The sequence below is a fragment of the Anabrus simplex genome, chromosome 4 (genome assembly GCF_040414725.1).
Source record: "Anabrus simplex isolate iqAnaSimp1 chromosome 4, ASM4041472v1, whole genome shotgun sequence".
NCBI classification, from domain to species: Eukaryota; Metazoa; Arthropoda; class Insecta; order Orthoptera; family Tettigoniidae; genus Anabrus; species Anabrus simplex.
This window is the reverse complement of record NC_090268.1, coordinates 452,225,374-452,369,552: the sequence shown is the minus strand read 5'-3', so window position 1 is coordinate 452,369,552 and position 144,179 is coordinate 452,225,374. Positions and strand designations below refer to the sequence as shown.

General features: G+C 38.8%; 1 protein-coding gene across 1 annotated transcript; it reads right to left on the bottom strand.

Annotated features, from left to right (window-relative positions):
- Positions 1-39,193: 39,193 nt before the first annotated feature.
- On the bottom strand, positions 39,194-129,717 carry BCAS2 (BCAS2 pre-mRNA processing factor). The gene is made up of 5 exons (XM_067146659.2): positions 129,573-129,717; positions 129,385-129,477; positions 88,218-88,390; positions 68,212-68,322; positions 39,194-39,501 (listed from the first exon to the last, which is right to left on the bottom strand). The coding sequence occupies exons 1-5, from the start codon at positions 129,645-129,647 to the stop codon at positions 39,327-39,329; spliced, it is 627 nt and encodes a 208-aa protein (XP_067002760.1). The 5' UTR covers positions 129,648-129,717; the 3' UTR covers positions 39,194-39,326.
- Positions 129,718-144,179: the final 14,462 nt, after the last annotated feature.

Genomic DNA, 144,179 nt, shown 5'->3' with positions numbered 1-144,179 from the left:
TTGTTACAATTTTTACCCCTGCAATAAAAGGCTATCTACAAGAATAACACCCACATCCTCAACTTTAATTGATCATATACACTCAAACTTTGCCACTGCTGATTACTATAAAATGTAATAAGTGACCTTAGTGATCATAATATCGGGGCCGATGACCTTCGATGTTAGGCCCCTTAAAACAACAAACAAGTGATCATAATATCCTAACTCTAGAAGTAACAACACAAATTAAAGAGAGCACTCCATTCAGTAGTGACGCAAATGTAAAAACAAACATGAAAATAAATTACACTAAGCTAAATGAATTTTTCACAAAAAATACATGTACAAATACGGTATATCTGCTGACGTGAATGAATCCTACGACCAGCTCTGTGCTTTTATTAGTGAGGGACTTAGAGTAGCTAGTTCAAATATTGGGCAAACCCACGACGAAAAGATACACATAAGCCATGGGTAACACAAAAATTCCTAGAAGTGCTAAAAAGAAAAATTATCCTGCATGCAAAAACTAAAGCTCAAACTCCTTCAACTGAAACAATCGAAGAGTACACAAGATGTTGCAAGGACGTAATAAAAATGAAAAGATTACTAAAAAGGTCGTATTATAATCGTGTAATTAGAAAAGGGGTTACTAATAAAGAAATGTGGAAGGCAGTAAACCAGATACTTGGTAGAATTAATAGTAAACCAAAAGTTATAGAACTTGTGTATGAAAATGTTCAAATACTTCTAGTCAAGATATTTGTAAAGCTTTTAACACATTTTTCGTTAATGTAGTTGAAAACTTGGTTAAAGATCTTGGTCCATGTAACCCACCTTTGCTATCTAATCATACGATCTGCAACTCTATGTACTTTAGGCCAACAGATGTTAAGGAAGTTACACAAATCATAGAAGTACTAGCCAACAAGAGGTAACTACACAGATGATGGAATAAATAGCATACTCCTCAAGAGGTGTGTAAATCATCTGGCCCCCTTGCTCACTGAGATAATCAATTTGTCATTGCAAACAGGAGTAATACCAGATAACTGTAAAATTGCAAGAGTGGCACCAGTTCTTAAGAAAGGAAAACAATCTGACCCCAGTAATTACAGGCCACTATGTATAGTATCCTCACTAGGAAAAGTACTTGAAGTACTAATAAGAAAACAAGTCTTGAATTTCCTAATAAAAACACATTTCTTCTTCAAATTTCAGTATGACTTCTTACCCAAACATAGTACACTTTCAGTTGCTTTTGACATAGTGTCCCTTATACAGAATGCATTACATAGTAATAAAATAGCACCTGGAATTTTCATAGATCTTGCAAAGGCATTTGGCACAGTTAACCATAGCCTACCAGATGCAGGAATTAGAGGAATAGCCTTTGAGTGGTTTAAAAATTATTTAAATGATAGGAAGCAATATGTTAATATCAATGAAACTAAAGGGCCCATCTACAAGGTTAAACATGGTGTCCTACAAGGGTCAGTGCTGGGACCATTACTGTTTTTAATATTTATTAATGATATAGGTTATCTTAAATTTACTGGTAAGATATTCCTGTTTGCAGATGATATATTTATATTTTATGACAGCAGTTGCGAACAAACTATTATGGAGTATATGCAAAAAGATCTGGACATATTAACATCATGGTTGAACAAAAATAACCTAGTAATAAGCATCTCAAAAACAAAATATATGATATTTCATAAACCAACACAAATTACCAATACCTGTAATGTAGTAAAAGTTGGCAATGAGCCCACTGAAAGCGTAAAGCAGTTTTCATATTTAGGCCTGGCTTTAGACAATAACTTAAGTTGGAATGAGCATATCTTAAATGTAAGGAAAACAATTATTAGTGTAATTGGAGTACTAAAAAGATTGAAAGACTATGGAATAAACAACCAACACTTAAGAAACTTATTTACCTCCCTCATACACACCTTATGTACATGAATATAATATGGGGAAATTGTACACAGGAAGCTGTAAAGGGACTAGAAGTACTCCAAAAGAGAGCTTTAACATTATGCATGGATATGATTTACTAAAACCATCTGTGGAAGTTTTTCAGAAAAGAAACATATTACCAGTACAATGCCAGATTAAATACTCTCAAGCTTTATTTATGTTCAGGTATAAAAATAATATGATTTCTGTTAATACAGAACTACGATACAGCAAAGACATTCACACCCATAACACAAGATCAGTAAACCAGTTTTACAAAGTTTCCACTAACACTACCAAATATGGTGTTAAAAGCATTTCTTATTCAGCAAGTACAGACTTTAACAATCTACCTCCCAAATTGAAACAAATCAGTAAGTTGTTCAGATTTAAGAAAGAAGTACGCAGGTACTTCCTTGAATTCCTTGAACAGTATGTTGGAGAATAAATCGATACAATAGAGTAAATTAATATATTATGTTGGGTTCACCGTTTCAATACAAAATGTAAATAGTTTAAATTACATAGGGACTAGTTTCGACCTAGTAATAGGTCATCGTCAGCCTGAAGTGAAATAAAGCATAAATATCGAAGAAAAATAAACAATGTAAACACAAGTACCTACAGTCTTTTTAAAAGTACATACCATATGGGGTATTGAGTAGCAATATATTAAAAAATAATAACTCTTCCAATTGAAGAAGGACTGAGCGGAAGTTATGTTGTTTATTTATGAATAAAGTTCAGTGCGCCGTGTATCATTAAAAGTCCACTGTGTACCTATTTTTCCACCTAAGTTTATTTTATTTTTAATATTTTCTTTTTTCCATGTAAAATAATGGTATTATGATGTAAATCAATATTTGTAAAATATATCTGTAAACTGAAACTAAAATCTGCCAAGCTGTGATTGTAAAGGGCAGTCCCTCTTTGAGCCATTAGCTCACTGGGACACATAAATAAATAAATAAATAAATAAATAAATAAATAAATAAATAAATAAATAAATAAATAAATAAATAAATAAATAAATAAATAAATAAAATAATAAATAAATAAATAAATAAATAATAATTTTCTCCATGCAATTCACCTAAGAACAGTTGTTGACACTAAATATTAAAGCTAATGTGATGTGAACACTAATATTTTACAATATTGGAATTTCGATAGCTGAACATGTTCAAAGTTTTTGCAGCCGAAAACAGCACAAACCTTACCTAACATGGTTCAGTGCTTGTTTGATTGTAGTTCAAGAAACTTTTGTCACCGGATGAGTTAAATTTTCACGAAATTCTTCTTCTTAACGCAAACATACTACATCAGCTGATAGTATTCCTCCTACTCTAAGTTTCAAGATCGTCCCGCTAGGTGCGCTGGCAATCAATATCTTCTATTTCTCGCAAAGTGTCACGTCAAGACCAACTACAATATCTCAGACCTTAACCGACCTATCGAAACTGTCCATAATGGCGGCAGCTGGAGTGCTAGCATGCGTTTGTTTTGATTTGTGTATGCCGTGTTGTTACCAAATATTTACGGAAATTTGAATATTATTAATCATACATTATATTTATTTTTGGTCTTAAGAAGGTTATAGATCCTCTTTCAGTGCCGTAATAAGTTGTTTGTTCTTAAAAGAGCTGATTTATTCTAACAATATCGCTGGTTATTAGGTTAATGTTGATTCTTGTGTTCTTCTCTGGAAGTATTTTCTTCATTTTTAGTTTCGTATGCAATATGTTTATAGTTTAATGTGCTGTGTGCCTGGATGTAAGTAAGAACTTCAGTGTTCCCGTTTCCAGAAGACCTAGTATTACGGCAAAATTGGGTTAAGAATATTCGTAAGTAAAACTTCGATCCGAATCATAGGACTAATAATGTTGTGTACATTAATCATTTGATCATTTTTGAAATCAAATGTATTGTCAGGGAAGACATTATTTACCCATAGAAGGTGGTGATCTCATTCGAGTGCCGCGCAAACTTCCGAAGTTAAAACTAATGATGCATATCCTAGCATTTGCCCTATCAGCCAACGTACCTTACTACAGAGAAAATTAAATCAGTCCCAGAAACATCCGGATAATCATGACCAAGATTTATGATTAAGAGACTAAATTAATCTTAAACGGTGGTGCAAGAATGATGTAATTAATTTTCAACGTTTTACAATTAACATGCCTAAACTAAACCTAACCCCATTTCCCGTGAGTGAACGTGAGGATTATGTTTTTTATATAAAATACAATTATGCCATCAATTCCGGTGAGTTTTAAGTTGACGAGTGCTTTAGATGGTCATGTGTATCATACAAATATCGCTTGTACCTACTCAACAATACAGGTGGATTCTGGGGGTTGAAATTTTATTGGAGAAATTTGTTTGCGTGTTTTACATAATGGGCTGTGGTTAATGGTAGTGTTACATAGTATTTCATGTAAGGTTAATAATGTTCTTTGTTGACATCTATATATCTTATTTGCTGACAGGAGATTCATATGTGAAATATTTTTATACTCTGTGTCTGTTTCAACCTGACGTTGATACAATTATTTTCCCCCCTGAAATTACATTTAGACTTACAATACGCTGTAACGCTACTTTTGGTGTTTAATTATTCATATTTTGAGTTAGTGAGTTGCATTTCATGACGTTTGACTTGTGATATTTTCTTTAGGTGACTCGAAATAAACATGCATAACCTTCCCCTCACCCTCTCATATCGCACACCGATGTACGCCATGTTTCTTCTGGATTACGGACTGATGTAATTGTAGTTGGTCTTGGTCACGTATTCTCTATCAAGACGGACTCCAATCCTCAGACCTTAATGCTACCCTCGATCGTTCAAAGATGGCGAATCGAGGAGCTGGAATTGTTGGAAATGTGGATTTGTTTTGGTTTGTTGTTATCGTATGTAGTCGGTGAAATTTTATGGAAGTTTACGATAAATGTTAGTTTCTTTGTAGAATATAAGTGTGCGAGTGCATTTATATGAGTCAGTGGATATATAGGATCTGTAATTATACACAGTAATGTGAGAATGTGCTTGTTTTGATAGTGTTTTTACCCATTAAAGAACATGAGTGCACTAGGTGGACTAGTTTCTAGCCTAACTATGGCAATGCCTCGCATACAACTAGTCTTAAGTTTCCTACGGAATAGAACATAAGAAGAGAAATCGATTAGTAATATACATCGTGATTATTTTGAAGTCCATGGCGAAACCGTAGCGTGCATACATCATTTTGAGAATAGGGCTGAGGTTAGGGAAGCCATTTCTCTACTTCCAAACTATTCGTGTTCCTCGAAAAATGTTAATTTAGATAGAATATAATTGATATTGTGTTATTCCATCAGTGTCTATGTGCTTCAAAGTATCTAGTGATTTAGATGCAAGTGTATTTTACAATAATCTGTGCTTTGCCTGCGGAAATGTTTGGCTGGATCTTGGAGTATAACAAAACTTATAAGTGTGACAGATGGAACAATCTGTATACTGTTACACAAAAGAAATAGTGACTTAGAGGGATTAGCTGGGTTTGTAACGTAGGGTTTTACACCACCAACACCTTCCAATTCATGCTGTGGCTATCTGTTATCAAGCAGACTGCGCCGAACTGAAGCTCGTCCATGTGGTAAATATCAATGTTTACTCAATAGAGTTTTTGCACTCATGTTCTTTAATGGGTAAAAACTTATTTTATCTTTAGTGTCTGAACATTTCATTACTAACGTTACTATCATTGTGTGAAGTGCTGTTATGCCATATGTCAACATTATATTAACATTACCAGGGCCGTTCATTGGGTTAACATAATCATTTCGGATGTACCTGATCTGAGTGACTCAGACGGTTAAGGCGCTGGCCTTCTGATCCCAAGTTGGTAGATTCGATCCTGGCTCAGTCCGGTGGTATTTGAGGGTGCTCAAATACGTCAGCCTCGTGTCGGTAGATTTACTGGCACGTAAAGGAACTACTGTAGGACTAAACTTCGGCATTTCGACGTTTCCGAAATCCGTAAAAAATGTAGTTAGTGGGACGTAAAGCCAATAACATTGTAATTTCGGGTGTACTTCCCATTCATTGGGTGGTGAATTTAAGAAATTGTCCACCACTTCAAAAGTAAGGCAACAAGTTATGTTTCACAGTTCTCATGAGAGTGAATAAATCGAGGAATCCCGCACCTTAATTTATTTTTAAACATCACTCAGAATGATGTTAGAAATATCGTTTTAACTGTTTTATCATGTATTTTCATCTATCCAGCGAAGTGAAATCTAAGAGAAAACGTTATTTGACGTATTGAAATGTCTAAATAATCAGCTTGTTGGTCTGTTTTCTAGTAGAATATATGTGATTCTTGTTGATTATATTTTTGGGTCGTACTTGTTGGCGAAGCGTTTTCATACGTGATTTTCCCTACGATGTTACATTTATCATATTAAATTACCGCAGTTTAAATAATATGTACGTGATATTTTCGTGTTAGCCAATACCAGCAATCCGGCTACTTCGGCCACCAAGTTTTTTAACATTACGGTCTGAGGATTGGAGTCGGTCTTGTCTCTATAATGTACTATCCGCACACTTTATCTTGGTGTATTTACATCCTAGTGCTGAATCGGTCGACCTCGGCGATCTTCGAGATTCATTCTGGCAACCTTTGAAACACAAACTATGAATCGCTTAAGCATCGTTGTGCGACATCTGGCGTAAACTTTAGGTACTGGTACTGTTGTTGTTTACACATCAAAGTCAAAGTATAGAATTCATGCTAGGAACAAGATTCGCATCGAGAGATATGTTTTATAATGTTATATAATGTGTATGTGACATAGTTGTTGGCTTAAGATGATAACGGTTTAGAAATTTCATATCGATCGATCATATTCTCGATTCAATTCAGATTTCATTTTCATTCAGTTGGCAGCACCAGGCAGCACTATCGATACCGGGACAGTTCCTTCCTTACTCCTCACCCCGTACACAAATGCATCAAGATAAAGTGTGCGGACAGTACTTGCTCCTAGGCCTCCAGTCTACGTCACGCGCGGTCGACCAATGAGAGCGTTGTGAGCGGGAATGGCCTACCTACTATCCGCGAAACTTTTAGTGATACTTCGGCTCCCTAGTGCTGAATCGGTAGACCTGAATTATCTTCGAGATTCGTATTGGCAAACTCTGACACACAAAATTAAAAAAAAAGGAATCGATTATGCATCGCCGGGAAACATCTGGCGGTATAATACTTTAAATGCTGTTGTTACTTACATAGCAACCGGGCGACTTTGCCGTGCGGTTAGAGGCGCACGGCTGTGAACTTGCATCCGGAAGATAGTGGGTTCGAAATCCCACTGTCGGCAGTCCTGAATATGATTTTCCGTGGTTTCCCATTTTCACACCAGGCAAATGCTGGGGCTGTACCTTAGTTAAGGCCACGCCGCTTACTTCCAACTCCTAGGCCTTTCCTATTCCATCGTCGCCGTAATACCTATCAGTGTCGGTGCGACGTAAAGCCATTAGCAAAAAAACTTGCACTGCAAAGACAAAATATACGTTAAGCTTGAACATGAGTGAGGAAAATCTAAGTACATCACAGGAACAGCCTAGAACTCCTACTCGGAAAAGACGGCTTAGAAAATTCATACCTATCGATCATACTATCGACACAATTCTGCTTTCATTTCGATTCAGTTGGCGGTATTACCGGAACCAAATATAGTAGAGACAATACGCGACACTCAGCGAGATATCGAGGGACAGCTATTACAGCTCTCTCTAGCGGATGGACCTGAGAACTACTCATTCTGTCATAAGAGCACGTGTATTTGTGTGTGAAGTTTTTGGTGTTATTTATGCGTTTTCAGTGAGTTGACATAATAAAATAGTTGCGTGTGTCATTCCTTGATATCTCCTCTCAACATGGGGGAAAGGTATGTGTTGTGTTTGGCTGCAGTAGCTATGGAGTACAGAAGAATGCGCGGTCTTTCCTTCGTTTACCTCGTGACAAGAAAATGTAAGTAATATTGTGTTTGCATATATATTCTTCCAGTGACAAAGCGGTTTTTATAGTACTTCATAATCTTCTGACCGGCTTGATCCATATTTTAACTGGCTCAAAATATAATACGCATATTTTATTGTATAGTGCAGCAGTTAACCTTCAATACCGATATGTTGTTGTAGGTGTGATCTGTGGGTTTTGAAATGTCACAGAAGTGATTTGGATAAGGTGTACAAGAAAGAAGGTTCGTTACGCTTGTATAAGAATTAAGAGGAAAATTGTCCTGCTTTTAAATTGTAATTCATTGCATCATTTTTGTAAGGAATGCGCCGATATTTTTATTGACAAGTATCTTAAAGTGATGATAAAATGCTTTCTAAATGAGAAAAAAGACAAATCTAACCGTAAAAGTTCAGGAAGGAATGCTAAAGCAAAAAAAGGAATGCATAAATGAAAGATCAAGCCATTTCACATCTTGTTTATATGTCTAATTTCAGTCATTAAATAATAACCTTTTAAATAATTCTTAATTCATTTATCCAGAATTGCTTTAGCAACTTCGAAGTTAACATCTCAATAACACTTTCTTTCTAGAAGTAATTTATTTATGCATTTTCGTACATGCATTTCATTGAAATTTGAATTTAGCGCGACTTTTCAGGTCAAGTCACTAGGAGCGCCACCGTCGAATTGTCTCCCATTTTAACAAGTGTCGCGCATTGTCTCTACTGTATTTGCCGGAACCGTAAAACGAAAACTTCCACGGATAGTAACATACCCTACTTACCTTGCGTCATTTGTTCCTCTATGTTTTTAGTGAACGTTGCCTAGTTAATTGATAAAGTTTTAATACATCGCAATGGCAGAAAAGAAAACAGTGACGTCTGACTATTGCAGTGTTCCGATGTTCCAAAATCAAGGTCAGTCGTATTCATACCGTCAATTCCCTGAGGAAGAGCAAGAGCCCTTCCTTGAAAAGTGGTTGCATGCGCTTCGTCGACATGACCTTAGAAATAAAAGCGTGACCCATAACAAATACAGTAGAGACAATACACGACACTTACGGATTTCGCCTTGCTAAAATGGGAGACAATTCGACGGTGGCGCTCCTAGTGACTTGACCTGAACAAATCGCGCTAAATTCAAATATCAATGGAAATGTATATACGGAAATGGATAAATGAATTACGTCTAGAAAGAAAGTGGTATTGAGATATTAACAGCGAAGTTGCTAAAGCAATTCTGGATAAATGAATGAAGAATTATTTAAAAGGTTATTATTCAAAGACTGAAATTAGACATATAAACAAGGTGTGAAATGGCTTGATCTTTCATTTATGCATTACTTTTTTAGCTTTAGCATACCTGCCTGAAATCTTATGGTTGGATTTGTCTTTTTTCCTCATTTAAAAACAATGTATCATCACATTAAGACATTTGTCAATAAAAATATCGGCACATTCCTTACACATATGATGCAATGAATTAACATTTAATAGCTGGACAATTTTCCTCTTAACATGAAGCCTACTAACAGAAAGAAAATCTATAAAATCCCGGCTTTAATCTGAGAAGAGGGATAAAAGAAAGAAAAGTTTGAAAATGTTGTCGATAGTGATGCTTTGAGGAATATTTACGTACAATTAGAGTAAAAATGTAACATACCCTTCGTTGTATAGTCGAGGATTTTTAAAGTCGCTGGCCTGGAAATGATCTGAACAGATCTTATAATTCTTATACAAGCGTAACGTCCCTTCTTTCTTGTAGACTTTATCCAAATCGCTTCTGTGACATTTCAAAACCCACAGATCACACCTACAACAACACATCGGTATTGAAGGTTAACTGCTGCACTATACAATAAAATATGCATATTATATTTTAAGCCCGTTAAAACATGGGTCGAGCAGGTCAGAAGATTATGAAGTACTATAAAAATCTCTGTCACTGGAAGAATATATATGCAAACACAATATTACTTACATGTTCTTGTCACGAGGGAACCTGAAGAACGAGCGCGCATTTTTCTCTACTTCGTAATTACTGCAGCCAAACACAGCACATACCTTTCCCCTCATGTTGAGAGGAGATATCAAGGAATGAGACACGCTACTATTTAATTATGTCAACTCACTGAAAACGCATAAATAAGACCAAAAACTTCACAAAAAAAATACACGTGCTCTTATGACAGAATCAGTACCGTTCAGGTCTATCCGCTAGAGTGTGCTCCAATAGCTGTCCCTCGATATCTCGCTCAGTGTCGTGTATTGTCTCTACTGTATTTGCCCATAATATGAAAGTCTGGTCGAAACATTTTGCAGTTGAAGATTTTGCCATTACTGAAACGAGTGAATGAGATACCGGTAATTACTTTCTAATTAAGAAATAATTTTATAATAAGTTTAGTGGTGGTTCTGATTAGTTAATAGGACCTACCCTATTTCAATAATTCTAGATGGGCTGAGTAGATCGGACGTTAGAGCGCTGGCTTTAAAAGCCCAGTCCGATGGTATTTGATGGTGCTCAGATACGTCAGTCTCGTGTCGGTAGATTTACTGGCCCGTACCAACTCCTGCGGGACAAAATTCCGGCACCTAGGTGGGACGTAAAACAATAACACTTTATTATTATTCAATAAGCCTACGTGGATTAGGCGGCAGCGCGCCGGCCTCTCACCGCTGGGTTCCGTGGTTCAAATCCCAGTCACTCGATGCGAGATTTATGCTGGGCAAAGCGGAGGCGGGGCAGGTTTCATTCCAGCAATATCATTTCGTTTCATTAACCAGAGGAGTGCCGACAGGCTTTGGCAGCCGGCACAATCCCCCCACACACACACACTCTTTGTGGAGAAAACATTACATTTTTATTCCATTTTAGCCAGCTGAAACTAGGAATTAGAGGAATTATTAAAACAAGCAATTTGTACAAGCTCTGTTTAATTATAATTTAATTATTTCCTTTATTTTCTTCAGTTGAACCGATGTGTGTAGCGGAGACTTTGCGTGTGCTGCGAGGAAGGGTAGCAGGAGTATATTTTTTGCCAAGATCATGGGCACTGAGATGTGATTCACCTGCTTGCCGTGCGCATTCGTCCATCTCTGCAGTATCTGTTAGGGGAATTGTCAAATACTAAATTATCTTGAATATAATAATCACGCCGTACTTCTATTTAATTGTAATACCTTTGTAATATTGTTTCTTTGGTGAAAGTTTTGATATAGTAATGCCTTTGCTGGCAGGACCTAGTGTTTACAGTGCACTATGTCTTCTGGTATGGGCTAGAGCACTTTTGTTACTTTCATTGATCTGTCTTATAATTTTCTTTGACAATATGAAAGTGACAGGTATGAGCGACGCTAGTAATGCCATTCCTTGTACAGCCAGTCCCTGCTATGAAAATGTTGCTCATAGGGTCGGTCGGTGCATGCATTTCAGTGGGCTTGGCAGACTGATATGTAATAGCAACTTCTGGCTCGGTGAGGAAAGCAACGGGAAACGTCTCACTCCTCATTTCCCTAGTACGCCTCTTCAGTGATGCGTAGGCCATCTATGACAGCTGATGGCAGAGCTGTTGAGGATCCAACCAATCTTAGGGCAGAATATACATGAACTGAATCAAAATCTCAAAAGACTATTACCACACCTAAGTTGGTAAACTGTCAAGCTTTACCTCTCTGAAGAAATTTGCTTAGAGAGCATTAAAAATTACCATTTTTGATGTATATATCCCCTTCCCTTCCAAACACGCCCCCCTGTCTGCTGTATCCCACAAACCTGGGTACTTTGTTTCCTGTACATTTTTTGCCCCCAACTTCTTATTCCTAATCGCCGCTACTGACAATGCATTAGCTGAAGACAAAACATGTACTAGAACTTGCTGTAAGGTAATAATTCTATCTGAATGTATGATGCGAGGACATAAGATACAAAAGTTGCCTAGTCCACACTGACAAAATTTTCAGAAATTGAGGAAAACATGCCTCTGTTTAACAATTTGTTCTTATTGTGTGTGTATTGGACAAGAGATATGTAAGGGGTTTGGGAATAATATGAGCAAAGAAAAATAAACATATACCTATTTTTGCTGTAAATGTGGATTTTATTCTGGACTTGGTGGGTTTTGGTTGGAACATGTTAGTAATCATTAATTCAAAATTCTGTCATGTATATGAATGAGACGCTAAGTCTCTGCAATCAAGTATTTTGCGTTAGCAATGAAATATTTCAATAATAAAAAGCTTCTTTACAAGTGTAAATTAAGAATAATGTTTTAATTGAATTAGTTATGGTTCATCAAATAGATCTTGGCAATCGAAAAACATTCACATTGTTTTAAACTCTCAGATCAGGCACACATTCACTCCTGTTCCCTTCACAGGCAGGCTCATCTACCACTAATTCAGGAGATTTTCATTGGAAGCATCGATGAGGTCCTTGTGGAATTTGAGGCTCTCCATTTCTTGCTATTCTATTCTATTGCTTTTTCTGTAGTTTGTCTATGTCTATGAGCTTTTCTTTTTTCACTTGGACACCATTTGGAAGAATATTCTTTCCTAAACTCTTTCCCTTCTCGAGAATACTTTTAGGGATATATAGATCAGTACGGTAATGCGCTTCACCCTGAACTGCAACGCCACTGCTTGTTTTTCTCAGTATTATCCTCCTGATCTGACAAGGAATTATTTTAAGAGAACAATCTTCCATGTTATTAATATATTTCTTGATAATTTAAACAAATGTGATCTTACGACCTGATAAACCTCTGTGAAATGAAACCTATGAACAATGTCACGCAAGACGGATGAGCAGTTTCATTGGCTCCTGTGGATTTGGTGGTTCTTGCTTGCCATGACCCGAAGGACTTGGCGGTTATTGCTGAAACTGAAAATTTCCACATGCATTTATAACATAAAATGGCAGGGTTTGCTTATGAGTAATAAAATATAACCAAAGAATTCTCCATTGCGCACATAATGGCGTATACAGTTTCCAAATATCAGAAATTGGACTTGGCGGCTTTTGCATATTATGTCCTCATGTATTGAATTGGTGGATCTTCTACATTAACACTAAAATAGTAAAAGAACAAGGGATTAAAATCTTTATGAAACTAATGCATGACTCATTAAAACCTTAAACGAAACATCAAATTAAAATATGAATAGACCAAGGCCCCACACCGCTGGCTGCGCAGAAGCGTGTGACTGGGGAAGATATGTCCATGCGCGTACCGCCATCTTGCGGGCACTCCACAGCTCACCGAGGAGACCGTACTATGGAATTCATGCATTAACTTACATTTCGCACATATGAAAACACCTGCCCTTGTAAATTAATGCCAGCCTACACAGACTACCATGTACACACGTAATAAATATAAATAATATCAAGACCGTGGTAAAATTGAAAATACTTGTGTATAAAAACTGAACACATTTTGCATTGTACTGAACAATCTACACAAATCCTTTGGATAGCGTATAGATGGGGCACATAAAATAAAATTTAAAAATAAGAAAACCTTTAGCAGACTGAATAAGAAGACTGAAAAATACACTACTAACAAAAATAAATATACCATACCTCCTATTTGAAATTCACTCCCCGAAAACAGAAAAAAAACAGTATACAGGCCTAGCGGTACTTAAAAGTAATGTCGCTCATTTTAATATAAGCGTCATGTTTGTAACTGATGTGTTTGAACATTCGGAACAGATACATGTAATTGAAACATAGGCTCTACACTTTAGCTTAATTGAAAATACGAATACTTGTTCAAATGACAGCGACCTACAACATAAGTACGATTACTCATCGCGAGAGAAAAATTGCCCGTCTCTCAGCAGACTGAAGAACACATTAGTTAAATATTTACACACTTCTGTACCGATAACAATAATCTTCAGTATCAACAAAAAGGAAACCTGTGAAATAAAATATTTCTATGAACGGTACATAGCTTATCATTCCTCTCTCATACGTCATTGCAGCAAATTTTACTCAAGTTTCTGAACAGTTTAAAAAGCACATAACTGCGAAAATCTTTCTAAAATATCAGATACATTTATCATTTTCTGAATATGAAATACCGGCTCCGCGGTGTAGGAGTAGCGTGCCTACCACTTACCCGGAGGCCCCGGGTTCAGTCCCCGCCCAGGTTAGGGAATTTTACCTGGATCTTAGGGTTAGTTCGAGGTCCACTCAGCCTACGTGATTACAATTGTAGAGCTATCTACGGGTGAGATAGTGGCCCCGGTCTAGAAAGCCAAGAATAACGGCCGAGAGGATTCGTCGTGATGACCACATGACACCTCGTAATCTGCATGCCTTCAGGCTGAGTAGCTCTCGCTTGGTAGGCCATGGCCTTTCGGTTTGGTTTGGTTTGGTTTATCTATGACATAACGTAATGGTATGAGTAGAACTTAAATGATCATGTCTGTGTGATTTGGATTTAGGAGAACTTAAGAGATAAGTTACGATACCAATAAATCATTTTTCAGATACCGATAATTGATAATAATTTGAAGCAATACCTTACCCTTATATTAAAAGGGTTTCATTAAGCTTTATCAGTCATATCTTACGAATTCTAGGCCCAAGTTTATCAAATTTGTAATACCGGTATACAGTCTGTACGAAAAATATGTATGCTTTTTCAGAACAGCTGTTTAGTTCTAAAAGCTTATCCCCGATGAATTGGAAAGAGGCAAAGAGGGAAAAAAAAGAAGCCTAAAAATTCTAAATTTAATGTCCATACATTGTCTGAATCAACCACCTTGTGACCTGTTTAGTTTTCGATTATGGTCATTGAAAGTCATTTTTTAACAGTTCAATTTCTCCTCACATGTGAAAAGAAATACCAGATCCCATCTGATAGCGATCTGTACAAATGAAGGTTGCACATGAATTCACCCTGCTGAATAAGGTACCTTTCCATTCCACACGTAAGGCCTAACTTACTTCCCTTTAATATTGCCGAAAAATTTAACTAGCGTATCGTACAAGCTCTCACATTCCTTGAAGATATTTGACAATATAGTTTCACTCCGTCACATATAATACCACAACAGATCCACTAACAGACATGATTCAAATCGAAAACATGCAAGGGACTGTAAACATTACCACGTGCTACCCATGCATTTAAAGCTGAAGCGCCCGCAACATGGCGATGCGCGAAAGTGTTCAATATTCCGCATAGCATCAGCGCGCTCTGTGAGTCTAGATAAGTAATATTAAAGTCTTTGGAATAGACAGTGCATTTATCAAGCCGTAAAATCAGACATTTTGGCAAGCTGATCACTAAAGTCTTAAAATTGCTCTTTGATGTGTTGATATACTAGGTCATGATGTGGTGAAATCCAAATGATGTCGCATATAACAAAGTGAATAAAAAGTTTTAAAATTAGGATATAAGTTACATCCTATTATTTAATGTTGCGGTGAACTTCAACAGGGAACCATTGCAACTTTTGAGGTCTTGCTATTGACAACTGTATATAACACACAAATTGTGTGAGGTCTAAAAACAAAGAAAAATCCAAATTAAATTAAAGACCAAGGAGGAAGAACCTGAACAAGAATTTGGAAGTTAGGTGACAAACCGTTCTCCACTTCGCCTGGTTGTTATGATGTATCAAACATAACCAGGAGATTTTGGTATCAAATGGATTGCAGGTGATGGGACTTTCATCATGATGGAAGTTTTTGAAGTATCACTGAAGGAATAAAGGGGGAAAAAAAAACCTGCATGGCCAACACACAATAGCGAATTACACAAGACATATGATACAGTACTCTGAGGTCTATTTTCTTTTCTTATTATCAGTAAATTTAATTTTCATTTTCAATAAAATACTTCAGTCCAACCAATACATTTTTATTTCTTCTGGTTATCCAAACCACATACCGATGCCATAATTCTCTTCTACAAAACTGGGACGGAAGTATACAAGACAAAAACTGGCGAATTATCAATAAAAGATCTTTATTAAGAACAAGCAGTACATTAACAATAATGGTTAAAAAAAAAGACAAATACACTAATTTATCATACTATGGTACTAGTATTTACAACAGTTAAAGTTTCTTATTACACCAATCATATTTTTCAGGAGACTAGACTGTATTTTGTCAAGAAATATTTATGCTTTTTACAGTTCACATAAGTTTATAGAATTCAGTGGAAAATAGATGTGACATACTGAATACGCACAATGGAATCCACACATAAACACATGGAAGTGGTATTCTAAGTGGATCTGGCATTTGTATTCCTGTCATTTGTGCAACTATAGAGTTAATAATAATAATAATAATAATAATAATAATAATAATAATAATAATAATAATAATAATAATCGTATGGCCTCAGCTACCGTGTGCAGACATTTCAATTTGACGCCATCTGGCTGTCTGCTCGTCAATTTCGACGTTCCGTTTTACTCTAGGCCACCACTAGATGGCAGACCGAGTAAACCGAAACTCTCTTGGGCGTCTATGGCTGAGATTTTTAATGAATTTTGTCGGGTAAACACCAAATGTGTCACCAGAGATCTTTTACATGCAGACATCGTACGACATGGAGTGTCGAATGGACTTTTTTCCGCCCTTCAAAAATCCGACTACCTCTGCCGGGTTTGAACCCGCTATCTTGGGATCCGGAGGCCGACACTCTACCGCTGATCCACAGAGGCAGCTAACTATAGAGTTAATACTTTAGGAAACGACTACCTGACAGGAGTTATTTTAGTATTCCGTGATAAAACACACTGAATTAGTAAACGTAAAAAATCCCGGACAGAAATTGAACAAAACTGGCTGGGACAATTTTTCTGCCCTTGAATCTGGGACAATTCTGGTTTTCTGGGATGTATGGCAATTCTAAACACACACAATAATATAACATACAGAACAAATCAAATTTAAAATATTCAAGAAACATATCCACATGTTAGCTGAGTTAGAATTCGACCAAGTCCATAATAATCCCCCCCCACTGCAGGAAGTCTTAATTTATTACTGGTACTGGAATTACTGGCAGCATCTGCGAAGGAGAACCCCTCAGTAACAAGTTTTGAGGGACCAAGAGCATTCTTCTTCTCAGCTCTGAGTTGCTCAGCAGTTCGCCTTTGCTCTTCTGCCTTCCTGAAGAGGGTACACCCTTGCCAAGAGGCAGGGTGCTCACCATTACCATTGACGCACTTAGCCGGTGCTTCCGGAGTGACGGGCCAGGCACTTGACACAATGAAGTGCCATCTTACAATAATTGGTCGGGTGCCACAGCCGTTGACATTTATGACACTGGGAGGAACCCTTGCGACCTCAATGAGCCTCAATTTTCACCTTACTACCACAAAGGTAGTGCAGTGAATAGATAGTTCATGAGAACTTGTCATATGGGAGTCTGAGCATCCCGCATCCTGCCAAGTGAACTGATAAACATCCCGGGGCTGACAACCAAGTTCGGAGAGTTCTTCACGAACCCAGTCAACACCAATTGTAGCAACAATATTCCGTACGATCACCTTCGGAAGCCGTTAGCTAGTAGCTGGTGGGTGCAGAATTGAGCACTGCTCGCTTCAAAGTACTGTGCTACTAGCTGACAGTCTTCTTCAGTATCCACATGGAACTTAAGGGCATCACGGGTATGAATGACCCTTATGTCACCAGTGCATTTGCTTTTCAGAAAACTGTAGTGTTGCTGATAGTGAGTTTTGTCAAACATCACTATCGGCAGTAGCAACTTTTTCTTTGGTACAGGAGGAGGGTTACTTCTAACTTCTCCATACCCCCACCAGGAGCGTTGCTTTGGACAGTTCCCGTTCCCATCAGAGACACGGTGCTGTCGCCGAAAGGGAGGCACTACCCGAGGGGCCAGGCTCACTGGCGGTTGTCGCCTGAACGGCCGCTAATGCCTCGGGAGCAGTGCTGCCACTGGTGGGCAGATTAGCCAAAGGTTCCAATTGGTTAAGCACCGGCTAAAAATTTGTGCACTACCATCTGGAGACCTCCTAAGATGATATTTAATAGGGCATCGTGCCCGCGTCTTACCTTTTGTGACTGGGAGCCACGGTACCTGGTGCGGATGGGGTGCGGCGGCAGGCTGGCGGGGTAACATCTGTTGGATATTGGCTGAATGTCCAGTACAATATGAATATGGGACCTAGAAGACCCAGTCTATTAGTATTCAGGATTATTTGTGGATAAAAAATTATGTAGGTTAGCTACCTGCTTTGAAGTGGTGAATTATAGTTTCTTGCATTAGTGGATAAATAATTTTGATACGTTTTAGTAAGGTTTCAGTTAGATTTTAGTGTTATCAGGTAGTTAATTTATAATTGTCTTATTGATAGATACTGATGGTGATTATGAATATGTTATGGATCAAGTCACCTATTTTGTATTTTCAGATAGCATGACTGACACAGTTGTGTTTGTATGTTGGTATGTGGTCGTCTTGGTAGGGTGACCCATCTAAGTGCTGACCACGCCCAATGTTGCTGTAGGTTGACAATGGGACAATACCAGCAATTTTACGCAACTTATTTGTTTTAATAAGTACTGCAGAAATTAGATAAGTCGGCAGCAGTGTGGTGTCAAGGCTTAGGTCCGGGTTGATGAGGAATTGAAGGCTCGTGGGGGTTTAGTGTTAGAGCATAAATAAAGGGGGGAGGAGGAGGGAGATAATTTAGATGCTGGTGTTTATAACTGATATTTAGGTGCCTAAAATGGGAAAAGCAGAGGTTGTAAAAACAGTCCTTGTGTAATGGGCCCAGTGGTTTGCTGTAATGTATTTGAGTTAGGTTTGTGTAGTTTGGGAGTGGGTTTTATGCATTACGAAGTACACTCTCTCTTAGTATTAAAATTTATTTGGTAAGTTTTAAGGTTGTAGTGAGGGTCGGGTTCGTAGTTACCTAACTGTTTAATGAGTAGGTTGATGTGGTTATGTGTATGATTGTAAAAGCGGTTTGTGAAGTCTCCTGCATAGTCAAGTAGGTGCAGTATTTTACTTTTATCATGTAGGTCTACTATGCGTATAATGTTGTATCTCACTGCTAGATGCAGTAGCCAGTTCAGAATTGTCTGTAGTTTTTTGAGATTACTTTTAGAAATGGTTCATTCATTATTTATTGACCATAAACCTTTACAGTATCTATGGAAGGCCAGGGGAAAATGACAGGCCCCGTACACGTTGTGCCCCCGACCTTCTGAAATAATGACCTAAATCCTAAACTAAAACAGCCATGTACACTATTTACAGGCAAAGTAACAAAGTATAATGTATACATATTTCTCATTTACACAACCTTTTCCTTCTTCCACACAATCACATACATTTTCTCAAGCCATGTGTTTCCTAACATAACATTTAACTATATTTACATATTTACATTTCTTGTTGGCTGGGAGGTCATTCCAAAGCCATGCTTTTGCTGGAATAGCATATGTGACTATGGGTCTGACGAATGTGGTATAAATGAATGGATGAAAACCATAACGGCATAAGTGACATTTAAAAAAAAATGAATTAAGTGCAGGATGTAACTCCGGGAGGATGTATCCTTTCACCAGCAAAGAGATACAAGTGATAGCGGTAATATTCTGCGCTCTAGTGATGGGTGGTATAACTACAAATAGCATGCTTTATATGAGTGGTGACGATGTTTAAATGCCTTTTTCTCTGAATGACCAAAATGCTACTTATACCGTTATGGTTTTCAACCATTCATAATGATCTATACGTTTTTCTGGGATAATGTGCTGTTTTTATGTATGAGAGGATACAGTGTGAGTGTAATCTTTTTCTCTGTACAGTGTTTTGAATGTGTGGTGTTAGTCGGGCATCGAGCATGACCCCTAGGTATTTGTGTGTTTTGATTATGCAGGGCGAGGCGTTGTGCACATCTTTGGTAACATCTAGTGAAGAATATAGCTCTTTGGTTTTAGTGGTGTTTTCAGCAATTTTCCATTTTGTCAGCCAGGGTTCGAATAATGTGAGACGTTGTTGGATGCGATAGATTGTTATGTTTGGGTCACAGCTTTTAGCAAGTATGGCTGTATCATGTGTGTAAATGGCTGTTCTTGGCTACACCTATGTATATGTCTACTAGGTCCGATCCATTTACTGATAAAAAGTAGTTACAACCTGTTTATTGGGACCGGTTTCAACACATTTCAAGTGTCATCATCAGCCAATTAGCGAAGATCTTAAAACAACTAATATATTGAACACAGGCAAAATATTAACATTGTATCATATTGTAGCAATTCAGTTAATGTTCAAAACATGTACAATATTATAGGGAAGGATCCACCTTTCAATACTCCGTAGTGTTTTGAACATTAACTGAATTGCTACAATATGATACAATGTTAATATTTTGCCTGTGTTCAATATATTAGTTGTTTTAAGATCTTCGCTAATTGGCTGATGATGACACTTGAAATGTGTTGAAACCGGTCCCAATAAACAGGTTGTAACTACTTTTTACTACGGAGTATTGAAAGGTGGATCCTTCCCTATAATATTGTACATCTTCTTATTTCTCTATTCAATACGGAACAATCATGAAGTTTTTAACTTTAAACCATTTACTGATACGTAAAATTTATAATTAGTTACTGGTTTATAATTTTAATGTAGGTTGGGTGAAGTTTAAGTTTAGTTACCGTATTTGCGCGAATAACACCCGCATATTAAAAAAAAAAAAAAACCTTGAGGCACGAAATTGGGGTGCGGGTTTTATTTGCGTCAAATGTTGGCCTTTTTTTTTTCAAAATGAGCCTGCCTAAAGTTAGGGTGCGAGGATTATTTGCGTAAATACGGTAATTTATAGATTAGGCTGGGGTGGTGGACTCTGTCGAATGCTTGTTTATAATCAAGAATATTACAGTAATGTTTTGTGTTGGAAACCACATGTTATGTATTCTGTGACTCTGAGAAGTTGACTGCCCTGAGGCTGTGTTGTTCATTTATTAATTTATTATTTATAATGTTGACAATCCTGAGGTACAGCAGTCTATCAAAAATCTTAGTGATCATACTAAGAAGACTAATAAGCCTATAATTTTCAGGACATCTTGGATTTTTGCCAGGTTTGGCGAAACATTATTTTAGCAACTCTCCACTGTTGTGGGAAGTATTCAAGTTTTAGCATACTATTAAATATTAATGTTAGCAGATTAATAATATCTTTCCTAAGTTTTTATTATGGGGTTTAGGACTAAGTCATCCCGGGAGCTTATTTATTACAGAATTTAATTTCCTCAGGGTTAAACGGATGGATAGATAAGTGTTCTCAGAAAGTTTTCAGTAGTTATTTTAACGTGATTGTCGTGTAGATGGCTAATAAGTGATCATTAGGTTGAAAGTGTTCTTTTAGTGTGGAGGCGAGGGTTTGTGCTTTATCTTCGAGGTGGCAGAGTTTCCATTAGGTTTATTCAGTGGGGGGATGCCTCTTTCAGTTTTAGCAAATATTTTTGGTAATCACCAAAGATTATTAGGGTTCTCATTTTTAGTGTTTTAAGTTAATTGAGTATTCCATTCAATGTTCCGGTATTTAATGATTTCTCTTTTACTTTTAGCATGGAGGCGGTTATCCTTGCCGCTACATGGGGGCTTCATTCATTCAATTTCTGACCCAGTTGAATGACTGGAAACAGGGTGTGAATTTTTTCATGTAGGCGATTAAATTCTCTTTTATCTTGGAGGGATTTATTACGTTGATATTTAGACCTGGCTTTATTTTTATCTTGTATTATTTTAAGTATGTGATCAGGTAGTATGAGTGGATTGGGTGGTGTGCTAGCCCTGGTGACTGTGGGTATAATGTTTGTGAATGTAGTGGTGTGTTCTGTGAAGGCACTTACCTCATACAGAGTTTCTAGTTTGCTATTAATGCAGTGTTAATGTATTTGTGATTGCGCCTGTGCTGGATGTGTCTTCCGAGTTGTACGAGTACTGGTCGCTGGTTTGATCTCGGTGCTTGCATTATGTCAGTGGTGCAATTGTGTGGGATATTTTTAAGAAGGGCTATGTGGGTTAGAGTGGGGCGGTGACGAAGTAGTTATTATGTAAATTATGGTTGCGTATTATGTTGCCATTACTGTTTATTGCCTGTGTGTTTTGAGTTTAAGTCACCAGCTATGAGTTCTTGTGGATACGTAAGGAGTAGATCAAGACTGTGTGTAATGAGGTGCTAGGTAAGTAGACTGAAATGAGTGCAGTGGTGGTGTCATCTTCAATGTTTTGTGTGGCGGGTAGGTACATGTGTTGGTGAGAGATTTTACGTTTGATGGCAATGAGTTAATTTCTGTCAGTTCTGTAGATGTTGTATTTAGGGAGACTAAACCTTTTCCTGGGATTAAGATGAGTCTCTAGGTGGAGTATTACATCTATATTGTTGTCTGTAATGTATTTCATGAGTTCTAAATGTTTAGCAGGAGATCATTGATAGTGTTGGCATTTTATGTTGAAATACTTAGTTTTTGCTTACCCATGTTTCATTAATAGCAATTGACAGGTCTGTAAATAGTTTCTTAGGGGGTGAGTGTGTTTATGAATTGATTTATTATGTCTTGGAGTGTTTGTTGTAAATTAGCGAGTGTTATTTGTAGTTCATGAGGTAATGTTCGGTTCATTTGTGTGTGAATGAATGGTAATGGAGGTGTGCTTTGTGTGGGTGCTGTGGGATTGTTGAGATACAGTGCCTTTTGGAGGTTTGCTGTCTTCTGTGATTTCTTGCTGTGTTTTTTGTAATTTGGTGGACCTGTTGTGGTTTGTACCCTAATTCTGTGGTCTCCGTCATTATTTCTTCTGGCGTGATGTCAGCTGGTAGGTTTTTGATGACTGTTTTGTGACTTTGCTGTTGGTTAGGTGAAGTAATTGATATTTAATTCATTTAGTTTCATGATGAGAGCTGTTATTGGTTGTACTGTACCTCCATGCAGGGATGGTTGTAGTGTAATGTTGGTTTTTGACAGTTTCGTGTACCAGCTGACGCCAGTCTTTCCTAGTTTTAGAGGTGTATATTTGAATGATTGGAAGTTTTGGTTTGTTTGGTAGTTCCTGAAATTTGCCCATTTTACTGCTGTGTGTGTTTCCTAGATAAGCGGGAGGGTTATAGGGGCGGGTACCCTGGCGGTGATCTTATTGTGTGTTTTGTTCCTATTTGTGGGTGAAAGCAAGTGTGTGTTTACAGTGCGGGGGTAGGGGGTGTTTACATTATTACGTTGGTACGTATCACACTGATTTACGAATGGTTATGTGGAAGCGAAGAGGGCAGTATATGTCATTTGACTGGGTTGGTCGCATCTGGGGTGGTGGTTTGATTTGGGGGGGGGTAAGGGGCCCCTTGTGAGGGGGGGGGGGTTGGCCGGTGTTGTCCTACTAATTTCATCGGTGTATGTCATCAAAAGCTAAATTATTTACAATGGATCAGCAGTATTGGCAGCGTTGCGCATGTGTGTGTGTGTGTGTGTGTAGCCCTGAGTCACACCAAAGTTTAGCTCGGGTCAGGTATCGTTTTTAAAGTGGTTCATCCACAACAAGACTCGAACTGTTCTGAGTGCAGATGACAGACAGTGCCAAAGAAACAATGTGGATCTTTGCCCTTAGATTTACGCTCGAGTTCTGCAGTGGCGCCAGAGATGGTGGCTGCGCAGCCCGCACAGGCGGAATGAACCCGAGAGAGCGTTCCCAGGCGTCGAAGGCAGGAGAGGCGGTGTCAGCGTATTGGCATGGTGAAATTGCAGATTACCCCCTGCGGGGGCCGAACGGCAAGTACGGCAATGACCACACCTAAAAAGAGCTCACACCAAAGGAAGTGAGCAGTGGGGTGGACGGTGTCAGCTTCGGAGAACAGCATGTACATCCTTCCACATAGAGTTCTTACTCCAGAAACTGGCTGTGTAGTCTTTAGCTGCGAGTGTCAGTGCCCATTTTTGTATGTATTGTAATTTCTGTACTGCTGTCTTCGATAGAAAGCCTATAGCTGGTAGAGCGTATGTTAAAATGGGTCTTATGAATGTGGTGGAATCGGAAGTAAGGCTTTTTGCGGATGATGTTATTCTCTATAGAGTGATAAATAAGTTACAAGATTGTGAGCAACTGCAACGTGACCTCGATAATGTTATAAACGGGGTTAAAAGTCAGGTTGTGAGTTTCACAAATAGGAAAAGTCCTCTCAGTTTAAATTACTGCGTTGATGGGGTGAAAGTTCCTTTTGGGGATCATTGTCTAGGTGTTAATATAAGGAAAGATCTTCATTGGGGTAATCACATAAATGGGATTGTAAATAAAGGGTACAGATCTTTGCACATGGTTATGAGGGTGTTTAGGGGTTGTAGTAAGGATGTAAAGGAGAGGCCATATAAGTCTCTGGTAAGACCCCAACTAGAGTATGGTTCCAGTGTATGGGACCCTCACCAGGATTACCTGATTCAAAAACTGGAAAAAATCCAAATAAAAGCAGCTCGATTTGTTCTGGGTGATTTCCGACAAAAGAGTAGCGTTACAAAAATATTGCAAAGTTTGGGTTGGGAAGAACTGAGAGAAAGGAGAAGAGCTGCTCTACTAAGTGGTATGCTCCGAGCTGTCGGCGGAGAGATGGCGTGGAATGACATTAGTAGACTAATAAATTTGAGTGGCGTTTATAAAAGTAGGAAACACCACAATATGAAGATAAAGTTGGAATTCAAGAGGACAAACTGGGGCAAATATTCTTTTATAGGAAGGGGAGTTAGGGATTGGAATAACTTACCAAGGAAGACGTTCAATAAATTTCCAATTTCTTTGAAATCATTTAGGAAAAGGCTACGAAAACAACAGATAGGGAATCTGCCACCTGGGCAACTGCCCTAAATGCTGATCAGTACTGATTGATTGATCGACTGTGGTGTGAAAGAGCTGTAGGTTTCTCCTTGATACAATGCTGCAGCAATATGTTGAAGGGTAGAGTGTCTTCATCTGTGCCTTAGCTCTGTTGACTGCTTGTTTTACGTTTTCTTATAAGTTCAGCATTGTATTGAGCGAGATTCCCAGGTATTTATGCTCGAGATCCACTCAATGTTTTGGTTGTTTGGGTGCAAGTGTCTACGTGTGAAGTGTACTGCTTTAGTCTTCCGAATGTTAACTTGGATTTTCCAATTGGTGAGCCATGGTTCTAGTTTCTATAGATGTCCTTGTGAATGTTAGGTTGCAAGGTCGGGATTTCTGCTTCTGGCTAGAATAGCTGTGTAATCTGCATAGATGGCTGTGAGGGTACATGTGGTTCGTGGGATGCTATTTATATATTGTAGAAACAGGATTGGGCCTGAAATGCTGCCATGTGGCACGCCAGCGTGTATATCTTTCTGTCCTGAGTTTGTGACTCAAGGTGAATGTACAATTTTCAGTCACTTAAGTATTGGTTTAGGGTGGAGGTTTTGTTTGATCAATTTGTCAATGAGGTTTGGATGGTGGACACTGTCAAAGGCTTGTCCGTAGTCTAGGAAGATTGCGGCAGTGCCACGGTAGTGTTCCAATTCTTGTGTGATGTGTTCTATGACGCGGAGTAGTTGTGTGGTGGAGTTTTAGGGTTTGAACCTGAACTGCTCGTTTAGGAGATTGTTATTAATAGTGTCTTTAATGCGGTTGTGGAGTAGTTTATCAAATACTTTACATATTATGCTTAGTAGACTTATTTGGTTTAAGATTACCAAGAAGAGCACCGGAATGGACAGAATCTGGAAGAAGACCAATTGCAAGACCACAAACAAGATGGAGGGATCAGGTGGAGGATGACGTAAATCAGAGAGTACTACAGTGGCAGACAGTGATGAACGATAGAATGTGGGAAAAAAGAGAAGATTGGAAGAGGCTCTGTGGTGTGGAAAGTGTTCTAACTTTAGCATGGCATTAAAGATGTTTATTAAGGTGTCTAAGAAGCAGAGGTGGGACCCCACCCTTACCGGTTGCCTGATTGTCAGGGAGTTTTTTAATTATGTTTTTAACTTCTATTGGTTTAAATTGGAGGATGGCTGAGAGATTAGGAGCACTTAAATACAGTAGAACCTCGATAATTCAAAATCGGTTAATTCAAAATCCCGCCTAATTCGAAGAAGCTCTCGTTCCCGGAAACATGAGATACAGTTTTGCATGTTATTTAAATTGTTTAATTCGAAATACGGATAATTCGTAATTCGAAGTACAATGTCAGCTCCATTACCAAAATTCAGACTTTTAATTCGAAACTGCCTTTACAGTTTAAAACAATAGTATGTTACAGAGTAATTTCAATTCGAAATTTTTTCGCGTCATAATAGAACGCGTGCCCCGGAACGTGGAGTGGTAGCTTTCCGCACGTACTCACTTCGGTGGGTCTACAGTGCGCTTCATGATTGCAAAATTGAATGAAATCGGAATTCTTTTGTATTCAATCCTTTAAGGAACGCCGTAATATCACGCAACAGGCAGTGTGCGGAAAAACAGAATCCGCGAACACTGGCGATGCCGACAGTTGATGAAAAAACGTGGCTCATATAAAAAATTCGTAGGCACCGAACAATATTGTCATTGCCGACGAAACTACATTGCTTTATTTTAATGCGACCCCAAACGGTCTTATGGTTTTAAAGGAGAAAGTGCCAGCCGGAGAATCGTACAAAGTTCGGGGATGGGGGCCATTGTAGTGCGTTGCAATGCACATGGAAGCAAGAAACTTTATCCCCTCGTTATAGGAAAGTTCGATAAGCCACAATGTTATAAGGACGTCGGGCACTTTCCATGCCAGTACAAAGCATCTAAAAATGCAAACGGTACAGAAATCCAAAAAATAATGCATTTGCACAGGGGAACCAGCATAATTTATCCTCGTCTTCGAATTGTGTGATTTTTTCTTTCGTTGCGTGAGGTTATGTTTGTCAGTGATTTATCCGTTGACGGATTTATCCAAGTGCGTTATCTGAACATTGTAAATGCACCTTGTTGGACACATTTCGGAAATAGTTCTCTCCATGGTACTTGAAAAGTTTAAACTGTGAATCGAGGTGATTGCATGTATTACTGGGTCTTAGAACACTTTGTGACGCGGCAAGTGTTTACATTTCTGAAGTACAAGAAGTGCCATGGCGAGAAATCGTACAAGGATAGTCATAGGAAAGTTCGATTTTAAGGGCATCGGGTACTTTCTGTGTAAATTCAAGGCATCTAAAATGCATACAGTACAGTAATCCAATGAATAAAGCACTTGCACATGGGAGCCAGCATAGATTTCTCCTTGTCTTTGAATCGTGCTTTTTTTCCTTTCTTTCGTTGCGTGAGGTTATGTTTGTCAGTGAGATATCCAAGTGCATTATTTGAATACTGTAAATGCACCTTCTCGGATACATTTTGGAAATAGTTCTTTTTCCATGGCATTTGAAAGGTATAAACTGTGAATCAAGGTTAACTGCATGCAGTAACGGACCTTAGAATATTTTGTAACGCGGTAAGAGTTGGTACTTCTGAATTGCGAATTAGCGGTTAATTCGAAATCACGTAATTCGAAGTCCGACTTTTGAGTCCCAACGACTTCGAATTAACGAGGTTTTACTGTAGTTTGTTATGTGGATTTTAACTCCTTCACAGTGTTCTTGGTTTATTGTGAGTATTAGGTGTGAAGTTAGCTTTAAGGGTTCAGCTTTGTCTTTATTAGAGGTGACTGGTAAGCCATTTGGGTTGCAAGAGGGGATACGTGGGCTTTGTATTAGTTATCTGTATGTGTCACTTATCTCCGGAGAGATAGGTGGTGTGAGGGGTACCAATGCCGGTGTGCTCCTGGCGCTCCTCTGTCTGTCATGTATTTGAGTTGCATTTAAGAATTTATTAATTATGATTTAATTTGATAAGTATAATGCATATAATCACTTTATGAGTGTACGTTCGTGTGTATGTTGTCTTAGATGTGATGTGACCAGGCTCAGCAGTGTTTGTTATTATATGGCTGACACAGTGAATTACTGCGTACGGTGAGACAGTACTGTATAGTGGCTTATCCAGTAACTGTCTACGCCCCTTGTTGCTTGGTGGTTGCAACGGCTTGCACCGTACAATTTGCGCCGCTTATTTAATGTTTAAGCTAAATAAGTAATGGCGGGTCAATCAACGTCAATCAATGAGTTAAGTTCCTAAGTGCGGACGTTGGCTGCCCAACCAGTGAGTGACCACACCCGATGTTGCTTAACCGGGTTAGTATTTTGCCTAGACTGTTTGTGACTCATGGTGTTGGGAGTCAGAGGATGTAAAAAATGCCCTGTTATGTTTGATGTGGGTTTAATAATTTAATGCATATTATGTAATTGCTGTTAGATATGATTTGTTTGCAGGCACAGCATTGTTAAATTTGATATAGTATATGTGTGTTGCATAATTCGGGTTAATGAGGATGTCCTTAATTAAAAATATGTATTTGGGACGTCTTAATTTTATCTCGTCAGTCTGGTTCGTATTGTCCTAGATTTTGTATAAGTGGGTTGTTAATGTGTTGGACATTGTTGTTGAAGTTTATGGTGAAGGTTAGTACGTAGTCTAAGGTAGTTTAGTGATGTCCATGCAGTTCTGTGATGTCCATACAGTTCTGCTGTGGGGGTCTTACAGTCCTTGACTGCCAGGTGGAGTACCCAGTTTTGAATCACTTGTATTTTGTATATGGTGGATTTTGGAATAACACCTAGGCTGGAAATGAGTATGTTAGTATGGGTAGGATAAGCGTAGTGTAAATTACTGTTTCATTGAGATAGGGTGCTACGTATGTGTATGAGTGGGTATAACATTAGGATGTGCAGTCTAGCTCGCTGTATGGTGTTGCGTCTGTGTTCTTGTAGTCTGAATGTTGCATCTAATGTATTTCCAAGGTACTTGTGGCTGGTAACCTATAGGGTGGGTTGGTTATGTAGAGTAAGGTGTTGTTGAGGATGTATGTGTCTCCTAGTGAAATTTATTGCTTTTGTTTTATGGGGATTGACTTGAATTTTCCATTTGGTAAACCAGGGTTTGAGTCTCTGTGTTGCTGTACGTGTTTTGAGAGGTCTGGGTTACGGATTTTGTCCATAATGGCCGTATAGTCGGCGTATATTGCTGTGAGGGTGTTTGTAGTGAGGGGAATATCGATATATAGTAAAAAGAGAACTAAGCCCAAAATACTGCCTTGTGGCATACCCGCATAGATATTTTTATGAGAGGAATTTATAAGTTTAAACTAATAAAGAATGTGCGGTGGGTGAGGTAATGGTGGATTAATTTAATATGTTGAATGCAATTCAAGTTATGTGGGTTTATAAATGAGAATGGGATGGTGCACTCTGTCAAAGGCTTGACTGTAGTCTAGAAAAATTGATATTGTACTTTGGCAGTGTTGGAAACCTGACGTAATGTATTCTGTAACACGTAAGAGTTGGTGTGTGGTCGAGTGTTGTGGTATGAACCCAAACTGCTTGTTTATGGCGTGTTTAATACAGGAGAGAACCAGTTTTTCGAATATTTTAGAGAGTATACTTACGGGACTTATGGGGCGGTAATTAGCGGGGTCGTTAGGATCTGCTGTGGAAAATATCCTAGTTTTAAAATTGCATTAAAAATGTGTGTTAGTAGGTTTATCATGTCTTGACTTAAGTATTTTAAAACTGGGGTTGGAATCTCATCTTTCTCTGGGGCTTTATTGTTAGGTAGTTTTTTAATGATGTTTTTTAACTTCGATTGGTTTAAATGGCAGGACTGATTATTTATTTGGGGTATGTAAATAAATGTTTACTATGTCATTGATTATTGTGTCGTGCTGCTGATTTATTAAGTTGATATTGGGTCTGAAGTTTTCTTTTAGGGTGTTAGCTAAAAGTTTTGTTTTATCGTTATTGGAGGTGACTACTGTACCTCTGATTTGGTTAAGGTGCGGGGGTGTAGGACGATCAGATTTAATGAGGATTTTAGAGGTTTTCCAAAGATTGATATTATTAATTATTGTCTGTGGTAATGTTCGTGAGTTTATCATTGATATGTTTAATTAGGACTCTTAGTTTTTGAGTGTAGTCTATTAAATTCTATTTTATGCTGGAAGGTGCGTGTACGTTGAAATGTTGTTCGGGCTCTGTTTTTACCTCTAATAAGTTGCATTAGATCGGGGGGGGGGGGAAGTGTGTTTTGTCGTGTTTTGTAGCAGGGTGTGATGCTAGCTTTAGCGGCGGTTAGGAGAATGTTGATAGATAGTGATATAGCAGTATCTATTTGTCCTGTAGTGTGGTTTGTGTACATGCCTGAGTCTATGTTTTTAACGTTTATAAGTTTGTGTACGGTGGTACTGTTCCATGCAGATTTCTATTAGCACAGGTGGCTGTATACTGTGTCTTCAGACGGCAATGTCGTTTGCGTCCAAGTGTAGAGTACCATTGCGCCACCAGTAAAAGGTTGGTTCTAGAGGGGCTATCATTAAGTAGTCGATGTTAATATTGTGGTTTCGCAGTTTTGTTCCACATATACTAATTGTTCTGCTGTGCCATTCGGTATGTTTACAGTTGAAGTCTCCCGCAATTAAAACGTGTTGATGGTCGAGTAGGAGGTCTATATCTGAGCGAGGTGTGTAGTGGTAGTGGTTTACCCCGGGGGGGGGGGGGGGGAGGGAGGGAGGGAGGCTAGATATGCTGATATTAGTGTAATACATTCTGGTCCGTCATCTACTTGTATGGCTGTTGCTTCTATTGTTCGTGTGGCTGGGAGATAGAATGCGTCTCTTAATAGCGACCATAGTCCCACCTCCATCTCTGTGTTCTGTAGATTACGTACCGAGGGATCGAGAAGCGTTTGTTATGTTTCAGTTTTGTTTCTTGTACTAGTTGAATGTCAATGTTGTGCTCTGTTAGGTACTGTCTTAGTTCGGCTTTCTTTGCGGGGTCGTTCACGCCATTAGCGTTCCAGGTGGTTAACCGGAGTGAGCGCATACCCATGAGCATTGTTGGTGGTGATTGTGAATTGTACTAGCGCTTGCAAGATTGTTTCGATGGCTGTGACTGTATTGGAGATTAGGAGTTGCATTTGAGTTTGTAAATGAGTTATGAGGAATGTGATTTCCCTTGGGGTTTCAGAGGGGGGGAGAGGATGGTTAGTTTAGTGAAATTATATGCTGATGTGTTTGGTGTGGGGTGTCTTAAGAGGAGGGGGCTGGTTTGAGGTCATTTGTGTCTGTGTGTGGGGGGTTTATTGGTGAGGGGAGGTGCACTGTGGCGATAGTGTGGGGGATGATTGTCTTCTGTTGCGACCTCTCTCTGTTCTGGTTGTGGTGGCTCTTTGTGCGCACGGTGTTTTGGTAGCTTGTCGGTAGTTTTGAGATGGGGTGGTGGCTTGTGGTGCGCTAGTGTTCAGTGTATTGGGAAAGTGCAGGTTGTAAATGCCGCTTTTAGGGTGTGTAATACAGTCTTCTGTGTTAAGGTTTGCCAGGAGACCGTTTGTCCTGATGCAATTTTGATTCCTGTTGCCTTGAGGTGTGGTATTTTGATGTTCATGGCTTTGCATCTGTTGTGTGGCATTGAGTCGTTTCTTAAGGTATGCTTGGTACATTTTGCACTGCCTGTATGATGCTGGGTGACAGTTTCCGCAGCAGTTGGCGCATTTTAGGTCTTCGTTTTTGGTGATAGTGCATTCACTGGGCATGTGAGGGCCGGCACATTTCATGCACTTGGGAATCATAAAGCATCCTGTGCGTAAGTGCCCAAACCCTTGGCATCAAACACTGTAATACCCTGCTGGTGTCGGGATTTTTCTTCTCTTTGGATCTAATGGGGACTTTGAGGATTTCATTTTCGTGTAGTTGTCCGTTGTGTTTGTATATGTTACTAGCAAGATACCCGTGCTTCGCTACGGTATTATACTGAAATTTATAATTGAATGCTTATTGTTTTAGATATATAATCCGCCGAAATTCGCGATCTGACTCGTTCTCTGCGAGAATCCACCAAAATTTCCGATCTATTATTTTACGGCACGTTTCCTCCCATTTTTAAATCTTTCTTTCCACCAATCGATTTCGTACTTCCCGGGTTAGGCTCAAGTATTCCTCCAGGTCAGTTGGGTCCGTAAATCTTTGCCATCTTTTCCTATAATATTTTTAATACGGATATAATCCTTCAGGAGATCCGGCGTGCTGTCATACTGGGTGCCTTGGCGGCACTGAACACGCGACCGGACTGCATTCTTAGTCATTACCCGTCCAGGAGCCGTTTCCATCGCGGTCCGCAATTTGACGACGGTCCGGAATATTATTATTATTATTATTATTATTATTATTACTATTATGTGTTGCTGGAATGGCTGATGACAGGGAAAACCGGAGTATCCGGAGGAAAACCTGTCCCGCCTCCGTTTTGTCCAGCACGAATGCCACATGGAGTGACCGGGATTTGAACCACGGAACCCAGCTGTGAGAGGCCGGCGCGCTGCCGCCTGAGCAACGGAGGATCCTTATAAGTACATTAATAACAGTAAAATCAATGGTCTCACTTCCTTCTACACCCCACCGCCGTTAAGTTTATTTACAGCCCCCCCCCCCCCCGAAAAAGAATTAAAAGGATGCTTGTTTCTTTATGTTTAAGGGAGATTGCAAACACCAATGTTCACATCTATTACCTTCAGTTTTGAGATATAAGTATCCACATAAAAATAATTTACTTTTTTTCACTTCATTTCACAATAATCTCTCCTCCCCTTAAATGAATTTTCCCGCAAAAATATACTTGTTTCTTTAATAGTAAAGGATCTTCTAAATACCAATTATCACGACTCTAACTTCTTCAGTTTTTGATTTATGTGTCCTCATGAAAGGAACTCAACTCCTTTACACTCCCGCCCTCCAAGATGGTTTCCCCACCAAAACGCCTTTTTCTTTGTTTTTAAAGGAGATCCAAATATGGATTTTCACGTCTGTAACAACTTTAGTATTAGATGTATGTATTCTCATACAATTAAGTCAACTAATGTTTCAATTCTTTCACCCCCCCCCCCCCTCATTGGATTTTCCGAGAATACGTGTTTCTTTACTTTTAAAGCAGATTGCAAATATCAAATTTCACGTCTGTAACATCTTCATTTTTGAGATATCAGTAGCCTAATTAAAAGAATTCATCTCCATTTTCAGTCACTTTACCCCCCCCCCCCCCCCACGCCCTCCACCCAAGTGGTATTTCCGAAAACTAAAAATACACTTTTCTTTATGTTTAATAGAGATAAAAGAATACCATTTTTCACTTCTGTAACATGTTAAGTTTTTTAGATATCCGTAAAAACTCTCATTTTAAAATTTCACCCCTTTTGGGTTCCCCTTAAGTAGAGTTTCCAAAAACAAATAACCTATATTTCTTTACATTTACAGGAGATATACACCCACTTTTTACGTCTGTAACATTTTACGATTCCAAGATATTCTGTACATATAGTATTTCAAGAAATTAACCCCAATTTGTCACTCCTGTTTAACCGCCATTAATTGGCTTTTCCAAAAACTAAAAAATACGTGTTTCTTTATTTTTAAAGGAGATCCCATATGGGAATTATCAGTTCTGTAATATCTTTCGTTTCTGAGATATGTGTATCCTCATTAAAGGCATTTAACCCATTCTTCACCCTTTTACACCCCTCCTATTAGGACTTACTGGAAACAAAAAAAATACGTGTTCCTTTATTTTTAGAGGAGATTCTAACCACCAATTTTTACATCTGTAAATTTTAAAGTTTTAAGATGTAGACACACACATTTTAAAAAATTCACCCCCGTTTTCACCCCCCCCCCCCATATTTGGATTTTCTTAAAACGAAAAAATACCCGTTTCTTTACTTTTAAAGTAGATCCAAAATACCAATTTTCAGGTCTGTAATATCTTCAGGTTCTGAAATATAAGTATCCTCATGAAAGGCATTCAACCCATTATTCACCCTTTTACACCCTTCCTATTGGGATTTTCCGAAAACAAAAGAATACGTGTTTCTTTATTTTTAAAGGAGATTCTAATTACTAATTTTTACATCTATAAACTTAAAAAGTTTTGAGATATAGATACACTCATTTTTAAAAATCACCCCCATTTCACCCCCCCATTAATTGTATTTTCCACAAACAAAAAATACGTGTTTATTTATTTTTAAAGGAGATCCCAAACACCAATTTTCAGGTCTATAATATCTTCAGTTTCTGAGATATAAGTAGCCTCATTAAAGGCATTCAACCCCTTTTTCACCCCTTTTCACACCTCCTATTGCGATTTTCCGAAAACAAAAAAATACGTGTTTCTTTATTTTTAATGAAGATTCTAAATACCAATTTTTACATCTGCAAACTTTAAAAGTTTGGAGATATAGATTCACTAATTTTAAAAATTCACCCCCTTTTCACCCTCCCATTAATTAGATTTTCCAAAAACAAAAAAATACGTGTTTCTTTATTTTTAAAAGAGATCATAAGTACCAATTTTCAGGTCTGTAATATCTTCAGTTTCTGAGATATAAGTACCGGTATCCTGATTAAAGGCATTCAACACATTTTCCCCCATTTTCACCCTTTTTCACCCCTCCTATTGGGATTTTCTGAAAACAAAAAAATACGTGTTTCCTTATTTTCAAAGAAGATTCTAAATACCAATTTTTACATTTGTAAACTTTTAAAGTTTTGAGATATAGGTGCACTCATTTTAAAATTTCACCCCCCCTTTTCACCCCCTTAGCAACGGAATATCCAAAAATCCTCTCTTAGCGAGCACCTACATCTTAATATGAATGTATCCCCAAAATTTCATTTCATTATGTCCAGTAGTTTTGGCTCGGCGATGATGAATCAGTCAGTCAGTCAGTCAGTCAGGACAAGCTATTTTATATATATATAGATGATGTAAAGTGGCAGTGGTATTTTTGTTGGTTTGTCATTCTCTTGATGTGTAGTTTTGTGTATTTGTGTGACCGACTTTATCTTTAAGATTGTCTAAGATTTTGTCTCTTGTGGTGTTGCTAGGTCATCATCATTTCCCCTTATCCAGCTCCTGCCGGGTTGGGGTATTTATGGTACTTCTCCATCTTCCTCTTTCCTTCCACCATTCCTCTTCCATGATCTTGTCCCAGTCTAAAATCGTCTTCTTAAGCCGTTCTTCGCTGATTCAGGGCGTCGCTAACTATTTGTTTGTGGTTTGCTTTCTTAGTGGGGAAGGTGTAATAATTAATGTTCATACTGTGAGTTTTTCTATCAGTTTGTGGTGGTCGTGTAGTTTCTTTACTCTTACACCTGCTCCTTCTCTGGATGGTGTGAGCTGATAATTTTGATCTGTGACTGTGCACTGAACTAGTGCGTTGATGTTCCTCCAACGTTTGTCTGTTCTAATCTATATTGCTGGGGGACTAGCAATTACCGTACTTTTTGCACACTTCGTCATAGTGATGGTTACTGTATTGTGCAATTAAATTTGCTGATCTTCAGCATTTGCGGCCACCTGGGTGATAAGGGTGGTCCCTGAGCCACGTGCTGGGGTGCTGTGCCGGGGCCAGGTAATTGTTTTTAAAGTGGTTTCCCCACGACAGGGCCCGAGACAGCGCACTGCGTGGGTGGTAGGCTAATATGATACTTGCCTACGGAACAACGTGGCCCTTCAGGCGGGAGGTGCCCCCGGGTGTCGAAGGCAGGAGAGGCGGCGTCAGCGTGGTGGCGTGCTGTTGTTACAACTTGCTCTCGTAAGGCGCTAACCCAAGGATTGTCCCTAGTCAAAGCTGGGTGGTTGCCAGAGCCATCACCTGGGATCTAATATGGCAGTGACCACACCTAAAAAGAGCTCGCAGCCAAGGAAGTGAGCGGTGGGATGGACGGTGTGTCAGCTTCGTGGAGTAGCACATGCGTCCTTCCACACTGGGGTCTTATTCGGGTATCCTCTGTGTTAGCAAATATTCTGGCAGCTCTCCAGGTATCATTTGGTTGTCCATTGGTCGATAGGGTGCTTAATTATTTCTTATTTAGTTTTGAAATATAATATATTCTATTTTTTGGAGGGTTCCGGTGTTTTGAAATGCAGTTCAAGCTCTGTTTTTACCCTGTATGAGTTGTAGTATGCAGTTTGGAACTGTGCCTTGTTGAGTCTTGTTCTTCGGTTATGTGTTGGCTGTAGCAGCTGTGGGTAGGATGTTCGTTACTTATGTGATGGCTGTGTCTGAGGTGCTGGTAGTGGGTGGTATTGGGTTTGATTCTAGTAGGAGTTCAAGTTGTTTGTTGTATTGTTTCCAGTCTATGCAGTGTGTTTGTATCTTCTAGTGTGCTTTTTGAAGTATGGTTCTACGCCCAGTTGTATGAGGACTGGCCTATGGTCTGATCGCTGTGCCTGCGTGGTGTCAATGTTATGTGGTTTGTTACGGAGTATTGCTATGTCGTTGGTGTCTGTGAGTAGAGTGTTGATGTACCAGTAGTAGAACGTAGGGTGAGTTGGAGTGGTGTTACAATGAAGTAATTCGCGCTGCTGGTTGTGTTGCTGTACGAATTATTGAGGAAATGCTGAGTGTGGTAATAAGTAGGTCAATCTGTATTACCAAGTACACACACGGACATGCAGCTTCCTATGAACCACACATACTAAAAAACTGGGGCAATATTTTTGGTACAGAGAAATAACAGCTCAGAGTTAAGTTCACTTACTGATGGCAAAGAAGGGATGATAAGTTTGTAATGATGTGGATCCAGATATTCTGATAACCGAGCATCAGTACCACCGAATTAAGGGGACAAATTCCCTCTGTGCATCAGCATTGGCCTCAGGATCTCAAGATCACATTTTCAAACCCAGCAAAGGTACTTGGATATTTAAAGGGCAGAGAAAAAGATTGACGTTCCAGGTTGTACAATGTAAAAGATCTCTGGCGTACATTTGGTGTTCATCTGACAAAATTAGTTAAAACTTTATCATCTTGTAGAGTAGAAGCAGCACCAAATTACAATGCCTGCACACTGTAGCTGAAGCCATTTAATAATAATAATAATAATAATAATAATAATAATAATAATAATAATAATAATAGAGAAAATAGTGAGAATTTGGAACGAAAAACTTATTGAACTCAACATTTCACCGATAAGGTTAGGCAGAGGAAATAAAAGGATTGAAATAAATTGTCTTGCATTTGCAGATGACTTCGCAATACTTTCTGAAAATGTGACATCTGCTGTAACCCAAGTAAATGTCTTGGAAAGAATCGCCAGCAGAACTGGCTTAAGAATTTCTGCAGAAAAAACAAAATTTTTAACAAATATTTGGGATGCACCAAAATTTCTGAAAACAGATATTGGCCAAATAGAGAGGGTAAAAAAATTCAAATATCTAGGGGAAATAATCCAAGAAAATGGTTTAGAAAAATCTGCAGTAGAGGAGAGGGTACATAGAATGGAGAGAGCTTATGGTGTCACCAAAGATATCTACAATAAAAGATGCCTATCCAAAAATGCAAAAATAAGGCATTACAACACAGTAGTGAAGCCAGAATGCCTATATGCAAGCGAGTGTCTGGCATTAAACTATAATTTAGATAAGCTAGAAATACTAGAAAGGCGAATCATGACGAAAATATTAGGCCCACAAAACACAGCAGAAGGTTGGAAATTACGAAGTAATGCTGAAATATATCAAAAAATAGAAAATATATCAGATGTAATGAGGAAAAGGAGACTTATGTTTTTTGGACATTTATATCGAATGCAAGATAGTAGATTAACCAGTAAGATTTTCAGATATTTGTGGAGTAAGAAATCGACAAGCTGGGTCAATGAAGTAAGAAAGGATTTAGAAAAAAACAATATAACAACAGAAGAAATAAATAATAGAGAAGGCTTTCGGGAAAAAGTATTGAAAATAGAAGGATTCCAAGGTAGGAAAGTAAAAAAGACTGGTTCAAAGTGGTCTGTAGACAGAAAGAAGAAACATAGTGAACAGATGAAAGCGTACTGGAAGAAAAGGAAAGAACAAAGAAGAAGGAATTGAAATTGGCACGTGGTCCTCTGGTGGCCCATTCGAAAGAATAATAATAATAATAATAATAATAAAATAATAATAATAATAATAATAATAATAATAATAATAATAATAATAATAATAATAATAATGGAAGGTTATGTTGCCACTCTGTATGAACTCAGAGTGCGTTCAGTAGGATGACAATTTTTTAACGTATAGCTTTCGGTGCCAGAAGTGTCTGGGGACATGTTTGGCTTATTCCGGTACACCTCATGGGGCTGAGCTACGTGTACTGCTGTATGGGTGTATGTGTAATTGTAAGAGCTAGGAAATGGAAGGAAGCAGCCGTGGCTTTGAGAAATGAAATGTCGTATGGCTTTTAGTGTCGGGATATCCCAGGAGGGGTTCGGCTCGCCAGGTGCAGGTCTTTCTATTTTACGCCCGTAGGCGACCTGCGCGTCGTGATGAGGATGAAATGATGATTAAGACAACATATACACCCAACCCCCGTGCCAATGGAATTAAGGTTAAAATCCCCGACCCGGCTGGGAATCGAACCCGGGACCCTCTGAACCGAAGGCCAGTACGCTGACCATTCAGCCAACGAGTCGGACGTGGCTTTGAGAAAGGCAACATCACAGCATTTGCCAGGTGCTGAAATGAGAAACCACAGAAAACCATCCAGAGGCTGACGGGGGACTAGAGCCGACCTCTCTTCTACCTCTGTACCTTACCTTGTCACAACACATGGGGATAACCCATTTGCTTAGCACGGTAAGTTAACACCGATCACACTCATTCATCCAACACCAGCGTTCAACACGTTTCGTTGCCAATGCTAAAATTATAGCTAAGCATGCTTCTCTCTGGAAACCAATTATCGTATTATGATACAAATCAGACCTTTCTGTTTTGTTTCTTGTTTTTGATATGACTAGAACTGAAGCTAAGTAACAATGATAACTGGGTAGCCTCAGCTACTGTGTGCAGATATTTTGATTTGATGCCGTCTACATGTTCAATTCTACATTCCATTTTACTTCACCGAATGAAAGAGGAACAGATCTCAATCAGACAATTTTTCGTTATGTTTGAATTAACATTGTTGGAAAACATACCAACGTGTCTCAAAGGAGCTTTCAAATGCTGATAAGTGCTTGTACGATACAATGGACTCATCTAAGTCTCAGTGATCTTGGGGTCCGGAAGCAGGCACTCTGACCAATCCACACAGCTGGGACTTACCGAATGTGTAAGACGAATTTACAGTCAATCTCCACTTACTAGTTTTATTGTATACTACAACCCAGCAAGTAAAGAAGACTCTCCATCACACACTAGAATCTTTTATAATTACAAGTGTTCATTAAAGATTGAAGCGTCACATGCACACAATCATCTCGATTCCATTTTGGCCATGGCAATTTCTTTTTCCAGCTGAGCACATGCCTGTTCTATCTCGTAATTCTTGCTCACGAGACCGACCCACGACGCTTCAAGCTGACGGAGCTTCTCGCCACCCTGCGTCTGCATGTTCTTCCGCTGCCAGTTTGTCTCCTGAATCAATTTCCTGAAGAAGAAAAAACAAGATTATCAAGACAGAATCCAGGAGGCAGGAAGCATATGGGATAGAATTTAAACGATCCGTTAATTGCTGATATGGCAGGGTATAAACAAGTAGGGAGACAGTCTCCTTGTCCCATGACAACATTTGATAAAGTACACGAAAGTAATTACGAGATATCACATTTATATGTGCAGCAGACCCACTTTTCTCCTGTATTGAAACATTTTTTATTTTTACAATTTGATTTACACTGCACTGACACATACTGATCTGTTCAAATTATTACACTCAACAAAGTCATGCTATTTTGAAATATATTTAAGATACCTCTTCATAAAAGGGGCTTTTTTTGTGAGATTATTGGTGAACATGCGCAACATCAGTTTCCACCACCGCCGTCTCAACCTCTATACACTGCCTGCTCTATGCCGCGAGAATTGCATTTACAGTGACATTGCAGATGGCAGCACTTACTGCCCCCAGAGCACATGTTGGTTAAACGAGACTTCATAACGCCAATATAAAATGAAAAATAATCCTTAAAATTTTACTAATTGAGAAGATAATGCTAATACAGAAACTAACATTTCACAGTTGAGCTTGGCTTAAGATATAGAAACATAAAATATATAAAATCTTACCAGTTATAGTAGATATACCGTATTTACTCGTGTATTAGACCCCCCCAGCTTTTTGAGACCAAGAGAATGGAAAAAAATAAATCTCGCATATTAGACCCCTGTAACGAAATTCAGCTGAGACCAATAAACGATTCCACTTCGTAGCGGGTACTACAAGCTGTACTGCAGCTCTGATGACGTCGTACAAATGTGTGTACAAGTTTGGCACATTTTCTTGAGCCCTCAGCTGCCTTTTGCCAGATCGGCACAATCGGAGCTGACAGCTTTATCTGCGACAGCCACTACAGCAGTACGGTACAAGCATCACAGAATATTGTCCGAGTTCGTAGGTGGATTAGCGTAAACGGAGAAATAGGCCTACTACTTTTTTATTCTCGACTTTCCAACTACAGACTATCACAGTACGTGTGTCTGTGTCTTGGAAAATTGCCAACATGTCAGAAAATACGGTGGCGAGTATTCCTCCGTAGACTCGCAATCGGCCATCAGTGAATGAATTGAGACTTAAAATGTCCGTAAAAGCTGATATAATCAGTACTTGTGACGCAAATGGCGGTTTATGAAAATATGCCTTGAATTCTTAACCTTATATATGTCAATATGACGAACTTTGTTACTGTTGGTTCCATTGCCGGCTGGTTGGCCTCCCTGCAGGAAGAGAGGCGGAAGTGAAACTCTCCACTCACCGCAGCTTTCTACACTGAGAGAGCTCAAGGTTCGTCCGTCCGACCCGCCCGATTCAAGCTCACACCAAAATAGTGTGATACGTCTGTCTTATAGTTAAGAGATGTCTATTTCCGTAGCTTTAGCACTATTAGCTGCCGTTCCCGGGGCCCTGAGTTCGATTTCTTATTTAAGTTAATAACAACAGCGCTTTTCAAATTTCCAAAGTGACCCACGAGGTGAACTATCAAGTGAAATAGAATGTACTCTCTCACTCATGTCTAGAGAACAACCAGACCAACATAGGAATAACTGAAATATATGAATTACACTATCATAAGAGATTCTGTGGCTATTAAACTGATTACCGGTACCTAATTCTAAAAAAGTAACAGCTGTTCGTATTCATGCTACTGGCCATTGTGAGTGCTGCTGGCTGCACCAAGCTGAAATGCTTGGTGGGACGGGCCATATGCCGAGATTACCCGAGCAGGTCCGGGTACAGCCGATTATGGCTGCACGTCATTGCCTAGACACAAGTGAGCACGCACGGACGCCTACAGTAGTACAGCTTGCTTACATCACGAAGGTAGTGGTATCGGTACAATAACGGCGCGAAAACGTACTATTAACAACTTTCTTTTGATAGTGGCGTGTGTCTAGTTAAGTTGCCTGTTGTTAAGTGAGTTCTGCTTCAAATCATGGAGGTAAATAGTACGAAACATAAGAAATGTAGTTTCACCGCAGCTTTCAAATTAAACGCTGTGAATTTAGCGGAAAAACAAGGGGTGAAGTCAGCGGCCAGGACATTTAATGTGCAACCAAACATGATCAGATATTGGCGCAAGCAAAAAGAGAAACTGGAAGCAGCAAATAAAAGTTTGCGAACTTTTCATGGGACCAAAACGGGCAAATATCCTGAGATCGATATCAAAGTACCAGAATATATAACAGAGTTGAGAAATGATGGTTCTGCTGTAACTCATGATATGATACAGCTTACAGCACTTGAAGTGGCAAGAACATTGAATCTCAGTCGGCAACAGTTCAAAGCAAGCAGGGGTTGGGCTACACGTTTCATAAGGAGAAATGGTCTGAGTTTGAGAAGACGAACAACTATTTGCCAGAGACTACCTCACAATTATACGGATAAAGTCATCTCTTTTCATCGTTACATCATTCAGCAAAGGAAATTAAACAACTACTTGCTTTCTCAGATTGGCAACGCAGATCAAACTCCGATCTATTTCGACATGCCCCGAAACACTACTATTCATGAAAAAGGTGCTTCTAGTGTCGTAATGCGTACAAGTGGTGCTGAGAAAATGAGATGTACAGTCATGCTTTGCGTAACTGCCGATGGTAGGAAGCTTCCTCCATACATAATATTTAAACGGAAGACTCTACCAAAGGGAAAATTTCCGAGCGGTATTCATGTTCGAGTACATGAGAAAGGTTGGATGACAGCAGACCTGGTTCAAGACTGGCTGAAAACCGTGTGGAGTAGTCGTCCTGGAGCACTACTGCAGCAGAAAGCCTTAATTGTGTTAGATAGCTTTAGGGGTCATTTGTTAGATGCCATTAAGGACGAACTGAAATCCCTAAAGACGGATCTCGCAATCATCCCTGGAGGACTAACATCAATACTCCAGCCTCTAGATGTGTCCATTAACAAGCCATTTAAGGGTCACATGAAAAGGCTTTATTCGGCCCGCCTGGTGGCCATGATCGTTAAGGCGCTGAAGTCTAAAAACGGTCTAACACCGAGGTTAGCCAGTTCGAGTCCCGTTGGTCGAAAAAATTTTCACCATCAGCAAAGGAAAATCGTGGGTCAAACAAGCTCCAGTTTTAATATCACCCTTTCTCAAGAAATAAGAAGATCCATTTCATTTTACTTTTAGTTTTGAACATTTTAAGTTAACCAGAATAGAACTGCCAAGTTAAAACACATTTAATTTAAATTTATATTTTCAATCTTGAACAACCTACAATCAGTTCAAATCTTTACTTATTGTTGACGACACATCCTGCCACCAGACACGATACGTCAAGAACTCAATATCGTCCCTACTCTGGCAAATTAGCGAATCTGCAAATTGTCAAAAGGTTAGAGGAGCGGAAAGAAGTTGTATTTACTCATGTCAAATCAATTTTTATATTTAATGATTGGTTTCATGTGTTAGGCATAAAGAACGAGTTGCAGATGTGAGACTTTGTCAGAGGGTAGACAATATTTAACCAATAAAATCTACACCAAAACATCAGAAGTACAGATTCCCTAGTTTGTCACTTTCGCTAGTTTGCCAGAGTGGGGACGATATGATATAGGGGTCACATAAACCCCGATATGCAATCCTCTTCACCGAAAAGAAGATCCATTTTAGTTTTGGACATTTTCCATATTAGATAGATTAGGACCAAAAAACTTAACTGTATTGACTCATGTTTGTATATATTGTATATAATGTATATGTTGTATATAGTGTATATATTGGTATGTTTATATTGGTTAACAAGGACCCAAACCTTGACCTAAAGGTTGTTTACAGGCTGAAGATGCCCAAAATAATGGGTGAAACATGTACCTGACCAAATAAGTCTACATAAAATCATGTAGATAATAACCACATTAAACGTGGAAAGTATTGAATAGGTGGTTTTTTATTAAATTATCCTTGATATCTATGCCTAACGTCATCTTCAATACGGAACAATAATGAGAGTTGTTACTTGTAATTTGGTAGCCAACCAGACAAAATACCGTTTAAATAGGTACTTCAACCTTAAGGTCAAGATTTGTAAACTAACTAAAGACATAGCCTTTCTAAAACAGTGTCTAGAACTAAAATTGATCCCAAAATTTTTGAAACCTACACAGCGAAAAAACTTATCTAACCAAAGTTTGATTAGAGTTCAAAACAAGGTCAACGACATTTGGTTAAGAAATGAAATTAAAGCGTCATATAAAAAGAAGTTGCTTTTAAATCTGCAGTTATATAGAGTTCATTTAGCGTTAGCTCAGGCTTTACATCCGTTAGAATGGAACTCTTTCCAATTACATGTGGACAATAAACTGATTGCTTTATTGGATAGGAAGCAAGTTACTCTCGACAAGAAACTATCTCAATTAAAAGCATCCCAATCACGATTACCAAAACGTAGTTCAGACACGCAAAAAGCGGCTCCCTCACAGAACAATTCACCCACAGTAGTTAATTTGACAGACGTACAGTTCTCTGAAGAAGAAATGGGGATCTTGAATAAAGGCTTAAAACAAAACTGGCCTAGCAAGAAAAAAAGAAACGGATATTATCAACACAGTAGCTGAGATCGAGGCTAACATTTCTAAACTCCCTTTAGAAACACAAAATGATACCAGATTTGAGGTAAAAAAGAAACTACCAAAACTAGCGGAAGAAATAAACGCATATTCAAATTTCGACCACAAAAAATTGATCCAGAACGTAAAAAAGAAAATAGACGACAACAACATTATTGTCACAAGCGGACAAAGGAGGATCCACAGTTCTCCTAGATCAAAACACATACATTCAAAAAACAGAAGACATTTTTAAGGACAAAATATACACAATAGTCAACAAAGATCCAACCACGAGAATTCAGCGAAATCTAAAAACTCTAATAAGAAGTTCTAACTTTCTTTTCAATGAACAAGAACAACAAAAACTTTTTAACATGAACCCTAGTATTCCGACAGCCAGAGCCTTACCAAAGATTCATAAGAAGGACATTCCAATACGCCCCATCATAAACTGTAGAAACAGCCCCACCTATAAAGTATCAAAATTCATTCACGGCTTTCTAAAAAAACATTACGTATTCAATTATAAACACCCTTTAAAAAATTCATTCACTTTTTGCGAAATTTTAAACAAGTTTAAGCTGCGCCCCAATCACTCAATGTGCTCCTATGACGTCGTAAATATGTACCCAAACATCCCTACCAAAGAAACTGTAAGAATTATCAGTGATATCAATAAACACAGCGGCCTTAGTAAGATGGAAATTGAAGAATTCATGAAGATATTAAATTTTGTCTTAAGCAACAACTTTTTCTCTTTCAATGGAAAGTTTTACCAACAAAAAGGCTTAGCGATGGGCGACCCTCTTTCTGGCATCTTAGCAGACATTTATATGGACACAATAGAACACACAAAAATTATAACACAAATAAAAGGCGTAGTTTATGGCTGAGATTTGTTGACGATACCTTCATAATTTTCGACAAAAATGTCACTAATAGTGACGAGATCTTGGAGTCCCTAAACAAAATTGACCCCAGTGTTAAGTTTACTAAAGAGGATGAGGTTAGGAACTCAAACTTTTTGGACTTAACTATTACACGCGGACATAATACCTTTGATTTTCGAATATACAGGAAACCTACACACTCTCCCTTAACTATTATGAATTCATCCCTACACCCCCCCAAAAAGAAGCCTCTTTCTATAATTTAAATTATAGAGCTTTAAAAATTCCTCTTTCTCCCAACAATTTAAAAACTGAACTGAAGTACATAAGGAATCTTGCTCAACTCAACAGGTTTAAAATAGATATGGTCAACCGTTTGATTAATAAAATCAAAATTAAATTGTCCACTAACCTCATCCCAGAAAAACCTAAAAAAACTAGTTTCGCCACATTTACATATAACAACCCAGCCGTCCATCAGATCACAAATACTTTAAAGAAGCACAATATCAATATAGCCTTCAGGACAGTTAACACTAATCGAAACATATTTTTTAACCACAACAAGGTCAATCACAATAGCAACCATTATTCAAGGTCCGGCATATACAAACTAACATGTACACAATGTGATTTTTCTTATATCGGACAGACTGGCCGCAGCTTTAACACGAGATATCTGGAACATTATAACGCTCAAAAACACAATAAGTACTCAGCGATGAGCCAACATATGAGAGAAACGGGCCATCACTTTACATCCATAGAGAAAGATCTTACCATCATTAGAAGCATAGGTAAAGGGAAATTAATGAATGAAATGGAAAACCTACACATCTTTTTAGACCAAACCTACAATAAAAATAATCTCAACGACGTCAATGAAATTAAAAATCCTTTGTACGAATTAACACCTAGATTAATTAATATCGTGAATTCAGATCAAAACAAAATCCCTCAATTATTTAAATCTCCACACTCAAATGCTTCATCCATCATGCCAAAAGTTAAACCCTCCCATATTGCTCCTAGAAACTCCCCTCCAGCAACAACACACACGCCCATAGACCAGCCTACCCCCACTCTCCCTCCATGCCCCGCCCCTCCATTACCGCACCAGTACAACACCAGGAGTAGAAATGGTGATAAGACAGGCGCTGCCGGAACAGACAGGTCCATCTAGTTTTAACTGAACAAGTAAGTCATTTTACAGATAAGAGGTGTTAATTTAATACATATTATCACAACGCGTGCTCAAAAATTTTTAATTCAAAATTATTTTTCTACTTCATTACAGATATTCTTAAGATCCCTCCCAAAGACCAAGCAACACATCAACGGGAACAATTTTCACACAAGACTGTATCAAGTGTCTAGGATGTTTCTCCCAATTAAGCAGCAGCCTAAAACTATGAAACAGCTAAATATTGTACTCTTGTCAATTCCTTGACGTTACATGAGACCCAAAGTCAAGACGCTAACAGTTTCATTCACAACGTTATTGACCAGTCTACCTACAACAATCGGCTTTTAAATCTCCACTTGTGCATGACAACACATTTAAATATTAGTTACGTCAAGAACATGAAAATGAAAATCGTGGGTCAAACAAGCTCCAGTTTTAATATCACCCCTTCTCAAGAAATAAGAAGATCCGTTTCATTTTATTTTTAGTTTTGAACATTTTAAGTTAACCAGAATAGAACTGCCAAGTTAAAACACATTTAATTTAAATTTATATTTTCAATCTTGACCAATCTACAATCAGTTCAAATCTTTACTTATTGTTGACGACACATCCTGCCACCAGACACGATACGTCAAGAACTCAATATGATATAGGGGTCACATAAACCCCGATATGCAATCCTCTTCACCGAAAAGAAGATCCATTTTAGTTTTGGACATTTTCCATATTAGATAGATTAGGACCAAAAAACTTAACTGTATTGACTCATGTTTGTATATATTGTATATAATGTATATGTTGTATATAGTGTATATATTGGTATGTTTATATTGGTTAACAAGGTCCCAAACCTTGACCTAAAGGTTGTTTACAGGCTGAAGATGCCCAAAATAATGGGTGAAACATGTACCTGACCAAATAAGTCTACATAAAATCATGTAGATAATAACCACATTAAACGTGGAAAGTATTGAATAGGTGGTTTTTTTAAAATTAAATTATCCTTGATATCTATGCCTATCAGAATGTTGGCCAGCAGGGTAGGGGAGGAGGTGGTATACAATTTCTAATCACTAGATTGCGTGCCAAAAGCCTGGATTAAATTCCAAACCTCTCCGCAGTGCTCATATGGAGTGAGGGAATATGACGCTGTTGATGGTGATTCGTCCGTCGGATGGGGACGTTAAGCCTTGAGCAGACCCCTTGGTGCTATTCGACAGGAGTAGGCTATGTGCCGGCACCGGGTTTCACCCTCTCCCTACTATCATATATCACGTCATTCATTTCATCTCTCATTAACTCCTCTGATGAGGTTGACGTCAGGAAGGGCATCCGGTCATAAAAAACCGCCACAACGAATTCATCTCACCTCATACCCGACCCCGTAGGGAAACGGGACAAGGGTTGGACAAACAACATGAAAAGGCTTTATTCGGAATGGATGGCTTCTGCTACACATAAATTCACACCAACTGGGAGAATACAGAGACCATCTCTAGAAACCATATGTGAATGGGTTCTCACTGCGTGGGCTCTTATCAAGAACGAAACTATTGTGAAAAGTTAAAAAAAAAACGGGATCTCAAATGCTCTCGATGGGAGTGAAGACGACGTCACGTGGGATGGTAACGCCAGCAGCGGGGAAGATGACGACACAGACGATGGTTCAGATGAAAGCAGTGGTTAGGATTGCTATAACCTGAACATTATAGCTTGTAAATAGACTTTTTGCCTACCGATACGGTTTGTGATCTTGAACATTTTCATCAGTAATTTGTGTTTTTTAAATTGTTATATTACTTCTAGTCTTCATCTCTCTAGGATAGCGTAGTTCACTGCATTAGTGCAATAACGTAGTTTTTTATGCGTTTAATAGTTTATTGTAGCTGTAGTTTTATTGATATTTGTGTGTTGGTTAGTGTATCTAGTTCTGTGTGTACCATGTCTCGTTTATTCCGGGAAATACACGTGGCAAGAAAGTTACTTGAGTCTCGGATCAGTGGAGTGTTTCTTTTGTACACCATAACCTCCCTTAACTGTAAGTACCGTAATTTGTTATTTCCTCACTCTCTTTTATTCTTGTATTCTCATTTTAGTGCCGGATGTTGTTAGTAAGTGTATATTTTGTGAATTTATTTTACCTCATGAATAATTATCTTTTGGACTACAGTATTAAATTTTATGCGGGCTGTGCGCCGCGGTCGTATTGCATCAGCTGAGCGTTGGTAACGTAGGTACGACGATGCTCGCGTGTTTCCCAAACTATCAAATACAACTGACAGTGACAAATGACTGGCCATTAAGTTCTTTTTCATTATTTTGTGTTAACATTGCTTAATACGGTAAGTAAAAGTGATTGATTATATTTAAAATATATGTAGGCCTAAAAGTCATGTTCACCATTGTCTTTTTAAATTTATAAATTTTTGAACGAAAATAGCCAGTAAAACGCAGAATACATTCATAAGTTTATTAAAGAATAGTGTAGAATGTTTACGTGTACAATTTATAGCCTAGAAGTCATGTGTTCACTGCACGAAATTTGACGTTATCGCATATTGGACCCGCCCCGGCGTCGGTGGGTGGGGTCTGGCGCGTCCCACTCTGAAGAGTCTAGTGTCAGACCTAGGACGAGGCGCTGGTTAATAGAGCAAGCGCCGGAAAAGCCATCCATCTAATTTTTGATCTGATTTTTGATATGCTCTATTGGTGGAAAAGAATCTAAATCCCTCCATGGGAACTTAGAATTTCCATATTGGACCCCCCTTCGCATTTTTTGACTGTAAAAGTGGAAAAAAAAAAGGGGTCTAATACGCGAGTCAATACGGTATATTCCACTGCTACATGGTACATAAAAATTTCAGAGTTTTCTCGACACGAGTAACGGAACACTTGTTCAGTCCTTTTGTTACTGTTATATACCAGTAGTGGACGCACACATTTTTCTGTCACTATTCTGCTGACTCTTTGTTCATGACCAGATTTCAGGATACGTTTTATAGCAAATACTACAGTGCGCACATCCGTCATGTCATTATATCCACCATTTAATCACACTGGACTAAATAGAGCTTCTGCTGCGTGTCCAGAAAATTTTCTAGTGAGAACATAAAAGAACCCATTTTGTAACTGATGAGACACATTTCACTATAGATTTCAAAGTTAGCAAGATAGCATCTGCTGTCTCATTAGTCACACACTTCAGTTTTGAACGTTTTGATTCCAACTAAATTATTTTAACGAAATCGGTCAAATCATCATTCAACCATTGTAGTAGTGAATATAAATGCACACAATCTGGATTGTTGTTTTGCCAAATGTGCCGAGTTCCGTCAATGACATCATGGAATGTGAAAAATGTGTAAATTGACTCTATGAAGTGCACCGTCCATTCCCCGTCTGAAAAATCTAAACTTGTGTTTATAAACGGGCATGGTTTTCTTTCATGAGGAACCGCTGGGGAAATATCTGTACAGTAGAACAGTCATTTTTTCCATATTCCTCTGTTCGATGTGTTTGTTCGTAATACTGAACAGGCTTGAATGTCAAATCTCTCTGGAGGCGATAAACTTCTTTCACATATTTGGAGGTGATGATGCCACTGCTGTCATTTCTCTGTCTAGGTATTGGGATCTCACATTTTTTATCAAATGGTAATAGTCAAAACCGAAAAGGAGTTTACGAATGGGATCACATGGATACAGGTTCTCACTTTTCCCCTCTCCAAAAGTTTAAACAGAGACATTGGTTGTAGGACTGTCAATCAACGGCATTAATCATTTCTGAACTAATAGGAATAGTATATAAGTAATAATAATAACAACGTAAACGTTTCCACCTTTTCAATACTAAAATATATTCACAAAATTATAAATTACACGGTACTAGTTTCGACCCATCTAGGGGTCATCATCAGCCGTATTGGAGCAAAGATCACTTTTGGCGAAATCCTAAGAAAATGTTATTTTAAAGAATAACAAGTGAAATGAGATGTTATTATGGTAATAGTTAATAATACAAGGAATATACATACTAAGAGGTTTTTAACAAAGAATAAAGTATAAATGGGGTGTTGTAAAAATTATAATCATGGAAATCAGTAAGTTCTTGTATTGAAATGACATATATAAAATTATATATGGCTTAGGAAGAGGGCTTAAGGTGGGGCTGAAGGGTGCAGGAGAAAGTGTAATTGTCTTGGAAAAGTACCTTTGAATAAATTTAGGATTGAGTTTAGGTTGGCTGCATTATTGTTTCTGAGGAAAGTGATAAATAGATCGAAGAGTATGTTGGGTTTCTCTGAGATTTCATTGAGATTGTGACTGGCATTAAAGTATTGGTCTAGGTCAGGGATGGCGAACCTATGCCACGCGTGTCACTAGGTGACACGCGGACACGATTTCGGTGGCACGCCACATGAACATAATATTTTATATATACGTCTCGTACTACAGACAGTGCATATCTTACAGTGTTTCACGTGTAAGAAATAAATATCGAAAATATAAATACTAGTTTCATTCGGACGTGCAATATGGCAACACTGCTATACTGATAGGTCCGAAAGTCAAGTGAGATAGTGTCGTTTTCTAGTGGTTTTGTATACGGACATCGCAAATATGTTTTCGGTGCCGAAAAAAACAGAAACTGAACAAAGGTGGTGATCGTATTTTTCAAGAACACTGGCAAAGGGAATTCGGACTGTTAAAAAGATGTGTTGCCTGTGTTCGAAAACAGTTGTATCCCCCATATTTAATGTAAAAGCGCAATTTTGAGACTGGTCATTCAAATGTTTGTTCCATTTCAAATGAAGAAAGAGGAGAGTTCATTTCACAAAATATCCAACATTACACAAACTAGTTCTTTTGTATCAACTTTCCGGCCCAGGAATAATATCAGTGCGGCTTTTTCTATCTGTCTCACTGCATAGTACAACATGCATGGGAAACAGATTTCTGACGGTGAGTTGTTGAAAGATAATTTCTTATTGACGTCCGACACATCATTTGAAAACTTCCCTAACAAACAACTAATAACTAACAAGATTAAAGGAATCCCAGCTAGCTGAACTGCTGTCAAGGATAGAATAATAAAAATGGGTGAAGAAGTTTCGGAGCAGTTGAAAGCTAATTTGGATAACTCCCGCATATATGCAGTATGTTTTGATGAAAGCATGAATAGCTGGTTCTTTTTTAGATTTCCTTATGGAAATGTGATGAGGGAGAAATTAGTTTAATTGTTGAGAGAAAAACTACAACATGGGAAGATAATGAGCCAATGGAGGAAGTATTTACAAGATATATTTCACCCGTTATGCAAATATTTATAATAAATAAATGACTCAATAAATGAATAAATAATAAATAAATAAATAAATAAATAAATAAATAAATAAATAAATAAATAAATAAATAACGTATTATGAAACATAATCGGGAAATTGAAAGGAAGTTGTGAGGGGGGGGTGTAGGTTGTAGACATCTCGTAATGGAAATGGAAAACAACAAGTGGCACAGTCAACAGATGAGAATAATAAACCAGAGTTAAAATGGCACACTGGGTGGAAAAGGTTCGCCATCCCTGGTCTAGGTGTATGTAGTAATTTTCCATTATGTTGAGTAAAGGGCCCTTGTTTGCTAATACGAGGATGTCCATGTCTTATTCAATATTGGTGAAATTATGGTTATAATCTTGCATGTGTTGGCCGATAGCTGAAAACCTGTTGTGTTTTATTGCGTTAGTGTGCTCGTGGTATCTGATAATGAAATTTCTCCCGGTTTGCCCGATGTAGGTTTTTTTTACAGGTGGTACATTTGATCCTATAAACTCCTGATTTTAAAAAACTGCTGGTCTTGTTGATGTGTGAAGTATTGTATAAAACATTCATGTTCTTATTGTTGGTTTTGGTTTTAACGCCTTGTTTCTTAAAGATGTTGGTTAACTTGTAGATATCATTGTTGAACGTGAAGGTGGAAAATGTTAGAGGTTTGGTTATTTCTTTTTTGAGGGTAGTTTATGGGCGATGTTTGTGTTTCAAAACCAACAATAAGAACATGAACGTTTTATACAATACTTCACACATCAACAAGACCAGCAGTTTTTTAAAATCAGGAGTTTATAGGATCAAATGTACCACCTGTTAAAAAAACCTACATCGGGCAAACCGGGAGAAACTTCATTATCAGATACCACGAGCACACTAACGCAATAAAATACAACAGGTTTTCAGCCATCGGCCAACACATGCAAGATTATAACCATAATTTCACCAATATTGAACAAGACATGGACATCCTCGTATTAGCAAACAAGGGCCCTTTACTCAACATAATGGAAAATTACTACATACACCTAGACCAATACTTTAATGCCAGTCACAATCTCAATGAAATCTCAGAGAAACCCAACATACTCTTCGATCTATTTACCACTTTCCTCAGGAACAATAATGCAGCCAACCTAAACTCAATCCTAAATTTAATCAAAGGTAATTTTCCAAGACAATTACACTTTCTCCCGCACCCTTCAGCCCCACCTTAAGCCCTCTTCCTAAGCCATATATAATTTTATATATGTCATTTCAATACAAGAACTTACTGATTTCCATGATTATAATTTTTACAACACCCCATTTATACTTTATTCTTTGTTAAAAACCTCTTAGTATGTATATTCCTTGTATTATTAACTATTACCATAATAACATCTCATTTCACTTGTTATTCTTTAAAATAACATTTTCTTAGGATTTCGCCAAAAGTGATCTTTGCTCCAATATGGCTGATGATGACCCCTAGATGGGTCGAAACTAGTACCGTGTAATTTATAATTTTGTGAATATATTTTAGTATTGAAAAGGTGGAAACGTTTACGTTGTTATTATTATTACTTATATATTATTCTCAGTTCAATACGGACCAAAAACATGAAATTCATAACCATTACTAATAGGAATAGATCGGAATCTTGTAAGCCTTTAATGAGGAAGCAGGCAGCAGGAATAGGGAACTTTCTGAAAGTCAGTTTACAACAAAACACAACCGTTTATCTAATCTAATTCCCTCCAAGGGAATTTAGAATTTTCCATTCGGAATTGCTAGGCGGGCAATAATTCCATTGTGGAGATTTATCTCCCGTATGCAGTTATCAGACTGTGCCTCTTATAAGGGCTTCTGATAAGTTCACCTGCATACACCCCAGCGTCAGTGGGTAGGGTCTGACACATCCCACTCTGATGAGACTAGTGTCAGACCTAAGACGAAACACTGGTTAATAGAGCAAACACCTGAAAAGCCTTACATCTGGTATGTTTTTGAGATTTTTGACATGCTCTATTGGTGAAAAATATCTAATTCCCTCTATGGGAATTTAGTATTTTCCACATACCACTCAGTCTAGCAGCTCGTTTCCAGTTCTTGAATCAAGTAATCCTGGTGAGGGTCCAATACACTGGAACCATATTGTAGTTAGGGTCTTACCAGAGACTTATAAGCCCTCTCCTTTACAACTTTACTACAACCCGTAAACACCCTCATAACCATGTGCAAAGATCTGTATCCTTTATTTACAATTCCATTTATGTGATTACCCCAATGATGATCTTTCCTTATATTAACACCCAGATACTTTCAATGATCCCCAAAAGGAACTTTCACCCCATCAACGCAGTAATTTAAACTGAGAGGACTTTTCCTACTTGTGAAACTCTCAACCTGACTTTTAACCCCGTTTATCAACATACCATAGCTTGCTGTCCATCTCATAATATTATCGAGGTCATTTTGCAGTTGCTCACACTCTTGTAACTTATTTATTACGCTATAGAGAATAACATCATCCGCAAAAAGCCTTACCTCCGATTCTACTACTTTACTCGCATCATTTGTATATATATACGGAAACATAAAGGCCTTGAGGAGTTCCCCTCTTAATTATTTCAGGGTCAGATAAAGTTTCACCTACTCTAATTCTCTGAGATCTATTTTCTAGAAATAAAGCCACCCATTCAGTCACTCTTTTGTCTAGTCCAATTGCACTCAGTTTTGCCCATGATCCACCGTATCAAATGCGGTCAATGGTACATTTTAAAATGCATACCATCTTTAATGTGAAATAATCAATAGTGATATGGCAGGGGTGGCCACTAACTAATTGTGGGAGCAGCAAAATTAGGAGACAAAATTGGGAGCATGTTTAGAAAATGTTTCATAAAATGGAGACAGGTTTTTCATTTTATAACAAATCAAGGAATTTTTATTTCCTACACTACACAGAACATTATTGTTCAAGTACACACCAAGGTATGAGATTTTACTTCTGAGAAGTGCTTATTCGAGTGTTCAGTTTTTGCTGTTAGTTTTTGAAGTCCGGCTGATAACTGATAAGCGCAGTTTGCACAAGTTCACTTAAATGTTCATTAGTTAGTTCAGACAGATATTTAGATTTAATAAATTTAAGCGCTGAGTACAGTGATTCATACACATAAGTAATCGCAATGATTGAGGTAAGTCTCTTGGTACACTCTTTTGTTAGTAGATATTTTTCTTCTGGAACATTCTTCCAAAATTCTATGGTAGAAACGCCACTTCGTTTAAATCCTTTTAGTCCTTCGTCCTCTTGCAGTTCTAGTAGCTCCAACTCTACAGCTTCTGTATCCTTTGTTATTGGTGAAATGAAATGTCGTATGGTTTTTAGTGCCGGGATATCCCAGAACGGGTTCGGCTCGCCAGGTGCAGGTCTTTCTATTTGACTGCCGTAGGTGACCTGTGCGTCATGATGAGGATGAAATGATGATGAAGACAACACATACACCCAGTCCCCGTGTCATTGGAATTAACCAATTAAGGTTAAAATCCCCGACCCTTAAATATTAAATATTACGGGCAAATATACGCTGGCGTCAACAACAATTGCCCAGCATTTTGGAATGTTTTTTTCTTTTTCTTTTATATTCATTAATGTAATCTTTTTCATATTCTTGTACCTCATATTAACGTGTTATTCTACTTATGCATCAAACTCTGACTACAGCTTTAAGCCATCAACTGCCACTCATAATTATAAGATACCTCCATTTTTAAGTGCACCACCTAAGAACCTACTATTTTAATATCATTTAAACGTATTGTATATTTTTAATGAAATAATTTTATATGCTTTCCACTATGTATTTAAAATTTAATATTGACTAAGGCTTCAAGCCATCTTCTGTAATACTGTACCATTCTATGACGTCTTTTTCATCAAGTGAACAACACGTTTTCATTACTACAATAGAGTTTTAGTTATTTCATGAACATTTGTATAATAGCTGAAGAATGTTTGGAAACATTGTCTGACAGAAACAATAAGGTTTTGATTAGTGACTGAAGATGCCTCAAAATATGAGGCGAAACATGTCTCACTTTTGAAAAATGTTGAAAGTTAAATGTCAATATCTTATATTGTATTGAATAGATGGAAATAAAATTTTAAATATTTTCCTATATACTTAATCCCCGACCCTGCCGGGAATCGGACCTGGGACCCTCTGAACCGAAGGCCAGTACGCTGACCGTTCAGCCAACGAGTCGGACTTTGTTATTGGTGATGAAACAGGACAGCCATCACCCACAACATCAACAGCAAAAGGATTTTCGAGCAATTAAAATTAAGGTTTAAGTGATCTTAAATCATTAAATCTGCCATTGATTTCTTCAGCAAGGCCAGACATTTTACTCATGTAATCTTCAGTTTCCACCTGAACGTCAGGAAGGCTTTCAGTAATTTTTTTCAAACATTTGAAGTGAGAAAATGTTTTAGTCTGAAGGTCTTTCCCAAATAGCTTTAACTTGCTATGAAAGCTAAGTACAGTTTGGGCCAAATAAGAAGTAATTTTTTTTCTTCCTTGTAAAGTTATGTTTAGCCGTATTAAATTCTGGACCACATCTGTAAAAAAAAAGCCAAAACTAACAACCATGGGGTCATTAAGTTCAGGAAATGATTTTCCTTTTTTTCTTCCATAAACTATTTGATTGGATCAAGTAATTCAAAAAATATGCCAAAAACATTGCTTACAGATACCCACCTTACTAAGCAGTACCAATATACATCATCAGGAAGCTTGACATTGTTCATATTTTCTATAGAAATTTGAACTGTCGGCGTGTTTTGGAACATGAGCGAATACAGTTCACAATCTTTAGAACTACCTGCATAATATGCGGGTACTCAAAATATTTTGCTGCTAAATGTTCTCTGTGAATAATACATTGTGCAGGTAGGAAATCAGGAACTGATGTGTCAGCCTTTATAAGCCCAATAAGCCTTGTTTCGTGCCAGTCATAGATTGTGCACCATCGATAGCAATGCTGACAATATTACCGATAGGGACCAAGTTTTTCTGTAAAACACCATCCAGGGCTTTAATGTCGCAACCACAAGTAGTATCCTTCAAAGTAACCAGGTCTAAAAGTTCTTCCACCCCCTGCAAGTCCCTTGACCCATACCTCACAAATATGGCTAGTTGTGGTTTATCTTTGTTATCAGTAGACTCGTCAAGAGCCAGACTTGCTGCTGAGCACTTGCTTAGATCTTTTTTTTAAATATTAAAATACCCACACTAATAACAGAAACTCGCCTCTCTATTGTGTGTCTAGCAGCGGGCATTTCGTTGATCAGTTTCTGCAGTTTCTTATTTTCGGGTTCTAAAACAGAAATAACTTGTGCCATGTTGTTCTTAACACTAGAACGGCCAAACATTCCTCATACCTATAAAGGCCGCAGGCGGTCATTTGACCGCTGCCGCTTACTGACATATCTAGCATCCAGGATCTGGGAAACATGCGAATGTTCAATAATTTATTCTAAAACAACATAGTTAACCATTGGGATGTATTATATACAGGTTAATCCATTGTTAAATATTAATTTTTCTTATTCTCTCACTTCTAGTAGGTAGCAATGACATTTTTTTGCGGACTTGCTATTGAATGCCTTTGTGAAAATTTATGATAAAAATAACAGTCTCTATTTGTTTACAATCCTATTTGGGCACTAGACAAGCAATTTATGCATGTTATTACCTTACACGAACATTTTCCACAGACTACTTTGTTGCACGAAGAACATGTGTCAGAGGTTTTGTTCTGTTTACAATTGGAGTTCACTTGACATTGTCGTCGCTTACGACTGGCACATTGAACCTGAATCTGAGGCTCAGGCTGAAGTGTAGGGAGTCCACTCAACTGGGATCTTGTGTTCACAAAATCAGATCTTAGTTCTTGTATTACTTCAAGAATATAATCACGTCGAGAGATTCTCTGTCCCGTAACTTCCTTGTATTCCATGAATTTATTGCTGATAAATCAAGCTCTAGTGGTGTATTTACGCACCATTTGATCAGCTACATCCACACACTACTTAGTTCCGTTATAAAATTCAGTAGTACTAGGGAGCTTCTTGTTATCTTCACTGACTTGAATGCTCGGATGTAGAGTGCTTAGCAGAAGCACATTCTTCTTCACTTTTCCTTGATATACTGTGAGAGTAGTGTGATCTTCCTTCTGAAGTACGACAGTCTCGTACAGATTCATACGTAGGGCTTTGACTGACTCCAGGATTTCCTGCCTCACTTGATAGGTTGTTCCAACAATACTAGTTTTCTTCCCTTTCAGTCTCTCAGCTAACTTTACCGATGTAAAGAAGTTATCAGTGGTCGAGTCACGTCCTTCATGAGGTATGGGTCCATAAGTTTCATGACATTTTCAGGCAGTGACTCATTGGTATGTCGCATTTCGTCTTTCCCAAGATAAGGAAACCCACTGCACACAAACTTAGAATCAACGTCTGCCAGTAGCCAGAATTTTATGCCAAATTTATCTGGCTTGTTGGCCACGTACTGCGCGAATCTGCACCCAGCTTTGCTGAGGAAGAGTTGTTCATCAGCTGTGACGTTCACTCCTGATTTATAGCACGCATAACAATTCTCAATAAGTCTGTTTGAAATAGCTGACGCCAAAGCAAATTTATCTGTCTGCAAATTCGTGGATCTAGTTTTACGGAGGTCAAAGCGCAAATACCTTAGAATTTCTTTGAACCTGTTTCTTGCCATAGTGTTAGTGAAAACAGGGGGACCCCGTAAAGAAGACCACATATGATCTACAGCTAGACTATGGTTCATTCTACATTAAGAAAACAGTATTGCTCTTATGACAACAGGGTTGCTATATCGAACGTCTCTGCGCAACACTATCACGGGGTAACGGCGGCATATACATCTGTGAAATTGAATATTTAACTTCAAGATAACAAGCGGAATGAATTAAGTTGAAATTTTTTTGTATGAAGTAAAGGGGACGGTGAGTTTACAGGGGCTATTTTTGGTTTGTACAGAATCAGAGGTTAACTACGGCACATCAGAAACCTTAGCATTGAAGTGAACCGGCGGAGAAAATATACAAATACTATTTTTATGGGCTCGAAGGGTGAATGATACATTTAATTGCATTTAATACATATCCCCAGACGGGCTGAGTGGCTCAGACTGTTGAGGCGCTGGCCTTCTGACTCCAACCAGGCAGGTTCGATCCAGGCTCAGTCCGGTGGTATTTGAAGGTGCTCAAATACGTTAGCCCCGTATCGGTAGATTTACTGGCACGTAAAAGAACTCCTGCGGGACTAAATTCCGGCACCTCAGCGTTTCCAAATTCCGTAAAAGTAGTTAATGGGACATAAAGCAGCAATTATTATTAAATTTCCCCAGGCAACGCGGGGTTCTACTGTGCTGTCGTATCGCTTAACAAAAGACAATAGTAAAAATTAAAAGCGGTTTTAAAGAAAACAGCGGTAAATTAAATGCACTTAAGAAAGAACAGCTAAATAACAAAAGCAAGCACAAACAAAACACATGGCAAATTTTTGTATCGGTACAAGTTATGCCATGATTTTTCATTGCACACCACAGCATCAAAATCTTCAGTAACAAATTCTGTACAGTACGAAAATAACAGAACACACACAAATACTATGCAATATACAACCAAAGTAAAATGTCTGCCATTAGACAACTTTATGGTACTCACCGAATGTTACGTCCTTACCGCTGCAGGTTGAAGTCCTCTAACAATATGAATCGGACGAAGATTCACTGCCGACAGCAATGATGAAGGGCTCCATTTCGTCCTGGATCAAATCAGATTTCCACATGTCCACTTCAATATTTTTCACGTGTTTCACGTAGTTCGCCCAGTTTTCAGTAAACACGCATAGGAAACCTTAATCGATGAGTCTTTCCATCTCCCTTGTTTTGAACGTGGTGTTGTTCATAGCAACATAGTGCTTCACTTGCGCCCAAACAAGTTCAATAGGATTCAGCTCACAATGGTATGGTGGTAAACGAAGAACCGTGACACCACTTTCTCTTGCCATTTCATCGATTCTGTGGCAATCGTATTTCCATCGCACACTGTTTACGAGGGCCATAAGTCTGTTTTCAGCATGTTCTCATCATACACTACACCACGTTCTCGAAGCCATGACCTCATGTTCTTTTTTTTCCATGCCTTCGTAGGCAGAGCTTTCTTGCGGCTATGATAGGAGGCATTGTCAAGAACAATAACAGAGTTTGGCGGCAGGTTCGGTAGTAGACGTTCTTTAAAATACTCCTGATAACAATCGCCGTCCATTTCGTCGTGAGCATCTGTGGTATTCTTCTTACACTGAAACACGTACTTCGCCCCTGGCATGAACCCATTCTCGTTACCGGCATGAACTAACGCGAACCGTGGACTACGACCTGTAGGTGACTTCAGACCGCAAGATAGTCCTGACAGAAAAACATCCCGTGGAGTTGAAATGGTCTTATCTTTCCATTCTTTCCCAACAGTGTGCCCTGTGTTAACCCACGACTCATCAGTGTAAAATATGTTCCTTCCCTCGTCTCGATATTTCTTAATTGTTGACAGATACTTGTGATGCCAAGATATAATGTCCTCTCTTTCCGTCAAACGAGCTGAATTTCCTTTCCTTTCGTACTGGAAACCCATGTCTCTCAACAAACGATACAAAGTTGTTCTTTTGAACTCGGGAAGGTCTTTATCATTCTTCACAGACTGTAGGACTTGCAAGGTTGGAGGTTGGTTTCAAAGGAAAAACTCATGCACCTTACGCCTTACACCACTGCGAACAAAATCACTGAACTTGACTGACCTCCTATCTTTCCGTGGTGTTTTACGTTCTCTTGTTTTAATCGGAGAAGCCAAAGGTCTTGTAGTGGCTGCTGATCGCACTTTATAAACAGTCCTCTCAGAAATGCCTGTTGCTTCAGCAGTTTCTTTAACCACCCAGCTGAGACTTTTATCTGGATTCTTTCGAGAAAGGTAATTAAGTACGTTAAGCACAGTTTGCTTTTGTTTCTTCTTCAGTACCTCTCCCTGTTTATTTTTATGGACATTCTCACCCATAAAGCAAATAAATCACTATTAATGATCACTATCAATGTTAAAAGAAAGAAATCGCACACGTAGGCTAATCACATAACACTCACTCAAAAGAATACGATTAGGCCTCTACACTGATATAAAGGCTGAAAAACACACGCAACAAATAAATACCGTAAACGACATCTCTAAAAAAGAAATCACGGTGTTAATGTTAAAAGAAAGAGATCATACAAATAGGCACACGAGACAAGTATGCACTGATTTACAGCCTAAAAACACACATGCAATAAAGAACTTTACAGAAGTGATCTGCCTGCGGTTCACAGATGCTTGTACCAGAGCAACATAGAAAGCAAATGAAGCGGTGGCTGTTCCCGCCATTGTACTTCCTCCCTACAAATGTATTTATAAAAAATAAAATGTTATATAATTATTTTAATATCTCACGGGCAAAAATGGCTCATCTTTTTTATCTATCTTTCTTCTTCTTCTTCTTCTTTTATGACCACATAGGATCACTTTAGTCAGTCCGTCGTTCAGGTCTCTTTGAAGGGATTGTTCGGGCTTTGCGGTCCTCCCAGTACTTCTTCAGACGCTCCGATCTTCGTGCCCTTTCCTCAGTTGAAAATGTGCGTGTTGTTGGTTTGTTTTGTGTAAGGGTAAAGCGGAGGTTTGTATTCTTGAGTTTTGTATTCAATTTTATCTTATTTTTGGTGTCTTCTGTTGTAAGGCCTATTTCCTTCAGATCCTCTCTTACTTCTCTGATCCATTTACATCCTGTTGTGGTATTTTTTGAGACGAGATTGTGTTGTACTAGTTGTTTCAGAAGTCTCGAGTCCTGCATCCTCATGATATGTCCAAAGAATCCCAGTCTCCTCTTACGCATAGTATCTGTAATGGGTTCTAGCTCTTTGTACACGACTTTGTTAGGTATTAACCGCCACTGTCCATCTTTCTGATATTTTTTGTTGATACAGGTTCTTCCAATCCTCCTTTCAATTTTCTGAAGTCTGTCAGTCTTTGATTGTTTATTCAGGTAAAAGAGTGTTTCTGCTGCATATGTAGCTTCCGGTTTTATAACTGTGTTGTAGTGTTTTATTTTTGCATTTATTGATAGACATTTCTTTTTGTAGATATCCCATGTTAATTTTTGTGCTTTAGCTAATCTATTTGTTCTTACTTGGATTGAGATTTTTTCATTTAAGTTATGTGTTATTACTTCTCCAAGATATTTAAACTGAGTTACTATTTTGATTTTATTACCATTTATGGTGACTTCTTTTAGCTGTGTTGGTTTTTGGGGCATAATTTCTGTTTTTTCAAATGATATTTTGAGGCCAATTTTATTTGCAATGTTTTGAAGTTCTGATATCTGGGTTTTTGCTTCTTTTATGTCCACTGCTAGTAATGCTAAATCGTCAGCAAAACCCAGGCAATTTGTTTTGATTTTTCGGCCAATCTTTATTTTGGGGGGACATTTTCTAAACCATTCCCTCATTACCATTTCTAGAGCACAGTTAAATAATAGTGGTGAGAGCCCATCTCCCTGCCGTAGTCCAGTTTTAATTTCAAATGTCTCTGATGTTTCACCCCTAAACTTCACTTTTGACTTGGTATTGGTGAGAGTCAATTTTATCATGTTTATTAATTTGGGGTGTAGTCCAAAGTGTCTTAAAATTTTAAACAGAGATTCTCTATGGATGCAATCATAAGCTTTCTTGAAATCTACAAATGTTATCACCATATCTCTGTTTCTTCTCCTGTTATAGTCCATTATCAACTTAAGACTCATGATCTGATCAGGACAGCTCCTCCAGGGTCTGAAACCTCCTTGATATTCTCCTAGTTCTTTCTCAAGTTGTAAACTTATCCTATTAAGGATGATTATTGAAAATATTTTGTATGTTATGTCTAGGAGCGAGATACCCCTGTAGTTATTAGGGTCGGTTTTGTCCCCTTTTTTGTGCAGAGGATGAATGAGGGCTGTTGTCCAGTGTTCTGGTAGTTCTTCTTTAATCCAGATAGAGACAAGTTGTTGATGGAGGGCAACTTTTGCCGAGGTTCCTGCATATTTCCAGATTTCCGCAAAGGTCTGATCTTCTCCTGGCGCTTTGTAGTTTTTTAATTTATTCAGAGCTTGGTAGACTTCCTTTATTGTGGGGGGATTGATGTTTTCTGGTGATGTTTTTATCGGGGTGTTGGTGTCCAAATGAAGGAGTTCTGTAGGTTCCTCACAATTTAAAAGCTTGTTGAAATGTTTAGCCAGAATTTCTGCGTTGTCTTTATTGTTATGGGCCAGCTTACCATCTTCATCCTTCATCAGTAGGGTCGGGGGTTCATATTTTTGGAGCTGTTTTCTGAAGGTTTTGTAGTAGTCCCTTGATTTAGTTTTACTGAACTGTTCTTCAATTAACTGCAGGGTGTCCTTATGATGTTGTCTTTTTATTCTTCTTAAGACTTGGGTAGTTTCTTTTCTCTGTTTTACTAGCTTTTGATAGGATATTTCTGTCTTTTGGGACTGATGTAATAGCCATGCCTGATGTCTTTTCTCCACTGCTTCATCACATTCACTGTTCCACCATTGGTGTTTTTTACGTGGTTTAATTGGAGCTAGGTCTTCTGCAATTTGTTTAAGGTTGTGTACTAAGTCTTCAAGTTTGTCTGTGATTTTTATTTTTTCAGTTGCTTTCTGATAATTTTTGTTGTTGATTAGCTGGGTAGGATCTATTTTTCTTTTAGTACTGTATACTATCCCTTAATCACTACAAATTATGGGTGTCTCAGAGGGGGTATGCTCACTCATTGTAGGTCCGTAAGAGCAATACTGTTTTCTTAACGTGGAATGAGCCATAGTAAGTTTATAAGCTCCACGGGTGTGTAACTTGGCAGGCAAAGTCCCACTGGGGCTGTAGTTTGGTTTGGTTTAGGAGTTTTTGTAAGATTATAATTATACATATTTAATTTTTGTGATTTTAGCCAAATTGTTGATGGTTTTCATTCATTCCCGGATTTTCCGTTTTCCCGTGTTGTACGTTTTATTTTCATGGTCCCTCGAAAAACGGAGAATCGAGGTTTCACTGTACAATCATCCCTTGGTCCCTCCTTTTAGTCGCCTCTTACGAAAGGCAGGGGATACCATGGATGTATTCTTTGCCTGCATCCCCCCAGCCACAGGGGTTTTTGGGTTTGGTCCGCGAGAGGTATTTTATTTCCCTCAAGTCCGCCGGCGAGCCGGTTAGGACCCCCCCATCTGCCACCACGGATGCACCACGTGGGAGTATCACCTCTCCCCCTGCTACGCCAACGTAGTAGGTTCGTGGCAGTGTTAAAAAACTTGAATTTGAACATGACTACTTCATCCTTTATTTCTTGTAACCCTTAATAAATGCTATGCATACTTTAAAAGGAACAATATGGCTTCATGAGCCAAAGATCTACAGTGGATCCAATCTTTAACATGAGACAGCTGATGGAAAAAAATTGGGAATATGGAAAGTATCAGGTCACAACTTTTATAGATATAAAAAAGGCATATGATAGTGTCCCCACAGAGAAGGTTTGGGAAACCACGGTTAAAAAGACTTTGAAGAGAAATGTTAGAAATGGTGCAAGCAATGTACAACTGTGGTAGCAGAGTACTGACCCCAGTTGGAAAGACAGAATTGTGTAGGAATAAGACTGAACTAAGAAAGAGAGCGTGCTGTCACCTCTTTTGTTTATTATGGTCACGGACAAAATTGTAAAGGAAACAAAGGAATAATATGGAGATGAGATGAAGATACTGCTATATGCGGATGATGTTATCTGGGGAAAGAACAGCAAAGAAGTGCAACAGCTAGATGTACTAAACGAAAATACTGAGAATTACGGCATTAAAATCAGAACAGAGAAAAGCAAGACTATGGTGACGTCGAGAGGGGAAAGGCAAGGAAAGGGCACTGTGAAAATTGGAAGTCAGAGTCTGGAAATTATGGACAGCTACTTTAAATACCTATGAAGTGAATTAATGCAAAATGCTAGGGTGGACATGGAGATTAGCAAGAGAGTACAGCAAGGTAATGCATTCTAACAAAGTGTAAGAAAACTTGTTTGGAGCAAAGCAGTACAAAGGAAACTTAACGAGATAACGTACAAAATGTACCATGTACTCTTACTGACTTATGCAGCTGAGGCTTGGACTTTGACTAGCAGGCAAGAGAGTAGAATTTAAGCCAGTGAGATGAAATTCCTAAGAAGTATGATAGGAAAGACAGAGTGAGAAATGAAGATGTTAGGAAGTTGGGATAGGATAGCTAAATGAGAGAGTTGAAAATAATAAACTAAGTTGGTTTGGACATGTTAAAGAGGATGGAGGAAAATAGAATTCCAAGACAGATGCTGGACGCAAAGTGCGAGGGCAAGAGAAGACCTAGAGCAAGATGGACTGAATCAGTGAAGAACGGCATAAGAAGATGAAATTCAGACAGGGACAAGATCGTAGAGGAATGAGGAAGATGGAGATACCCCGACCCGGATAAGGGGGAAATGCTGCACACTACCACCTCCTTTACACACACATGCCATGAAATAAATGGCAAGAAGTGTCCTGTGCAGCCGCTTACTAGTCTTATTGCAATCCATCGGGTTTTAAACTCTACTAAGACAGTTTTTGTTGAAAATGAAACAGTGGCATCCCATCACGTGAATTATCCCTGGATAATCAGTCTAACTGAGGAAGACAGAGCATGGATCCTCCTCCTTTTGGCTCTGTTTTACAGCTAGGTGCCGCGTTACATTGTATTAAGACAAACAAACACCCACCCGTTCCCCGAGCCAAAGGAATTTACTACGTGCAGTATTGGCTGGGGATCGAACCACAGACCCTCTGAACTGAAGGGCAGTATGCTGACTATCGAGTCAACGAAGATTAACCCATAGTGAAATATCGCCGTTATGGTGGCAACCATCCCCTCTCTGTAAAGAAGAGAAAGAAAGGAAGAGGACTGAGAGAAGATAAACCCACAAGTCACGCACTCAAAACATTCTTGCAGCTTTCACTCTCTGATCATTCTTGGTGTCTGCTCCTCTGTCAATCAGCTTCCAGCTTCTTCTAACAAGGTTCCTTATTACAAGTCAAAAATTCACTGCTACTGTTCACACTGTTACCTCTCGCCAGCACTTTAAACCTGCCGGCAGCCCTTCACAGTTACAATAGTTACAGGCAAATAAATTCGGGAACTAAGGGAGTTTCTTGTATTGAGGTCTAGCTGATAGGCTGAATGGTCAGTGTACAAGCCTTCATTTAAGAGGTTTCATTCCTGGCTGGGTCAGAGATTTTGGCCACGTTTGGTTTATTCTTCTGGTTGTGTGAATCACTACACATTTCCTCACCAACGGACAATTCACGTCACACTACCAACCAGCACAGGAACACGTAACAGTGAACACACAGTCAGGAAGGACAGGGCCAGTTTTACACGTGCACCCACGACCCCAGCAGGAAATGGGAAAAGAAGTGAAGAAGAAACAAAAAGTAGAAAATTCTCAATAAACACGGACATAGTCTCGGGCTCATCACCAAGGCGTTCATTGACAATACAAGTGTGATTTTTAAAATGAAAAGCATGTCCCTGTGGTGTTTCCACATAAAACTAGAGGTCCTGTGGCTACAATATTTATTTGCCTTTTTTTGCTGGCCCAGTTAAGGTTATGAAGCCTTATCTTACACTAACCCAAGTTTAACAACTACAGCAGAACCTCAATAATTCAAAATTGGTTAATTCAAAATCTCGCCTAATTCGAAGCAGCTCTCGTTCCCCAAAAATATGATGTACGGTTTTGCATGTTATTTAAATCATTTAATTCGAAATACGGATAATTCATAATTTGATGAACAATGTCCGTCACATTACCAAAATTCAGACTTTTAATTCAAAACTGCCTTTACATTTTGAAAAAAAAAAAAAAAAAAAGTATTTAACAGAGTAATTTAAATTTTAAATTTCTTCAAGTCATGAAAGAACGCGTCTTCCGGAGCGTGCAGGGGTAACTTTGCGCACTTTCAGCCACTTCGGCGTGTCTACAGTGTGCTTCATATCTGCTAAGTTCGAGGAATCAATTATTTTGTATTCGGCGTTTTAAGGAACGCCACAATATCACGTAGCAGGCAGCGTGCTGAGAGGTAGAATCTGCGAACACTGGCGATGATGACAGTTGGTGAAAAAGTGTGGCTTATAGCCTATAATAAATTCGTACGCAACAAACAATATTGTCTATGTCGATGAAACCGCATTGTTTGCTTTATTTTTTTAAATGCCGAGGCCAAACGGACTTCTGGTTTTAAAGGAGAGAATTGCCAGCCGGGATATGTACTGTGTTGCTATGCAGTGCATACGGAAGCGAGAGACTTCCTTCCCCCATCATAGGAAAGTTCGAAAAGCCACGACGTTTTAGGGGTGCCAGGAACTTTCCATGCAAGTACAAGGCATCCAAAATGCAAACAGTACAGTAATCCAAAAGATAAAACGTTTGCACAGGGTAGCCAGCATAACTTTTCCTCGCCTTTGAATAGTGTTTTTCTTCCTTTCACTACGTAAGGTTATGTTTACCATTGTTTTATCCAAGTGCATTATTTGAATAATGTAAATGCACCTTGTTGGATACTTTTTTGGAAATAGTTTTTCTTCCATGGCATTTGAGAGGTTTAAACTGCGAGTCAAGGTTAATTGAATGCAGTAACGCGGCTTAGAATATATTGTGACGTCACAAGGGTTGACATTTCCGAATTGCATGTTAGCGGTTAATTCGAAATAACGTAATTCGAAGTCCGATTTTTGCATTCTGACTTTGAATTAACGAGGTTTTACTGTATATTACATCAAACAGATACACTAGGAAATAATTTTAAGAAATGCTAAATAACTTAAAGGCAATAGTACTGAGTCACGTGGAACTTAAGGTTCTGAGGTATCATAATGGTATCAACAGTGATGTAAAACTGGAGATCCCATGGCTAAGATCATAATATCATCTGTCAGGTAAAACAAACTGAGTTTATGGCAACGATATCATCAGTTGTGTAAAATTGGAGGTCCCGTGGCTTCGATCAAAATATAAACAGTCACGTACAGTATAACACAAAGTTTCTCAGCTATCAATTCCTTCAATCATCGTTGATCTGCACTTGGGACCGTTGTCTAGGTGGCAGATTCCCTATCAATTGTTACAAATTTCATTGACAGTTAAAAAAAAAAAAAAAAAAAGGTCATTTAAGGTCAACCTAACCAATAATTGTTTTACCTATGATAAGTTACAATTGGTCAGTACATATTTCAACTGTTTACCTAAAATCATTTCAAAAAACTTGAAATTATATTGAACATGACACAAAGTTCCCCTATCTTGCCCTCTCTTAAAACCTTAAAAGGAAGTTAAGGTATGCAGAACCAATAACATCATTATCAATCATCACTGAACTAAAGCAATCATTACTGATCCATATTCACAATATAAAAAGACACAGGTAGAGACCGCGTGGTTATAATCACAATATGAACAGTCACCTTCAAGCCTATTTGCTCTGCACCTAATACTGCAAGCTGATTATTACCTTAAAGTTTGTAACTGCTTCTGTGACTGAGTCACCAACTGTACAATAATCTCCAGGTAGCTCTTCCAAGCTTCACAGCCGTACTCCACCATGAGTTCTAGGTTGCAGATTCTGGAACGAGACAAGAAGACAGAGTGACAAACCTTCTTGAGGGAAGGGATACAAGGGCTTATGGCAAAACAAGGAGGAGAAAGAGGGAGAAGAAGAAACAGCCGCTATCGTAACACTGCAGAAAGGCTTGAATTAACAGGTGCCCCTTGGTCACTCGAATCCATTTTTCCTATGTTATTCCCAATTTGGCAGTATTAAATCCAGCAGGCCATAGTACATGAGAGTGATGTTCGAATATCATTTACCAAAATAAAAATATAATTTTAAATTAAAAGAAAATTATACTGGAGAATGTCTTATTTTGTGTGGACGCTTAAGATGGCAGACAGAACATAAAGGTCTTATAGCGAGAATTCATAATGGCAAAAAATTTACTTGTAATAGAGGATTGTGGTTATATCCAATTTTTTATAAAAATAGGGGAAAACCCCATACACATTATAACTGGTATTAAACAGCTATAAGTTTCTTCAAAACTTGTGCCTTTGCTCATGATATCCACACTATGGCTTACTCATTTCTTATTTTTTAAATTCCTATACTACGTGAAAGTGTATGTTTAATTTCATTCTGTAAAAATTGTAGTATCACTCGAGAGGCCTCTGTGGCAAACGTTTCAGTTTTCTTCTTCAAACAGCATCACCTAACCTAACCGTATATGTATCATGAAAATTCATTTCAAGCGCATGTAGAGAAATAAAAACCTCCTCCCTACAAATTTACATAGGAAGAGCCTCTCCGAAATTTAACTAGATGCGAGAAAATATAAACTACGCTCTGAAATCAGTCATGGACTCTGCCACATTTTAGTGTATTACATTCTTACTTGATTTCAATATATGGCATTCAAATTAAGCGATCTTAACAAATTAACAAGTGCTATCAGCCATGTCATTTACGCATTTATTACGAAAACTTGGTATCCTCTTTCACTTTAAATTTTCTTTTAGAGAACAGCAGTGGCCGGATATTACTAATCAACTCCGACATCGCCTTCGAATGTCGATGAGAGAGCTTGCAACTGCATATAGCGAGAAAACAATACAGTTCGATGATCAATCGCATTTTGTGGCAAATGTTCCAGATTTGTTATTTAAACAGCGTCGCCTAACCTAACCATACTATATGTATCATGAAAACATACTCCAAGCACCAGTAGAGAGGCGATCTCTCGTTATAAATTAACATGGGAATAGACTCTCCAAAGTTTAATCAGATGCGAGAAAATATAAATCTCATTGTCACTTCAGTGTAGAGTATTAAAATTAAGCGATCATTTACTTAGCCTTTATTTCTAACGAGTTAACAACTGCTACTGACCATGTTATTTACGTATTCGTTACAAGAACATGTTCTCCCCTTTCATTTCTAAATTTCTTTACGGAACAGCAGTCGATGTGATAAGAGAACTAACAAGTGCATATAGGGAGAAAATGATACCGAAGGTCACATTTTGTGGCAAACACTTCAGTTTTCTTATACAGACAGCGTCATCTAACCTAACTTCAACCTCTTATGTACTATGAAAACAACATATCAAGCATCAGTAGAAAAGTGATCACATTCTCGCCATAAATTTACATGGGAACAGGCTTACCGACTCTTTTAAAATTGATTTTTTGTAATTTGTTTTACATCACACCAACGCAGATAGTTCTTCGGCAACAATGGAATAGGAAAGGCCTAGGTGTGGGAAGGAAGCGCTTGCCTGGTGTGAAAATGGCAAACCACGTAAAACCATCTTCAGGGCTACCGATAGCGGGCATCGAACTCACTATCTCCCGGATGCAAAATCACGGTTGCGCGCCCTTAACCGCACGGCCAACTTGCCAGGATTACCGAAATTCAACCAGACGTGAAGAAATATAATCTGACCTCTGAAATCAGTGATGTGCTGTGCCATATCTTGAGGTGTATCCATTCTTACTTAACCGCAGTATTTAGCATTAAAATGAAGCAATCACTTACTTTGGCCATTATTTTTAACGAGTTAACAACTGCCATCACACACATTATTTACGCATTCAGTGCGAAAACATGTTCTCGTCTCTCATTTTCATTTTTCTTTATGGAACAGTAGTCGACAGGTATTACTGACTCCGACATTGCCTTCGAATGTTATTTATAAGTTTCATTTCCGTATTGATGGATATTACTTTACAGAAAAACAGTATATATACAAATCTCCACCTTATCAATACAAATTTATTTTACATTAAGCAAGTAAGTATAGTCAAATAGTCAAGACTAGTTTCGACCCCTAGGGGGTCATCCTCAGTTGACATGCAATAAAAATTGTATTGTTCATAAAAACATCACATATAGTGGTAAAAGTTTGGACTAATTTAGACTGATCATTAATGTTGGTATGTCTAATGCATGACTAGTGTGCATCGTTCATGAAGACACATATCACCTTACTGCTACTACCATCCAATTTTTAGGTTATATAATATGGAACACACATATGTTTGTGTAACTCAACAGTGGCAAGTTCAACTATGTACACAATTGGCTATTGATTAGTCACATGAAAGTACAGAACACTGGCTTGAACATTTCTGATTGAGGTATCAATGCAACACCTTACTTGCATACATCCTAGAAGCTAAATTCAGTTTGTAAGGCCCATTACTTCTGATTGAAACTTAGTATGAAGTTAAAATTTGAATAAAAATATTTGCTAATGTAGACATTAAAATGTTGTTAAAATGGGCATATAGTCAAAAACAGTGGTATGTATGCCACACATGTCTAGTTAAAAATACATTACATTGATGTTGTTTATGTGCGGTACAACATGTACACTAATTTGGAATCAATGAGGTTTGTATATATAGTGTTCCAACAAAATGGATCCATAAAAATATTATGTAAAGACAATTGGTATTATAATGATCCGCTGCAGATCAGGTAATGCTGTTTATTTATCTGGAGATATTATTGGCAGCTACAGATGTTGGAGTTATTAGAAATGTTAATGGAGCATGTTTTCTTCCGTAGTCGCGATGTTTATAGTTGGTGGCATTAGTCAAATATGTTGAAAGTTATGCGTCTTGGTGCACGTTGATTTGTTCTGGAAGCTTATATGTTGTAAAAAACAAGGTGGAGTGTCTGGAAATAGAAATAATAGTGTGATAATGTTGTGGATAGAAAGTGTAATAGTGAATCGTATGTCGTTTTACTTACGTAAAGTGTTGGAACCGTGCGTTCTTTGTAGCTGCCTGTTGGGATCTGATACGTGTAGCTCTGAGATTGTAGTTAGCGGCGGTAGAGGGGAGGTTTGGGGGGATGGGTGGAGTGTTAGTGATGGGAGTGGGGTTGGAGGGGAGAGGGTTTTGGGGCGGTTGATTTGAACATATCGATTTTTGTTTGCTTATTCTTTTGATATAGAAATCTTTTAATAAGGGAATTACTATAAACTATAAACTATAAACATCGCGACTACGGAAGAAAACATGCTCCATTAACATTTCTAATAACTCCAACATCTGTAGCTGCCAATAATATCTCCAGATAAATAAACAGCATTACCTGATCTGCAGCGGATCATTATAATACCAATTGTCTTTACATAATATTTTTATGGATCCATTTTGTTGGAACACTATATATACAAACCTCATTGATTCCAAATTAGTGTACATGTTGTACCGCACATAAACAACATCAATGTAATGTATTTTTAACTAGACATGTGTGGCATACATACCACTGTTTTTGACTATATGCCCATTTTAACAACATTTTAATGTCTACATTAGCAAATATTTTTATTCAAATTTTAACTTCATACTAAGTTTCAATCAGAAGTAATGGGCCTTACAAACTGAATTTAGCTTCTAGGATGTATGCAAGTAAGGTGTTGCATTGATACCTCAATCAGAAATGTTCAAGCCAGTGTTCTGTACTTTCATGTGACTAATCAATAGCCAATTGTGTACATAGTTGAACTTGCCACTGTTGAGTTACACAAACATATGTGTGTTCCATATTATATAACCTAAAAATTGGATGGTAGTAGCAGTAAGGTGATATGTGTCTTCATGAACGATGCACACTAGTCATGCATTAGACATACCAACATTAATGATCAGTCTAAATTAGTCCAAACTTTTACCACTATATGTGATGTTTTTATGAACAATACAATTTTTATTGCATGTCAACTGAGGATGACCCCCTAGGGGTCGAAACTAGTCTTGACTATTTGACTATACTTACTTGCTTAATGTAAAATAAATTTGTATTGATAAGGTGGAGATTTGTATATATACTGTTTTTCTGTAAAGTAATATCCATCAATACGGAAATGAAACTTATAAATAACAGTAGAAAAGCCAACCAGGCAAGAAAAATGGCACACAGATACCAAAATCTGAAGATTAAGATCACAAATATTGTCAAAAACATCACTTTCTTAAAACAATGCCTACTTAATAATCTAACTCCTAAATTTCTTAGGAAATATAATAATAAACATAGAAGCACATATCAAACCCAAAATACCCAAAACAAAACCAATCGAATATGGCTTAAAGAAGAAATTAAATTCATGTATAGGAAAAAACAACACCTCAACATACAAATGTATGAAGCACACCTTAAAGCCTCACATGAGCTACCACACACATACTGGAGCAACTTCCAACAAATAACTAACGAAAAGATAGAAAACATAGCCATACAGAAGCAGAATACCTTAAACAAGAAACTTAACGCACTCAAGGCATCACTAAACCAAACCAACCATACACAGTATAGACAACATATTACTGTTTCTACAGATAACAACCAACATATTTTCCATCCCCCACTCCAAAACCTAACTAACACAACATTCAATGAAAAAGAAACAACTATACTGAGCAAAGGACCAAAACATAACTGGAAAAACAATTCAGTATTTGAAAACATAGCCACTATTATTACTGAAACAGAAGATGCTCTAAACAAAATACCCCAAGAAAAACAAAATGAAATTAGATATGAAATTAAAAAAACACTACCACAATATGTTGATAAGATCACTCAAAAACCTCAGAATCAAGATATCACAAACCAAACACAAATTAAGGTACTCAAAAATAAAATCCAGCAAAATAACCTAATAGTAACAAAGGCAGATAAAGGAAACACTACAGTTATTATGGATAAAGAGGAATATATAACAAAAACAAAAACCTGCTTTCAAGATGAAACTTTTCAAATTAAGACTAAAGATCCTACTAACAGTATCCAGAAAAACTTAAAAATTCTCCTAAAAAACACCAATTTTCTTTTGAACGAACAGGAAACTGCAAAATTAACCACCATGAATCCAGGGATACCTACAGCTAAAGCTTATCCTAAGATCCATAAAAACAATATTCCTATGAGACCCATAATAAATTATAGACCAAGCCCTATTTATAAATTATCCAAATACATACAAAAATTCCTTAAAAAACATTACGTTTTTCAAGCAAACAAAACCATAAAAAACTCAATAGATTTCTGCAACATTACTAAGAATATAAGAATAGAACACTTCTACAAGCTAGCAACATATGATATAACAAACATGTATCCCAATATACCCACACAAAAAACTATCACTATTATAGAATCCAACCTTTATAACCACAGTAAGCTAAGCAAATTGGAAATAGATGAATTTATTAAACTTTTACAATTCGCTATCAATAACAATTATTTCAAGTTCCATGACACTATCTATCAACAAAAAGGATTACCCATGGGATCACCAATATCAGGCATAATAGCTGATATATACATGGATTACTTAGAACACCAAGAAATTAAAAAAATAGAAAATATCATCTATTGGTGCAGGTTTGTCGATGATACATTTATAATCATGGACAATAGACATACTAATGAAAACATAATCCTAGAACAACTAAATAGAATAGATCCCCACATTAAATTTACCATGGACACTGAACACAACAATACCATAAACTACTTAGACATATCCATAACCAGACATAACAACCACCTAACATACAATATATATAGAAAACCTACCCACACATCAAATACAATAAAGATAGACTCCACCCACCCACATGCCCATAAAAGAGCTGCATACTATAGTATGATTCATAGAGCATACAACATTCCACTTTCAAAGGAAAATCTAAATAAAGAACTAAACACAATCCATGAAATAGCAAAACAAAACGGATATAAAAGAGAAATGATAAACCGGATCATCAATAAAGTCAAAAACTAACCTAAAACCAAGCTAACCAGAATCACTAAAAATAAAAAAGAATATGCACTGTTTACTTACAACAATAACCATATACATCCCATAACAAATATCTTCAAAAAACAAGGCCTAAAAATAGCATATAAAACGGCACGCAATAACACCAACATACTATACAATTCCAAATCAGTTAATAACATAAATAAATACAATCACTCAGGAGTCTATCGCCTAAAATGCAACGACTGCCGAGCCAGCTATATAGGACTTACCGGTAGAAGTTTTTTAATACGATATAATGAACATGTAAACGCCGTCAAACACAGACATTTCTCAGCTATGGGTCAGCATATTGACGATCAAAAACATAATTTCACGGACATTAAGAACGACATGCAAATCCTTAATATGAATCCAAAAAGTCCCTTGCTCAGTATAATAGAAGAATTTTACATAAATTTAGACAAATACGTGAATCCAAACTCCAACCTAAATGAAAGTATAGACAGAAACAATATTCTTTTTCATGCAGTAATTCCCTTATTAAAAGATTTCTATATCAAAAGAATAAGCAAACAAAAATCGATATGTTCAAATCAACCGCCCCAAAACCCTCTCCCCTCCAACCCCACTCCCATCACTAACACTCCACCCATCCCCCCAAACCTCCCCTCTACCGCCGCTAACTACAATCTCAGAGCTACACGTATCAGATCCCAACAGGCAGCTACAAAGAACGCACGGTTCCAACACTTTACGTAAGTAAAACGACATACGATTCACTATTACACTTTCTATCCACAACATTATCACACTATTATTTCTATTTCCAGACACTCCACCTTGTTTTTTACAACATATAAGCTTCCAGAACAAATCAACGTGCACCAAGACGCATAACTTTCAACATATTTGACTAATGCCACCAACTATAAACATCGCGACTACGGAAGAAAACATGCTCCATTAACATTTCTAATAACTCCAACATCTGTAGCTGCCAATAATATCTCCAGATAAATAAACAGCATTACCTGATCTGCAGCGGATCATTATAATACCAATTGTCTTTACATAATATTTTTATGGATCCATTTTGTTGGAACACTATATATACAAACCTCATTGATTCCAAATTAGTGTACATGTTGTACCGCACATAAACAACATCAATGTAATGTATTTTTAACTAGACATGTGTGGCATACATACCACTGTTTTTGACTATATGCCCATTTTAACAACATTTTAATGTCTACATTAGCAAATATTTTTATTCAAATTTTAACTTCATACTAAGTTTCAATCAGAAGTAATGGGCCTTACAAACTGAATTTAGCTTCTAGGATGTATGCAAGTAAGGTGTTGCATTGATACCTCAATCAGAAATGTTCAAGCCAGTGTTCTGTACTTTCATGTGACTAATCAATAGCCAATTGTGTACATAGTTGAACTTGCCACTGTTGAGTTACACAAACATATGTGTGTTCCATATTATATAACCTAAAAATTGGATGGTAGTAGCAGTAAGGTGATATGTGTCTTCATGAACGATGCACACTAGTCATGCATTAGACATACCAACATTAATGATCAGTCTAAATTAGTCCAAACTTTTACCACTATATGTGATGTTTTTATGAACAATACAATTTTTATTGCATGTCAACTGAGGATGACCCCCTAGGGGTCGAAACTAGTCTTGACTATTTGACTATACTTACTTGCTTAATGTAAAATAAATTTGTATTGATAAGGTGGAGATTTGTATATATACTGTTTTTCTGTAAAGTAATATCCATCAATACGGAAATGAAACTTATAAATAACAGTAGAAAAGCCAACCAGGCAAGAAAAATGGCACACAGATACCAAAATCTGAAGATTAAGATCACAAATATTGTCAAAAACATCACTTTCTTAAAACAATGCCTACTTAATAATCTAACTCCTAAATTTCTTAGGAAATATAATAATAAACATAGAAGCACATATCAAACCCAAAATACCCAAAACAAAACCAATCGAATATGGCTTAAAGAAGAAATTAAATTCATGTATAGGAAAAAACAACACCTCAACATACAAATGTATGAAGCACACCTTAAAGCCTCACATGAGCTACCACACACATACTGGAGCAACTTCCAACAAATAACTAACGAAAAGATAGAAAACATAGCCATACAGAAGCAGAATACCTTAAACAAGAAACTTAACGCACTCAAGGCATCACTAAACCAAACCAACCATACACAGTATAGACAACATATTACTGTTTCTACAGATAACAACCAACATATTTTCCATCCCCCACTCCAAAACCTAACTAACACAACATTCAATGAAAAAGAAACAACTATACTGAGCAAAGGACCAAAACATAACTGGAAAAACAATTCAGTATTTGAAAACATAGCCACTATTATTACTGAAACAGAAGATGCTCTAAACAAAATACCCCAAGAAAAACAAAATGAAATTAGATATGAAATTAAAAAAACACTACCACAATATGTTGATAAGATCACTCAAAAACCTCAGAATCAAGATATCACAAACCAAACACAAATTAAGGTACTCAAAAATAAAATCCAGCAAAATAACCTAATAGTAACAAAGGCAGATAAAGGAAACACTACAGTTATTATGGATAAAGAGGAATATATAACAAAAACAAAAACCTGCTTTCAAGATGAAACTTTTCAAATTAAGACTAAAGATCCTACTAACAGTATCCAGAAAAACTTAAAAATTCTCCTAAAAAACACCAATTTTCTTTTGAACGAACAGGAAACTGCAAAATTAACCACCATGAATCCAGGGATACCTACAGCTAAAGCTTATCCTAAGATCCATAAAAACAATATTCCTATGAGACCCATAATAAATTATAGACCAAGCCCTATTTATAAATTATCCAAATACATACAAAAATTCCTTAAAAAACATTACGTTTTTCAAGCAAACAAAACCATAAAAAACTCAATAGATTTCTGCAACATTACTAAGAATATAAGAATAGAACACTTCTACAAGCTAGCAACATATGATATAACAAACATGTATCCCAATATACCCACACAAAAAACTATCACTATTATAGAATCCAACCTTTATAACCACAGTAAGCTAAGCAAATTGGAAATAGATGAATTTATTAAACTTTTACAATTCGCTATCAATAACAATTATTTCAAGTTCCATGACACTATCTATCAACAAAAAGGATTACCCATGGGATCACCAATATCAGGCATAATAGCTGATATATACATGGATTACTTAGAACACCAAGAAATTAAAAAAATAGAAAATATCATCTATTGGTGCAGGTTTGTCGATGATACATTTATAATCATGGACAATAGACATACTAATGAAAACATAATCCTAGAACAACTAAATAGAATAGATCCCCACATTAAATTTACCATGGACACTGAACACAACAATACCATAAACTACTTAGACATATCCATAACCAGACATAACAACCACCTAACATACAATATATATAGAAAACCTACCCACACATCAAATACAATAAAGATAGACTCCACCCACCCACATGCCCATAAAAGAGCTGCATACTATAGTATGATTCATAGAGCATACAACATTCCACTTTCAAAGGAAAATCTAAATAAAGAACTAAACACAATCCATGAAATAGCAAAACAAAACGGATATAAAAGAGAAATGATAAACCGGATCATCAATAAAGTCAAAAACCAACCTAAAACCAAGCTAACCAGAATCACTAAAAATAAAAAAGAATATGCACTGTTTACTTACAACAATAACCATATACATCCCATAACAAATATCTTCAAAAAACAAGGCCTAAAAATAGCATATAAAACGGCACGCAATAACACCAACATACTATACAATTCCAAATCAGTTAATAACATAAATAAATACAATCACTCAGGAGTCTATCGCCTAAAATGCAACGACTGCCGAGCCAGCTATATAGGACTTACCGGTAGAAGTTTTTTAATACGATATAATGAACATGTAAACGCCGTCAAACACAGACATTTCTCAGCTATGGGTCAGCATATTGACGATCAAAAACATAATTTCACGGACATTAAGAACGACATGCAAATCCTTAATATGAATCCAAAAAGTCCCTTGCTCAGTATAATAGAAGAATTTTACATAAATTTAGACAAATACGTGAATCCAAACTCCAACCTAAATGAAAGTATAGACAGAAACAATATTCTTTTTCATGCAGTAATTCCCTTATTAAAAGATTTCTATATCAAAAGAATAAGCAAACAAAAATCGATATGTTCAAATCAACCGCCCCAAAACCCTCTCCCCTCCAACCCCACTCCCATCACTAACACTCCACCCATCCCCCCAAACCTCCCCTCTACCGCCGCTAACTACAATCTCAGAGCTACACGTATCAGATCCCAACAGGCAGCTACAAAGAACGCACGGTTCCAACACTTTACGTAAGTAAAACGACATACGATTCACTATTACACTTTCTATCCACAACATTATCACACTATTATTTCTATTTCCAGACACTCCACCTTGTTTTTTACAACATATAAGCTTCCAGAACAAATCAACGTGCACCAAGACGCATAACTTTCAACATATTTGACTAATGCCACCAACTATAAACATCGCGACTACGGAAGAAAACATGCTCCATTAACATTTCTAATAACTCCAACATCTGTAGCTGCCAATAATATCTCCAGATAAATAAACAGCATTACCTGATCTGCAGCGGATCATTATAATACCAATTGTCTTTACATAATATTTTTATGGATCCATTTTGTTGGAACACTATATATACAAACCTCATTGATTCCAAATTAGTGTACATGTTGTACCGCACATAAACAACATCAATGTAATGTATTTTTAACTAGACATGTGTGGCATACATACCACTGTTTTTGACTATATGCCCATTTTAACAACATTTTAATGTCTACATTAGCAAATATTTTTATTCAAATTTTAACTTCATACTAAGTTTCAATCAGAAGTAATGGGCCTTACAAACTGAATTTAGCTTCTAGGATGTATGCAAGTAAGGTGTTGCATTGATACCTCAATCAGAAATGTTCAAGCCAGTGTTCTGTACTTTCATGTGACTAATCAATAGCCAATTGTGTACATAGTTGAACTTGCCACTGTTGAGTTACACAAACATATGTGTGTTCCATATTATATAACCTAAAAATTGGATGGTAGTAGCAGTAAGGTGATATGTGTCTTCATGAACGATGCACACTAGTCATGCATTAGACATACCAACATTAATGATCAGTCTAAATTAGTCCAAACTTTTACCACTATATGTGATGTTTTTATGAACAATACAATTTTTATTGCATGTCAACTGAGGATGACCCCCTAGGGGTCGAAACTAGTCTTGACTATTTGACTATACTTACTTGCTTAATGTAAAATAAATTTGTATTGATAAGGTGGAGATTTGTATATATACTGTTTTTCTGTAAAGTAATATCCATCAATACGGAAATGAAACTTATAAATAACAGTAGAAAAGCCAACCAGGCAAGAAAAATGGCACACAGATACCAAAATCTGAAGATTAAGATCACAAATATTGTCAAAAACATCACTTTCTTAAAACAATGCCTACTTAATAATCTAACTCCTAAATTTCTTAGGAAATATAATAATAAACATAGAAGCACATATCAAACCCAAAATACCCAAAACAAAACCAATCGAATATGGCTTAAAGAAGAAATTAAATTCATGTATAGGAAAAAACAACACCTCAACATACAAATGTATGAAGCACACCTTAAAGCCTCACATGAGCTACCACACACATACTGGAGCAACTTCCAACAAATAACTAACGAAAAGATAGAAAACATAGCCATACAGAAGCAGAATACCTTAAACAAGAAACTTAACGCACTCAAGGCATCACTAAACCAAACCAACCATACACAGTATAGACAACATATTACTGTTTCTACAGATAACAACCAACATATTTTCCATCCCCCACTCCAAAACCTAACTAACACAACATTCAATGAAAAAGAAACAACTATACTGAGCAAAGGACCAAAACATAACTGGAAAAACAATTCAGTATTTGAAAACATAGCCACTATTATTACTGAAACAGAAGATGCTCTAAACAAAATACCCCAAGAAAAACAAAATGAAATTAGATATGAAATTAAAAAAACACTACCACAATATGTTGATAAGATCACTCAAAAACCTCAGAATCAAGATATCACAAACCAAACACAAATTAAGGTACTCAAAAATAAAATCCAGCAAAATAACCTAATAGTAACAAAGGCAGATAAAGGAAACACTACAGTTATTATGGATAAAGAGGAATATATAACAAAAACAAAAACCTGCTTTCAAGATGAAACTTTTCAAATTAAGACTAAAGATCCTACTAACAGTATCCAGAAAAACTTAAAAATTCTCCTAAAAAACACCAATTTTCTTTTGAACGAACAGGAAACTGCAAAATTAACCACCATGAATCCAGGGATACCTACAGCTAAAGCTTATCCTAAGATCCATAAAAACAATATTCCTATGAGACCCATAATAAATTATAGACCAAGCCCTATTTATAAATTATCCAAATACATACAAAAATTCCTTAAAAAACATTACGTTTTTCAAGCAAACAAAACCATAAAAAACTCAATAGATTTCTGCAACATTACTAAGAATATAAGAATAGAACACTTCTACAAGCTAGCAACATATGATATAACAAACATGTATCCCAATATACCCACACAAAAAACTATCACTATTATAGAATCCAACCTTTATAACCACAGTAAGCTAAGCAAATTGGAAATAGATGAATTTATTAAACTTTTACAATTCGCTATCAATAACAATTATTTCAAGTTCCATGACACTATCTATCAACAAAAAGGATTACCCATGGGATCACCAATATCAGGCATAATAGCTGATATATACATGGATTACTTAGAACACCAAGAAATTAAAAAAATAGAAAATATCATCTATTGGTGCAGGTTTGTCGATGATACATTTATAATCATGGACAATAGACATACTAATGAAAACATAATCCTAGAACAACTAAATAGAATAGATCCCCACATTAAATTTACCATGGACACTGAACACAACAATACCATAAACTACTTAGACATATCCATAACCAGACATAACAACCACCTAACATACAATATATATAGAAAACCTACCCACACATCAAATACAATAAAGATAGACTCCACCCACCCACATGCCCATAAAAGAGCTGCATACTATAGTATGATTCATAGAGCATACAACATTCCACTTTCAAAGGAAAATCTAAATAAAGAACTAAACACAATCCATGAAATAGCAAAACAAAACGGATATAAAAGAGAAATGATAAACCGGATCATCAATAAAGTCAAAAACCAACCTAAAACCAAGCTAACCAGAATCACTAAAAATAAAAAAGAATATGCACTGTTTACTTACAACAATAACCATATACATCCCATAACAAATATCTTCAAAAAACAAGGCCTAAAAATAGCATATAAAACGGCACGCAATAACACCAACATACTATACAATTCCAAATCAGTTAATAACATAAATAAATACAATCACTCAGGAGTCTATCGCCTAAAATGCAACGACTGCCGAGCCAGCTATATAGGACTTACCGGTAGAAGTTTTTTAATACGATATAATGAACATGTAAACGCCGTCAAACACAGACATTTCTCAGCTATGGGTCAGCATATTGACGATCAAAAACATAATTTCACGGACATTAAGAACGACATGCAAATCCTTAATATGAATCCAAAAAGTCCCTTGCTCAGTATAATAGAAGAATTTTACATAAATTTAGACAAATACGTGAATCCAAACTCCAACCTAAATGAAAGTATAGACAGAAACAATATTCTTTTTCATGCAGTAATTCCCTTATTAAAAGATTTCTATATCAAAAGAATAAGCAAACAAAAATCGATATGTTCAAATCAACCGCCCCAAAACCCTCTCCCCTCCAACCCCACTCCCATCACTAACACTCCACCCATCCCCCCAAACCTCCCCTCTACCGCCGCTAACTACAATCTCAGAGCTACACGTATCAGATCCCAACAGGCAGCTACAAAGAACGCACGGTTCCAACACTTTACGTAAGTAAAACGACATACGATTCACTATTACACTTTCTATCCACAACATTATCACACTATTATTTCTATTTCCAGACACTCCACCTTGTTTTTTACAACATATAAGCTTCCAGAACAAATCAACGTGCACCAAGACGCATAACTTTCAACATATTTGACTAATGCCACCAACTATAAACATCGCGACTACGGAAGAAAACATGCTCCATTAACATTTCTAATAACTCCAACATCTGTAGCTGCCAATAATATCTCCAGATAAATAAACAGCATTACCTGATCTGCAGCGGATCATTATAATACCAATTGTCTTTACATAATATTTTTATGGATCCATTTTGTTGGAACACTATATATACAAACCTCATTGATTCCAAATTAGTGTACATGTTGTACCGCACATAAACAACATCAATGTAATGTATTTTTAACTAGACATGTGTGGCATACATACCACTGTTTTTGACTATATGCCCATTTTAACAACATTTTAATGTCTACATTAGCAAATATTTTTATTCAAATTTTAACTTCATACTAAGTTTCAATCAGAAGTAATGGGCCTTACAAACTGAATTTAGCTTCTAGGATGTATGCAAGTAAGGTGTTGCATTGATACCTCAATCAGAAATGTTCAAGCCAGTGTTCTGTACTTTCATGTGACTAATCAATAGCCAATTGTGTACATAGTTGAACTTGCCACTGTTGAGTTACACAAACATATGTGTGTTCCATATTATATAACCTAAAAATTGGATGGTAGTAGCAGTAAGGTGATATGTGTCTTCATGAACGATGCACACTAGTCATGCATTAGACATACCAACATTAATGATCAGTCTAAATTAGTCCAAACTTTTACCACTATATGTGATGTTTTTATGAACAATACAATTTTTATTGCATGTCAACTGAGGATGACCCCCTAGGGGTCGAAACTAGTCTTGACTATTTGACTATACTTACTTGCTTAATGTAAAATAAATTTGTATTGATAAGGTGGAGATTTGTATATATACTGTTTTTCTGTAAAGTAATTGCCTTCGAATATCGATGAGAGAGCTCGCTAGTGGACATAGCGAGGAAACTATACCAAAGATGATCGAACGCATGTAACATAATGGCTAGGTGCATAAATATCGGTAACGGAAAAACTGTGCAAGCTAAATCACTCGTAATAACGGATGCGTTAGTGATAGGGCTCTCACTGTAACCGAAGGATAATACACAGTTTACTATAGGAATTTTGAAGGAACAGACAACAACTGATGTTATAGTGGGGTTCTTGTTATATATACCATACTTGCTATAGTGGACTACTACAGTAGTTTGGTCCATATGACCCGCACAACAAAAACGCATGTGGTACATTTGTGTTTCGTAGTTAAGAAATGTCTGCCTCCATAGCATTGGCCTACTGCAACTCTAATGATGTCTCTCAAATAGGTGAATAGTTTTGTGTCGAAACGATGCACTGCAAGCATGCATCAATCATCTGTGTTTTGTAGTTAAGAATGTCCGACAGCATAATGGTTAACACAATTAGCTGCCGTTCTCCGGGACCTGAGCTCAATTCCTGGTACTGTAATGCCAGAGATTTAAGAATGGCTGGAAGATTGATATGCGGTAAAAATGGTACATGCAGCTCCCCTCCATTGGAGGCGTACCTAAAAAGAACTGCACCACCTCAGGATGAGGAAATTCATTTACTTTAGTTAAGAAATATTCATGGTTGTTGCTATTTATATACCGTATTTACTCTTGTATTAGACCGCCCCCCCCCCCCCCCTGGCTTTTTGAGACGAAGAAAATGAAAAAATAAATCTCGCATACAAGGCCCCACCAACGTAATTCGTCAGAGAAGAACAACGATTCTGCTTCGAAGCGGGTACAAGTCTTATTGCAGTTCTGATGACATTGCACAAATTTGTGAATAGTTCCGTCCGTTTGACCTACGCAATGAAAACGCGTCGAATCCATGCGCTACATCTGTGTTTCGTAGTTAAGAAATGTGCGCCTCTGTAGCATAGGTCTACTGCGGCTCTGATGATGTCGCACAAATAGGTATTCGTGTCCGACCCGCGCATTGCAAGCATGCATCAGTCATGCTATATGTCTGTGTTTTTTAGTTAATAATGTCCGCCAGCGTAATGGTTAGCACAATTAGTTGCTGTTCTCAGGAGTCTGACTTTGATTCCCGGTACCGTACTGCCAGAGATTTACGAATGGCAGGAAGGTTGATATGCGGTAAAAGCGGTGCATGTAACTCCCCTCCAGCGGGGGTGTGTCTAAAAAGAGCTGTACCAGCTTGGGATGACGAAACGAGTTTACTTTAGTTGAGAAATATTCGCGCATTCGCGGTTATTGCTATTTATAGAGCAGGCGAAATCATTAACAAAGTGTTCGTTTAATATCTCGGAACTTGGGCCAATATAGGTATATATTTGAAGAGAAGCAAGTTTAAAACGTGATAAAAGCTATCCAATTAAATCGATTGTTTTATTCGCCAACGTACCTAACAAATAATAATTTTATGTCCCTATGTACTTTAAACGATTTTCGGAGACGCCAAACAAAACATACTAGGGTATGTGTTAATAAACAGAAGAGACAACGAATGTACAGAATTAAACATTATGATAATAAAACTCATTACCACCACACCTGTAGATATTCATAAATGTGGTATATTTTCCTGTTATTTATTTCTATTCTTTCAATCAAGGAACCTAAACAATGTGGTCTGTTTTATCTCATGGACAGCTGTTTATAAAATCCTGATGTGATAAATGTAGAGAACAAGCATGAAATGTACTTAAAAATAGGGGTCTGTGTTTCAACAGCCGCAGTTATCAAAAGAATTTTTCTAGTTACTATGCATTACATTCGGAAGTACAACTCGTAACATACGCTAGTTATAAGCTGATGGTTTGGCACACAGAACACCGGTTTGGCATGCCTTCTACAGACGGCTTTATTCGGAAGGAGTAGCTTCTGCTACATATACACCAACTCGGAATATAAGAGACCATCTCCAAAAACCATTTGGAAATAGATTCACACTGTTTAGACTCTATAGTCGGGAACGAAAAGACTTCTAAAAGGTTCAAAAAGATGGGACCTCGTATGCTCTCGATTGCAGTGCATGGCTCAAAGAGAATGAAACATGGCTGACGCGACTGACGAGATGGCAGTGAAGATGACGTCACTTGGAATTCCGACGCAGCGGTAGCAGGGCAGGGAAGTTGGCGGCGCAAGGCGATAATTCAAATGAAAGCAGTGATCAGGTTTACTGTGTGGTAGGCCTACTGCTGAACTGACAAACAAATGACTGGCCATTAAGTTATTTTGTATCAATATTTAATTATATGATAACATGATACCCTTATTCCTTTGTTCTACGGGGTTGAGTATGAAGTGGGACGAATCTTCGTAGCGAGTTTTTACGGTTGTATGCCCTTCCTAACATCAACCTCACCAGAGGAATTAATGAGATGTAACGAATGACGTGATACGAGTATATGTACCGTACGTCTAAAAGTCATGTTCACCATTTATTGTCTTTTTACGTTTAGAAATACTGCCTTCCAACAAAAATAGCCAGTATAACTTAAATACATTCTAAGTTGTTAAATAATAGTATAGAATGTTTACATGTACAATTTATAGCTCTTTATAACCTAGAAGTTGTGTGTTCGCCGCACAAAATTTTGAGGTTATCGCATATTGGGCCCCCCTTTACTATTTTTGTCCGTAAAAGTGGGAAAGAAGGGGTCTAATACGCGAGTAAATACAGTAGTAGGCGAGATCATTCACGAAGTGGTTGTTTAATATCTTGTACCTCGGGCCAATATAGATCATTTTTTGGAGAGAAGTAGGTTTAAAACATGATAAAAACAATCCAATCATAACAACTGTTTTATTTGACGATGCCGGGCTGAGTGGCTCAGATGGTTGAGGCGCTGGCCTTCTGACCCCAACTTGGCAGGTTCGATCCTGGCTCAGTCCACTGGTATTTGAAGGTGCTCAAATACATCAGCCTGGTGTCAGTAGATTTACTGGCATGTAAAAGAACTCCTGCAGGACTAAATTCCAGCACCTCGGTGTCTCAAAAAACCGCAAACAGAGTAGTTAGTGGCACGTCAAGCCAATAACATTATTATTACTCGACAACGTACCAAACTAATAATAATATTACTGATTTTACGTCCCCGCTAACTACTTTTACATTTTTTTCCAAACAGAACATACTATGAGTTAATAAAAAATGGAGGCAATGAACGTACAAAATTAAACATTATGGTAATAAAAAGCATTACCGCCACACCTGTAGATATCCATAAATGCAGCAAGCTTTTCTATTATATATTTTTATTATTTACTTCATGGAACTTCTGGCACTAGCCTATCCGGACACTTGATAGTAGGCCTATACTTAACCTAGTTATCCAAAGAATGCTTCCAGTTACTATGTATTACATTCAGAAGTACAACTCATAACACACGCTAGTTATCAGCTGGTGGTCTAGCATGCTTTCTACATCATGGCTTTATTCAGAAGGGGTTACTTCTGCTGCACATATTCCAACTGGGAGTAACAGACACCATTCCCAGAAACAATTTGCAAACAAATTCTCACTATTTGGACTCTAGTTAGGAACAAAAGTATTTTTTAAAGTTTCAAAAAGATGGGATCACAAATGCTCTTGATGGCAGTGCATGGTTGACGAGATGGTAGTGAAGATGACATCATTTGGAATGATGACATGCCGGTAGCAGGGAAGTTGGCGGCACAAGACGACAATAATTCAAATGAAAGCAGTGATCGGGTTTACTGTGTGGTGGGCCTACTGCTCAACTGACAGGGAGAAATGACTGGTCATTAATTTTTTTTATTAATATTGCATAAAACGATACCCTTATCACTTTTCTCTACGGGGTCGAGTATGAACGAGACGAATCTTCGTAGCAAGTTTTTACGTACGGATGACCTTCCTGACGTCAACCTCATCAGAGGAGTTAATAAAATGAAACGAATGTTCTGATAAGAGGGTAACTAAAACTGATCATATTTACTTTATGTGCAGGCCTAAAAGTCATGTGTTCACCATTCATTGTTAAATGTAGAAATACTGCCTTCCAACGAAAATAGCCAGTAAAACTCAGATTACATTAAGAATACATTCATAAGTTTGTTAAGGAATAATATGGAATGTTTACGTGTATAATGTATAGCCTAGAAGTCATCTGTTCACTGCACAAGATTTGAGGTTATCACATACTGGACCCCCCTTACTCTTCTGGCTGTAAAAATGGAGGAAAGGAAAAAAAATAATCTAATATGCGAGTAAATACAGTAATTTCGTAATTTGTATTGTAACACAGTTTAAACATAGCCTATCTGCACTCAATTAAGAGTTTAATCTTGACTGTGACTAATAAAAGCTATATCAATTCCAGTACATAAGTGGATGTTTGTGTTTTACCTGGTAGCCTGATGTTCCAACTGTGCCATGGAGTTCTCCACACATTCAGTCCAAGCAGCAATGTCAGTCATTTTGCCAGCGGGAGGAGGAGGCAGCTCGTACCGCTTCATGCTCAAGACATCCATTGGCTGACGCTGCTGCATGCGTTCGTACTCATTCCGCATGATCTCAGTCTGTAAGCACCAACATCACATTAAACAAACAGCTATACTGTCATTTTATTAGTACAATCTTGCTCTAATTTTACTGAAGATTCTTTTGAAGTAGGCTTCTTAGAGATAAAAACAGGTGTATATGAAACAGCAGAACCAAGGCGACGTCAGGAAACTGATGGCTAGTCACCTGCACTTTACTGTGCGTTATTCTTTACATTTAAACACACAAAATCATGAATGAAGTGTTCAATATTACAATGACAGAATATGACAAGATCATGGCTAATTCACGACGACATCCTAGACCTTCAGAGGGGAAGGCTGAAGTCCAGACATCCATCTATTGTTTATGCCCAGGAACTGTGAACCATTCAATGAATGGAAAGGGGAGTGGACTACCAATACCGACCATCTGCTTTGGACTCTTCTCAACAAAAAGAGCCATGTTCCAAGATTTCATCTACCAAGGAGGACACTGTCCGCTCTAAATACGATCCGCACAAATACCGGAATCTGGACAGAGTCCTTGTTCAGATGGGGCCAAGTTCCTTCTCCCCCAGTGTGACTGTGGTGATTAATAGTTTATACCGTGTACCCCAACATTTGTACCTGTTGTATCACTAACATCTACGCGTGTAATGATGGTCTTTTGTTTACTTCTCGTGGAGGACGTGGTCGACAAGGCTGCCAACCTCTCTCGTCAGGAACTAAGATGAGGAGGATGGGGGTGTAAGCCCCCAGGAGGAGAGAAAGGAATGGAAGTTACAGTAATAGGGGACTGGTTAGGGTAGGGCCTGGACAAGACCACTGATAAGGGGACAAGCAAAGAGAGCCTGGTGGTGCAAGCCCCAGGTTAGAGCAATGAAGTGGCCTTAAGCCTTTAGTTTCTTGTGCAAACACCATGTCTGCGTGGCTAGAGTAGGCCCTAGACAAGACAATTGGTCTGGGCTGGTTAGGGTACGGCCTGGACAAGACCATTGATATGGTGACAAGCAAAGAGAGCCTGGTGGTGCAAGCCCCAGGTTAGAGCCATGAAGTGGCCTTAAGCCTTTAGTTTCCTGTCAGAACACCATGTCTGCGCTGGCTAGAGTAGGCCCTAGACAAGACAATTGGTCTGGGCTGGTTAGGGTACAGTCTGGACAAGACCATAGGTCTTGACAAGACCCTGGTCTGCACTGGTTAGGGTAGAGCTAGGGTGATAGCAGTGCATTCTACATGGGCTAGAGGTGGAAAGCTAATTACAACTTTGGGTACACGCCCTCCTTAGGTCTCTAGTTTCTACAGTAGTTTTGTTGTTCCTGTAGAGAAAAGGGACAAGGAGACTTTATTGGCAGTCACGAAGGACTGGATACTGCCAGGTGGTATTATCTTCAATTGTTGGAAGGCGTACGACTGCTTGGAGTATGAGGGATACCGATAACACAAAAAGAGTAGTCACGTACATAGGAGCGGGATAGGACGGTGATGCCCAACGATCACCCTGCCGAGCACATGCAGAATATAGAAAACAGGTGGCGACATTTCAAGCATAGCGGCTATATTCCGTTCCAGGGTTCGGCAGCAGGAAACACCCCTTTGTGAGATATCTTGCCGAATTCCTGTTAGAGAGCTCACTTCCCCTGAGATGTAAGTGTGCACGAATTCTTTAACGCTGCTGAAGCACTGTACCCTCCCCCACATTAGGGTAAGCTTCATATAAAATTATTCCTATCCTGTGTTCTACATTCTTTCCTTTACATGTTCTATTTCTTTGTGCTCTTTATTCTGCCTAGGTTGGTAATACAATGTAATTATTATGCCGGGAATGACGTCACATCCGACTTTACATTGGCCAATAGGAATGCAAATAGCTGCTTCAGCAATGGACAATGATGAGTAGATACGGGAATTTGCCTATTTTATTCCTGCTTTCAGAAATGTAGGCTTTTGAGATATAAATCCGTTTTAGGGTCTTTTTAGCTATATTTCGTTGGTTTTATTGTGCCTATAAATGCCTATTTCTGGGGTTTATGCCTATTTGGAGTATAATTGCCTACTTAATGCCTTTTGACTATTTTTTTAAAAGCCGATTTTCCTTCCAGTGCATTACTGTATATTGTAGCTAGTGTGCTGGACAGAATCATGAACAAAAATGGGAATTCTCAGAAGTCACCAGAAATAGTTCTAGGGAAATTTCCATCAGGAGAAACAAGGAACAATTTGACCTCGAAGCCTTCAACCCCTACAACCTCGTAAGACATAATGCGAGAACCAGTCAACGTCGAACAATGTTGCATAACCCATATGCCGTGTACCTCCCATTCGATGCGAACAGTTGTATGCGTACGCTTTATGTTCAGAACGTGTTGTGATTTATTGTGAAGTGGAAGAAGAAGAAGAAGAAGAAATTTCACTACGGATGGAAGGGTAGTCTGCAAAGCTTGCTGTAAGGAAGTAAGTTCGTTTGTTCCTTTTATCTTTTTCTTTGCTAGTGGCTTTACGTCGCGCCGACACACATAGGTCTTATGGCAAAGATCCTTATATCATTTTTTGTGATCGAGAACTATGATCGCATTTTGTTGTAGCATTTATAGGCCTATTAATTTAATTTATGTATTGTGGCAAGTTGTTTTGTTGCAATGCTGTATTAGTCATGAACTTTCAATAATTTATATTGCTAAAATGTAAATAATCATTAAATTACTGAACGATGAGTTAGAACGCCGGTGGTCACTTGTCACAGAGTGGATGAAAATTAAATTCCTATTTTCAGTTGTGATACATTTCCTATGAGAATAGAGATTTAGAACTGAAATGCAACTTTTAAAACCCCCCTTAAAAAAATCGTGAATTTTTTTACAGTTCCGCTAAGCCTTCGCGAAACACGAGTTGCAGATCCAATGTAGCTCGGCTAGGACGATGCCTCGGCATGTTTTACAAGGTTGCCAAGATTGTCTTTACAAGACCAGGCCAGCGAAAACAGTGTTGGTCTGGATTGGTGACCGTTGTGCTTGGAGGGTGGAGCAAAGAGAGTCTGAGGGGCGTAAGCTCCCAGGTTAACAAGCCTCTAGCATCCCCTCTAGAGTCTTGCTAAATTGTGACAAAAATAAGGTTATGACCCCGTGTCACGACAGTTTCAAATAATGTGGTTTTTAATCTTCAACGAGGGTGGCAGCCTTGTGGGCAGACATGATGCAGGATCTATTGCAGGCAATAGAAAATAGTCTTCTTGTCAGCTGACCTGGCTGACCAAAGCCAGCGAATAGAAACAAGTAAAATATTCACAAATCTGAGATTTATAGTGCCTCCGTTTTCAATCTTCTATATAAGTAAGAATACTGCAAGGGCCAGCTTAGTGGGTCCTCGGCAATCAAAGGATGGATCTCTCCTCTACGCTAGTCTGGTATCGTTTTACGTCCTTTTTATTATATTTTTCCACGGTGAACTCGACACAATACTGCCAAATTATAAACTGAAAATCCTTGATGACATATTTCCATGTAAATGACTAATTCCCTTGTTCTTACTTTAAAGTTTTGCACTTCTAAAAACATCATCCCCAATTGTCTTTTTTTCATGAAACAAATGCATGATATTGTACCGGTAATGGCGGTGCAGACTAAGTCCCCGTTATGAAAATCTTAAACTTACGTGTTCTGCTCCGGACCGCTTATGAAGAACTGACTAGGCAGCGAGCAACAGCTGCGCGCGTGTGACGTAGTGAGCGGGTGACGTCACAGCATGCCTCGCTGCACTACAAAGCCTGGATTGATGTAGAATGTTCTACGAGTTTCGGATCAAATATAAATACGTGCTGCTTCGCTCAGCAGATCAGTGAGTGTGAGTGTGTTGCAGCATGTTATAGTGAGCAGCAGTGCGCTGCAGAATGTGATACCAGTTTGTGGCCGGGATTTCTATAAGCACACTAGACTGTAGTATTCGCACCGTCAGTTCGCGGGTGCGGTAATCGAGCGTGAAGCCGCTGCTAAGTTTCAAGTTCGTGGACTTTAATATAGTCACGTTGAATGTGGACTTATTCAGATTTCCTTATATTGTGACAACCTTTTACTCCGATAGGACGTGAGGTGAATTGTGTATCGTCTGGACATTATTTATTGACTGTTACTCTATACGAGTGTCCAAGACCCGCAAACATTTTCGAGTGTTCGAAATTGAAATTTTATGGACTTGAATCTGATTGCTCCTTGCCGAGGACTCGATACTTTAAGTTATAAACTGTGTTTAATCCGAATTTAATTTACCAATCCGTAAACTGTGGTCATGAACTGTGCAGGTGTGAACAGCGCATCTCTATTTTAATGAACAGTGCATTTCTATTCTAATGAAGAGTGTATTTCAATTCTGCGCACATTTAGTTTATGGACAGTCAAACCAAGGACTGTAAGTACTCAGTTAATTTCGTCTTTTGGTTTCAACACGTGAACGAGTTTGATTCACGAGCGGAACATCTTTATTTCATTTAAATTGAACAGTGCTTCAATGAACTTACTTCACGTTGTAATAGGTGCAACAAACTTTCAGTAACTTTAAATCAGTTCCGAGTGGACTTTATTTTGTGAATGTTTCTTTCACTTGACACGTGATAAAGTTAAGTGACATTTCACCGAGACATTTGTGTTTGGACTTTGTTGAAAGCATTTATAAACATTCTATCATCTGTGCAGAAGCAGCCTTTGCACTAACTCGCCCCAGGGCTGAACGATATTCATTCATGTTCACCATTTACAAGGACTACCTCGACGCCATGGATCTTCAAAGCACCGAATAGATCTTCTAGAACTTCCATCGGGGGACGAATGGTGGTTCGCTGCTATGGAAAATGGAGCTGCCGGAATCCAAGGACATCGCCAGCCATAGGACGAGGAATGTTTTCGACTGTATACGCTGTACAGAGGTGATATTAATTTCAATTTTTAATAAACTCTGGAACAAAAGTTTTTTAGATTTCATTTAAACAAACCCTCTCCCTCTGTATGCACTTCAGCGACTGGTACACGCCCTGCGTCTCATCTCTACCGAAGTACCAAATTTACTGTTATATACTAAGCATTAGTCCAGCTGTAGAAATTTAAGATATAGGGACAGTGTAATTTATGTAAATTTTATTATTTTTCAGATCAAATGTGAGAAAAATACAACAAAGATCAACTTAGGAATACTGCGATGCATCTGATACGAGTACAGAAATCCGTATCAAGGCAGCCTTTCTACCAATCCACTTTGGGCAGTGACCAACAACCATTTACTTCAGACCTGTTCACTGCAATGTTGGGAGCTAATATGCCCCTGCATAAACCAGAGCATCTTCAAATTTTAACAAGCTGCCGGGAGCAGGCACCAAGTTGGAGAGGAGTGGCATGCCCCTGGTGGAATCATTTAGGATTGTGGAAGAAGTCAGGGGAAGTTTTGACCGAACCTCTGGGAAAGGCAGCCGCTGTCAGCGAATCAAAACCAGGTGAAGTGACTTCATGGAAGTTTTGTCCAATCACTTCATATGATGTTGAGAGATGTTTCTTTCAGTACAAAGTCATTATTGCATGACAGGAGAACAAGATTGTTACGGGAAAACATTGAAACGTTGCTTGTAAATTCCTTTTATAGTACTTGAGTGTGTTATTAAATTATAAGTAATTCCTTCATGCCTATTTTGTTGCCTATTTTACATGTTAGTGCTTATCTAAATGCCTATTTTGGCTAATTTAAGAGCCTATATGCCTGCCTATTTTAACTGTTTTCAGTGCCTACAATTCTCATCACTAATGATGAGTGTTGCCCTGTACTAGGTTATAAAAGTGAATGTAATTCTGGTGGTGGGATGGCGGATTCCCCGACATCGCAATGAACACACCTCTCCTCTAAAAAGAATTCCAAGTAAAATTTGCATAAATTCTACTTCCTAATAATATTACAAAGCTTAGGGTACACAGTGTATATTTCTGCCTCAGATGTTATAAAAACTATTCACAAGAGTGAAAAACAGGCTTGGAAAAAGGGTACTGTTTAATTTTTTTGGGACATTATCATACTTAGAAAAAAATGCAAGAATATATGGAATCTACAAAATACGTCAGCGATAGGATGATGGTGACAGACTCCAGTTTGAAAATGGCATGAAAGATCTATTTCAGTTGTATGCCCCATAAACAGGTTCCATAGACGAATATCTAGAGGACTTTTTAGAGAAAGTGGAGAGACAGATAGAAGATAAGTGCTAGTGATGGGTTTGTCCAATCACTTCATATGATGTTGAGAGATGTTTCTTTCAGTACAAAGTCATTATTGCATGACAGGAGAACAAGATTGTTACGGGAAAACATTGAAACGTTGCTTGTAAATTCCTTTTATAGTACTTGAGTGTGTTATTAAATTATAAGTAATTCCTTCATGCCTATTTTGTTGCCTATTTTACATGTTAGTGCTTATCTAAATGCCTATTTTGGCTAATTTAAGAGCCTATATGCCTGCCTATTTTAACTGTTTTTAGTGCCTACAATTCTCATCACTAATGATGAGTGTTGCCCTGTACTAGGTTATAAAAGTGAATGTAATTCTGGTGGTGGGATGGCGGATTCCCCGACATCGCAATGAACACACCTCTCCTCTAAAAAGAATTCCAAGTAAAATTTGCATAAATTCTACTTCCTAATAATATTACAAAGCTTAGGGTACACAGTGTATCTGCCTCAGATGTTATAAAAACTATTCACAAGAGTGAAAAACAGGCTTGGAAAAAGGGTACTGTTTAATTTTTTTGGGACATTATCATACTTAGAAAAAAATGCAAGAATATATGGAATCTACAAAATACGTCAGCGATAGGATGATGGTGACAGACTCCAGTTTGAAAATGGCATGAAAGATCTATTTCAGTTGTATGCCCCACAAACAGGTTCCATAGACGAATATCTAGAGGACTTTTTAGAGAAAGTGGAGAGACAGATAGAAGATAAGTGCTAGTGATGGGAGATCTAAATGCACAAGTTGGAATGGAAAGACAACGAAAGGAAGATGTTGTAGGGCCCTTTGGATACGGAAATGTAAATCCAGAAGGAGAGTTATTGGTGGATTTTTGCATGAGGAACCAAATGACTCTTGGAAACACCTGGATTAGGAAGAATAGTCAGAAGATTACAAGGTATGGTTGGGGAGATAGACGAACAAAGACCATGACTGATTATATAATCACATAGAAGGAACAGCGGAAGAACCTTTTATATGTAACAGCCATGCCTGAAGAAGCCTTTGGTGGAGATCACAGAGCTGTGATAGGAAAACTGAAACTGGGAAAGATTGAAAAAACCCCATTAAGAAGAGAAAAAAGAATTAAAGTATGGAAGTTGAAGGAGAAAAGCATACAAGAAGAATTTTAAAGGGAAATAATACCATTGGTACCCATGACGGAGATGGGGAATGTTGAAGATGAATGGAAAAGATTTAAGGAAGCACTGGTTGGATGTGCAGAAAAGGTATGTAGTAGAATATCAGGAAATGTGAAAGACAAAGACACACTTTGGTGGAATGATAGGGCAAAGATTAAAGTGAAGGAAAAGAAAACGGCATGGAAAGCACGGAAAACATCTAAGACTGAAGAATGTAGAAGAAAATATGTGGAGGCAAAGAATTTAGCCCAAACAGTAGTGGAGGAAGAAAAGAGGAAAAGCTGGGCCTTATTCACACAGAAATTGAGAGATGATATGCAGGGCAGCAAGAAATTGTTTTATGGCATCTTGTATGTTCAGTTCTCAGCCCTAAGGCTGGCTGGATCCCCAACAGCTCCGCCAACAGCTGTCATAGATGGCTGTGCCAAACCCCCCGGCCCTCATAACTATCCCTAGAATAAATCAGCGATTCGTACAACATCGACGTTAACACATTCATAGGGAATAATTCGAGGCGTAGATTTTCGATTAGGAAAGGCTCAATCACGGCCTTGAGCTGGAAAAGACCCTTGTAGTTGGTGAAGAAGGGATAAGACTGTAACTACTACCAATAAAAGTGGACTTAATACAGGGGAAATTGAAACTTAACTTTAGTGAAGTAGATATAGACGATGTGCAGAGGGTGGGAAAAATTAGGGGCAACAGGCCTATCAAACTAGAACTGTTTTCTACGTTGATGGCTGATGCTGTGATAAGAAATGCGAGTAATGTGCAGAGAGAGAAAATATGGATCAAGAGAGACGTGGGATGGGAGGCGATTAGGAACGAGAAAATACTCAGAAAACACAAGATTCGTGCAATAAATCAAGGGTTGAGAGCGACTATTAAAGGGCAAGAACTAGTGGTAGCAGGCAGAAATTGGAAGAGAATCTGGTCTGTAAATAGACTGATTGACTTAGAGAGGAGGATAAAAGAAGACGAAGAAAGTGAGTAGTGCAACGAAAGGTGGGGAAGTGAGGCGAGATATCAGTAACAGTGTGCAGTGTGAAGAGGGTCAGGGAGAGGTGCCAAGTGAAAATGTGATCATAAACAGTGAAGAAGCCCAGGGAGAAGTGCCAAGTGAAAAGGTAACCATAAGCAGTGAAGAAGAAAGGCAGAGGAGTGAAAGCAGCAAAGTAAGAGAAGCGCAGGGTAAAAAGGTTACGTCAGAGGCAACCAGGGGGTGTCTCAATCTGAGTTGGGATAGAGGCATGGGCAGAAGGCTGGCAAACGAACAGAGTTGGAGCAGAGGGAGAAATAGAGACTTAACGGTCATGTGGGGAGCTACGAAAAGTAATGAGGGTAATGTAACAAGAAGCAAAAACAATAATAAAGTGAGTAAGTAAGTAATTAAGAGATGGAGGTGGTGTTTGTGGAGTTGGAAGTTATGATGGTATTTATTTGTGGAGGCTGAAATGTGGTGATGGAGAAGTGGTATGTAAGTTATGATGTGTTATATGAGGTGGAGTTGGTGTTATATTGCTGAAATGTGGTGTTGGAAGTTATTCAGGGCTAGGTATTTATGATTATGTGTTATGATTAAGTTAGGAGGTGTTATATTGTTGAAATGTGGTGTTGGAGAAGTGGTGATATAAGATGGTGGATGGTAGAAGGTGAGTGTTATTGTCGAAGAAGTAGAGGTGGTATATGTTGAAATGTGGTGTTGGAAAAGTATGGAGAAGTGGTGGTTTACTCATGAGCAAGTTGTAAGTGAAGGCGGTCTGGTATTTAATCTGATTATTACTGAATTTTTTTGGATATTGCTGAAATGTGGTCTTGGAAAGGGCAGAGATGGATAAGTTATTGAGGGCTATTGCTGAAATGTGGTATTGGAGAAGTGGTGGTATAAGATGGTTGAAATGTGGTGATGGAGAAGTGATAGGTAGAGTTATTGAGGGCTTGGTATTTATGTGTTATGATTAAAGTTATGATGTGTCAGATTGCTGAAATGAGGTGTTGGAGAAGTGGTGGTATAAAATGGTTGAAGTTATTGAGGACTATTGTTGAATTGTGGTGAGAAGTGGTGTTAGTTTGCAAATTTTAGAGTTCGTAAATTTTGATTTGGTGGTGTATCTGAAACGGAAACTGTGTCGAGTACTTAGTTAAGTATGTGGAGTTGGGTAAAGATTTGGGATTGCATGAAGGCAAGGTCTTTCTGTTTGTGTTAGAGTTGGTTGGAATGCAAGTGCTGAAATGCTGAGTGTTGTTGTTTGGAGTATTGATTAGGTGTAGGTCAGGAACAATAATGTGACGCAAGTGCAGTGCGCAATAAGGACACTTGATGAGTATGTTTGAACATTAAGTAAGTGACTGCTACAGCAAACGACTGCTAGGAAAAATGCTATCATATATATATATTATTATTATCCTTATTATTTCTCTCTTGATTCTGGGGTTTTAATTCAACGGAATGAGGGTCATGGCACGAGGTTCTGAGGATGGCTGATATGGTGACTCTATTTTGGGGGTTGTACGTTTCCGGAGTATCCAACGAACCTCATGGCATGCCCAGGGGATATGGTAATTTCTTTCCTTACCCTTTTTTGTGATAGTTGTCTTTTATTATTATTATTATTATTATTATTATTATTATTATTATTATTATTGAGATTTGATTATTCTATTTATTGTTGTGAATGTGGTGGTTTACGATTAGGAGCGGAATGGTGAGAGGGAAAGCATTGTAATCTGGTTGGATCTTGGGGCCTTCAGGAGGTCTCCATGGGAAGGGCCGGTCGAGTCATCATTGGGTTGGCGGCCTTCTTCTCACCAGGGGGATGACTCGCCCGGACGGTAGGTTATTATGTGGTGTTTGTTCTGTTTGTGTTTGTTTATATGGTGGAGTGTGGTGGCTTAGGTTGGATTATTTTATTGTGAACATGTATTTGGGGATGAACGCCTGTTATGTTCATGAATAAATGAATAAATACTACCAATAAATGAAAAATAAAGTTAAAACTAGGGTTTATTAATAATTTTTTTTTAAAAAAGAACATTAAGACAAGGAACCCATAAGTGAAATCAATAGGGCAAAAACAATGGTAATAAATATGGACGTACCTTGCATAAATAAACATGTTTGTGTTGCGGCGTGAGCTCAAAACTAACACTCATATGAATACATTAGGACACATTTTAAAATGCTCAGCGCCTTTCAATTTCCATTTTCGTTACATCATTGTAGTGTAATTACCGTATTCGCATCACAACCAGGTCGCTCGTTTTTGCGATAAACCCATTCATTCACGACACGGCTTTTCATACACCATTATGTACTCAACACTGTCAATAGCTCTCTCAACAATCCGCCCATCGCGGAGAACAAACCAGTTAAGAAGAACGGAGATATCGGGATGAGGATAAGATCAGTCTCCATGGACCAAAAACAAAGAATGATAGATCAAAGAATACTACAGGTACGCCCCATGCATAAATCCACAGCCAACATGGCGGCTACCGGACCGAAAGTCAGTCACGGATAAAATAAATAAACAGATCTGTACCGAGAACAAAATAGGGTATAGATACAAACAGGACAATAAAACAGGTCGACCAACATACCTCCTTTTCTCTGCCTCACACATTAACACACATACATCCAGCATTCACGCACACACATGAGGGTATCGGGAAATAAAAATGCGAACGGCATTCGGACAACATAGTCAAATACATACCATAAATTTTGACCCCCCGGTCATCAGCAACAGGTCTCACATATTCAAGGCATTTGCATGCATCGTGCAATTATATATTTTAAGGCCAGGATGAACCATCAATTTATTCAAATCAATGAACATGATGTGCCTCGTGCGACCTGAATATAGTTCTGTGGTTGAGACGAGGGGCATATTATAGAGATTACAAAGTATGAAAGCACGCAGTGCACCGGAATGTAGTCAGAGACCCTTTTTTTACCATCATCACAAGATCACAGTCACACCCACACGAAACACATCATACACGAAGACATTAAATGAATATTTATGGCACAAAAACGCTACTTCAAACATCGTAGCTTCCATTGTTGTTATCTGCCACATATACATAGAGAAGACGAGCTTAAAAAAAAAAAAAAAAAAATATCGCCGCTCTCACAAAACGAACGACCTCTCAGTTTAAAACACAGCAGGTGCTGTGCTCTACTGTACAATACTTGACATACATAGGTAAATATGGGAAGATGAGGCTGATAGAAGCCATTTGCATAAAGAAGTGTCAAATAAATGAACATGCAACAAGCATGGTTCAAACATCCAGCGGCCCCCCTTGTAAAATGCGTTTTAGCTTGTTGATCAGACGAGCAGACGCATTTTAAACGAGGTCGAGAAACTTAAAAACTATGAGCGCACGCTCAAATTAACCTAGGACTTATAATCTACTTATTGCTACATTTTTACAGACAAATGAAATTTTAAAGTTAGTTGCAATAGTACACGGTTAAAAGATATCAGTCCGCCTCACGAGAGGTCTGTATTTGCTTGATACGTATAACGCTGAATCAAATCAGTCCATTTATACACAATTCATTCCACGCATTCACAGGTTGAAAATCAGACATACAAGAGAAACAGAACAGTCAGGCATGACATTCTCGTATAGACAGGGATTTGGAATTTAATTCAGTTTATTTCCAGCGAACCAATCCTTTTTCCCTTCCGTCCTCATTCATTACGCATGATTTCTACCTGAAAGTAAAAGTAGTTTAGAAAATAGGGGAATCTGACAAGGACAAGTTTTATGTACATCACTACTGATACATAATACCATTAAAATGCTCAAGGTTTACTGGCTCCTTTGGTGGTAACATTTTACCAACGAAACGTGAGCCTTACTCAACCTTTTACTTACGACATCTTCCAACTCAACTGTCACAGGTCCCAAAAACATGATTACCTTTTTTGGGCGAGACCATTTATAACACAATTTGGCCATGACCTGATTTGCCGCCGAGCTTATTGGAAAAATCTTTTCCACAACCAGGTCTCCAATTTCCAGGTTTACTTTTTTCCTGCCTTGATTGTACCTCTTTGCCACCTGGTCTCAGGCTCTGGTTAACTGTGCCACAGCTTCCTTCCATTTTTGGCTTCCACATCCATCGTCCTAGACGGCTTGGACAGGTATCCGATATTCCACTTTAACTGCAGTGGGACGACGAGGTTCCTTCCTAAAAATAGAGTTGCTGGGGCTTGCCGGTGAGACTCATGCACACCACTGTTGAAAGCTAAAACAAGAAAATCCAGGTTACAGTCCCAGTTGTGCTGATCAGCGCTGTGCAATGCCGTCAAACAGGCTTTGAGATTACGGTGAAATCGTTCAATGTGCGAGGGTTTGGGGTAGTGGGGGGCTCAGAAACACATGCTTCACTACCCAACCGAAGCATAATTGGTGGAGTTTACGACAGCTAAAGGTGGACGCATTGTCAGTCGCTATCACTTTAGGGGGTCCATAAATTCAAAAAATATGCTGGGATAAAAGGCGTACGACGTTATTCGAATTCATTTTACGTACAGGGAATAACCAGACGAATTTTGAAAACGCATCAACGACAGACAGAATCCCAACGTTGCCATACTTGGATCTCGTGAGAGGGCCGAAATAGTCAATAAATAACCTTTCTCCGGGGCATGTTGCCACATCAGCAGAATGGAGTCCAGTAAGAGAAGACTGCGCGGGTTTTGTTCTTTGGCAAACGTCGCAACTTTTCACATACTCCAAAACTTCCTTTTTGAGGTTAGGCCAGAAGAAGTCACGAGAGATACGATTTAAGGTTTTATATTGGCCCAGATGGGCACTCAGATAGGAGTCATGATAAAAATTGAGCAGCATGGACCGTAATTTGAGAGGAACGTAATTTTGTCTCTACCATTTTTGCGATTTCGATGAAACAACAACCCTCTTTTGACACTATACGACTCGTCTTCAAGAGACCCATCTGCAATTCGTTTCAACAATTCTTCACACTCTGAGTCATCCTTCTGGTATTCGGAAATGTCCGTGAAGGACCAAGGGTAACTTTATAAAATGTTGATGCTGTCAACCTCTTCAATCAGAACAGGGTCTTCCTCAGGTTCAACCTCACTCTCCTTTACCCCGTCAAACATGCGCGACAGGCAGTTGGCTACAACATTATCTTTCCCACGAACATGAACCACCGTGAATTTGTCAGCGGACAACCGGAGGATCCACCTAGCAGTTCGACCAAGTCTTTTTACATTGGCGCTCATCCATGGTTGTCGGTGTGGACATAGAAATGGCGGTGTTCCAAATATGAGCGAAACTTCTCGACACCCAAAACTACGGCTAGGCATTCTTTTTCGTAAATGGAATACCTCAGTTCAGGTCCATGCAATAGTTTGCTAAAGTACGCGATGGGGGCTAGCCTACCTTCCTCATCGGTTTGGTTTAGTACAGCAGAAACAGCGAGCTCACTGGAGTCACACTGGAGGACGAAATCACGGGAGAAATCCGGACTGTGCAACACAGGGGCTTCACAAAGTGCTTTCTTCAGTTGCTCGAAAGCATGAGTTTGATCGTGGCTCCAGACAAAGCGACAACTTTTCTTTTTCAGCAGGTTTAAGGGGGCCGGAATCTGAAATTTTTTTTTGATAAAGCGGCTGTAAAAACTGACCATACCCAGAAACCTTTTCACACCACGAACGTTTTTAGGCTGAGGAAAATCCTTGATACATTTGACCCTGTCCGGGTTTACGGCGATTCCAGAATCGGATATGATGTGACCTAGGAAATTTAGACGTCTGGAGCAAAGAGACACCTTCTTAGGGTTGATCGTGAAACCATGCTTGCGCAAACGACTGAGAACTTCACGAAGGTGAGCCAGATGTTCATCAAAGCTTTTCTATCACGCGACTAAGCGCTTGTCCTCCAATCGAAATGCCCATCGGGACTTTATTAAATTCGAACAATCCAAACGGAGTAGCAAAGGCAGTACAAGGGTGACTTTTGAGATCCAAAGGGATTTGGAGATATGCCAAAATGAAGTCAAACACGGTGAAGTATTTTGAGCCATGAAGGTGTTGGAAGGCGCTTTCGATGGTGGGTAAGGGGAAGCTGTCAAAGACGATGTTCTTATTGACTTTACGATAGTCTACGATGAACCTGAATTTACCGTCCTTTTTAGGGACTAGGAAAGCGGGGCTAGTATAGGGAGATTTGGAGGGACTGATGACCTTCTTATCCAGCAGGTCGTTGACATTCTCTCATCGCGGACAATTTCGGGGGCGAACAACTGAACGGAGGGGATCTAACAGGCGTATCATCTTTGAGCTCAATGGAATAAGAGAAATTCTTTGCACACCCAAGCTTATTGGTCAACACATCAGAAAATTCCTCCAACAAGCAGTTTAACATGAGGTTTTGATGATCAGAGAGTTCACACGAGGCGGCGGCAAGTGGAGATTTCGACAGGGCGCACACAGTGGGACGTTGAAACTGGGCCTCAAAGGGGTGACTGACATCAGATTTAAAGCGAAAGGCGAAAGTCCGATTGATGAAATCAGTGGATAAACCGGTAGCCAGCATAAAATCAGTCCCTGGTATAACTGGTGCGGACAGGTTGGGTATAACATTGAACGTCTAATCCCACGAAAGACCATGAATTTTTATATGACACTTGGTCCGACCTACGGGACATACCTCGCAGCCATCGACAGACACGTACTTTCTCTGACTCTCACACTCAAGGAGATACTCTAAATTCTTAGAAAGAACAAGGGAAACACATGAACCAGTGTCTAACAAGGCATACAGTATACGAGTTCCAATATGAACTTTGGCCCATGGGGTAGATGAGAAAAGGCCCCAATTCCTCTTATTTTAGACCAACGGCGGGCCATCACGTCGGCGCACCTCTAGTTTCCCTGCTGAGGGTTACGAGGTCATATGCGCACAGTGACACCACCAAGACCGCACTGAGAGCGCATAACAGGGGACTTAGACCAACAGTTCTTCGAAATGTGACCTAATTTTCCACAATTCCAGCATGACCTGACTCTACCGCCATTTACAGTAGCTGAGTTGGACGGTTGGGTTGCATTGACATAATGTTGGTGAGGAGTTTCCAAGTTGGGCTTGCTTTCGGGACCACGGACGGGACGAGATGGAGAAGGGGGGGGGGGGGGGTGTACCAAAGGTAACGGATTTGATGGCCGCACGACAAGCAACGTCAGGAAATAAGCAATTGGACGGAACAGGAGGCGGACGGTACTGTTTGATTTGACTCACAGTGGACTCGAACTCGCGACCTAGGTTAATAATGTCCTCTACGCTTTCTACTTGAGATCGTTTTATGTGCAGTTTGTAGTCGGGCGCTAGATTCCTGTAGAACTGGTCGAAAACCTCGGTTTCAGGCACTAACACACATGCGGTTAAACAGAGTTAGGATTCCGGTGGTATAATCGTCAATACTTCCCCTCACACCTTGCATCCTGCGGAAGATTTCCTGCTTCAAGCAGTAATCCATATCGGACACCCCAAAGCGCTGTTTAATGCGGCTAGCAAACTCGTCCCACGTCAGTAAGCCTGAACCATTTTACAGCTGGCCCTTCCAGCATTCCCGGGATAACAGGGACAAACAAATCAAGAGGTATCGAGCTGCACTCAGCGATATCTTCAACCCGTTCCAGGAATTCAATCACACTGGAAGTTTTCCCTTCCCCAGAGAAATTTAACCTCCACTTTCTCACAACATCAAGTACCGGGTTCACGTTAGCATTGCAAGTAATCAGCTTCATTTTCCGTATCAAAATCTAATCACAGAGAGTTACAATAATTGAAAATCTTCCACCTTTTTGATACTTTTTGATATCAAAAAGGTGGAAGATTTTCAATTATTGTAACTATCAAAAAGGTGGAAGATTTTCAATTATTGTAACTCTCTGTCACGTTAGCATGGCGATCTGAAATAGGCCTAGAAATGGGGCAAATCTGCTCCACACGATTCTTGCCAAGAGTACAATTACGACAGGCAACGGCATTATCATCATCATCATCAGGGCATTTATTAGAGTTGCTACTCCCTACATTTGAACCAGAGAGTTCATCGCTACCTTGCCTCATTTCACTTTCCCAGTTCGACATGTCTACAGTAACACTATCAGTACGATTACTTATTTCTAAAGCCTTTTGATTCTCCATATCGTAATCCAAGTTTCAAAGATATCAAACACGAGACACATATGCAAGACGACAACAACGCACATCAGCTATAAATTAAACTTAAAATTAAAACCAGATATTAAAAACATCATAAGGTAAAATGAAAGTGACCAGAACTAACTTAAAATGTATTTCCAGCTCTACCCCGTCTGATTTCTTCTCAAAGGCGGTATCCTAACCGAGCACGCTTCTGCTACCATTTGTGCCAAACCCCCCGGCCCTCATAACTATCCCTAGAATAAATCAGCGATACATACAACATCGACGTTAATAGGGAATAATTCGAGGCGTGGATTTTTTATTAGGAAAGGCGCAATCATGGCCTTGAGCTGGAAAAGACCCTCGTAGTTGGTGAACAAGGGATAAAACTATAACTACTACCAATAAAAGAAAAATAAAGTTAAAACTAGGGTTTATTAATAAAATAAAATAAAAAAAAAAGGAATAATAATATAAATGGCCGCCAAGCTGGAGTCATGAAGTGGAGCTCCGCGATCTTGACATCTTTTCTTGCGTTCTGTGTAGTGTCTGTGAGTATCAGGGAGTATTTGAGCATTTGATTGGTGTGGTGGTTATGTGAACATGTTATCTTGGGAATCTAGAGCTTGTTTTAATTGATTTGAGGGCATAATTTTATTTCATTTTATTGCCATAAACGCCTCCATGTTGGATTTAACTACAATTGCTCCATAGATAACTTACCAAGAGTGTATATTGGCTGCTAACCTTGCCCTAACAACCACCCACTCGCTAAATTTTCTTGGTCTCCATAGATACTACCAACTAGATATATCATTCCACTCTTCCATTGAGGCGTCTCTAAGGCAACAGATCTTAGCCTACTGCTGGGAGCCATCTTGGTGGTCTGTGATAATATAATAATAAACACCATATGTGGGGAAGATTGGTCTCCGTTATAAGCCTGGGAAGGCAACCAGTCTAAGGGAGAAAACCCTAAATAAACCTACCGGAGCTCACAACCTCGGTAGTATCTCGATCAGGGGGTTTAACCTCTGGTCTTCTAAGACAATTTTCAACTAAAGCATGGAGGACAAACTCACGGAAGTAACTACCCCAGGTGGTATCAAATCCACCTCCGCCTTTGGCGGTGTTAGTAGGCCTTCGGATTCTGGGGAGCCCACACCAACATGCTTTGAGGACGAGTCGGAGCGTCCTGGAACTACTAGCAATAAGATCCGATATAAGGAACATAACTATTTCGCCACATTGAACATCAACTCACTACTTAAGCTAGGCAAACTGAAGCATTTAACTGATACTTTGACTCACCACAAGATACTACTCACAGCAATACAGGAAACCAGGTATACAGATGAGAATGCCTTTGATTCGCAGGGGTACCGTATTTTTAAGGGAAAGGTAGGGCGCAGGAGAATGAAGAATGTGCCACACCTGGGGACTGGGTTCATTGTAAGCCATAAGATACTGGACTCGGTAATTGACTTCGACTCGCCCAATAGTCGAGTGTCCCTTCTAACCTTCCGGTGCACAAACAAGATATACACTGCAGTAAATGTTCACGCACCTATCAATGAGGACAATAAACGTAACCCTGAAAGTACCGACAAATTTTGGGAAGAACTAGAGGACATCATCAGCAAAGTCCCAGAGCGTCATACAATCATTCTACTCGGGGACTTCAACGCACAGTTAGGGAAAGAGCGCAAATTTAGAGACATTGTGGGAGAATACCCAGCTCACTTACGAACAAATAGAAATGGGGAGCGTCTAGTGGGACTCTGCAAAGCTTTCAACCTGGTAATGAAGTCAACGGCCTTTAAGAAACTACCAAGGAAACAGAAGACCTGGACGTCACCCAACAACCTCTTAGGGGAATTTCAGATCATGTTGCCATTGCAAGGAAAGCCCATAGAGAGATCCAGAATGTAAGAGTGTTAAGAGGAGCGAATTTGGACTCCGACCACTACCTCTCCAAAATAAAGCTGAAATTTCTACCTAGGAACACTAAAAGAACCAAGTCAGTTAAACTTACTAAGTTTGATTTAGAAAAACTTGCAACTTGCAAACAGTTTACAGAGAAATTGGAAAGAATAGAATGCAGAGATTGGGATGAATTGAGGAAAAATCTAGTAAAAGTAGCAACAGAGACTGCGCCATTACTAAAACAGAAGAAGCATGCCTGGTGGACAGCTAGATGTGAAGAAGCGGTAATGCAGAGGCAGATGGCCTGGTTAAAGTGGAACTCACAGAAGACACAAGAAAACAGACAGAAGTTCATAGAGCAACGGAAGATAACTGCCAATATCATCAGACAAGTGAAACGGCAATTCACAAAAGACCAATTGACACAGTTGGATGATGACTTCAAGAAGAACAATACCAGAAACTTTTACAGAGGCTTTAAACGGAACGTTAGCCACTACAGTCCACCCAGTCTCTATTTCCGTGGACCAGATGGGAAGATAGCCTATAATGACACTGACAATTGCCACCTTCTCGCCAAGTACTTCGAGGATCTCCTTAATTGTGAATCACCTGATACCTTTTTTGTTTACCAAGACAACATCAAGCAACCAAACTCGCAACCACCATCCAAAGAAGAAGTAATACAAATCATCCAGTCTCTGAAAAACAACAAAGCATCCGGAGAAGATTCGATAGTAGCCGAACTATGGAAGCAGGCTGGAGACAAGACTGTAAGCAAGCTGACAGAAATTCTACAAAACATCTGGGAGACCGAAACATTACCTAGTGACTGGACCACTGCACTGATTCATCCCTTGCACAAGAAAGGAGACTTGACTGACATCAATAATTATCGAGGAATCTCATTGGTACCAGTCACATACAAAATTTTCTCTAAAGCCTTATTAAATAGAGCCGAACCTCAACTAGACCCACAATTAGGAGAGTACCAGGCAGGATTTAGAAAAGGACGCTCTTGTACAGAACAGATACTCAATCTGCAATCAGTATTACATCAAGCAAAAATGGCCGGTAAGAAATATGTTGTCATTTTCGTCGACTTTACAAAGGCGTATGACTCGGTAGACAGACCTACTCTTATGAAGATTTTGCAGGAACTAGGACTTGATGAGAAGACCCATAACCTAATCAAACAGACTTTAAGCAACACCAGGTCACGAGTAAAGTTCAGAGGAGTCATATCAGAAAGTTTTGAAATTAAATCAGGAGTGAGACAGGGAGATGGTCTGTCCCCTCTCCTCTTTAACTGTGCCTTGGAGAAAGTAATAAGAGAGTGGCGAAAGGAGTTAGCTAGAATGGAGATTCCAAGTGGCATTTATTTGGGACATAAGCGCAATGAGCTCAATGTTGACTGTCTGGCGTATGCCGATGATCTGGCCCTGATATCTAATTCAATAGAAACTTCAGTGAAACAACTAAATGTTCTCAGACAACAAGCAGCAAAGGTTGGGCTACATGTGTCTCTCGAAAAAACACAATTCATCACGAACATCGGTGAATCTCCTTGTACGTTGCATCTGGAACAGGGAGAGATCAGGAAAACCAATAGGTTTAAGTACTTGGGAGAATGGTTGGAATCCAATCTCTCTGAAGGAACAGCTTTGTCAACTCGAGTTAACAGGCTTGAAATGGCCTACCAACTGACCAAGAATACGTATAATAAAAAGTGTCTCTCTCGTAATACTAAGATGAAGCACTACCAGACAGTCATCCGCCCTGAAGCCTTATATGCTTCAGAATGTCTAACATTCAACAGGAAGGGACTCATGGAAAAACTTGAAATCCAGGAAAGAAAGATAATGAGGAAGATACTGGGGCCAGTCAAGGAAGGGGACAGTTATAAAAGACGGCCTAACCAAGAGCTCTACAAGTACTGTGAAAGAATAACGAATGTAGCAAGGAAGAGACGCCTAGCATTCTATGGGCACGTCTACAGGATGCATCCTACCAGGTTGACCAACCGGATTCTCAGCTACTGGCAAAATAGGAAGACCAAGTCACCATGGTTGATGGAAGTGAATAAAGATCTACAGGAACTGGGAATAACAGAAGGAATCTTAAAGGATCGTACAGCACTCAGGAAGATGCTTAAACATAAGAAGTTCCAGGACAGATTATCAACAAAGAAGACTGGCGCCCTTTGGACAAAAGAGAGGAAGGAGCAACACAGCCTGAGGATGCGCAACTACTGGGCAAACATCAAAGCCCATTCCAAAATGCAATAGTTGAATGTCGTGGTCCTTAGCTGGCCTATACGAAACAAGAAGAAGAAGAAGAAGAAAAAAAAAAACGAACATTAAGACAAGGAACCCATAAGTGAAATCAATAGGGCAAAAACAATGGTATTAATATAGACGTACCTTGCATAAATAAACATGTTTGTGTCGCGGCGTGAGCTCAAAACTAACACTCATATGAATACATTAGGACACATTTTAAAATGCTCAGCGCCTTTCAATTTCCATTTTCGTTACATCATTGTAGTGTAATTACCGTATTCGCATCACAACCAGGTCGCTCGTTTTTGCGATAAACCCATTCATTCACGACACGGCTTTTCATACACCATTATGTAATCAACACTGTCAATAGCTCTCTCAACAATCCGCCCATCGCGGAGAACAAACCAGTTAAGAAGAACGGAGATATCGGGATGAGGCTAAGACCAGCCTCCATGGACCAAAAACAAAGAATGAGAGATCAAAGAATACTACAGGTACGCCCCATGCATAAATCCACAGCCAACATGGCGGCTACCGGACCGAGAGTCAGCCAGAGATAAAATAAATAAACAGATCTGTACCGAGAACAAAATAGGGTACAGATACAAACAGGACAATAAAACAGGTCGACCGACATACCTCCTTTTCTCTGCCTCACACATTAACACCTACCTAATAAAAGAAATAGATAGTGTGCAGAGGAAAGCAGCAAGATTTGTAACAGGGGATTTCAGGAGAAAGAGTAGTGTATCAGAAATGTTAAAGGAACTTGGGTGGGAAACTTTAAGTAAGAGAAGGGAGAAAACTAGACTTACAGGATTATATAGAGCCTATACAGGAGAAGAAGCATGGGGAGATATCCGTGAGAGGCTTCAGTTGGATAATAATTATATCGGCAGGACTGACCACAAATATAAAATTAGAAGGAATTTTAGCAGAAGCGATAGGGGTAAATTTTCATTCATTGGGAAGGGTGTGAAGGAGTGGAACAGTTTACCAGGGGTAGTGTTTGATCCTTTTCCAAAATCTGTACAGATATTCAAGAAGAGAATAAACAGCAACAGAGAAAATAAATGAAGTGTTAGAGGGCATTAGACCAGTGCAGGTTATTGTAAATTAAAAAAAAAATGTGTGTGAATAAATTAATTCCATCCCCTGGTCTAAGGAGTTTGGACAGCCAAAGTAGGGGACTGCCTGTAGGGGTGAAGTACAGTGGGGACTTCGAGGGCCCTGGGACCGCTACGGTAGCTGTGAAGGCCCTTCAGGAACTCTGAAAAGTGGTGGCAAAAGGGGCTCTGGTTAAGACGCAGCAGGTCGTTATGCTACTTAGGATCCAGAACGGGTAAAAAAAAAAAAGTAAATAAATAAATGCAATGTAAATATTAATGTTATACCAGTTGTATAGTATCATTTGAAGTAATTCCACACACTGTATATCAGTTGATTATATTTGTAAGTAGTACAGGAGATATTATAAGTAGAATTTTGTAAACAATATAAATTTATTAACCCATTTATGCCCAGCGGGTCGTTTGCGACCCACCCGAAAGAAAAAATTCTGCCGAGCGTATTTTTTGTTGTTTCGCGTTGATAGCGCATTTAGTGTGTGTAGTAAGATTGCCCGCACTGCCGTATCTTGGTTAGAGCAGTTTTCCCGCCAAAACGCAGATGCTGCACGGCAGCTAGTTGAGTCATGGTGGAACCTGCATCGCGCTCTCGCCGTTATTGGTAAGTAGAGTGGTTAAAAGTTTTAAATTGTAGTGTTCAGTGTGTTGATGTTGTTTGGGGATATCTGACGCATCTTTAGATGGCTTTACTATTTCAATATGTCAATTCGTTCTAACAATACACCATGAATAACATAGTGTGGGTCGCAAACGACCCGCTGGGCATAAACCACAGAACAATAGTACTTTAGCGCATTGTTGCATTTAGATGGTTACAACACAAGGGATTGGCGGAAAATGTTCTAAATTAGTGTTTTTGAAACAATATCCACTATTCGGAGCACATTTAAGTCGTCCATTCATTAACTAATTAGCAAATTACAGTTTTTAAATACTTATTTCGTCTTTTACAGGCGAAAAATTTAACTACTGCTGAAATTCTGTCAGAGCTTGAGGTATTGACTGCCAGCGATATTCCTGGAACATTAGCGGATGTTTTTATCACTCCACCGGATATAAGCCTATTCGGGCGACGAAGATGATTGCTGCAATCCAAACAAAATGAGTGGGTCACAACTAGGGACTGAAGCACAAGACTATTTATCAAGGTGCAAAAGCTAACAAAAAATGCTCTAAAGATGTTGACTTAGCGGAAAGCGTTGTTTTGAAATTCTGCGATGTTTTATCTAAGTTTTACCCCAGTGTATGCTTCTCTTTTTACTGCGATACATTTTTTTTACTCGCTCAAAGTTGTTGTCGAAGTTAAAAAGGAGGAATGCGATGCACTGGCACGGTTTGGGCTAACCGGATGGAGGGCTGCCATTGCCAGACAAAAAGAAGACGAGGAATAAAAAAGAAAGGGGATACTTTGAAAGTGCAGTTGACAAAGAAGATCAAATAGTGGCTGTGACATGGAAAGACAACAACGTGAACATCCTGTCAACCTGTTGAAGAAGTTGGGCGGTACTCATTCGCACAGAAAAGAACCCGTGAATATACCTCAGCCACATTTTGTTTCTAAGTACAACAAGAACATGGGAGGAGTAGAACAAACGGACAATGTATCTACTTTCCGCATCAGCATAAGAGGCAAAATATGGTATATGCCAATTCTGCTCTGGCTTCTAGACGTTGTGATGAGCAATGCTTGGATTTTGTCGAAATCTCACGGCATGAAGCTTGACGCCTTGGCTTTCCGACGATTCACTGTGACCAGCTTGTTAGGGAAGTATGGAACCCCTCCTCGCAATGTTAACACGAGTGCACCAGTGACTGAAGCCCTGCAGGAAAGCCACGGTAGTCATCTTCTGGTGGACAATCAGCCCCGGCGACGTCGCGTCTGCAAAAATAAAACTGTCCGAGCATGCCAAAGATGTGCTATTGCCTTACACCATTATTGTTTTGGAGAATTCCACAAGAAGTAAAGTGCACTGTGTAAATGAGAACGTGTTTTTAGCTTTGTAGCTTAAAATTTTGACTAATTCAGTTTTTTTATGCAAGACAAAATGTTTTATAATAATGATCCCAAAGCCTGTTGTGCCATTTCAGTACTGAGTATTCAAAGGAATGTGTAAGACTGACTAGGAAACTCGACTGATAGTCTATTTTATATTATTAATGGTAATGTTATATTTTGATACTCTTTACATTTGTAAGAGAGATTCATTTTTATGGCATTTAGTAAAGAGCAACTTCTTATTAACATTTTCTATGTGCTTTATAATACTTGCCTCTGTAGTAGATATGTCATTTTCATTTTTCACTAATAATGAGTCATAAAATACACCAGTTGTTCTTCTTTTATCATTAAAAATATACCATGATGAACCCAAACATGTAAATAGCCAAAGCCCATGTTGAAGATATGCCCCTGGGGTCCATGCCCAGTGGGTCGTTTACGACCCATGCTATAATTTTTAAACAACAACAACAAATATTTTAAAAACAATTTTCGGGGCGTTTTTGGACATAAATAAACTGATTCCAGTAGTCAAAACCATAAAATTCGAAAAAAAAATTCTTGGGCATAAATGGGTTAAGGATGAGCTGTGTGTTTAATAGAAAACATTGTTAGCGTAAATTGTATAATATTGTATTATAGGAAAAATTTTCTTCTCTTGTTAATTTAATATGTAGTGCTTGACAATAATGTATTTTAGTGTACCATTTGCCACCGAGGTAGACACCTCATTTGCAAATAAAGAGATTTTGATTTGATTTGACATACATCCAGCATTCACACACGCACATGAGGGTATCGGGAAATAGAAATGCGAACGGCCGTTCGGACAACATAGTCAAATACATACCATAAATTTTGACCCCACGGTCATCAGCAACAGGTCTCACATATTCAAGGCATTTGCGTGCATCGTCAATTATATATTTTAAGACCAGGATGAACCGTCAATTTATTCAAATCAATGAACATGACGCGCCTCGTGCGACCTGAATATAGCTCCGTGGTCGAGACTAGGGGCATATTATAGAGATTACGAAGTATGAAAGCACGCAGTGCACCGGAATGTAGTCACACAGAGACCATTTTTTTTACCATCATCACAAGATCACAGTCACACCCACATGAAATATATCATACACGGAGCGAAAAAGGTGCATGTCAATCAACCGTGACAGTTGGAAATGAATCATCACCAAAACAACTATTGGAAAAAGTACCAACATACCTGCAGTTATCAATAGTTAAAATAAGAAAAGATAAGCGTAAATAATCCAATCTTGAAGATGTTAAATGAATATTTATAACACAAAAACGCTACTTCAAACATCGTAGCTTCCATTGTTGTTATCTGCCACATATAAACAGAGAAGATGAGCTAAAAATAAAAATAAAAAAATAATCGCCGCTCTCGCAAAACGAACGACCTCTCTGTTTAAACACAGCAAGTGCAGCGCTCTAATGTACAATACTTTACATAGGTAAATATGGGAAGATGAGGCTGATAGAAGCCATTTGCATAAAGAAGTGTCAAATAAATGAACATGCAACAAGCATGATTCATGGCTTAGGCAACAATGAAGAGGCTACTAGGGAAATGAGGAGTGAGGTAGCTTCCTGTTGTTTTCCTCATCAAGCCAGAAGTTGCTATCACACATCAGTCTGCCAAGCCCACTGAAATGCAAGCACCAACCGACTATTAGCAACATTTTCATAACTTTCATAGCAGTGACTGGCTGCATTAAGAATGGCATTACTAGTATTGCTCGTACCTCAGTCACTTTTGTTACGGAGTTATCCGTGGAAGTCAGAGGTGCAAGAAGGTGCGGGCTGGAATGGGTCTAACTACAAGTTCGAAAGATGAATTAAAATTTCAACAGAGGTTATATTTTCAAAACTTAACAGTGGTGACATAGAATTCTGAGCGTAAAACAAATAACAACCAGTTAAATCAGGTACACGATCAAGAAATCCAAAATTAGAGAAAAATCTAACCAGTTTCCACTAGGGGGAAATAACAAGGAAAATCAGGTACACTGCAACTTTACAAATTCTGGGCTATGAGCCCCAAAGTCTGAGCTCTCAGCTCACAACCACAAATTACCAAAGGGCAGAAAACCCCCTTCATTACATGGAGCTCTTGCTCCCGCTTAGTAATGTCAAGCCTCCTAGAGGCACCTTCCAAAATACCAGAAAGAGCTGACCAGCTCTCAATTTTTTTTTTTTACAAGCCTATCAAAGGCCACAACAAACCTTACTTCCAACTGCCCTCAAGGCACACTTACAAAGAAACAGGGGTATCATGTACCCAACCTACAGGGCCTTTGCATGAAAAACAAACATCAGGTTAAGTTACTGGCCCAAAGTACAGAAAGGACTGGAGGCGTGAACATGCACTCCTAAATATACATTTTAAAACCTAAGTGGCGCTAGGCCGATACACAGGGGCTAATCCCAAGCTATAGAGGTGACTAGTCTGCAAAATAAATTTAACACATTAAGAAGGAAGAGAAAAACGGTTACGAAAACATAGTCACCTCGAATTCCAAAAATGAAGGGGAGCTCGAGAGGGTAAAGCACTCTCTATCCCCGAATTACAGTTAAAGAAATCTGAAGTTTACCAGGAAAAGGATTTACATGTTTAATAGTTTACATATTAAAGGTTTTGAACCTTCCCCGAGAGTTAAAACTGCTGAGCTAGCAAGAAATAAAGATGTTAAAAAGCCATTACCTTGTTGAAGAGCTGCTGCCTGAAGGAGGCGCTTCCCGACCCCCGGCTACATATTCACAAACTGAGCAAGGTGTTATAAGAGTGGCCCGGAGACCAGAAAATCAGCAGTTTTTATACCCTCGTGGAAAATTCGAGACCTTTCAGGAATGAGTAGACACACCCACTCAATTTTTATTGGCTGACAGCAAAAACTTATACACAAGGCAATGAAGAAACATCTTACTGGTGGGAAATTAATTACAGAAATTTAGGATTGGTTAAATTCAAAACAGGCGGAAAGAAAACTTAATATTGCCAACCCACAAAAGACAGAACAAAATTTAGTAAAGACAAAACTTATGAAAACAAAATTTCTTCAAGAAGGTTCATTCCTTTACACCAGAGTGCGTTTTGGTAGACACATCTGTTAGAGTCTGTCCACACTTCTTGATCAACGAAAAACAAAAGCAAATCAAAAACACACAGTGACATCTTCTGATAAACAGTAGAGTTAGTTCAGTTTTTAAAGTTCAGAGCTTCTCCTGTAGAGGAGTTTCAATTGGCGCAAGATTTGAACTTGCGTCGTAGAGGTGTACCGCCCGGTACAACTGTCATACTGTCCAAGCCAAGAATAAGACAGACAGGTCAATGAAAGTAACAATATTGCTCTAGCCCACTACAGAAGACAGTGTAAAACACTAGCTCCTGCCAGCAAAGGCATTTTAAGAAACAAAAAGAGAGATTTGTGAAGGAGAAGACTGCATAATATTAACAATGCCAGAAGAAATAAGAAATGGAGAGAATATTTTCAGAGGTTGCAGGGCATGAGAACTAATCACAGTCATTCTGGGCGAGTAGGCTGTGCGGTTAGAGGCGCGCGACTGTGAGCTTACACCTGAGACAGTGGGTTTGAATCCCACTGTCGGCAGCCCTGAAGATGGTTTTCCGTGGTTTGCCATTTTCACACCTTAATTAAGGCCACGACTGCTTCCTTCCAACTCCTAGGCCTTTCCTATCCTATCGTCGCCATAAGAACTATCTGTGTCGGTGCGACGTAAAGCCACTAGCAAAAAATCACAGTCATTCAATAGATCACCAGGAAAGACAAATTTTTCTATTTGCTTTATGTCGCACCGCCACAGATATGTCTTATGGCGACGACGAGACAGGAAAGGCCTAGGAATGGGAAGGATGTGGCCGTGGCCTTAATTAAGGTACAGCCCCAGCATTTTTCTGGTGTGAAAATGGGAAATCATGGAAAACCATCTTCAGGGCTGCCAACAGTGGGATTCGAACCCACTATTTCCCGGATGCGAGCTCACAGCTGCGCGCTCCTAACTGCCAACTCGCCCTGTGGAAAGGCAATTAGTTGAAGAAGAAATGAATAAAGAAATTACAATGAATGAAATGGAAATGGCAGTAAGAAAGATGAAGAATGGAAAAACTGCTGGAATAGGCAAACTTTCAGTGGAGATGATAAAGGCAGCTGGATCTGTAGGCCTGCAGTGGACATATCAAGTTCTCAGGATTGTGTGGGAGAATAAGGAGGACGCTGAGAATTGGCAAAAAGGAATAATCAATACAATTTTCAAGAAAGGCGATTAGGAAGTATTGAAGAACTACAGGGGAATTACTGCGATATCCCATGTTGCTAAGATAAGGGAGAGGATACTGGGAAGTAGGATAAGGTTGAGGGTTGAAAATCAGATATAGGAAAATCAGTTTGGTTTCGGAAGTGGAAGGTCAATAACAGAGCCTATTTTCATTATGAGACAACTAATGGGAATGCAATGGGAGTATGGCAATGATATGGTGATGATATTCATTGACATTGAAAAGGCATATGACAGTGTCCCCAGGACTAAAGTTTGGGATAGTCTGGTGCAAAAAGGAATTGGATAGGGATTAATAAAAATGACCGTGGCATTGTACAACGAATGTTGTAGTTGCATGCAAACACAGGTTGGCAGGACAATTTGGTTCAAAATCACTAGTGGGCTGAGAGAGGGAACAGTTCTATCGCTAATCCTGTTTACAATGGTAATGGATGACATCATGAGAACAGCAAAAGCAACATATGGAGGAAGAGAAATTAACATCATGTTATTTGCAGATGATATTGTGGAGAAAACGACATGAATGTTCAAGAACAGTTGGATGTGGTGAATGGGAAGATCGAAGAATGTGACTGAAAATAAGTGTAGAAAAGAGTAAAACTCTTGTTATAACTACAGGGGAGAAAGAAGAGAAAGGTCAGATTAGACTTGCAGACACCGGGCGAGTTGGCCGTGCGCGTAGAGGCGCGCGGCTGTGAGCTTGCATCCGGGAGATAGTAGGTTCGAATCCCACTACCAGCAGCCCTGAAGATGGTTTTCCGTGGTTTCCCATTTTCACACCAGGCAAATGCTGGGGCTGTACCTGAATTAAGGCAACGGCCGCTTCCTTCCAACTCCTAGGCCTTTCCCATCCCATCGTCGCCATAAGACCTATCTGTGTCGGTGCGACGTAAAGCCCATAGCAAAAAAAAAAAAAAACTTGCAGACAAGCCCCTGGAAGTAGTGGAGATGTTCAAATACGTGGGGAGTGAATTAATGGAGAAAGCTCGACTGGATGTTGAAATGAGTAGTAAGAGGATTCAAGCTGGAAGCTGTTTCTATCATAGTGTAAGAAACATGTTATGGGACAAAGATGTGCCAATGGAAGCAAAAGAAACTATGTACAAGATGTATTACGTACCCATAACGAGTTACGGAACAGAAACTTGGACAATGACAAAGAAGGGTGAGAGTCGAATACAGGCAGCCAAAATGAAGTTCTTGAGGAGTATGATACAGAAGAGTAGAAGAGACAAAATAAAGAACAAGAAAATCCAGGAAGAAATCGGAGTGAAAAAAATGAACGACAGAATAGAGAAGAGCCGACTAAGATGGTTTGAGCATATAAAGCGAATGAGTGATGAAAGAATGCAAAAAAAAGTGATGGAAATGCAACTGCAAAGAAGGAGAGGCAGCATACAACCACAACTGAGATGGAAGGACACAATCCAATGCAGTATTAAAGAAAGAAACCTGGACTGGGACACACTATTGGAGGAGTGGTGGAAAGACCAAAGAAAGTGGAGAGGAACCATATATGCCCCTACCAAGCTACAGCTGGATAATGGGGAAATGATTATAAAAAAATGCTATTCAGTACAATGGATCAAGATGATGCAATTTTCTTTCAAGGAAAAATAACAGAATTAACAGCTATCAATGTTAAACACATGTTAGAACAAACTATAATAATAACTGCTTTACAATTAATGTATTTAGAAGTACGGAATAGGTACCTCATGTACATGCTTTTCCAACAGATCCTTTCATTTATAGGCCACTACGTACTTTTTTTTTTTGTCGTATGAATTTTGTTTGCTAGTGGCTTTACGTCGCACAGACGTAGATAGGCTTTATGACGATGATGGGATAGGAAAGGCCTAGGAGTTGGAAGGAAGCGGCCGTGGCCTTAATTAAGGTACAGCCCCAGCATTTGCCTGGTGTGAAAATGGGAAACCATGGAAAACATCTTCATGGCTGCCGACAGTGGGATTCAAACCCATTATCTCCTGGATGCAAGCTCACAGCCGTGTACCCCTAACAGAACGGCCAACTCTCCCGGTCGTATGACTTTTACATGAAGAACTACAGTATTATTGTTTTTCCTTGAAAGAAAATTGCATTATCTTGATCCAATGTACGAACAGAGTTTTAGATAATGTCCCAATAAAATTAAATAGTACCCTTTTTCCAAGTCTGTTTTTCTCTCTTGTGAATTGTTTTTATAACATGTCAATTCTTAAACCTTCAGTAAGCTGCTAACTTCTAACTGTATTTAGTGTTGAAAACTGTGATTTTACTCATGATGTAATTGATAAAATAACATTTGAGTTCTCTGCATATTATTACATTTGATTTGCTCAAATTTACGTAAGCTACTAATGTCTTTTTAACACATTACTCTATGTTGCACCAACACAGATAGGTCTTATGGGAATGAAGGGATAAGAAAGGGCAAGGAGTAGGAAGGAAGCAGCCGTGGCCTTAAGGTACAGCCCCAGCATTTGCCTGGGGTGAAAAATGGGAAACCATGCTAAACCATCTTCAGGGTTGCCAACAGTTTGATTCGAACCCACTATCTACCGAATGCAACTAATTTCCATTCTATGAAGTATAATTGAACTTCTCCCTGATCTTTAGAATATACACCCAATGTTTCCTTACAGGGTATAACCTGAAAATCTAATGCAGCTCCTAACGTCTTCCCAGTTACGATTATTAAAATTGCAATACTAGTACTCGCCATTGTGGCTCCTCTGTGCAATGACCTGTACCCCTTACAAGCACTTAAGTTCTTGTTTATATAATTCAGGTTTCAAAAAACTTTGAACTGAGCTCTAGGGTGAGGTTTGATGTCTGGATTACAACCTCATGTTTTCACAGTCCCTTTTCTAGGGCGCACCACTTTGTTATAACGACATCGGTTTTGTCTGAAACGTTATGGTATGGACATATTCCTCATAAGAAATGTGTTTTTCAGCCTCGCTTAATACCACAAACGTATAGGCCTATGCGTCTACCTCGCATATACCATAATTTTGAACCTCAGTTTGGAATAATGTTTTCTAAGAACCAAAGTATTGTAAGAAATATTTTGTTGAAATCTGGCAACCTGGCAAATTTCTTCCAGTCCCCTTTTGTGACAGACTTCTGGAATGCAGACAGATTCCCAACCCCAATGTAACCTGCCCAAATTCTTACGGTATTAAGGGAACCTGTGTGTGGTCAGGTTTGACTGGAAGTTTCCTCTAAGTGCACACATTTTAGCACAGTACGACTACTAACAGAGAAGTTTCAACGTTGGAAGGAAAAGTTAAAGATTCACCAAACTGAGAATGGATTTAAAAAAGATGATGTGTTGTGAGTTTGGCCTTGTTAATTCCACAGTCCAAACAATTTGGAAGAGCAAGGGGAATATTGTTTGCCGCATAGAAGAAGATAGAACATAGAAGAAAGGCGCTTGTGAACGGTTAGCTGTTGTGAGAGCTCTTGCATTATTGTAGTGAAAAAGTAGTTAAAACCTATTAAAATTATTTAAATTTCGTGTGTGTGTGTTCCATTTAGTGCTATTTATATATTGGTGTTTAGTGCTTGTTGGTAGAAATTGGGAGTAGTGTTATTTATTTGAATTTTATAACAAGTAATTCATTTGGTGTTCAGTAGGTTATGTTTTCTAGGTTAAGTAGGCTAGCTAGGTGTACTTTGTTTCGAATTCAGGTTTAGGAAATACTTTAGGTAACAATATTAACTTTTAAAACAATATTTTTAAATATCTGTAGGTTCTTTGGTATAATACTTACAAAGGCAGATTATCATAAGGAGTGGTAACTCATTGTAATTTCCGTCGCTACTTTTCCAATATTTCGTACAGATATCCGTTCAAACTATCACAAAGGTAATAATTGATTACATTAAATAACACGATAAGACTGTAAACATCGATTTAAAGAGAAGTTAAAGAGAATTCACGGTAATTTCACTGGATAATTACGGTACTTAACAGTTTCTTGGATCGTTGACAATTGTTGCTACATGCACATGATAGTTGTGTAAATAAATACAAAGTCAGCTGATTCATTATTCTGACAATTTGTAGTCTTAGTTCCCTGCATACTTTGTACTTTCCACCTTCGTTTATTCATCGAGTAAAAGTTAATAATCAAATTCCTATATCCTAATAATATTGCACTTCAACCTCCCGGCATTGTTTTGACAGAAATTATAGTAGACAACCTCTTATTCTCAGCATTTAAGGACACTTTTATTCTCCGTCCCGCGTAGTAGGGAAAATAATACTAATCCACCAGCAGTAAAACTTCATATAACCACACTTCAGCTGAAAATTGTAGTGTGGATACAGTATATTTAGATAGTGCCGTATCTTGCCTGCTATATTCGTGTGTATCTATTAGAGCGTAGTACTAATATTAATAATAATTTGTCTAAGCATTTAGTAATCTTCAAGAACAGTAGTTCTTGCAAATTTCATTTCTGTTTGTGCTTAGTAGTGACATACGGTACCGGTATTGTAATTAGGATACGCCTGGAAGTAGTTTAAAAATTACTGTAGTGTACTGTACAGTAGTATACGAGTAGCCTAATATCCTATCAGAATTTAGTGTGCTTATTTTATTATTGTAAAATATTTGTGAAGTACCGGTGTAGTAGAGGTATCTGTAGAAACTCTTACTAAAACTCTGTTGTTGTAATTAGGATAGGCTTAATTGCAGTTTGGAATTGTGTAGTTCTTGTGTATTACTTTCGATATTCAATAATTAACAGCAGTTTTTATCCAGTTAGGGGTTGTAGGATAAAAAATTGAGTACGACTAAGTAGTATTGTAGTGTAGTCGTATATTAGTTACCTTATTGTTGTGTGATCTTTGAGTACTATCCCAGACAATATATCCCTCCGTTCATTTACTTTTTGCAAATAAGTTACTTTAGTTTTATTGTAATTTCTTCCGTAAAGAATGGCTAAGGAGCGCAAGTGTATGAACTGTGGGTGTGGCGAGGCATTGAGGGGTACAAGGGAGGAGTTGGAGAGTTTGAGGGAGATAATTAGGATTCTCACATAAGACAGGAAGAAAGATAGGACTCCCTCAATGTACAGGTTACAGTCGGTGTACAAGGGGGAGAGTTGTAGAAGACAGGTGGTCTAATGTTCTAAGGGAAAGGAGACTGCAGGCTAAGGGCTCTATTCAGGATCAGAATTCAGACCATCCACCACGTAATTGCCGAGTGTCCACAGAGCATTTCAAGATCCTTTGGAGGACATTCATAACGCAACTGAGGAGGTCTTAAAACGGATCAATGGACTTGATTTGGAACTATAGGCTTCTACTTGTATATATTGTGTATATATTGTATACTTATTTATATAATCTACCAGTGCACATCATACGATAAATAAATAATAACTCCAGGTAGAACAACAGATGGAAGATGAGGGGCAGGGAACTGTTGCTGAGGAGGAAAGGAAAAGGTAGGAAAGGGAAATGTACAGTAGTGGATAGGAAAAGACAGGTGGAACAGGGTCATGGGAAGGAGAAAAGGGAGGAGGAAGTAGCTTCTGCAGCTATCTGGAAAGATAGGGCTGACCAGGAAGGGAGGGGATCAAATGAGGTGGGTAGGGTTGAGGCTCTGGTCATGGGGGATTTCATCGTTAGACACGTGGGGAAAGTGTGTGGAGGAAAAGGAACCAGGGTAGAATGTTATCCAGGAATTAGGTTGAGGCAGATGTTGAGGAAAGTAGAAGAGAGGAAGGAGGGGAAGGAGAAGGTGGTAGTGTTTCATGTTGGTACCAACAACGTAAGGCAAGCTGATATAAGTACCAACATAGTTGGAAATGTGTAGGATCTGGTAAATGCAGCATGGGTGAAGTTTAAGAAAGCAGAGATTGTTATTAGTGGAATACTGTGTAGGAGGGATACTGACTGGAGGGTGATTGGGGATTTAAATGAGACTATGGAGTGGGTATGTGGGAAACTGGGAGTGAAATTTCTAGATCCTAATGGGTGGGTAAGAGATAGGGATTTGCGCTCAGATGGCCTTAACTTAAACCGCAGTGGTACATATAAGTTAGGAAATTTGTTTGGAAGGGTAATAGAGAGGTACATTCAGGGAAACGGGATGGCCTAGGGAGCGGTGATAAGGGAACAGGGAACTCGAAGTCAAGTAGGGATGACATAAAACTGTTAGTGTTGAACTGTAGAAGTATTGTAAAGAAAGGAATAGAATTAAGTAATTTAATATATATATATTTACCAGATATTGTATTAGTAGTAGAATCATGGCTGAGAAATGATATAATGGATGCAGAAATTTTCTCACAGAACTGGAGTGTGTATCGTAGAGATAGGATAGGAATGGTGGGAGGGGGAGTATTCATTCTGGTGAAAGAAGAATTTGTAAGCTACAAAAAAGTTAAAGATGATACACATGAAATTCTAGGTGTAAGGCTCATTTCTAAAGGTAATAGGCAACTTGATATACTTATTTGGAGTGTACAGACCGGGAGAGAGTAGCACTGACACATATTCAGAATTATTTGATAAGATAATCAGCTATGTAGGAAACGACATGGAAAGATATGTGATTGTAGCGGGAGATCTGAATTTACCAGACGTCAATTGGGAAGGAAATGCGAATGACAGGAAGCATGACCAACAAATGGCAAATAAGTTAACATGGGAAGGACAGCTGATTCAGAAAGTGATGGAACCAACCAGAGGGGAAAATATCCTGGATGTGGTGCTGATAAAACCAGATGAGCTCTATAAAGAAACTGAAGTAATAAATGGTATTAGTGATCATGAAGCTGTTTTTGTCGTAGTTAAAAATAAATGTGACAGAAAGGAAGGTCTTAAAAGTAGGACTATTAGGCAGTACCATATGGCTGATAAAGCAGGCATGAGGCAGTTTCTAAAAAGTAACTATGATCGGTGGAAAACGGTAAATAAAAATGTAAACAGACTCTGGGATGGGTTTAAAGAAATTGTTGAGGAATGCGAAAACAGGTTTGTACCTTTAAGGGAGGTAAGGAATGGTAAATACCCACCTTATTGCAATAGAGAAATAAAGAGGCTAAGAAGGAGGTGCAGACTGGAAAGAAATAGAGTTAGAAATGGCTGTGGAAGTAGGAGGAATTGAAGGAACTTACTTGAAAATTGAATCTAGCAAAGAAGGCAGCTAGGGATAATTTGATGGCAAGCATAATTGGCAGTCATACAAATTTTAGTGAAAAATGGAGGGGTATGTATAGGTATGTTAAGGCAGAAACAGGTTCCAAGAAGGACATTCCAGGAATAATTAATGAACATGGGGAGTGTGTATGTGAGGAACTTCAAAAGGTAGAAGTTTGGTCGGAGGAGCTATACCAGATGAATGGAGAGTTGTTATAGTAGCCCCTGTGTATAAAGGAAAGGGTGATAAGACATAAAGCTGAAAATTAAAGGCCAGTAAGTTTGACATGCTTTGTATGTAAGCTTTGGGAAGGCATTCTTTCTGATTATATTAGACATGTTTGTGAAATTAATAACTGGTTCGATAGAAGGCAGTTCAGTTTTAGGAAAGGTTATTCCACTGAAGCTCAAGTTGTAGGATTCCAGCAAGATATGGCAGATATCTTGGATTCAGGAGGTCAAATGGTCTGTATCGCGATTGACCTGTCTAAAGCATTTGATAGGGTGGATCATGGGAGACTATTGGCAAAAATGAGTGCAATTGGACTAGACAAAAGAGTGACTAAATGGGTTGCTATATTTCTAGAAGATAGATCTCAGAGAATTAGAGTAGGTGAAGCTTTATCTGACCTTGTTATAATTAAGAGACGAATTCCTCAAGGCAGTATTATCGGACCTTTGTTTTCTTATATACATACATGATATGAGTAAAGGAGTGGAATCAGAGGTAAGGCTTTTTGCGGATGATGTTATTCTCTATAGAGTAATAAACAAGTTACAAGATTGTGAGCAACTGCAACGTGACGTCGAAAATGTTGTGAGATGGACAGCAGGCAATGGTATGTTGATAAACGGGGTTAAAAGTCAGATTGTGAGTTTTACAAATAGGAAAAGTCCTCTCAGTTTTAATTACTGCTTTGATGGGGTGAAAGTTCCATTTGGGGATCATTGTAAGTATCTAGGTGTTAATATAAGGAAAGATCTTCATTGGGGTAATCACATAAATGGGATTGTAAATAAAGGGTACAGATCTCTGCACATGGTTATGAGGGTGTTTAGGGGTTGTAGTAAGGATGTAAAGGAGAGGGCATATAAGTCTCTGTAAGACCCCAAATAGAGTATGCTTCCAGTGTATGGGACCCTCACCAGTATTACCTAATTTGTTAAGAATGAAGCCATGTTTTGCAGTGTTGACTTAGTTAAGTGTAACAACGGCTTTTCAGTCTGTCAAACACACAGCAAAACAAAAACAAAACAAAACAAAACAGCACAACAAAACGTAATTTCCACACAAGATACAAAGAACACAAAAACGCGATCAGATATAATCGGCATTCAGCCTTCGGGGAGCACACACATGACTGTTCACACCATTTCACAGACATCAACACTGATCTAAAAATTTTACACTTCGAAAATAAATCTTTGAATATAAAAGAAGCAATAGAAATTTACGTCGCAAAAAATGCTAATGTAAATAACCTGAATGAGCATACACATTTAAATAATTCCCCCCCCCCCCTATTCGCTCTACTCACATATCTGACAACAGCTACTCATAATATTGCCTTTATCATAATAATAATAATAATAATAATAATAATACCGTTCCTTACTTTATTCACCTAAATTATTAATTTGCATTCATCCATATTACATAAAAGTACATTTAACATGAAGAAGGCCTAGGTTAATAACCTCTCTCCCCTCTCCAATGTTGATGGAAGGTTCCACAGCGCTCCAGCTGCTCCGCCCTATTTCTCCCTCCCCTCTTCACGCGCAACGTGCCTCACCAAAAACTTTCCATGACCACAGTCCTGAAATAGTGTTTGGTGACAACGGACTTAAGATCGGCAGTCTAGATAAGTATGTAAGTTCTCATTATATTAACACTTGTATATATATTTTTGTCATTACTGTTTCATGTTATCACTAAACTATCTATCATTGACAAGTTTACGCTATGTAAACAATACTGTACATATATAAGTTTGTTTTTAAGTGGTTTGATAGAATCATTACTTATTACAGAAAAAACAAATCGGTCGTTCAAAATTCTTTCTTTAAGTCAATCAAGGGTCCCCCGACAGTACAAACACCTTCACTTCCTCTCCCGTCCACCCCGCCTTGAACCTTCCCATCCCTCCCACCCTCCACTACTTACGTCATTCCTCCCCTCCGTATTCACCTACCCCTTTCCTGCTGATCTACTCCGCGCCACGCTCACTCCGTAAGTTGCATTCAATCCAGCAAGTTTGTTCCACGCAGCGCAAGGTGAGTCATCGTTTATATTTTCCGGTGCCTCGCTTGTTCTCTATCCGATTACCGCGTTAATACTATCTTCTTTCCCCAGGTTCATTGGGGTCCCGATTGAACTGAGACTTCTGTTCAACACAGAAAGCCTTTAATTCCACCATAGAACAGGTTCAACTTTGTCAATTTTAATCTGGTGCTAGTCTCATTGGACAATTCTTCCCTCTACGCAAAAGTGAAACTCACATCTACAACTTTCTAGAAGCATATACGTAGTTATATATGTCAATCGTGCAACAGAGGAGCAACTGCCAACCTGACTATCTCATCAAGAGTTTTTACGTGACTTCACAAGATTTTACTTGTCATTGTGAACACTTCTGTTACTTTTATCATTATTTGCAAATATGGTTTTTTCACTTTTATCTGTCATTCCACCACCATCCCATCCTTTTAGATCCTCTCATTTCTCCATACTATTTTTATCACTATGTCTTTTACTGTTGTAATTTGGCTAGGCTGATGATGATCCACAGTGGACCGAAACTAGTACCTTTTAATGTCATTGTAATGTTTTTGTAAAAACATCACATGATTTTTTAGTATTGAGAAGGTGGAATATTAAAATTTTGTATTTACTTTAAGCATGAATCTGAGGATGTTCTTGTAGAATGAAACATGTCATTCTTTGTATGTTAGCATGTATTTTACAGGTATGTTTATAGTGTTATAATTTACATTGTATTTACTGTGTGTTTGACACTGAAAAGCGTTTGTTACATTTACAGGATTACCTGATTCAAGAACTGGAAAAAAATCCAAAGAAAAGCAGCTGAATTTGTTCTGGGTAATTTCCGACAAAAAAGTAGCGTTACAAAAACGTTGCAGCCAGGAAGAATTGAGAGAAAGAAGAAGAGCTGCTCGACTGAGTGGTTTGTTCCGAGCTGTGAGCGGAGAAATGGCGTGGAATGACATTAGTAGACGAATAAGTTTTGAGTGGCATTTATAAAAGTAAGGAAGATCACAAAATGAAGATAAAGTTGGAATTCAAGAGGACAAACTGGGGCAAATATTCATTTATAGGAAGGGGAGTTAGGGATTGGAATAACTTACCAAGGGAGATGTTCAATACATTTCCAATTTCCTTGAGATCATTTAGGTAAAGGCTAGGAAAACAACAGATAGGGAATCTGCCACTTGGGCGACTGCCCCAAATGCAGATCTGAATTGATTGAACGGTTTGAAGATTAAGTGGGTATGGAAATCTGAACGGAGCAACCTGGATGAAGCCCGATTAAGTTCATATTACCATATTACCATTCACCTTCCACCTCACTAGACTGATAATACGAATCTTGGTTTCTACGACACAATTTTTCAGGTCCTTAGGATGTCATTATAACCAAGTTCTAGTGTATTTAGTTCATTAGCAGGGGCTAGACCTTGTTCAGGTGTGTGTGTGTGTGTGTGTCTGCCTGCATTAAAGTTTATTACCACTGGTTTATTTACAGCACAGGGGGTTAGAAACATTACCACCATTGAATTATTTAAAGTATATATGATGAGCTAATGTGCAAGGAAGTTTTTTAATCACCATTCATTAAGGAGCTTTTATTGTGAAATTTCAGTTAATAATGACATCTGCCTGTGCTGAATTCTGGGGATGATGTAATAATATATAAATTTCATCCAATGGCTGACATCTGTGGCATTTAACCCTCCGATGGTCGCGCCTCATTTCTTAAAGCCGCTGGTCGCGGGTGAGCGGAGCGCTCACCCTTAATGTAATATGATTTTTGAGGCCTTTATCGTTATTATTTTTGTGTTATTGTTTTAATTTTGATACTTGTTTATTCTTTAATTACTTTTTTGTTGACAGGTTAAGTTAAGTACAACATTGAAACAGAATACACATAATTATGCAAACACCATGGTGACTTACTCTCCTACGAAATAGCAAACTTTACAGCGCTGTACAAAGCCCTCAAATATTTCTCGAATCGCTGCCAATTTATCGACGGATTTCCTTTCATTTCTCGTCTGAGCATCATCAAATCGGAGACATCTCAAAAGTAAGTAAAATCTCCGGTATGACATCACTATTGAAATAAATAAATAAATAAATTAATGTTATTATTGATTAGGTGGTCTAATAAATAACTTAATGTTATTATTTCAATCAAATATCATCAATACGGACCAAAAATGATATTTATTACATGTAATGACATCACTAGGCGAAATATTTCTGTAGCTGTCCCACCCGTCGCCCACACTGTCTTCGCATTCTGTGTAACACGTGTGATACCTGGTGGATGAATCCTACATTTGTTGGAGCTAGGGGGATGAATATTCCACAGAGTAATGTTGTTACGACCAACGTACTGAGGATCAGGCTCGATTGGCTGACCAGAAACGGCTTCGTCCACAGAAACATCAGATGCGCTGTCGTGATCGCTGTTGGCGGGTTGCTCTGTATCTTAGTACTCAGAATCTTTATTACTGATTCAGCTAAGAGAACTGCTCCATCATCCGACTCCTCTAATAACCAATTACAAATCATGAAATCTTGATTCATGACTTGTAGGCTAATATGATAGGAATAATGTGGAAGTTGGAAAAAATATAACGCCAATGGTCGCGGGTGAGCGACTCGCTCACTTACAGTGCACTGTGGTCATTGCCTGGCTGGTAATGAAAGTCGCGCCGCACCTTCCAACGTTGTGGACTTGCTCAGAACATTCCAAAAGTCAGCTACTCGGTGATTAAAAAGTATAGTGCTACTTAGCTTCGCACGGCACATCTTTAAAAAGGAAAGTGAGCGCCGCGCTCATCCCGCGACCAACGGAGGGTTAAAATACCCTACAATTTATGATATTAGGTTATAAAAGTAAATATTTTTCTGGGGGTGGGCTGGTGTGTCCCTGCCCTTCGTAAATCACTCTTCAAGATTACAGCTAAACGCCGCTTGTTTTTTTTTTGCTAGTTGCTTTACGTCGCACCGACTCAGATAGGTCTTATGGCGACGGTGGGACAGGGAAGGGCTAGGAGTGGGAAGGAAGCGGCCGTGGCCTTAATTAAGGTACAGCCCCAGCATTTGCCTGGTGTGAAAATGGGAAACCACGAAAAACCATTTTCAGGGCTGCCGACAGTGGGGTTCGAACCTACTATCTCCCGAATACTGGATACTGGCCGCACTTAAGCGACTGCAGCTATCGAGCTCGGTGCTTGTTATCTTTAAACACAGAACTGGCTCACTGATCTTTTCGGTATCTGTTCATTAAATTATACGCAAACTGAGGCAGTAAGCAAATGAAAAAAAACCGTTATACACTATTAATAAATTCACACCGCACGTACCTCAAATGAGTTTAAATTCAAAGGCGGCAGATGCTCCAAATAATTCTTCGTAGGTCTGTAACGTCTCGTTTCTTCCTCAACCATTGCCAACGCCTGAAACAAGGACGTAGACGATTGTTAAGTTCTACTGATGGCACATCATTATAATTTTAAAATAACACTAAAAATATCCATAAATTTATACTCACAGCTTCACGCACTCCTGGCTCGTCATATCCTTGATCAATATATGGTAGTGCATCTACAACCACTTCGCCAGCCATTGTCTTTTATTACAAATTAACAACTTGTGCCGAATACAAGCACTGCGTTTCTGAAGATTTCTAGAAATTATCAAACCAAAGAGAATGAGAACTTGACCGACCACATATGAAAGCGATGTAAACAAAGAAACAAATGAAAAGCTGTGAAAAGCAACCAGCGTTGCCAACCTCAGCAGGCAGAGTGCATTGAGGAGGACTTGAGCGGTATTGTAGAGTATTTTATTTCATCCAACTGATCATACAGTGATATGGGGCACGTCAATAATCATCTTTACAGTAACAAAGGATAAAATAGTAATATACACGCCATGAGAAAAAAACAAAGTCAATCAATCAATCAATCAATCAATCAATCAATCAATCAATCAATCAATCAATCAATCAATCAATCAATACTCATCTGCATTTAGGGCAGTCGCCCAGGTGGCAGATTCCCTATCTGTTACTTTCCTAGCTTTTTCCGAAATGATTTCAAAGAAATTGGACATTTATTGAACATCTCCCTTGGTAAGTTATTCCAATCCCTAACTCCCCTTCCTATAAATGAATATTTGCCCCAGTTTGTCCTCTTGAATTCCAACTTTATCTTCATATTGTGATCTTTCCTACTTCTATAGACGCCATTCAAACCCATTCGTCTACTAATGTCATTCCACGCCATCTCTCCGCTGACAGCTCAGAACATACCACTTAGTCGAGCAGCTCTTCTTCTTTCTCTCAATTCTTCCCAACCCAAACATTGCAACATTTTTGTAACGCTACTCTTTTGTCGGAAATCATCCAGAACAAATCGAGCTGCTTTTCTTTGGATTTTTCCAGTTCTTGAATCAGGTAATCCTGGTGAGGGTCCCATACACTGGAACCATACTCTAGTTGGGGTCTTACCAGAGACTTATATGCACTCTCCTTTACATCCTTACTACAATCCCTAAACACCCTCATAACCATGTGCAGAGATCTGTATCCTTTATTTACAATCCCATTTATGTGATTACCCCAGTGAAGATCTTTCCTTATATTAACACCTAGATACTTACAATAATCCCCCAAAGGAACTTTCACCCCATCAACGCAGTAATTAAAACTGAGAGGACTTTTCCTATTTGTAAAACTCACAACCTGACTTTTAGCCCCGTTTATCAACATATCATTGCCTGCTATCCATCTCACAATATTTTCGAGGTCACGTTGCAGTTGCTCACAATCTTGTAACTTATTTATCACTCTGTAGTTATAATGATGATTATGTACTTGAATAATAGAACAGGGATGGTGTATTAATGAGTTTAATTAACACTCCAACTATCGTGGGGACGAAAGTAAAACATGAATAATAATCAGAGAGAATAAAGATAATATTAAAAGCACAGAACATCAATATATAAAAGTCTTCGAAACCCTAACAAAGTTCAAGGAGTTTATAACACATATATGAGTTTATACACATATATTGATACTAGAGGCCGGTGATCCGTGGTGCGGGTGTATTAGATTGAGTGCTGCCTGTCTTCTTCTGAAGGTTGACAGTCTTTGGAATGGAACTCGACGGAATGTCCAGAGTAGTTTCTCCAGATATGTCTTCCTTGTTGTCCGATGATTGGTCTGCCAGAAGGAAGGCAGGTTTCAATCTGTCAATGCTAATAGTTTGTTTCCCTGATGGCATCTCCACCTCGAAGTGTTTGTCACTGCGAGACAGGACTGGATATGGCCCGTCATATGGTGATTGAAGAGGTGTTCTGACAGCATCATGTCGAACGAAAACGAACTTGCTCGTCATCAGCCGTGGGTGAATGAAGATCTGTTTGCGGTCGTGATGTTCTGTTGGGACTGGTCTTAGGTTCCTCAACTGTTCCTTCAATTTGAAGACGAAGGTTGGGATGTCAGTTACTAGTTTCTGTTCGTTGAGAAATACTCCTGGTAGCCTAATTGATGAGCCGTAAGTCATTTCCACTGGCGAGGTGTTGACTTGCGGAATTATGTAGGAACGAAGTCCTAATAAGACCAAGGGAAGCTTCGAAACCCAATCATCAGACATCTGTGCCTTCAAAGCAGATTTTAATTGACGGTGCCAGCGTTCAATTTTTCCATTTGCTGCCGGATGATATGCTGTCGTTTTAATGTGGACGATGCCCAGTGTGCTTGTAAGGTATTTGAAAAGTTGACAATCAAACTGCCTTCCGCGGTCAGTAGTTATGGTATGAGGCACGCCAAAACGAGATATCCATGTTGATACTATGGCGAATGAAACTGCTTCTGCTGTGATGTCAGCTAATGGAACTGCTTCTGGCCATCGGGAGAAACGATCAATAATTGTTAGTAAATAGCGATATCCTTGTGATGGAGGTAGTGGTCCAATTATGTCCACGTTAATGTGACTGAATCTTGCTGTCGTTGGAGGATACTGTCCCACTGCACTGTTGGTGTGTCTCCAGACTTTACTTCGTTGGCAAGGAATACATGCTGATGTCCAGGTCTTTACGTCCTTTTTTAGTGATGGCCAAATGAAGTGCTTTTTTACTAAATTAATGGTTGCTTGAATACCAGGGTGACCTAGATTGTGTAGCGAGTTAAAAATTGCCTGTCGTAGTTGTTGAGGTACATATGGGCGAATCATATCTTCAGTCATGTCGCAAACGAGTTCTTTACCATTGGGCAACATTATTGTTCGAAGTGCAAGTGACGTATTCTTAATATGTGGAAGTTCTTCGTCACATTGTTGGCTTTCTGCTATTTCTTCCATGGTAACAATTGGAGGTATAGTGATTGAAGCAATTCGTGAACAAACATCAGCTGCGATGTTCTCCTTTCCAGTAGTGTAACGTATGTCTGTGGTGAACTGTCCGATGAAACTAATGTGTCGTATCTGACGTGGAGAAGCTTTGTCTGAACGTTGCTTGAACATGAAGGTGAGTGGCTTGTGGTCGGTGTAAATCGGAAAATCACGTCCTTCAAGCATGTACTGAAAGTGCTTCACAGCTGAGTAGGCAGCGAGGAGTTCTCTGTCGTAGGTTGAGTAATTCCTCTCTGCATTTGTCAGTTTCTTGGAGAAGAATGCTAATGGTTGCAGATTATTGTCTTTGATTTGTTGCAGTGATGCACCAATAGCATAATCTGAGGCATCTACCATTAAAATTAGAGGTAAATTTGAAGATGGATGAGCTAGAAGTGCTGAATCGGCCAAGCTATTTTTTAGGTCATTAAAGGCTTGTCGAAGGTTTTCTGTCCAATTAATTTTTCTGTTGTCATTTTTCTTGGTCCCGTGGAGAAGGTTCAAAAGCTCTGCTTGTTTACTGGCTGAATTTGGCAGTGCTCTTCGGTAAAAGTTAATGAGGCCAAGAAACCGGCGCAGTTCTTTTACTGTTGTGGGTAGCGGATAGTCAACAATGGTTTGCACTCGCTCTGGTAGTGGTCTGATTCCTTCTGCAGATATCACATAGCCCAGGAAAGGTACTTCTGTTGAACTGAAAATGCACTTGTTCAGATTGATTCTGATGTTGAACGTACTGAGTCGTTCGAAAAGCATTTGAAGATGCTTCTTGTGCTCTTCTTCATCTTGTGATGCCACTAGGATGTCATCTATATAACAGTACACGAAATCGAGGTCTCTGAGTATACTGTTGATATATCTTTGAAAAGTTTGAGCCGCATTACGGAGTCCAAATGGGGTGCGCAAAAATTCGAACAAACCAAATGGAGTTATCACTGCTGTCTTAGGTACATCTTCCGGATGTACAGGGATGTGATGATAAGCTCTGATCAGATCTATTTTTGAAAATATTCGTTTTCCATGTAGTTGGCTGTTAAAATTTTGAAGGTTAGGAATAGGATACCTGTCAGGCTTGGTGATGTTGTTGAGAGCACGGTAGTCTCCGCAAGGTCTCCAGGATCCGTCTTTCTTGGGAACTAAGTGGAGGGGACTTGCCCAGGCGCTCTTTGATGGCTGGCAGATCTTCATATCGATCATTTGTTGGAACTCTGCTTTAGCTGCTTTGAGTTTATCTGGTGGTAGTCGTCGTGCCTTTGCTGCTACAGGATGTCCTTCTGTGACAATGGTATGATAAACAGAGGTATCTGGGATGTCGAAATGGACGTTTTCATGGAGCAAGTAGGGAAATTTCTTTAGAATGTCAGCATGTTTTTGATCTGGTGGCATTAGATAAACTGTTTCTATGCCCGAGACTTTAATCAATGTGCCAGGTGTCTCTGCTGATGTTAATGGGTCAATGAGTCGCCTCTTCTTTAGATCTACGATAAGGTTGTAATGGTGAATGAAGTCGGCTCCAATAATCGGTGATTGCACATCTGCAATTACGAATTTCCATGTGAAATTGCGCCGTAAACCCAAACTGAGTACTAGTAGACGCTCTCCGTAAATGTTAATACCAGTGCCGTTTGCTGCATAAAGTTTACGATCTGTCTTTTTTGGGCGATCACTATCCGAAGGCGGAATCACAGAAATATCAGCTCCGGTATCGACCAGGAAACGACTTCCGCTACTTCTGTCTGTGAGAAATAGGCGGCGTGAAAAATGACTCCGATCACCTGCCGCCGCTAGTGTGGAGCGTTTTAGTTTGACTGCATGTTGGAATTCTGAGCGGAAGGTGGTTGATATGAGCATGGGCTCTGACATTTCTTTGCCCTGCTGCGATATTTAGAGTGATACCAACATAGTGCTCCATTAGGATTAAAAGAATGGGCTGATCGGGACCTGTCTCGTGACCTTCTTGGTGAGGAACGAGATGATCGCGAGCTACTTCTTGAAGAACGTGACAACGTTTTCAATTCATTGATTTTCAGTGTTAATTCAGCGATCTGCATTTCTAGTCTTGAAATACGATCGTTACTGACATCATTTATTTTATCGACTGCAATGGTGGATGGTGCCTGCGCGGTTTGAGCACAAACATTTAATCCCGGTTGTGAAATTTCAACAATTTTGTCAGCCATAGTGGCTATGGTGTCCAGATTATCTTTACTCGTAGCTAATATAGAACGTGCGGTAACAGGAAGCCGCTGCATAAATATGGTTTTCAAGAAATCGTCCTTGACTTGCGTACCGGCTAAAGTTCGCATCTCACGCAAGAGTTGAGTAGGCTTCTTATCACCTAATTCTAATTCTGTTAATAATTTCGTCACTTTCCTATTCTCTGACTCTTCAAATTCCTGAATTAGTCGTGCTTTAAGCTCTGTGAACGGAGTGCTAGATAGTGGTCGAGATAAAAAGTCGGAAATTAATCCTACAATATCCGCTTCTAATGACGCAACAACATGATTAAATTTCGTGGTTTCGTTAGTGATACCCAACATAGTAAACTGTGTTTCAACTTGAAGAAACCATACCTTTATGTTTTTCTTCCAGATGGGTGGAATCTTCACTGAAATGCGAGCAATACCCGCTTCGTTCCATACTGTTGTTGGCGGTGGATTTGTTTCGTTGCTGGTATCGGTCATTTTCACACTTGACTAACCACAAAATGTGTTCCGCGCCGTATTTAAAATCACGTCGGGGTCACCAATGTAGTTATAATGATGATTATGTACTTGAATAATAGAAGAGGGATGGTGTATTAATGAGTTTAATTAACACTCCAACTATCGTGGGGACGAAAGTAAAACATGAATAATAATCAGAGAGAATAAAGATAATATTAAAAGCACAGAACATCAATATATAAAAGTCTTCGAAACCCTAACAAAGTTCAAGGAGTTTATAACACATATATGAGTTTATACACATATATTGATACTAGAGGCCGCCACAACTCTATAGAGAATAACATCATCCGCAAAAAGCCTTACCTCCGATTCCACTCCTTTACTCATATCATTTATATATATAAGAAAACATAAAGGTCCGATAACACTGCCCTGAGGAACTCCCCTCTCAACTATTACAGGGTCAGACAAAGCTTCACCTACTCTAACTCTCTGAGATCTATTTTCTAGAAATATAGCAACCCATTCAGTCACTCTTTTGTCTAGTCCAATTGCACTCATTTTTGCCAGTAGTCTCCCATGATCCACCCTATCAAATGCTTTAGACATGTCAATCGCGATACAGTCCATTTGACCTCCAGAATCCAAGATATCTGCTATATCTTGTTGGAATCCTACAAGTTGAGCTTCAGTGGAATAACCTTTCCTAAAACCGAATTACCTTCTATCGAACCAGTTATTAATTTCACAAACATGTCTAATATAATCAGAAAGAATGCCTTCCCAAAGCTTACATACAATGCATCTCAAACTTACTGGCCTGTAATTTTCAGCTTTATGTCTATCACCCTTTCCTTTATACACAGGGGCTACTATAGCAACTCTCCATTCATCTGGTATAGCTCCTCCGACCAAACAATAATCAAATAAGTACTTCAGATATGGTACTATATCCCAACCCATTGTCTTTAGTATATCCCCAGAAATCTGATCAATTCCAGCTGCTTTTCTAGTTTTCAACTTTTGTACCTTATTGTAAATGTCATTGTTATCATGTGTAAATTTTATTACTTCTTTGGCCTTAGTCTCTTCCTCTATCTCGACATTATCCTTGTAACCAACAATCTTTACATACTGCTGACTGAATACTTCTGCCCTTTGAAGATCCTCACATACACACTCCCCATGTTCATTAATTATTCCTGGAATGTCCTTCTCGGAACCTGTTTCTGCCTTAAAATACCTATACATACCCTTCCATTTTTCACTAAAATTTGTATGACTGCCAATTATGCTTGCCATCATGTTATCCTTAGCTGCCTTCTTTGCTAGATTCAATTCTGTAGTAAGTTCCTTCAATTTCTCCTTACTTCCACAGCCATTTCTAGCTCTATTTCTTTCCAGTCTGCACCTCCTTCTTAGTCTCTTTATTTCTCTATTATAATAAGGTGGGTCTTTACCATTCCTTACCACCCTTAAAGGTACAAACCTGTTTTCCCATTCCACAACAATTTCTTTAAACCCATCCCAGAGTCTGTTTACCTTTTTTATTTACAGTTTTCCACCGATCATAGTTACTTTTTAGAAACTGCCTCATACCTGCTTTATCAGCCATATGGTACTGCCTAACAGTCCTACTTTTAAGACCTTCCTTTTTATCACATTTATTTTTAACTACCACAAAAACAGCTTCATTATCACTAATACCATCTATTACTTCAGTTTCCCTATAGAGCTCATCTGGTTTTATCGGCACGACATCCAGGATGTTTTTCCCTCTGGCTGGTTCCATCACTTTCTGAATCAGCTGTCCTTCCGATATTAACTTATTTGCCATTTGTTGGTCATGCTTCCTGTCGTTCGCATTTCCTTCCCAATTGACATCTGGCAAATTCAGATCTCCCGCTACAATCACATTTCTTTCCATGTCGTTTCCCACATAGCTGATGTGATAAAGAGGCACAGATTAGTAGAAAAAAAAGTGTTACATAAGTTAATTAGAATAAAAACAATGGTTAGAAAGAAATTTGAATAATTCTTTCTTAAATTTCAAATCAAATCAAAATCTCTTTATTTGCAAATGAGGTGTCTACCTCGGTGGCAAATGGTACACTAAAATACATTATTGTCAAGCACTAAATTTTAAATTAACAAGAGACGAAGAAAATTTTCCTAGAATACAATATTATACAATTTACGCTAATTATCATCCTTAATAAATTTATATTGTTTAAAAAATTCTACTTATATAATATCTTACAAACATAGACAACTCATATACAGTATGTGAAATTATTTCTAATAATAATATACAACTGGTATAAGATTAAAATTAAATTTTGAATTTATTTACATATTTATATTTTACCCATTTTGGAACCTAAGTAGCATAACGACCTGCTGTGTCTTAACCAGAGCCCCTTTTGCCACCACTTTTCAGAGTTCCTGAAGGGCCTTCACAGCTACCGTAGCGGTCCCAGGGCCCTCGAAGTCCCCACTGTACTTCACCCCTACAGGCAGTCCCCTACTTGGGCTGTCCAAACTCCATAGACAAGGGGATGGAATTAATTTAATCACACACATTTTTTATTTACAATATCCTGCACTGGTCGAATGCCCTCTAACATTTCATTTATTTTCTCTGTTGTTGTTTATTCTCTTCTTGAATATCTGTACAGATTTTGGAAAAGGATCAAACACTACCCCTGGTAAACTGTTCCACTCTTTCACGCCCTTCCCAATGAATGAAAATTTACCCGAATCGCTTCTGCTAAAATTCCTTCTAATTCCGTACTTGTGGTCAGTTCTACCAATATAATTATTTTCCAACTGAAGCCTCTCATGGATATCTCTCCATGCTTCTTCTCCTGTATAGGCTCTGTATCCCTTCAGACCGAGTACGCACAATTGTGCGGGTTCGTATTTTAGTTATTCCTGACCGTATTTGATGTTTTTTCGGCGCTACACCGGACTGCAGTGATTGTGCAGGACACGTGGCGTGTATTTCAATTGATTTTAGTATGCGCTTGACCGCCAGGGCGAAGGAAGAAGAGTTTAAAAAGCACAGTTGATCGGCGAGATGGCAGGAAGCAGTAGTGCCGAAAGTAAGTATTTATTTACTGCGTTTATATTAATCTAGAAGCTTTACTGAATACCGGAATATATTCAATGAAGTGTGTACATTGGTTAGTAAACGTAAATTTTGAAGCTACACCATCGTACGTGATACAACGAGGGTTTGAATTTTGATACGCACAATTGTGTGGGTCCTGTTTTTCGGATATTGGTTTTTATTTTGTAAAATAAACTATTAATATGTGTATTGAGGAGCATTTTAGTCAGTTCTTGACGTACAAATAAAAATTCACACCTCCAGTTTTATTTCAGGTCTGAAAGGGATATAATCCTATAAGTCTAGTTTTCTCCCTTCTCTTACTTAAAGTTTCCCAACCAAGTTCCTTTAACATTTCTTATACACTACTCTTTCTCCTGAAATCCCCTGTTACAAACCTTGCTGCTTTCCTCTGCACACCATCTAGTTCTTTTATTAGGTATTCTTGGTGAGGATCCCAAACACTGTTTGCATATTCCAATAATGGACGAACCATACTTAAGTAACTTTTTTCTTTTAATTCTTTGTTGCATCCTTTAAGTAGCCTCATTATGACATGTAACGATCTGTATGCTTTCCCAACAATGTCATCAACATGACCCTTCCAGTGCAAATTACTTTCAAATCTCATACCTAAGTATTTGCACTTGCCATCTTTAGGGATAACTACCTCATCCAAAGTATATTCAAATTCAGTTTTAAAGCTCCTGTTTGTAAATGTTGTAACAGTTGATTTGCCTCCATTAATCTTCATATTATTTTTTTCAACCCATTCTTGGATACTCTCAAGGTCCCTTTGTAATTCTGAGCAATCCTCAATGTGATTTATTTCCCTATAAACAATTATGTCATCCGCATACAATCTTATTTTCGATGTTATATTGTTCCCTAAATCATTTGCGTATATTAAGAAAACTTGGTTGAACATGGTTTTATATGCTTAATGTAGTCTGGCAATTTATTAAATAAATGTACTCCTACAAAACTCAAACTTAATAAAGTTTTATTGTAGCCAATGGCTATATATAAACTGTTCTACTCTTTACTATATAATCAAAATCAAAATCAAAATCAAAATCAAAATCTCTTTATTTGCAAATGAGGTGTCTACCTCGGTGGCAAATGGTACACTAAAATACATTATTGTCAAGCACTAAATTTTAAAAATTAACAGGAGACGAAGAAAATTTTCCTAGAATACAATATTATCCAATTTACGCTAATAATTTTTTCTATTAAACACACACATCTTCCTTAATAAATTTATATTGTTTACAAAATTCTACTTATAATATCTTACAAACATAGTCAACTCATATACAGTACGGTATGTGAAATTACTTCTAATAATACTATACAACTGGTATAAGATTAAAATTAACACTGAATTTATTTACATATTTATATTTTACCCATTTTGGAACCTAAGTAGCATAACGACCTGCTGCGTCTTAACCAGAGCCCCTTTTGCCACCACTTTTCAGAGTTTTTTTATCTTTTATCTTTTGTCTTTTATCTTTTGCTACACTTATTGAAGTGGTATCGTTGTCATATTTTCCCACATAATTTGCACACGCATTCGTCGCTTGGTTCGTGATATATCTCTTTTACACATAGCTTATGATGACAACCGTGTACAGCCAGCCTGTTGGTAGCACTGCGCATGTTCTTATTTGGGTCTATCCCGTCTCTGTTTGTCATAGCGTCCGTCACGTAGAACTCCGGCCAGATTTCTTCTCTTTTGTTTAACCTCAGATTTAGGTGAGCAATGGCCTGAGGTGTCGATGGCACAGAAAGATATTTAAGGTCCTCGATAAGGAAAGACTCCTGAGCTAATTCATAAGCTAGTCTAGATGGAGATGTCTTAGAAATACCTACTATTCTTTTCAGAAAGGTAGCTTTCACTTTTTCAGGGGTAGTTAGGTCAGATGTTGATAATTTGTCCCAGATTAAATCTATGCCATATGTCAGAATGGGTAGTATCTTTGCATGAAAAAGTTTCATTGCCGAGCCTATTGATATTTTGCTTGGGTCTTGTATATCGTAAATTCCTCTTATTGCTACTGCTGCTCTTTCCGATAATCACGGCAGTTCACATACTTCACTACACTGGCAGTCGCTCACGACTGAACCACACCAACTTCTGACTCAGTCTATCTCTCACTCCTCCCCCCCAGAAGGCCGGTCGTTCCTCTCTTATATATCTGCTACTATTTTGAACGAAGATCCTGACGTTTGTAGAGTGATGGCGAGGTAGCGAAACTTATTTACTGTAGTCAAGTCTACCCCTGCATATGAAATTCTATCTGTCGCTGCTATTCCTCCTCCTTTTCTGAAAACCATACAGACCGTCTTGTTCTCGTTAACCTGGAAGTCGTTTGTTTCGGTCCATTCCTGTAGTCTATCTACTGCGATCTGAAGGTCTTCTCTGTTTCTCGGTCCTAGTATCATGTCATCTGCATAGGCATAAAACACTGTCGACAGATTATCTGTTATTCTTGTGATGTCTGTTGTAGCTACGTTAAAAAGCGTAGGGCTAATGGGGTCTCCTTGTAACAACCGTTTGTTTGAGTGATGGGGGAAGAGAGTGATACCCCATCATCTATTCTCACACTATTGTAGGCTAGAAGATTATTTATTACAATCCTAAGTTCATTGTCTGCTCCAATCATACCGTCTAATTTTTCCATTAATTTTGATCTGTTGAACAAGTCAAAGGCCTTGCTGAAGTCAATGAATACAGCGTAAAATTTTCCTTTTTGATGCCTAAGTGCTTCTTGCCCCTCATCTAGTAAATTAGCGTCAGCTTGTAGAGTTCCTCTGCCTTTCCTGAACCCGAATTGTTCCTCTGGGAGATGATCATCTATTAATTCGTTAGGTTTTTCATTAATGATTTTTGTATATACTGTAACGAGTTGGCGGGGTAGCAGGATCAATTAACACTAGGCTGGAAGCTTCAATACTAAGATTTATTAGCTAGGCACTAAACTACACAAGACTGCACATAAATTTTGCTCATAACACACACTCAGTTCGCGCGCTCTCTCCCTTCGTTTCTCACTTGTTCTCACACTACACAGTTTTACACTCACACACAAGGTCCCGCGTCGCACGGCTACACGTTCTCTCCTTCGCCGACAGTCTGCACTGTAACACACTAGTCCGATAATCACAGCAGTTCACATACTTCACTACACTGGCAGTTGTTCACGACTGAACCACACCAACTTCTGACTCAGTCTATCTCTCACTCCTCCCCTCCAGGCTGGTCGTTCCTCTCTTATATATCTGCGCTGGCTCTTCTAGAATCGTCCGGATGCTGGATGGATCCAGGAACATCGCGAGATGGAACACTCCAGATTCATCGCGGAGTCATCTCCATACTTCTCTGCTATGGACCGCGAGCGGAAGCGAGTGGGGCTGGCCTAGCTGCTAGTGATTGACGCAGCTGAAGCATAAGGGGTGGGTCTTTACGGTGCCGGGCCGCGCCCACTGCCAGTTGACATGGCGTACGCTATGACCATTACACCGCCCCCTCCTCAAGGCTAGTCGTCCCGAGCTGCTCCACGATACGGTGCCAAGCGATCCAGGTGAACAACCATCATCTTCCCTCGGGGAGGCCGCCGGATCCGGTAGACGACGTCGTTGATCCTGGTGACGATTGTATATGGGCCTTCCCGTTGTGGCTGCAGTTTCAGTGACTTCCCTTTCGTCCGCACCGGACGGTACAGCCACACTCTGTCACCTTCTTGGAAACCCGCAGAGTTCGCGAGCATGTCTGAGCGGGCTTTCATCCTGTCGCTGGCTACCCTTAGATGATGTCGGGCATAATCGTGGATGTGAGCCGATCCACCAACTCCCTTGCATAGTCTGTCGCTGGTTGCTGCTGGTCTGGTGCAGACCCGAACATTAGATCGCATGGCAGGCGGAGCTCCCTTCCGAAGACCATGTTGGCAGGTGTCACGCCCGTCGTCTCATGGGTGGACGCTCGATAGGCCATTAAGAAGAAGGGGACCCTCTCATCCCAGTCCTTCTGGTGTGCCGAAACCACCTTCCTCAGGTGCTCTTCGACGGTTTTCACAAAACGCTCCACCATACCATCTGACTGAGGGTGGAGAGGCGTCGTAGGTGTCTTCCGCACTCCTAAGCGTTGCAGAACCTCTTGCATTAACCTGGACTCAAAGTTTCTGCCTTGGCCGCTATGAAGTTCCCTCGGGACACCGAATCGACAGAAGAAGTACTTGACCAAGACGTCGGCCACTGTCAATGCCTCTTGGTTGGGGATGGCGTAGACCTCCGGCCACTTTGTGAAGTATTCCATAGCCAGGAGTAGGTAACGGTTCCCGGCGTCGGATTCGGGGAATGGTCCAGCGATTGCGATCCTCCCGAATGGTGCTCCAACGTTGTACTGCATCATTTGGCCCCTACCCCTGGCACGTGGACCCCGGCTCGCAGTTCAGGTGTCACACAGCTCGCACATCCTCTCAACATCGCTCCTCAAGTGCATCTAGTGGTAACGCTGTCGGGCACGATCTAGTGTCTTAATCACTCCCAAATGGCCGGCAGTAGCGCCCGCATGCAACTCGGTCAGCACCTCTTTTCTTATGCTCTTGGGGATTATCAGCTGTGCAATATGCTTCTTTCCGTCGGTTGATTCCCACGTGCGGGTAAGTACCCCATCACTAACCATGAGAGACGACCACTGGGCCCAGTACGCCTTATAGGTTGGACTGCGTTCGGCGATGTCTTTCCATTCCGGCCTCTGCCCCGACTCTTCTTCTCGTAAGATCGGCCCGACGTCGTCCTTCAGCTGCTCCCTCCTGAGGGTGTCTAGATCCCATCCTTCAGCGGCGGTGGCCCTCACGGCCCTCACGGCCCGGACGTCCACGATGCCTGCCTGTCTCTCCACTTTCTGGCAGTGTGTACAGTTCGCAGCGCACGGTCTTCTCGATAGAGCGTCAGCGTTGCAGTGCTTCTTTCCTTGTCGATGCTCGGTGGTGAAGTCGTACTCCTGAAGGCGTTGCACCCAGCGAGCTGTCTGACCTTCCAGGTTTCTGAAGCTTAGTAGCCAGATCAATGCGGAGTGGTCGGTGCGCAGGCGGAAATACTGCCCATACAGATACTTGTGGAAGTGTCCCAAGGTCTTCACGATGGCCAGCAATTCCCGACGCGTCACGCAGTAATTTCTGTCAGCCTTTGACAACGTCTTGCTGAAATACGCGGTCGCCTTCTCGTGGCCATCTTGCGCTTGTGACAGTACCCCACCAATTCCCACGTCGCTGGCGACGGTATCGACGATGAACTTCTCCCCAGGCTTGGGATATCCGAGGATGGGTGCAGTGCACAGCGACTCCTTCAGCTTCCGGAAGGCAGCCTCCGCCTCGCTTGACCATTGGAAGGACCCTCTCTCCTCGGTGAGCCATGTAATAGGCTTTCAGATGTCTGCGTATCCAGCTATAAATAGAAATATATTTATTTAAAGTTAATTACAAGTAGGACCAGAGGTCCCTTTGGCTGTAACTAACTGCCACTTTAACTTAAATGTATCACCTAACATACAAAATCTAATAAAAGAATACATAAAAAGCGTAAGATACATTTTCCTACTGAGGATATAAGAATAAGATTTAAAACTAAACATCTTGGAGGTTACAATAATACTTTTAAATTTTCATAAACATGCACTATACTAACAAGGAACAGAAGACGAAAGAGAAACCTAAGAATTTTTTTAAGCCTAGGATGAATTAAGATTAAAACTGAGCATCTAAAATGTATCTAGGGGATTATGATATTTCGAACTATTTAATTAATTTGGTGAAAATTCATTTACATGGCTTAATAAGTGGAAAGGTAGCGGTATTTAAGATATTTTTTCTGAGTTCCAACACTACTTTGCTGAATTTCGTATAGTTTAAGATCGTTGTATAATTGAGAGGCAGTGACAATGAACGACTTACTGCACTTTACCGTACGATGCTGTG

What these genes read in the sequence shown, in the direction of transcription:
- BCAS2 (XM_067146659.2), bottom strand. Translation starts at nt 129,647, where the DNA reads ATGGCTGGCGAAGTGGTTGTAGATGCACTACCATATATTGATCAAGGA. An exon ending in AGCCAGGAGTGCGTGAAGCT is followed by an intron (nt 129,478 to 129,572) that starts GTGAGTATAAAT and finishes TCCTTGTTTCAG; the next exon opens with GCGTTGGCAATGGTTGAGGA. An exon ending in TTGGAACATCAGGCTACCAG is followed by an intron (nt 68,323 to 88,217) that starts GTAAAACACAAA and finishes GTCTCGTTCCAG; the next exon opens with AATCTGCAACCTAGAACTCA.